At 31.9% G+C, this 144179-nt stretch overlaps 6 protein-coding genes, 1 long non-coding RNA gene and 1 pseudogene across 10 annotated transcripts; 3 read left to right on the plus strand and 5 right to left on the minus strand.

The window, feature by feature from the left end:
• The first annotated feature begins 5910 nt into the window (after window positions 1–5910).
• LOC105791218 (plasmodesmata-located protein 7) lies at window positions 5911–8022 on the plus strand. The gene is made up of 3 exons (XM_012619189.2): window positions 5911–6780; window positions 7383–7496; window positions 7739–8022. Exons 1-3 carry the CDS (start codon window positions 5958–5960, stop codon window positions 7744–7746), a joined length of 945 nt encoding a protein of 314 aa, XP_012474643.1. The 5' UTR covers window positions 5911–5957; the 3' UTR covers window positions 7747–8022.
• A 38688-nt stretch (window positions 8023–46710) lies between these two features.
• Window positions 46711–48532, minus strand: LOC105791205 (dof zinc finger protein DOF2.2). The gene is made up of 2 exons (XM_012619181.2): window positions 48237–48532; window positions 46711–48041 (listed from the first exon to the last, which is right to left on the minus strand). The coding sequence occupies exons 1-2, from the start codon at window positions 48288–48290 to the stop codon at window positions 47142–47144; spliced, it is 954 nt and encodes a 317-aa protein (XP_012474635.1). The 5' UTR covers window positions 48291–48532; the 3' UTR covers window positions 46711–47141.
• Window positions 48533–66233: 17701 nt separating this feature from the next.
• LOC128042325 (uncharacterized) lies at window positions 66234–68107 on the minus strand. The gene is made up of 2 exons (XR_008197541.1): window positions 68045–68107; window positions 66234–66488 (listed from the first exon to the last, which is right to left on the minus strand). It is a non-coding gene; the product is annotated as an uncharacterized LOC128042325 (long non-coding RNA).
• Window positions 68108–87717: 19610 nt separating this feature from the next.
• Window positions 87718–91976, minus strand: LOC105791196 (uncharacterized). Its single transcript, XM_052633995.1, has 4 exons — window positions 91746–91976; window positions 90435–90557; window positions 88460–88828; window positions 87718–88383 (listed from the first exon to the last, which is right to left on the minus strand). Exons 3-4 carry the CDS (start codon window positions 88820–88822, stop codon window positions 87769–87771), a joined length of 978 nt encoding a protein of 325 aa, XP_052489955.1. The 5' UTR covers window positions 88823–88828; window positions 90435–90557; window positions 91746–91976; the 3' UTR covers window positions 87718–87768.
• A 7642-nt stretch (window positions 91977–99618) lies between these two features.
• On the minus strand, window positions 99619–101285 carry LOC105791170 (uncharacterized). Of its 3 annotated transcripts, none has more exons than XM_012619129.2 (3): window positions 101025–101285; window positions 100864–100937; window positions 99619–100726 (listed from the first exon to the last, which is right to left on the minus strand). In XM_012619129.2, the coding sequence occupies exon 3, from the start codon at window positions 100635–100637 to the stop codon at window positions 99741–99743; it is 897 nt and encodes a 298-aa protein (XP_012474583.1). In that variant the 5' UTR covers window positions 100638–100726; window positions 100864–100937; window positions 101025–101285; the 3' UTR covers window positions 99619–99740. The 3 variants fall into 3 exon arrangements, with proteins under 3 accessions (XP_012474583.1, XP_012474577.1, XP_012474589.1); XM_012619123.2 differs by having other exon boundaries at window positions 100864–100941; XM_012619135.2 differs by lacking the exon at window positions 100864–100937.
• A 5774-nt stretch (window positions 101286–107059) lies between these two features.
• Window positions 107060–108407, plus strand: LOC105791188 (WUSCHEL-related homeobox 2). Its single transcript, XM_012619144.2, has 2 exons — window positions 107060–107801; window positions 107902–108407. The coding sequence occupies exons 1-2, from the start codon at window positions 107381–107383 to the stop codon at window positions 108315–108317; spliced, it is 837 nt and encodes a 278-aa protein (XP_012474598.1). The 5' UTR covers window positions 107060–107380; the 3' UTR covers window positions 108318–108407.
• A 19193-nt stretch (window positions 108408–127600) lies between these two features.
• On the plus strand, window positions 127601–130091 carry LOC105791159 (ubiquitin-conjugating enzyme E2 13). Of its 2 annotated transcripts, none has more exons than XM_012619102.2 (6): window positions 127601–127761; window positions 127854–127956; window positions 128788–128885; window positions 128961–129061; window positions 129213–129290; window positions 129652–130091. In XM_012619102.2, the coding sequence occupies exons 1-6, from the start codon at window positions 127719–127721 to the stop codon at window positions 129727–129729; spliced, it is 501 nt and encodes a 166-aa protein (XP_012474556.1). In that variant the 5' UTR covers window positions 127601–127718; the 3' UTR covers window positions 129730–130091. The 2 variants fall into 2 exon arrangements, with proteins under 2 accessions (XP_012474556.1, XP_052490039.1); XM_052634079.1 differs by having other exon boundaries at window positions 129575–129706.
• A 133-nt stretch (window positions 130092–130224) lies between these two features.
• On the minus strand, window positions 130225–130927 carry LOC105791163 (uncharacterized; annotated as a pseudogene).
• Between the last annotated feature and the right edge of the window lie 13252 nt (window positions 130928–144179).

Genomic DNA, 144179 nt, shown 5'->3' on the forward strand with positions numbered 1-144179 from the left:
AAAACACTGCGACACCTTTCAGTTGATAAAACAGATCGTTGGTATATGGAAAATGATATTTATTTTTAATTGTAACCTTGTTCAACTATCTGTAATCTATACACAGTCTCAAAGAACCGTATTTATTTTTCACAAATAAGACAGGTGCACCCTAAAAAGACATGCTCAGTCTGATAAACCCTCAGTCTAATAAATCTTGCAACTATGCCTTTAATTCCTTTAACTCAGCTGGTGCCATTCGGTATGGTGTTACTGATATCGGAGCAGTTCCAGGAATCTCATCAATTGCAAACTTAACTTCACGATCAGGAGGTAAACCCATTAATTTTTTAGGAAATACATCAGCAAACTCACTAAATCGGTAACTGATCTAGCTTCGATTCTGGACTCGGGGTATCAAGAATATAAGTTAGAAATGCCTTATTACCTTTTTGCATCAATCTCTGAGTAGAAAAAGATGAAATGATTATAACAATATCCTTCGGATTCTCAGACTCAACTGAAATCATCTCTCCTGTCCAACATTTCAAATCAATCTGTTTCTGTCTACAATTTACCACAACATCATGTAAAGATAACCAATTTATTCCCAGAATAACATCGAATTCCTGAAAGGGTAGCAACATCAAATCAGTAGGAAATTTACAGCCTTTCACTTTCAGTGAACAATTACGACACACTAAATTAACTATTACACTTTGACCTAATGGATTAGTAACTTGAATATCATAATCAGTAGATTCAACAGGTAACTTCTTTTCCGCTACTAATGTAGTGCAAATATAAGAATGAGTGGACCCAGGGTCAATCAATACATACACAGTAACATCAAAGAGATAGAATGTACCAACAATCACATCTGGGGTCGTAGCTTCCTCTCTTGCTCCAATGGCATAGGTACGCGCAAGTGCTCTAGCCTCTGAACGAGCAGTAGTATCTTTCATACCTGAACGAGCAATCCTAGTGGCACTATTTTGGCCCGAATGCCTACTTCTCTAAGAAGTAGCCAATTGTTTTTCTTTCTACTCTTCAACTTCTTTTCGTAATTGATGACAGTTTCGGATAAAATGATCAGTAGCTCCATATTTGTAGCAGGCCCCCACTTTACTTCTACACTCACCAGGGTGGTATTTCCCACAGTATTTGTATTTGGGCTTAGGATTATTTTGCACACTACCCACACTAACAGCGGGTCTAGTAGATACCCCGAAATCTTGTTGAATCATTTTATTTTTATATGAACGTTCAGGCTTTGAGATGGCTCGACTGAAATCATCTTTAGACTTTTTCGCAAATAATGCTAAAAATGATTTAGAGGAACTTCTTTTGTAAGATTCTCGATTTTGCCTATCTCATTGCATTTTTTGGTTGTACACCTCTTCTATCTTTTGTGCACGATCTGACAGAACAATAAATTCTCTTATTTTAGTGCCCCTAATCATCATTTGGATTTCATCATTCAGCCCTTCTTCAAACCAAATACACAGTTCTTTTTCGGTTGGCATAATTTCCCGGGCATATTTACTGAGGTATACAAATTCCCTTTCATACTCAGCTCTTGATCTGTTTCCTTGGCGCAACTCAAGGAATTCCCTCTTTTTCTTATCTAGATATATTTTGCCGACATATTTCTTTTTAAATTCACTTTGGAAGAGTTTCCAGGAAATTTTATCGTTTGGCACAACCACCACTATTGTCAGCCAGTTATATGCTTCCTCTTTTAGTAATGAAACAACACATCTCAAATAATTTTCGGGGGAACAAGTCATTTTTTTAAAAACTCTTATTGTATTTTGTAGCCAATATTCAGCTTTGACTGGATCATCTTCTGCCCTACCACGAAATTCTGTAGCTCCACGCTTTCTAAGTTTCTCAATCGGAGTACGTTTACTAGATTCAGTCACTGGAGGAGGTGCAGGTGCAACCGATGGCACTACAGGTGGTATAGTAGGGGAAGGAAGATGTTGAGCCGGATTTCTTCCCTGCATGAACTCACAAACCATTGGTTCATATATCCAAAGAACATGTTTTTAAGTTCTTGCTCTTGAACCTGAGGGATCGGGACATTACTACTCGTCCCATGTTCAGAAGTTGGTGCTCTACTGTTGACCTTATCACGGTCAGTATGTTTAGATCCATCTGACATCTTTACAATCTATAAGAAAATAAAGGTTAGATTGGATCATACACATCACACAATCATTGATTTATATGGCATGTATTTCTAGATATTTTACACACTATGTTCATTCCAAGAATTGACTAAACCAAAGCTCTGATACCACTAAATGTAACACCTCTAACCCTAATCTATTGCCAGAATAGGGTTACGGAGCATTATTAGATTTTTCAGATCAAATACGAATATTTCATATCATTTAACATAAATATTAGAAACTAATCATAATCACTCATATTGTCCTTTATATGAGCCCTCGAGGCCCAAAATTAACATTAGAAATGAATCGGGACTAAACCGGAAGCTTAGAGAATTTGCCACAAAATTTCAATATTTTTCCTAGGTGTAGGGGACACACGCCCGTGTGGCCCCATGTCTTAAGCCATGTGGGCATTCGATGTGGGGCACACGATCGTGTCCCAGCCCTTGTTCATGCCTATGTAACTCTCTGACTTGGGTCACACGACCAAGCCACACGCCCGTATGCTAGGCCGTGTAAAATACCTGGGCATTCTGTTTCTCAATTTTAAGGATGCAGGGGACACACGGCCAGACCACATGCCCATGTGCTAGGCCGTGTGTCACACAAGGTTGAGACACACGCTCGTGTCTTTGTCCATGTGGACGAAAATAGGCCATTTTAAGGCCACATTTCTCACCCATTTTTTATTTCAACCTAAACACTTCAAATTTTATACTCATAGGCCATAACAAGACTTTCAATACAGCCAATTCTTAGCTCTAACATTCTAATTTGCCACATTAATCAATTCACATATTTGATTACTTATAACAACCATATTTCACCAACACATTCACCAACATGCCTATAAATTATCCATCAATTAATCACACCCAAGCATATATCACGCAAGATAATACTACACATACATATATAAGTTGATAAGAAATTTAAACAAAATGTAATTCATGATATTTACACAAACCAACTTTACACAAAACCATTCCAACCTATACATGCCATATAAACCATAGTATACATTGCAAAAACAACCAGAACAAGTTGGATAGTGTGGCTTAATGTATTGATCCAATCTTCCGACCTCACGTTAATCTACAATGACATTAAACAACACAAGTAAGCTTAATGAAGCTTAGTAAGTTTGATGGGTTAAACATAAATCTTACCGAACCTAATATAATAAATCAAATAAGCAAATTATTCATGCAATCTTCCTATCAACCACAACCTTAATCGATGAAAACACTTCTTTCAAATCAATATCAATAAAAAATGGTAAATCTTTCAATTTCAATTACATAAGTCACTTACCAAATCTTACCAAATCGGAGAACGATTTATGGATAAGAGTACATCGTTTTCAGAAGCCCGAAGACTGAATGGAAGCACATAAGCGTTAAATAGAAACCCATAAGGGTTGAACGGAAGCTCATAAGAGCTGAACGAAAACCAAAAAGGGTTAAACAGAAGCTCAAAAGAGCTGAACAGAAACCCATAAGGGTTAAACGGAAGCTCAAAAGAGCTGAACGAAAACTTATATGAGTTAAACAAAAGCTCGTGAGAGCTAAACGGAAAGTAAACATGTAAGTTCGCAGCAAATGCTGAACCTCAGTTTACTTGGGTAATTTGCTGTCACTTTCCTTCAATACCGTCAATTCATCAATTGCTGAATGTACTCATATCCAGCGTTCCATTTCCGAGTATTCAATTTAATTTTATAACTTTAACAATATTTCGTTTTCAACAATAGAATATCATTCATCAAATCAATATAAATATTTAAGTTTAACCGTACGAACTTACCTGGATTAATTTGTAAGATTTACAGAAGTTCAGGGACTATTCTGTTAATTTTCCCTTTTCAAGAGTATCTACGAGCTCTTGATATGAACCAAAATAGAAAACAAGCTTCTTAAGAGCTCTTAAATGGTGTTTTTAAGATGAAATTTAGAGATGAAATGTCTAGAAATCATTTTAGCCATTTGTTTTATTTTTCTTAATTTCACTAAATGACCATTTTGCCTTTAAATCGCATAATTTCATTATTTTTTTCTGCTTATGCCGCCTCAGCCATCCCATGTGTGTCTATTTTCCCTTTTAGTCCTCCCTTATTTACCATTTAGGCTATTTAATTACTATTTCTTTAATTAACAAGTTTTGCACATTTTTCAATTTAGTCCTTTTTAATTAATTAACTATCAAAACGTTAAAATTTTCTAACGAAACTTTAATACTACCTTAATGACACTCCGTAAATATTTATAAAAATATTTATAGCTTGATTTATAGAAACGAGGTCTCGATACCTCATTTTCTAAAACTAATTGACCTAATAAATCCTTACAAAACACAAATTACTAATTCAAAAATCTTTCTAAAACCATGTTTGACTCGTAAATACTAAATAATAAAATTTACGAGCTTACTCGTCGAATTTGGTGGTCTCGAACCACTGTTTTTTGATACCACTGAAAATCGGGATGTTACAGAGCAAGTCACGCAGAATTAATATAAGGAAAGAGTCTAGTACGAACTAAATAGATGAGAACACTCACCAAAGGCCTTTAGGAGGGTAAGCCGGAAGGTTGTGTTGAAGAGGTATGATAGTGAGATGATGAGAACCAAATGGGCATACATAAGAGAAAGGAATAGAGTTCTTAGAAATGGTGAGACATTCAAAAGAACTACCAAAGAGGGCTAATAGAGTGGCTAGAGAGTAATCGTTCAACAATCTATCCTTCAATGGATAGGATCGGGAATAAGATAAAGTCCACTACAACAGCTTAAGAGAAATATCCCAAAAGAGCAGGGAGTTGTTGTATCATTATTATTGAATTGAGCCCCGTTAAGGTGGGGTACGTTTTGTGTAATGAAGAAACTCATTAAATTCGTTTGAACTTACAGGGGTTGGATCTGTGGTTGTAGGAATAGTAGATTAAGGTACTCGAGGAGGGACCTAGCCAGACCTTATTGAATCAAAAAACTTCGTAGTAAAGTGTCATGCACATAGGAATGAGGCACCTTTAGGAACTTCGCCCACGGGACGGTTATGTTGTATTCATTTAGATCATCAGTGTTCGAAGTTTGAATAGTAAACTTTGTATAAGAATTAAAATTTGATGTAAGTTTAATTTTGTAATAGGTAATACGATTTTTTTTTTAACTTAGTGAGATCATAGTATGAATGATAACTTGGTTCAATTGTGACGCCTGCGCCCGGATCTAAAGAACGGGTCGGGTGGGGGTGTTACACTTCCTCTCTAGTTTTGTGGATACTTGGTTCTTTTGTCAATTTTTGCTTGCCATTTTGGACCATCCAATGTTGATTTCCTTATCATATTAAGTGCTCGCAATCACTTCAGATATGTTGTGTTTGAGTTATGACAGAGCCAATTGTCAATGTGCCATAATGTTCTATTGATGCTGATGCTGAGGTTGAAGACTTTGTTGTGTTGATGAAGCTTGTTTTTTGCCTCCTATGATGAATATTCATTGTTTTTTTTCCTATGGAATGAATTAATGAATTTTCTTTTAAAAAATTATAATATTAAAAGTTAATAATACTTTACTTGAATATCATCTTGACCAACGTGATTAACTCTGATTCTAAAACGAATGAAAAGCTACGAAAATAATTTTATAAATAGTATTGATATGAATGGATGCATAAAAGAAAAACTTGTTAAATACATCGTTTAGAATAAAAATTATAAAATAAAGGGTAAATTAAGGCCATGCATCCTTTTTGTGAATCTGAGATGGCAATGCCTCTCAAAGCACTGCTTTTAAGTATATATGAAGGCATTGCATGATATGGCTGTGAACCTCTCGCTATCACTATCAGTCCCCTCTCTCACCCTAAAGCAAATCAAACCAACAATGGCCACTTCTCTCCTTTCGCTCTCCTTATTCCTTATCTCCTTCCCCTTTCTCCCCATCCAAACAGCACTTTCTTCTTCAACAGATTCCTTCGTGTTCGGGGGCTGCACCCAACAAAAGTACGCACCCGACTCGCCCTATGAGTCCAACCTCAACTCCTTGCTTACTTCCCTTGTTAACTCAGCCACTTATTCCTCCTACAACAACTTCACCATCGTGGGTTCAAGTCCCCAAGATGTTGTTTACGGCCTTTACCAGTGTCGTGGCGATCTCTCCATGCCGGACTGCGCCACCTGCGTTGCCCGTGCAGTGACCCAAACCGGTTCCTTATGCCCAACCTCCTGTGGTGGGGCGGTGCAGCTGCAAGGCTGCTTCATTAAGTACGACAACGCTACGTTCCTGGGAATTGAGGATAAGAATGTGGTGCTCAAGAAGTGTGGGCCGTCGGTGGAGTTTGAGAAGGAGTCGGAGATTGTAGGGGGTAGAGATGCGATGATGGCGGGGTTGATGGGCGGCGGAGGGCTGTTCAGAGTCGGTGGGTCGGGTGAAGTCCAGGGTTTGGCCCAATGTGTGGGGGACCTTAGCTTGGCGGAATGTCAGGATTGTTTGTCTTCCGCCATCCAACGGCTGAAAAGCGAATGCGCCGCAGCCGCTTATGGTGACATGTATTTAGGCAAGTGCTATGCTAGGTTCTCCACTGCTAACGATAATGGTCACTATTATCCTAAATCCCATAACGGTAAAACCTCTCAAACACCCCTTTTCTTTTACCAAATTTAAGTAAATTCATTTACCACGTCCTAATTTGAGTATATCAAATGACATGGTAGATTTTAAACTTATATATGTTTATCAATTTCACTCTTATTTATTCTTGAACTAAATTTAACTTTAGATTTTCTAAAAGGTGTTGAATTATTGTCTTTTAATAAAAATATTAACTAAATATTAAATTATTAAATACAACCATCTGCATACGTGAATTATAATTGAGAATTACCATGCTAATATCAGTAAAAGTTAATGTTTTAGTCTGATTTCCGCTAAAATATTAATTTAACTCTTTTAAAAAAAAGTTATCATTATACCTAATCTTTTAGTTGAATGAGGTCTGAAGTTTTGTGAAAATCTCTTCTAGTTCAGTTTAATTTCCAATTACGTAATTATGTTACTATTTTCGTTCAGCTTAATTAGTTTCCGATTGCATTATTGTGCTATTATAAATATTTTATTTATTGAATAAAATAATAGATCTATAAAATAGTTTAGCCCTTTTTTCTTAAAAAGAAAAAGAAGCATGTCAATGAGAGTGATCCATTTGCATTGATATATTATTTGTAGAAAAATCTGGCAACGACGGTGAGAAGACGTTTGCAATTATCATTGGATTACTGGCTGGGATCGCTTTGCTCATCATTTTTCTTGCTTTCCTAAGAAAAGTGGTGGACCGAAATGGTAAATTACATAACCTTTTTTTTATCCTTGACACAAAAATATTAATAAAATTAAACTTTCACGTCTATTAACTTAAATAATTTTAATTAAATTAGATTTGGTTACTCAATATCTATGATAAACTATATATATATATTTGACAAAAAGAAAAGAAAGTAAAATTTCTATAATCTTTTATTTGATTCAGTATATACTGACATGATTCTTTGAAATTCAATTAATTATTATTCCTTTTAATACAGGTAAATAATATTCCAACTTTTCCAGAATCCAGATCATTAAGGGTAGAATTGATTATCTTCTATTCAATTTTTTTTTTTTGTTCCAACTTTTATCTAAAGCAAAGACAAGATGGAAAGACGTGCCAATTTAAAGTTATAAAGGAAAAAAGGGAACCAAGAAGAAAACAGTGTAAGGCTAAGATTCCACACTCTCACAAAGTTGGCTTTTCTTGTCTTGTCTTAATGTGAAGAGAAAACAGTTTCTTATTGTTATTGCAAAGCTGTGATTTTATTTGTGCATGTTATTATTCATTGTTTCCTTACACTTTTGTGCTAAGTTTCCTCCCTTTTCTCCTTTTATTGTTTCGTTATAATAATATCCTAACATCCATGTATAATTGTTATCTTATAAGATTATCATTGTTTTTATCCTAATATCTTCCCACTTAATTACTACTCTCAAACTTTTTTAAAGTTAACAATATTACTTTAAAACAAATTTATTTCTTTTTCAAAGTTTGGTGCCCTAAAAGCAAAAGAGAACCCTATTTATAATATACGATTCACATTAAATAAAGCTTTTATTTTTTAGTCCAATTTTAACTAATTAAATAATCAACTAGTAATTATTACTTCATTTAACTTACAACAATTATGACCCACTTAGAAAAGAAAAGTTTGAGTTCCACAATAATTTTTCAAATTATCCTTTTACGATTGTTTTAAATTTCAAGTCAACGTTTTGCTTGGCATTATTTTTTTTCTAATTAAAATACACTAATAACTTCCTACTTATTTTAAAAAATATATATTAAAGTATAAAATTTTCAAAAATGATAAAAGATTATGAGTGTCAATGGCTTCAACATACTTTAAATATTTACTCTAAAGTTAGTGAAATAAGCTTTAATTAAGGTTGCTTTAAGAAAACATCGCATTACATCAAACACAAATCTGACATCCTCTAATGAGCTTCTTTAGCCAACACATTATATTGAGGATTTTAGAAAATATAATCAAATTCTCATCGAAAGCAACTTCATTTCCACACCCACTCAAACAAGTTATATTACATGCTCAGGCTAATTTGATTTTCGAGTCAATTTCACATTCCATTCAATGTCTCATTTTAAGTCCAAATTTTGATAAAGTCAAGTTACAAATTTTCAATTCCGATTTCGCCTTTTAACTTCGATTTTGATTTTTATTTTGTGCTCTTTTTTTTTTTTTAACATTTTGTTTCAATTTTATTTTATGAGCGTGAAACACAAATTTGAGACCTAAGACTTTTTAAATCTGAGCCACACAAACTTGAGTAAAACTTGAGCCTACCAAACAATAGGCCCCATATGGCTTATCTCTTTAACTATGCCATCACCAGCTCTCTCCCATCACAACCACCTTACACTTTTGCTAGTAACTCTATGCCTCTAGTTAGACAGATTGGATTAAGAATTAATTCAAAGAAAGTCATTAGACTAGTCAACTTGAGAACTGGTATGGACGGGTTGAACAAGATAGAAAACTAATTGAACAGGACAGTTGAACCTATGGCCTAACCAACTCAGCCACCGATCTAGTTCTGAAAACCCTAGTTCCCAATTACCACTGCTACCACCTTCCCCATAAAGTTAACTATCATTCACCTTCAACTAAGGAGGCTCTCGACACCACTATCAGAGCCCTCAACACTATCAGATCACCATCTTTATTCTCAATTCATCATCTAATGTCTCACACCCTCGATCGATAGCCCTTCAACATCCCTTCACCATCACCATCCAGCCTTCACAACCTCTTGATAACAACATCTCTTAGCTCACATCTCAAGCCCAATAACCAATAAGCAACAACAATCGAAAGAAAAAGAGAGAGAGAGAGAGAGAAACAAATAAAAAAGACTTATAGTCAAAATCTGCAAGAAAAAAAAGAAAGAAAAAGAGAACCAACAACAATATTTAAGGGCAAATCTAGAAACTTCTTTCACGGGTTAGAATTGAATTATAATTTTTTTAAAAAAGTCAAAATATAATTTTATCATGAAATTTTGATTCATTATTTTTTTAAAGTACTAAACTATTTTTCCATTTGGGGTGAAATTATAATTTTACCATATATTAATTTATAATTTTGTCATTTATAAATGGATTGAATTACAATTTTCTATTTTTGGGAGCTAAGCCCCTGCCTGCCCCCCTCAGATTAGCGCTTGGTATTTAATAAATGTCAAAAAAGAAGAGAGAAAGAAGACTCCCTATTTCAAGTTTTGGATTCTTGGGGCTCCGATTACTTACTCGAGAATCCAAACATTGGGACTATAGAGGAGGTTGAGGAGATTAACATATTCTAAGCTCATAGTGGTCTAACAGTGAATGATTGCAAATCAGAGTTTTTAGCTTCAAACCTTTGTTTGGTTTTAAAGTGTTTTGGTCATTTTTCGAGGAAACTTGATTCGTAGGATGAAGAAAGGGTGGGGAGAGCTTCATTTTGGTGTGAGAATGGGGTTGATCGAAGCTTCGGTAGCAGCGATGTATGCTAGTGATACTTAGGGTAAATGGAGATGCAACGTTCTAACAGAAAGATTAAGAACGAGAACAGAGAAGAAGAATTCCAGAAAAGGAAGGAAGAGAGAAATTAAGAGAAGAAGACTGTTGAAAATGGTTATCAATTTTCATAATCATTCCTCAAGCAGTTACAGGCAAAATATAACCCTGGACAGAAACTAAACGCTCCCGTTTCAACTAAACAAAACTCACTGTTTCATTTAACTCTTACCAGCAAATACGCAGCGTTTAACTAATTCGAAACAAAACACTTAACTAAAATATAAAAACTATATGACCGTTATTCCTTCCATAACAGTTGCCCACCCTGGAAAGAGAATCATTGTCCTCAAGGATCAAAGGTCGGATAACGACGTTGAAAGTCCAATAATTTTTCCCAAGAAGCATCCTCTGGAAACGTATCTGCCCATTCAACCAATATTTCAACTGCTGCTTGATTTCCCTGCTTGACCATGCCTCTATCCAAAATTCTAATTGGTGTTTTGAGCAAGAGTAGGTGCACTCACGGATAAACCAATATGTTTCTTCAGCTGGGATACATGAAAGGTAGGATGGATCCTAGCTGATGGAGGCAGAGACAATCGGTAAGCCACCTTCCCTATGCGTGCTTCCACCGGAAATGGTCCAAAGTATCGAGGTGATAGCTTCTGATTCTTGAATTTGCGCAAAGAATGCTGCCGATAAGGTTGTAGTTTCAAATAAACTAAATCCCCAACCTGAAATTCCCTTTCTGATCGCCGCTTATGTAACACCCCAACTCGATTCCGTCGCCGGATTAGAGTTACGAGGCATTACAGATCAAAACCCAACTCAAATTTTTTTTTTAATTATACTAACTCAACCACGAAATTTCATTCCACATATATATATATATATATATATATATATATATATATATATATATAAACACATAACCAATTAAAATCAAACATGCATCATAAATCAAATTACATATACTAACCATGTCTCAAAATTTCAACCATATCATTATCATTTACCTAATCAAAATTTAATATCATTCAAATTCTTAAAACATTTCCAAACATATATGATTATATATCAAAATCCAAGCATATATCCACACATATATTTGTATACATATTTCATTTCAAGTTACTAACTATACTACATATTACAAGATAGGTGGTACACCCTATTTGGACAACTATTATACATCAATTTGAACAGCATTTATATACCAAACTAAATAGCATTTTCACACCAAAATTTGGACAGCATATATACAAAATTGGACTGCATTTATACATAAAAAATGACAGCATATACATATATAATTGGACTGCATTTATACATCAAAATTGACAGCATATACATATATATTTGGACTGCATTTGTACATCAAAATTTGACAGCATATACATATATAATTGGACTTATACGTCAAAATTGACAGCATATACATATATAATTGGACTGCCTTATACATCAAAATTGACAGCATATACATATATAATTGGACTGCATTTATACATCAAAATTGACAGCATATACATATATATTTGGACTGCATTTGTACATCAAAATTTGACAGCATATACATATATAATTGGACTGCATTTGTACATCAAAATTTGACAGCATATATATTCATTTACTCTATCAATAAGCCAAACGTAATTTATCACCAACATTTACAAGCATACTTCAATTTATAAATCATCCCTATATTAACTTAACTACTAAATCCAACCAAATCATATATATATTTCATATATAATACATAACCTAGACACTTAACTTAACATTACTTATCTTAATGAATATAACAACTTAATTACTTCAACCACATAATTATCGAAACACTTGAATGAAATCACCATGCACATATATATACATTACCATATAAATACTAACCATAAAATACTAATCCATGATTAAAGTATGCTTAAACCGTAATTCAGCCCAAAACCGAACACAAACAAGAAAATTAAGCCATTTTCGCATGGCTTAATATTACATAATCTAAATTCAAGCATTTCATTACGCTATACATGCCATAAGATCAATTCAAAATTTACAAAATACCGAGAGGAGTCGATAGTGTGATAATCTTCTCGACGATCCCGAGCTCGTAACCAACTTCCAAAATCTATAAAACGAAGAACGACATACACACAAGAAGCTATTTAAGCTTAGTAAGTCATAAGCAAACATTATTCATTTTAACATTAATATTAAACCAACCAAATCAAATATAAATAAACATTTAACTTTAATAGCTTAATGCACAAATACTCCAATTATTGTATACTTATCAAAATATAATTTAAAAAAACTACAATAATAATCCAAACTACCAATGACTTATAAGCACAAACATGCTCACATATTGTTCATATATCAAATAACTTTGTATCATCAATTCAATATACAACTTACCTTAATTTCATAGCATGATATAAATACATACCTGAACATTATTATTATTTCGATTTCACATTCGGTCTTCACTTAACATTGCCCGTTGAACCGTTCGGAATTAAAAAGGATACACGGATAATTAAAAAGCTAGTACAATGCCAACATGCCAGACGTGGTCTTACATGTAATCACATACCGATGCCACTGTCCCAGACAGGGTCTTACACAAAAACACAAGTCGATGCCGACGTCCCAGACGTGGTCTTACACGAAAACACATATCGGAGTCCTATGTCATGACATAAGTATCCTATCTATTCCTAGGGTTCGTACGGGGCTTTTAGGCGTTGATTATCGATCGAATCGAACTCGAAAGAAAATTCCTATCTTAATAATAATTTTCGGCCAAAACATATAACAAATAAATAATTTAATTTATCACTTATCATTTATATATTCTTGAATTTAACAACATTTAAATGCTTATCGACTTACCTCGGATGTCGTCGACTGCTAAATCGGCTACTCGACCACTTTTGTCTTTCCCCGATCCAAATTCGATTTCTTTAATTCTTGATCTAAAAATATTCAAATTAAGCTTATTTAAACACCATTCTATTCAATTTACCCTAAAAACACATGAATGGGAAAATTACAATTTTGCCCCTAAAATTTCACACTTTTTACAATTTAATCATTTTTGCTCAAAACACAAAATACACCAATTTTGACTACACTCCTTAAGGGCCGAATATTCCTAGTGTCTATACAAGCTCATGCATTTCATTTATTTCACATTATAGTCCTTCAAAAACTTATTTTCTCAATTTAGCCCTAATTACTCAAATTCACCAAAAATTCAAAGACAAAACATGTTAATCTAACAATTATATTTCATATTTCATCAACTAAAATCATGAAACTCAAACATTCATCAATAGCACATTTCAAAATCATCAACAATTCATAAAAATAAGACATGGGTTTTGAAGTATTCAAAGCAACGATCTCAAAAACGTAAAAATTATCAAAAAAACAAACAAAATTCATACCTCAATCAAGCTTGCAAGTGCTGAATATACTAAAGCTTTTAAACAATCTTCTTTGTTCTTAGTTTCGGCCAAAAGATGGAGAAATAATGCTTTAATTTTAATATATTAAACATGCACTAACATTAATAATTAGTTTACTTTATTAACCTTTATATATATATATACTTATATTTATATAAGGCTATACTTGTAATTTGCCACCCACTAACTATATTTTGGCCTTATTACATCATAAATCCTCCATTTAATAAAGACAACAACAATTTGGTACCTTTAGATTTAACCCCTAAATTTTCATTTTACGCGATTAAGCCATTTTCTTTAATCAATCTCTCAAACGACAAAATTAAAACACGAAAATTTCACACAATTAAATTCACACATCATAAACACACAAAATAATATTAAAATATTTTTTTCTAATTCGAATTTGTGGTCCCGAAACCACTATTCCGATTAGGGTCAAAATTGGGCTATTACAGCTTATCAGCCATCTGTTTCATTCGATCTTGTGCCCGACTTAAATGGAACTTAAGCGCCTTACGTATAGCTTATCGGTTTTGCAATGTACGATCCACCGAAGCGACTGGAGTTGCCCCTGATATGTAAGGCAAATGCAATGGAGGTGTTTGTCCATATAAAGCCTCATATGGTGTTGTCCGAATGGCAGAATGATAGGTGGTGTTATACCACCATTCCGCTAAGGGCAACCAAGAAACCCATGTCGACGGTTTCTCACCCACCATGCACCTCAAGTAGCCCTCCAAACATTTGTTCAAAACCTCCGTCTGGCCGTCGGTTTGAGGGTGATAGGCGGTAGACTTCTCAACTTAGTGCCCATGTGTTTGAATAATTCCTGCCAAAAGTGGCTCAAGAATATTTTGTCCCGATCGGTAACAATAGACTCAGGGATGCCGTGTAGTTTATATACATGAGTGAGGTACTCTTGAGCCACCGTAAGAGCAGTATAAGGGTGAGCCAATGCTAAAAAATGGCCATATTTGGTTAAGCGATCAACCACCACAAGGATCGTTGACTTCCCGTGCGAGAGTGGCAGGCCTTCCACAAAATCCATGCTAATATCTGCCCAAGCTCGTTCAGGTATCGATAATGGTTGCAAGAGCCTAGGATAAGCAGCATTATCGTTTTTGCAACGTTGGCAAGTGACACATTCCCTTACCCACTGTTTGACATCTTTAGTGAGCCCTTTCCAATATAACAAGGCAGATATTTGATGGCGCGTGGCATGGCTCCCGAATGACCACCTATGGGAGTGTCGTGGAATAGACCAAAAAGCCGTTTCCGTAACAACCCATCATTACCTACTACCACATTCCCCTTCCTGCGCAAACAATTTCCATGCCAGGAATATTTTGGATGTAGTTGGGGTTGAGTTCTTACCTGCTCAATCAGCCGACAAAGCTTCTTATCCGATGCATATAACGCTATGATTTGTTCCCATACTTTAGACCAATCCCCATCGTTACCTTCTTCGCATTGGAACAACTGACCCTCAGAAGCAATTGGTTTCCTTGATAGTGCGTTGGCCACAGCATTTTGAGTTCCCTTACGATAAACAATCGAATAATCATACCCCAACATCTTTGCCACCCATTTTTGCTGATAAGGAGTGATAGCTTGTTGTTCCGACAAGAATTTCAGACTTTGATGGTCTGTTTTGATAATAAAATGTCGGCCAACCAAGTAAGAATGCCACTTCTTGACTGCTAACAATACGGCCATCATTTCTTTGTCATAAATGGACAAAGCCTGATTTTTAACCCCAAGGGCCTTACTAAAAAATGCCACTGGCTTCCCATTTTGCTGAAGCACGGCTCCAATCCCTTGGCCACTTGCATCAGTTTCCACACAGAACAACTCCTGAAAGTTGGGTGAGGTTAATACTGGCACTTGGCAAACAGCGGATTTGAGCTGCTCAAAAGCTGCTTGCTCTTCATCTGCCCATTTCTAAAGGACGTCCTTTCGTAACAAGGCTGTAAGAGGCTTGGCCAACAATCCATAACCACGTATAAACCTCCTATAATACCTTGATAACCCCAAAAATCCACGTAATTCCTTGATAGATCCAAGAGAAGGCCAATCCAATACACTTTCCACCTTAGCTCGGTCTATGCAAACAGTACCTTGAGAAATCACGTGTCCCAAATACTATATATGTGTGGCTCCAAAGACACATTTAGACTGCTTGGCATAAAGCTGATTCATCCGCAATACTTGTAATACTTCACTCAAATGCATTACATGTTCACCCCAACCTCTCGAATAGACAAGAATGTCGTCAAAAAATACAATGACGAACTTCCTTAACATAGGCCGAAAAATCGAGTTCATGAGGGATTGGAAGCTCGAAAGAGCGTTTGTCAAGCCAAATGGCATGACCAAAAACTCATAATGTCCTTCGTGAGTCTTGAAAGTTGTTTTAAAAATGTCCTATTCGCACATTCGGATTTGATGATATCCCGAACGCAAGTCCAACTTAGAGAAGTACTGAGCTTGCCCCAACTCATCAAGTAGCTCTTCAATAATGGGAATGGGAAATCTATCTTTGATCGTGAGTTGATTAAGTTGTCTGTAGTCAATGCAAAGTCACCAACTTCCATCTTTTTTCTTGACCATAACCACCGGAGAAGCAAAAGGGTTGTTGCTGTCACGAATAACTCCAACTCGTAACATCTCCTACACCAGTTTTTCTATTTCGTTCTTCTGAACCGCAGGATATCTGTATGGTCGCATTCGAACCACCTTAGATTCGTCCACTAATGGTATTCGGTGATCATGTAAACGAACAAGAGGTAGACATGTAGGCAACTGAAAGACATCATCAAAATCACTCAAGAGATTTTGCAACTCGAGCGGTAGACTGGTTGATTGCATTGTAAGAAGAGTTTGCTCAAACGAAGCTAGTAGCATCGGACACAGACCATTGCCCACTAAGCTCATGCACTTGGAAAATTCTCCACTATGAACGATATGGATTAAACCAAGTCCTGTTCCCCTCAAAACACAAGTCTGATTCCCATTTTTAAACTGCATGGTTAGGTTGGAAAAATCCCACACGATCGGCCCCAACGCCAACAACCACTGGACACCAAGAACCAGATCAAACCCCTTTAACAGATAACACTAAAAAATCTGTAGTGCATTGATATCCTTGTGCCTCCCATATGACAGCCCTACATAAACCTTGAGTACACAATTTAACCCCATTAGCTATCAGTACCTTCAAATTTGGCCCAGCCTCAATAGTCAGATTCAACCGCTTAGCTACTTTGAAATCAATGAAATTATGCGTACTTCCCGAATCAGCCAAAGCCACCACTTGTGATTGATCAATAACTGCTGGAAAACGCATAGTTGTTGGACCCTGTAACCCTTGTAATGCTTGTAAAGACAACATCGGAGCTGCATTCCCAGGCAATGTCTCTGTCAATTCCAATTGTTCATCACAATCGTGGAAGTCATCCGGAGAAGGATTACGTATTTCATGTTCATTTTCCCAGGAAGGTTCGACAACCAACTGATACAGTTGTGACTTAGAACATTTAGGGCCTGGGGCATATTTCAGTCCGCACCAAAAACAAAGTCCTTTTTTTCTTCCTGTCCTCCAACTCAGCTTGCGATAAGGACTTGGAAGGAAGTTTAGGAGCAAATTTCCCACTCACTGTGTCACTGGCCGATCCAACACTACCACTCCCACGCTGACTCCTAAGCACAGGAAATAATGGCTTCATTATATTAGACCCACCCGGAAGACCGCCTTCTCTTTTAACCGGCCCCGCAACAATGGTTTCCACCTGTCGTGCTAACTGATAACCTTCAACCAACGTTTGAGGCTTGAACAACCGAAGATATTGGCCGATTTCCGATTTTAGGTTGCTAAGGAATATGCTTAATGTATAAGATTCCGGTAAGCTGAGCTGATTTAACAAACTCAAAAAATCATCATGAAATTGGTCCACTGAGCTAAGTTGTTTAAGGGACACTAATTCGGACATAGGATCTAAGAAACAATCAGACCCGAAACGCTCTCGAAGGCCCAGTGAATAAACCTCCCAAGACACTTGATGTATCCCTCCATGTCGACGCACAAAAAAATGATGCCAATCAAGTGCTTTGCCTTCTGTAACATGACAATCCTGACTTTTGTATGATCTGCAATTCCTTCAGCCTCGCAATACTGCTCTATTTTAGACCACCAACCTCGGAAGTGCTCACCATTAAAATGTGGACAGTCAACTCGGAAAGAAGAGTGTTCAGACTCCCGCAGCACTCCCTTCTGTAACATGTTAGAGTGGCTGAGATCTGCTCTTGGAGACACTATTAAATGTTCTTGGGGTGGAAATCCCGGTGGTGTTCCTAAGATTCCCTTTCCCTTACTACTAGAGGCATTCCCCATAATCGATGGATTCCCTTGGCCCAAATACTGTTTGAACAAAGAATGAATCTCAGAGCGAAGTTCTGAACGCACCTCCAACTTAATCTCTGCTTACAGATCTTTCATCTTAGAGTCCATTCGTGCATCCCACTGAGTCAGCTCTAGCTACAAATGAGAAATCTCACCTTGTATCTGGCCGATTTCCTTCTGCATACGAGTACTAATTCCATCCCCTGTCATGAAGATCGGCTGGATCTGATACCTTTTGCAACGTTCTAACAGAAAGATTAAGAACAAGAACAGAGAAGAAGAATTCCAGAAAAGGAAGGAAGAGAGAAATTGAGAGAAGAAGACTGTTGAAAACGGTTATCAATTTTCATAATCATTCCTCAAGCAGTTACAGGCAAAATATAACCTTGGACAGGAACTAAACGCTCCCGTTTCAACTAAACAAAACTCACCGTTTCATTTAACTCTTACCAGCAAATACGCAGCGTTTAACTAATTCGAAACAAAACACTTAACTAAAATATGAAAACTATATGATCGTTATTCCTCCCATAACAGGAGAAAAAAATAAGGTAAAAATTCAAAAGAAAATATGAAAATGGGAGGAGGAGAAGAAGAAGAAGAATAAAAAATAAAGAAAATGAGAAAGAAAATTAAATAAAAGGAAAAAGAAGAAGAAGAAAAAAATGCAAGATTCTAGGAATTGGATTGGACCATTTGGTAAGACCAAGAATCGACTAATTCTTCAATTTGAAAAAGAGGTTAAATAGATGATTGAATTAGTTGAATTAAATTGTTTACTTTTAATATTTTTAATAATTTATTTAATTAAATTGAATAACTAATCAAATTATAACTAATGGTTTCATTTACAGAATATTAAAAGAAAAGGGAAAAGAAAGAAAAAATGAAAAAATAAATAAATAAGGGCGGGACCTACATGAAACCTTAAAAAGGAAAGCCAAGACACATTTGTGGCCTTCACGTGAAAAAGAGAAAAAGGAGAAAAGGGGCACATTGCTCTTCAGTCCCTAGAGGCTTTTTGGGTAAATTGCTTTGTAGCTTTTGCTTTTTAAATTCAATTTATTTAAGGTTTTTGCATTTTGGTGTGGCGTGTATTATTATAAATATGTTATATTGTTATTTGTGACGTTTTGCATTCAAATTTGACCAATAATAAATTTATCAAGAAATTGTATTTTAAATTAAGATTAAAATAAATAAAATAAAAATCATAAGATATGGTGGTTGCTAATTTGATCCCTTAATTTTGAGATCGGAGTTTGATCTCCACTCACGAGAATGGAGTATATTTCATGGTCGGTCATTTACCTCTTTCAAAAGCACTCGCGACAAAAGGATTAGTTACTACTACTAGTAGTGGACACTTTGATTTCGACCAAAAATAAAATAAATAATTTTTTTTAGAACCAAGTGATATATTCTTGATTTTTTAGAGTGTCGAGTAATGTTTAAAACTATCAAAATTGAATAAATTAAAAATACGAGAAAATATGTAAAAGTAGATTAATAATGTGTATGGATGGATAAAGAACAAATTCATATATTATTTAGTAAAATTAATTTTGTTTTTATAGACAAAATGGTTATTTTGATAACTTTTAATTTATTTTAAAATTATAAATTTCTAGGTGAAAATCACACCTAAATAAATATATCATTGGGGATTTCATTTGTTTTAAAATTAGCCTAATGTATTATCTGAATTTGTTGATTCAATGAATTTAATCGATATTTAAATTTAATTCTCTCTATTTTATTTTTTCTTTCTTTTCTTATTCATATTTTAGTTTTTATTTTGGTGATTTATTTTCTTGTTATCAATAATTGGTGGGAGGATTTAGGTTAGAGATTTTGATAAATTCTTTAATTATGCACACACATGTACATGTGTATCAACATTACATGAGATTTAAATCTTTTAGGAGAGAGTAAAGAACCTAAATTCTTGTGAGGAGGCTATCATAATACTTTCAGAATATAAATTACCTATGCTTATCGCTACAACAAAAGTGGCTTTAACAACTACATTTTATAACGATATTTTATATTGTACACAAATTTTGATTTGAACAATTATTTGGAAATTTTAGAAACAAATTTTTATTTATAATTTTGAAAAGTGTTACAATATTTGGATTTTTTAGTTACAAAGAAAATTCTTTTGATTTTTTTTTTGGTTGAGTTTCAACTTGAAAAAAAATGGATTGCTTCCAGTGTTTTGGTGACTTGCTATTGAAATGGGTTTGAATTTCCTTTCTTCAATTAAATGGATTGAAAGATGACTTTCTTCAAAAAAGAATTTTGACCTTCTTTCCTCGGATGAACAGGATCAAAAGGCAACATTTCTCAAAATTGGTATGGTGTTTGTCAAATTTTTTTTTTAGGAATTGCTTGAAATTTTGGAGAGAACTTCGAATTTGCAAAATCTTATGATAACTCTAATATCTCAGAGTTATTTGTCTTTTATTTTATTAGGATTTTAATTTATTTTGTAGGTTAGTTTTAGTAAATGCTTGAAATTTTATTTTATTTATGTTTTAAGTTAATTATATATTATTAGTGTTACTCATTTTTAGTGTTTCTTACCTAATGCAGTTCAACATAACATGGAGTAAAATATAAAACCATAATTTTATGATTCAACTCTCTACTTTTACCAATCGAGAATATGCCTTAGAGTTTCCTAAAATTACAATTTTTCCAACAATAACTTAATCAAATACTAATTTGACAAAACCTAAAGAAATTGAAAATAATTTTTCACTTTTAGGTCTAAAATGAATAACTCTTGGTCTAAATTAGATGGGTCAAATCATGATTCATAATTAGGATAGGAATATACATGATTACCTTGGGTAGTCATAATTGGGGTTTGTTCTTAATCAATTTGGTCTAAATTATTGGTATAGGAATACAACTAAATCGTTAGATTGAATTAGTTCTTTAACCGCTTAGAAAAAAAATTAAAGGAAATTTAGTCCCTAGGTTAGTAATCAACTTTATTAGGATAAATTTGAGTGAAGATAAAACAATTAGCTAATACATTTGATGGAATTGTAATCCTATGTTTTTATTATTGATTGATTATTTCGTTTTAATTTCTTTGTCTATTTTTGTTTATTTGATTGAGTTGAAAAATTATATTATCAATTTACTTGGATAGGTATTGGAGTAAGAATTGATGATTAGCATCATACTTAGTAATAGCTCTCTATGGGATTGATATTTTTTATATGAATTGTCACAATATGTATACTTGTGTGTGCAATATTCATTCAATAAGTTTTTGGTGCAATTGTTGGGGAGCCAATTGCTAATTTCGTTAAAAACATTGATTTAAATACTTTTCGCCTAGCTCAATTTTTTTTTTAAATTTTTGGGTACTTTTGTCTTGTGTATGCACAAAAGCCAAAATCTAGATTTGCTACCAATTGATAGAGATTGAGAGAACTCTATGAAGACTAAGACAATTAAATATCAATTCTGAGGTTGAATCCAAAGAATCAACAATGGTTGGCCCTAATGGGAATGATAATGATAATAAATAGCTTAATGTACGAGTCCTCCTACTGTTCTTGTTGAGCCTATGTCTATCAAAGACTATTCCATAATGCATGCTAAAGGGCTTCGTACTATAGCATTTGTTTTCTGACTGTAGAAGCGAACAATTTTGAGATTAAGCTAGCGGTTATTTAGATGGTTGAAGCTAATCAATTCTCTAGTTTTTCCTATGAAGATCCCAACCAACATATGTGGAAGTTCATCAAATTATGCAATACATTCTGATTTAATGGTGTTTTGAAAGAGGCTGTGAAATTAGGGTTGTTTTCATTCTCTTTATCTGGACAAGTTGCTGATTGGTTAGATGGCTTACCGAATGACTCAATTAAAACATGGGATCAAGTTGTGGAGAGGTTTTTGACTAAGATCTTCCCTCCAACGAAGACAACTAAATTGCAGAATGACATCACCAGTTTCCAACAATATGATGTTGGATATGGTGTCCTGAGTGTCGTATATTCATTTGTAAACTTATAATTATACTTTGTAGAATTTTCCTCATATGGTATTTGCATGCAAAACAAAATAGAAGCAAATATTGGCTCGCTAGTTGTCTAATGTTTAAACTAATATTAAACGGTATTAATTTGTTGGATCATAATACGGAAAGACAACTTATATTAGTAGACAAAATCTAAACATGTCCTTAGTCTAATCAGAAATGAGCAAACTGATTCAAAGACTAATATGGCGTCTATCAAGTCCAATTAACTAAAAGATTAAGGGTCAAATTTAGCTAAAAAAGTATAAATGTCAAATTAACAAAAGGTGTAAATGTCGAGGGTGAAATTTATCATTATGCCTACAATAAAAAGACAGTAACATTTTGGTTCGGTTAAATTTTGCTATTAGCCCATGTACTTTACAAAAGTTGTGGATTTAGTCTTTATACTTTAATTTGGTCATTTTTAGTTCCTGTATTTTTTAAGTATTAAAATTTTAGTCCTCACTAAACGATGGTTGTTAAATTTATTAAGTTAAGTTAATCTATTTTTAAAATCTAATGCGACAAACATTTATCATATGTGTAATACCATGTTGTTGGAAAAATTATTCTTATGGGAACTTTGAGGCATATTCTCAATAGGTAAAGGTGGAGAGTTGAATCATAAAATTATGGTTTCATATTCTACTCCATTAGACCTTTACAACAGTATATCATATACTCAAAATGGTTGAGTGATGAATGAGAAATTGATGCTCAAAGTAAGCTACTTGGAAATATTGTTGAGGAAAAATAAAGGCTTAGATCCCACATTGGTTAAATACCAAAGTGTGAGATGTGTTTATATGTGTAAACCCTTTTGAAGGGTAATTGAATAACTAAACTTATAATTCTACCTTGCGCGCAAGGGGGCGTAGGTCCAAACTCGACGGGGTTGGGGTGCACCCACGACATGTGGGCGACGCGAAATGTCCGAACTTGTTGGGAAATGGGCTTGTGAATATTTTAAGCCCAACACGAATTTATTTTTCCTCAGTAGACATAATCTACTTATTTATGGATAGTATCTGATTTGACTTAATTTTTAAATCAAAATGATATTTTGGCTCCTTAATGGTAGATTTTATGGTTATTTCCAAATTTTCCACTATCTTAAATGCCTATAAAATACTGTGTATTCTGTAGGATTACTCACAAATTTGATTAATTTCTTATATCGAAATCTTATTCTTTTCAAAACTCTTCTTTTGCCTCTCTATATTTTTACAATATTCCGATGATAGAAAAAGGCAAAGTTCGCTCGTTGATCATTGTAGAGGTGCTACTACTATGATCACTTTTGTTGTTGTATCCAGGGAGACATTCGACCAACGTTTCTTCGAGTACCATAGGAGCGGCCGAATCTGTATTAAGGAAACTGTGTTTACAGGCCTTAACGTTTCGTAAAATCTCAATTCTCCTTTATTTCAACTATTTATTATGCTATTTTATTTTATTTTTGCATTTGATAAATTAATTATAAATCATTCTATTTATATTTTATTTCATATGTGTTTATTTATATTTAATTTCTTTTGTTCGCTAACGTGTTTTGTCTAACAATCTTAAGACATATCCATTTTTTTTTTCTAATCCTAGACAAATGAGACACCAAGGCGAAGAATTTTTTTTTTGAAAATCAATTTTCTTTTAAAAATTAAATAAATCTGTTTCAGGATTTTTCTCGCCGTTCAACAGATTTCTTTTTCCTCCATTTTTGTTTTATTTCCAAATGAATATTAAAACTAATAAAATGTGTTTCAAGGTTTTTCCCGCCGTTTAACAAATTTTATTCAATTTTCTTTCCAAAATTAAAAGTAAATAAAATCCGTTTCGGAATTTATTCCCGCCGTTTAACGAATTTTATTATTTTGATTTTATTTCCAAACGGGAAATTAAAGGAAAATAAAATCTGTTTCTGGATTGATTCCCATCGTTTAATGATTTTATTACAAATTTGTTTTTTTTCAAAAACGAGTAAAATAAAATTTGTTTCGGGATTTATTCCCGCCATTCAACGATTTCATTCCAAAATATGTTTTATTTAAAAAAACAAAAAAATAAAATCTGTTTCGGGATTGATTCCCACCATTCAACGGATTTATTACATTTTGATTTTGTTGCAAAAATAAGAAATTAAATTAAATCTGTTTGATTTATTCCCACCACTTAATAAATATTTATTTGATTTGATTTTGTTGCCAAAACAAGAAATAAAATAAAATATGTTTCGGATTTATTCTCACCGTTTAACAAGATTTTATTTGATATTGTTTTGTTTCCAAACAAATATGTAATCAAATAATTTCATTAAGGGTTTATTCCTCTATTCGACATATTTTAATTTGATTTAATGATATAATTTTTTTTGGGGATTTAATCCTGTCGTTTAACAATTTTTTTTTTAATTTCGTTTCAGAATTTTTATTCTACCATTTAACAAATCAAAGGAAACTTTTTCTGTTTATGGTGGCCTTAGTTGTGGCTTTAAATTGAATTAAAAGAATTTTATCAATGGTGAATTTATAATATCAGAATGCATGTCTATGATTGGTTCTTTGAAAGACTTGGTATCTAAGCGTGCCGAGTGCACCACCTCTCTTTTGAGGTTACCTACTTGGTGCATTGTTTTATTATATTTTTTATTAGACTGTATAAACTTTTGTTTTAGGTTTTATTAGATTCCTATTGTCTAACAAAAGTTGATAAGTTTTCTAATTCTGGTTTTGTTTCTTAACAGAAAAATGGAGACTCCTACCAATTCAATCAATTCGCAATCTGAAGTTTTGGTTCAAACGCAATCTTCGATTTAAAACTCAATATTGCCTGTGGCGGCTGTTGTAAATTACAACGAGAAACCTGCAAAATTCTCTGGATAGAATTTCAAGACTTGGCAACAGAAAATGTTGTTTTATTTGACCATGTTGAACTTGACCAAATTTTTGAAAGATGACCCTTCTACTGTTAAAGAGGGCGAGGTAGATGAAGTTACCGCTTTCACTACTGTTGAAGCTTGGAAACATTCAGATTTCCTATGCTGAAACTACATCCTGAATGGATTTTCGGATGCACTGTACGAAGTATATAGTGTTAAGAAAATAGCTAAGGAATTATGGACATCGTTGGACCATAAATAAAAAGGCCAAAAATGTTGGAACTAAAAAGTTCTTAGTTGCTAAATTCTAGAATTTTGTAATGGTTGATTCTAAATTAGTTGTGAATCAAGTGTAGGAACTTCAACTGATCATTCATGGAATTTTTGCTGAAGGGATGATAATAAGTAAATCCTTCCAAGTGGCAGCCATTATTGAGAAGTTGCCTCCTGCTTGGAATGACTTACCTAAAGAACAAAAGAAAGGAAATGTCTGTGGAAGACCTAATTGTCAGACTTCGAATTGAAAAAGATAATAGAGGTACAGAAGGCTCAACAAAGCAGCAAACGATAATGTTGTAAGGCAAACGTCGTAGAAGTCAAAAAAGACTTCAAGAAAGGAAAACAACCGCAGAATGGGTCTAAACTGGGATGAGAAGGTGGTGTTTCCAAGAAATAAAAATTTCAAGAAAAATGCTTCAATTGCAACAAGATGGGGCACAAGTTATCTGATTGTAGGATCCCAAAGAAAGTTAGAGTTAACGAGGCTAATACCGTGGAAGAAATTTCCAAGGAAGTGTCCGATATGGAATTATGTGCCTAACCCACGCAAAAACTCTGAATAAGAATGTTCTTTCTAAAGGGGGAATGTTTGTGGGAAGGGGATATGTATTAAACTAAATGTTATCTCTATAAAAGCAAAACTATGAATAAGAATGTTATTCTTTTTTTGTTTATATGCTTAAGTCATTTAATTTATGGCACAGTAGACTCAAACATGTTAATTATGACACTTTACGTACATAAATTAACTTAGAAAACATTCCTTTGTTTCACAATAATTATAATTATAAATGTAAAATATGTGTTGAGGTAAAATTAACAAAGGTCAAAAACCACTTGATCTAATACATAGCAATGCTTGTAAAGCTTGTTTAAACAAGAGGAAGGAATAAAAATGGTTATTACCTTTATTGCTATATATATTTGCTTAAGAGCTAAGATGAAGAGAATTTTATTCTCTATAAGCAAGAAGTTGAAAACCAACTTCATAAAAAGGATTAAGTGGTTATCGTAGTGGATATGTTGAATAATTTTGTAACACCCCTAACCCGTATTCGACGTCGGAATAGGGTTACAAAGCATTACCAAACTTAAAGATTAAACAATCATACAATTCGAATTCATTTCTCATTCAATTTAAAAACCACTTAAATCCATTCATATTATCCCTAATACGAGCCCTCGGGGCTCTAAATAGACATTAAAAGTGGTTCGGGACTAAACTAAGTACTCAAGGAATTTTTAGAAAACCACGCCCGTGTCTCAGGCCATGATGGCATTCGAAATGGGTACACATGGCCGTTCCCCAGCCCATGTCTGACCCCATGTAACTCACTAACTTGGGTCACATGGCCAACCCACAAGCCGGTGTGCCAGGCCGCGTACACTTTGAAATGACCTCACGCGCTCATGTGTCAAGCCGTGTGAAAACTGGAGGGTATACTGACTTGTGCCACATGGCCAAGCCACACACGTCTGTGTCTCTGCCCGTGTGGACAAAAATAGGCTATTTTCCAAGCCATATTTCTCACCCAATTTGGTACCAACCTAAGCTCAACAATGTACATACAACTACGGCATAAATAGGCATTCAAAACCAACCAATATCAAGTTTGCAACATGTTATAATATCACACACAATCATGATTCTCATAGGTACCTCAAAAGACCATTTATAACAAGCCAAAATATGCTTCCAAAATATACCTAAATGGTCAATCACATATATAAGACATTGTGCCTAAAACTTAGCATGCATACCACATCTCAATTTCAACCATTTGGTACCCTATATACAAATTCACAGCAAGCCATTCACATAGCAACTATACACCATATATCATAAGGCCATTTACACCTATTTACATATCAAAACATATACCATTTTCAAGCCAAATCAAATGGCTAAATACACAACAAAACATATAGGCGATCATTAGCCAAAATGACCTATACATGCCATGTAACCAAAATATATAGTCAAAGTACCAAAATAAGTGTTTGATAGTGTGATGCAATCTCCGAAAACTTCCAATCGGAACGAGCTTCCAAATCACTATAAAAAATGAAAAATAAAATAGAGTAAGCAATTAAGCTTAGTAAGTTCGTATAACTAAAATACAACTTACCATTCATCCACAATTTAGATAAGCAAAAATTAAAACATAGATTAACTCCATTAGGCCTAAAGCCTAACACATAATCCACAATCATGTTAGCCATGTATGAATATATCAAATATGAATTACTTCCTGTATTTCACATGAAAACCTGTAGTAGTTCTTCTCAAACTCGTATAACTTTGTATCATCACTATGCCCGTTGAACCATTTGGAATACTATAGGATACTCGGGTATCTTGAACACTAAGTGTCAATATATGGTCAAAACCACCACAATTTCATATCTCATATTGATGCTCACTCTCGAGCCATAACTAAGTCTGCTCACACAAGCTGTCAGTCAAGGCATAGCTACACAGTGCTGCTCACACAAGCTGTAAAGTAACGCAACACATGCTGGAAACTCAGCCACCAATAGGACGTACGAGACCAGCACCCAATACACAGTAACCCCTAATGACATGTCATTTGTATTCGATCTATTCCTAAGGTTCAACCGGTATCCTTACTTTATCAAATCTTCTTCGAGTATTTCCATGGAGTCGTATTATCAAAATTTTAATAATAAAGCATATAAAACACATATAATTTAATGCTTATTAACATACGAATTTACGTCGAATTAGTTCGGAGAAAGTTGATCGATTACTCCACTACTTTGTCATTTCCCTAATTTAATTCCGAATGTTGCTTTTCTTGATCTGTATAATCAAATTTAACAAATTTAAGTATCATTCTATTCAATTCAATCCAAAAGTGATGTTATAGCAAAATCACCTTTTTGCCCTTCCACTTTTAACTTATTTACAATTTAGTCCCTAAGCTCGTAAAGTGACATTCATGAAATTTCATCTACATCTAAGCCTAGCCAAATTTACTACATGCATATAGCAGCCCATACATTTCAAAATTTCACACATTTACCACCCTATTTACACATTTCTCAATTTAACCCCTAATTGATCATTTCATCAAAACTCACTTAACAAAAGTTGTTTAATTAACAACAATGACATATTTTCTTCCATTAAACTTCAAGAACAACTAAAATGCTCTCACGGAAAAACCTTATAATTTCAACCATATTGCAAATTAGTCCCCTATTTAGCTGGATTAAGTTACAACGATCTCATAAACCTAAAAATCAACAAAAATAGGACAATATATCACTTACATGCAAAGGAAAAGCTTGAACAAAATCTCTTCTCCTCTCTTAGGGTAAATATCGACTATGGTGAAGAAAATGGTTAAGCTGATAGCTTTTCTTTAATTAATTTAACCTTTATTTACCTAATTACCATTTTACCCTTACCTAACTTTAAAATTTTCATAATTGTCAAGCCATGCACATCCACTAAATCAATTAATGGTCTAATTACCATATAAGGACCTCTGCTTCAAAGTTCTATAGCTATTTAACACCTTTAGCTAATAGAACACAACTTTTGCACTTTATGCAATTTAGTCCTTTTCATCAAATTGAGCATACAAATAGTAAAATTTCTTAATGAAATTTTTATACTATAATACTATCATACTGTAAATATTAAAATAATATTAAAATAATTTTTTTTGACCTCAAATTTGTGGTCCCAAAACCACTGCTCTAATTTTTACTAAAAACAGGCTGTAACAATTCTCCCCCTTTAGGAATTTTCGTCCACGAAAATCTTACCAGAAAATAGGTGAGGGTATTTTTTTTATCATGGTTTCCTCGGGTTCCCAAATAGCCTCATCAATCCCATAACATTGCCAAAGGATCTTCACAGAGGCTATTATTTTGTTTCTTAACTCTTTAATCTCTCGTGCTAAAATTCTAATCGGTTCTTCGTTATACAACATGTTGGGATGAATCTCAACCTCTGTCGGAGAAATTATATGCAAAAGGGTCCAATCAGTACTGTCGTAACATAGATACATGAAACACATTATGAATATTCTCAAGTTCTGACAGTAAATCAAGTCGATATGCCACTGACCCTATTCTCTTGATAATCTCGTTCGGTCCGATAAATCGTGGGCTCAACATTCCTTTGTGACCAAAACGGAGAATTATTTTCCAAGGCGATACTTTTAGGAACACTTTATCACCGACCTAAAATTCAATATCTTTACATTTCAAATCTTTGGTCTCTCAGATCAAATCAACCCCGTGTATCTTTTTCTTACTAAGCTCAGTCTAGTACAACGAAGTTCGACATTTACGATCATATAATGCTTCATACAGTGCCATCTTAATGCTTGATTGAAAGCTATTATTATACACGAACTCAACCAACGGTAAATATTTTTCCCAACTGCCTTCAAACTCTAAAATACAGCAACGAAACATATCTTTGAGAATCTAAATCACTCTCTCAGATTGACCATCGATTTGAAGGTGAAATGCAATGCTAAATTACAACCGCATACCCAAAGCTTCTTGTAGCTTATTCCAAAATCGTGATGTAAACCGCAAATCTCTATCCGAAATGATGGAGACTGGCACTCCGTGTAATCTGACAATCTCAGAAATATACAACTCAGCTAATTTGTCAATTGAGAAATTTGTACGCACCGAAATAAAATGTGTGGATTTCGTCAAATGATCAACAATGACCTAGATAGCATCTTTCTTTTTCAGGGATAAAGGTAATCCCCATATGAAATCCATCGTAACTCTATCCCATTTCCACTCTGGAATCATCACTGGCTGTAATAGTCCTGAAGGCACTTGATGTTTGGCTTTGACCCGTTGACAAATCAAACATCAAGACACAAAGTCAGAAATTTCCCGTTTCATACCTGACCACCAGTACATCTGTCTCAAATCACTGAACATTTTGTTACTTCCTGGATGAACAGATAAGCTGCCACTATGAGCTTCATGTAGCATTTTCTGTATAAGTTACGTATTTTTTGGCACACAAAATCTACCTCGAAATAACAAACAATCACTGGATCCGATCTGAAACTCTGAATCAGTAGTCGACTCACATTGCTCTTTTAGCTTGCAAATCATTATCACATTTCTCAGCTTCGCAAATTTGCTGAAGAAATAGCGGTTTAGCTTTTAACTCGGCTAAAATTGAGCCGTCGTTAGACAATGTTAATCGCATATTCATCGCTCTCAAGGCAAACAAAGATTTTCTACTCAAAGCATCCGCGATTACTTTTCTCGGGTGATAATCAATCACTAACTTATAATATTTCAACAGTTTAAGCCATCTTCGCCGTCTGAAATTCAAATATTTATGTGACATCAAATACTTTAAACTCTTGTGATCAGTAAATATGTGGCATTTTTCATCGAACAAATGGTGTCGCTAAATTTTCAATGCAAACATGATCGCACCCAACTCCAAGTCATGTTTCGGATAATTCTTCTCGTGCATCTTTAATTGTCTGAAAGCATACGCTATCACCTTACCTTCTTGCATTAAAACACATCCCAAACCGTTCAATGACGTTTCACTGAAAATCACAAATTCTTTACCCGACTTAGACTAAACCAAAACTGGTGCTTCGGTCAACAATACTTTCAACTGATTAAAACTCTGTTAGCATTTATCATACCACTCAAACTTCAAATCTTTCTGTAATAACTGAGTCATCGGTGTAGCAATTATCGAGAACCTTTTTACAAATCTTGGTGGTTTCCAATCAATAACTGCTAAAATCTTACTCGAATAAACTCTGATGCCTTCAGCCGATACAATGTGTCCCAAAAATCCAACTTCTCGAAGCCAAAACTCACATTTTCTTAATTTAGCAAAAACCTATTTATCTCTCAACGTTTGTAACACAATCCTCAAATGCTCGACGTGTTCAGACTCATCTCGGGAATAGATCAGAATATCATCAATGAATATAACAACGAATCTGCCTAAATACGGTTTGAAAATTCTTTTCATCAAATCCATAAAAATTGTAGGAGTGTTAGTTAACCCAAACGGCATAATAAGAAATTCATAATGCCCGTACGTGGTTCTGAGCGCAGTTTTTGGCACATCCAAATCTTTAACCCGTAACTGATAATAACCAAATTGCAAATCAATCTTTTAAAATGTCGTTAGACCTTTCAACTGATCAAATAAATCATCGATTCGCGGTAATGGATACTTATTTTTTATCGTAACCTTGTTGAGCTATAGACAGTCGATACACAATCTCATTGATCCCATCTTTCTTCTTTACAAACAAAATCGGTACACTCCAGGGCGAAAAACTTGGCCGTGTAAAACCTCTATCTGTTAACTCTTGCAACTGAGCTTTCAACTCTGTCGAAGCCATTCTCTATGGAGCTATTGATATTGGTGATGTTCCCAGTACTAACTCAATAGTAAACTCAACCTCTCTGATTGGTGGCAACCCGGGTAACTCTTTTGGAAACACATCTGGATATTCACATACCACTGGTACTGAATCAATCTTTAACTCAGACACTTTTGTATCCAGTACATATGCAAGGTAAGCATCGCAACCTTTTGTCACATACTTTTGCGCTAACATAGCCGATATCACAATAGGCAACTCACTCGAATCATCGGATTTATATACAAAAATTTTTATCGTTTTGACATTTCAATACAATAAGCTTTCGTCTATAGTTTACAATAGCATCATGCAGAGTCAGCGAACCCATACCCAAAATCACATCAAATTCATCAAATGGTAAAAGCATCAAATCAGTCAAAAAACTGTAACCTCAAGTCATCAAAGGACAATTATTGCATACTTTATAAATTAGGACATACTGACTTTAGGGGTTTGATACTTTAACCACAAATTCAGTGGACTCAACAGGTAAAATCTTATTAGACACTAAATTTGTACATACATAAGAATGGGTTGATTCGGGATCAATCAAAGCATTTACATCAGTGTTATAAAGAGAAAAGTACCGGTGCTAATATCTAGCGTCGATGCATCTTCGCGAGCGCGAATAGCGTAAGCTTTAGCTGGCGTTCGTGCTTCAGATCTCACAGCAGAATCCTTTGTTGCGCCTCAACTACCACTTATATTTCCAGTATTTCAGGGTGGACTCCCTCTTGCAGCTGTATTGCTCGGTTGAGCAATCGAAAATTTGTCTTTCTCAGGTAACTTAGGACAATCCCGAATAAAATGATCTTGCGAGCCACATCTAAAACATGCTCTATCATTCATTCGACATTCTCCAAAATGTATTCTTCCACATTGTTGACACTCAGGACTGTTGGCCTTAACATTGCCAGCACTCGCTACTAAAATGGCTTGCGATTTTGAACCTGTGTGTTGTTTACCACGATCTCTGTTGGAATACCCCACTGAAGCGGTCGAACGGTTATGAAAATCCTTCGATTTATTTGACGATGAATGGTATGAATTACCTATTGACCTCTTTCTCAAATCTCTAGCCTCAAAATTGGCTCTTTTCTTTTCTTTGCTAAGCTTATCGGCTTTGTGAGCTCTATCAACTAAAACCACAAATTCTTTCAGTTCAAGTATTCTGACTAAAAACTTAATATCTTCATTTAACCCGTCTTCAAATCGTTTACACATAACCACCTCGGTTGGAATGCACTCACGGGCATACTTACTCAGTCTCACAAAATCTCTTTCATATTCAGATATAGTCATACGACCCTATTTCAATTCTAGAAATTCTTTGTGTTTTTGATCAAGAAACCATTAACTTATGTAATTTTTCCTGAACTCGGTCTGAAAAAATTCCCATGTGACCCGTTCCCTTAGTACTACAGAAATTAACATGCTCTACCATTGGTATGCGACATCCTTCAGAAGAGATATCGCACATTTAACACATTTGGTTAGGGTACAAGATAATTCATCAAAACCTCAGATTGTATTCTCTAGCCAAAACTCGGCTCTCTCAGGGTCATCATGAACTGTACCCTTAAACTCTTCGGCCCCATATTTACGAATTTTATCCATAGGCGGCTTATTCATGCGTACTGGTTCTTGAACTTGAGGAGCTACTGGAACTGGTTGAGGAAAAGATAGGGGTGGAGGTTGCTGAGCAGCCGGATTAGTTCGGACAAACTCAGTGAACCACTTATTCATCATCTGGAAGAAGGCTTCTTTAGCCTCTCCTCTATGACCCTCAGATACGGGTCTAGACCCAGACGTTGTTCTGCGAACGGAGCCTGGCGCGTTACTTTCTACATCATCAGAGTCTGATCGATTAGAATCCATTACTATATGAAAAACATGATTTTAAACTGTCAAGAGATCTCACACTATTAGAAGCTATAAAATGATATGTATAGCTAGACTCACATACGCTACGTTAGTCCTAGATTCGACTTAATCGTAGCTCTGATACCAATAAATGTAACACCTCTAACCTGTATCCGATGCTGAAACAGGGTTACAAAGTATTACCGAACTTATAAATTAAATAATTATACAATTCAAATTCATTTCTCATTCAATTTAAAAATCATTCAAATTCATTCATATTATCCTGAATACGAACCCTCGAGGCTCCAAATAGACATTAAAAGTGGTTCGAGACTAAATTGAGTACTCAATAAATTTTTAGAAAAAAATTGAAATTTTTCAAAGTGTAGGGGACACACACTCGTGTGGCCAGGTCGTCTGGGCATTCGATGTGGGGACACACGACCGTGCCCCAGCCCATGTCCGACCCCGTGTAGCTCACTGACTTAGGTCACACAGCCAATCCACAGGTCCGTGTGCCAGGCCGTGTACCTTTCGAAATGGCCTCACACACCCATGTGTCATGTCATGTGCTAGGCCGTGTGAAAATTAGAGGGTATACCAACTTATGCCACATAGCCAAGCCACACGCCCTTGTGCTAGGCCGTGTAAAGCTACTGACTTGATTTCAATAGAAGTATTAGGGGACACACGGTCATATCACCTGGCCGTGTGTCACACAAGGCTGAGACACATGCCCCTGTCTCTACCTGTGTGGACAAAAATAGACTATTTTCCAAGCCATATTTCTCACCCAATTTGGTACCCACCTAAGCTCAACAATGTGCATACAACCATGGCATAAACAGGTATTCAAAACCAACCAAAATCAAGTTTGCAACATGTTATAATATCACACACAATAATGATTCTCATAGGTACCTCAAAAAACCATTTATAACAAGCCAAAATATGCTTCCAAAATATACCTAAATGGTCAAACAAATATATAAGACATTGTGCCTAAAACTTAGCATGCATACCAAATCTCAATTTCAACCGTTTGGTACCCTAAATACCAATTCACAACAATACATTCACATAGCACCTATACACCACATATCATAAGGCCATTTAATCCTATTTACGTATCAAAACATATACCATTTTCAAGCCAAATCAAATGGCGAAATACACAACAAAACGTATAGGCTATCATTAGACAAAATGACCTATACATGCCATTTAACCAAAATATATAGTCAAAGTACCAAAATAAATGTTTGATAGTGCGATGCAATCTTCGACATATTCCAAGCCGGACGAGCTTCTGAATCACTATAAAACACGAAAAATAAAATAGAGTAAGCAATTAAGCTTAGTAAGTTCGTATAACTAAAATACAACTTACCATTCATCCACAGTTTTGATAAGCAAAAGTTAAAACATAGATTAACTCCATCACGCCCAAAGCCTAACACATAATCCAAAATCATCTTAGCCATGTATGAATATATCAAATATGAATTACTTCCCGTATTTCACATGAAAACCTGTAGTAGTTCTTATCAAACTCATATAACTTCGTATCATCACTATGCCCGCTGAACCATTTGGAATACTATCGGATACTCGGGTATCTCGCACACTAAGTGCCAATATGTGGTCAAAACCACCACTATTTCATATCTTATATCGATGCTCACTCTCGAGCCATAACTAGGTCTGCTCACACAAGCTGTCAGTCATGACGTAGCCACATGGTGCTGCTCACACAACTTGTAAAGTAACTGCAACACAAGCCAAAAACTCAGCCACTGGTATGATGTACGAGACCAACACCCAAAACACGGTAATCCTTAATGACATGTCATTTGTATCCTATCTATTCCTAAGGTTCAACCAGTATCCTTACTTCTTAAAATCTTCTTCGAGTATTTTCATGGAGTCGTATTATCAAAATTTTAATAATAAAGCATATAAAATACATATAATTTAATCCTTATTAACATACGAACTTACCTCGAATTAGTTCGAAGAAAGTTGATTGATTAGTCCATTACTTTGTTCTTTCCCCAATTTAATTCCGAATGTTTCTTTTCTTAATGTATATAATCAAATTTAACTAATTTAAGTATCATTCTGTTCAATTCAATTCAAAATTTATGTTATGGCAAAAATAACTTCTTTACAATTTAGTCCCTAAGCTCGTAAAGTGACATTCATGCAATTTCATCTACATCTAAGCCTAGCTGAATTTACTACATGCATATAACAGCCTATACATTTCAAACTTTCACACATTTCCCACACTATTTACACATTTATCAATTTAACACCTAATTAATCATTTCATCAAAACTCACTTAACAATAGTTGTTTAATTAACAACAAGGAATCATTTTCTTCCATTAAACTTCAAAAAAAACTAAAATTCTCTCATGGAAAAACCCTATACTTTCAACCATATTGCAATTTAGTCCCCTATTTAACTAGATTAAGCTACAACGATCCCGTAAACCTAAAAATCAACAAAAACGGGACAATATATCACTTACATGCAAAGGAAAAGCTTGAACAAAATATCTTATCCTCTCGTAGGGTAAATTTTGGCTATGGTGAAGAAAATGGGGAAGATGATAGCTTTTCTTTAATTAATTTAACCTTTATTTACCTAATTACCATTTTACCCTTACCTAACTTTAAAATTTCCATAATTTCCAAGCCATGCACATCTACTAACTCAATTAATTGTCTAATTATCATATAAGGACCTCTACTTTAAATTTATATAGCTATTTAAAACCTTTAGCAAATAGAACACAACTTTTGCACTTTACGCGATTTAGTCCTTTTCATCAAATTGGTCATATAAACGGTAAACTTTCTTAGCGAAATTTTTATACTATAATACTATCATGCTGTAGATATTAAAATAATATTAAAATAACTTTTTTAACCTCAGATTTGCGGTTCCAAAACCACTGTTCTGATTTTTACCGAAAACGGGCTGTTACACATTTGAATAATGTACACAACTTAATAACACCACCATACATTCCTCAAATAGAGTAGCCGAGCAAAAAATTGGACTCTAAAAGAAAAGATGAAAGAATTGCTAAAAAGCTCTGGGTTATCACATGAAATGTGGGGGTAGCGTTTCTATAAGTTAATTACGTTTTTAAATAAGGTACCCACAAGAAAATGGACAGGACACTAGGGGTGAGCATTCGATCGAATCGAATCAAATCAAATCGAAAATTTTTGAGTTAATCGAGTTTTTGAATCTCATTTTATCATCCTAACTTTATTTGAAGTTTTGTCGAATCAAGTTGAGTGAGATGGAATTCGAATTGAATCGAATCGAATATATTTGTTCGAGTTAAATTTTAAAAAATAATTTTGGGTCCTTGTAACCATTATCACCCATCGCAATAAAATTTGTCCACCTTAATCAATTTTTTTATTAACTTTCATCACCTCATAATTTATTTATTAATTTTTTATATACTGGTTAGCTTCTTTGCTTGCTTAGTTATTTCAATTATCTTCAAATTCTTGTCACTATGTATTTTGGAATTAAAATATATTAAATGTAAAAATATGATTTTTTAATAAAATTTATTTTAAAAATAAAATGTGAAATTGATACCAATATAAAATTTTAACACGAATATTTTATGGCATAATTAATAATTCAATTTTAATATAAATATTCAATATGACTAAAAATTCAATAATATAAACAATATAAAATGTGAAATTTAATTTAATAATATAAATAGTAGATATAAATAAAATTATTACTATTTATGTTTAGTGATTGTTTTGGGATAATTTTGATTTTTATTTGAGAGTAAAGGTGAGAAGTAAAAGTTTAGAGGAAAAATAAAAATTTTGGGGAATAAAAGTTTGAGGAAAGTAAATAGGGGAGTAAAATTTTGAAGGAAAATATTAAAAAATTGGAGGGAGGGTTTGGGATAGATGGGAGGTGGGATGGGAAATGAATAAAAGTTTTAGGGGAAAAGTAAGAGGGAGTAAAAATTTTGGGGGAAAATAAAAGGTTTTGAGGGTTTTGGGGAGTAAAATTTTGAGAAAAAGTAAATGGGAGAGTAAAATTTTGGTGGGAAATGGATTTTGGGTAGATTGGGGGGTTGGGAGGGGAGGGGAGTAAAAGTTTTGGGGGGAAAGTGGGAAGGAGTAAAAGTTTTAAAGGAAAAGTAAAAAGGTTTGGGAGTTTGGGGTAAAAATGTAAAATATTATAGTTTGATATTGGAATTATTCGAATTCGAAAACTCAACTCGATTCGAACTCAAAATTCGAAAAAAAATTTGAGTTGATTCGAATAACTTGATTAACTCGAATAACTCGATTCGTTTAACTCGAAATTCAAATTTTTTCAATTTTTTCGAGTCGAATCGAGTTTTGCTCACCCCTACAAGACACCATATGAGTTATGGAAAAGTAAAAAAACTATCCTATAACCACTTGGAAGTGTGGGGGTGCCTTGCTAGCGTAATGTATAATGGTAAGTCGAGACATATGCGTCGTCGACACAATACTGTTAAAAAAACTGATCTCAAACGGAGTCATCTCATTGATTTTAAAATATCAAAAGATAACATTGCGGATCCGCTAACTAAAGGCTTAAAACGAGATCATGTTGTTAAAACATCAAAAGGAATGTGACTAAAGCCCATGAAAATAAAAGGCATTATGTGAAGGAAAATCCCACCTAGTTGACTGGAGATCCTAAGATCTAGGTTCAAAGGGACAACCTAATTGCATAGACCTTGTAAGGTCACTGTGGGGGTACTTATCCCAAATCCGTTCCTAAGATATAAACAGTGACTAAAAATGGGATAGGTTAAGCAATGTTTTTAATGACCATTGTATGTTTCGGTGAGCCGAACAACATAAGTCACTTATGCGAGAGTGAGGTGGGGCCGCTTCAAAAAGACTATTGAGGCTTAGTTCTTTCAAACTCTTGCAGAACCAGGAGATGCTCACAGCTATATGAACATAACCATGAGAACTAAAATATTGTGAGGGAGGTAGTTGTGTGAGGTATATCATCGTTTACACAAAAGGCAGAACAATTCAAGGACATCACGTTTACTAGTTAGCTAGTAAAATAAATATACTTTCACAATGGAAGGTTCAATGGTGGATACCTACCTATCCTATGCAACTATCGATCGTAGATTCTATTACCACAACGAGTCAATCTTTTTCGATAAAACTATCAACTTTCATTCATGTGGGAAATTGTTGGAAAAATTGTCTTTACAGGAAGTTTCAGGCATATTCTCAATAGGCAAAGGTGGAGAGTTGAATCATAAAATTATGGTTTCATATTCTACTCCATGAGGCCTTTACAATGGTATATCATATGCTCAAAATGGTTGAGTGATGAATGAGAAATTTATGCTTAAAGTAAACTGCTTGGAAATATTGTTGAGGAAAAAATAAAGGCTTAGATCCCACATTGGTTAAATACCAAAGTGTGAGATGTGTTTATATATGTGAACCATCTTAAAGGGTAATTGAATGACTAAGCTTGTAACCCTGCCTCGGTGCGGGGGGGTGCAAGTCCAAACTCGACAAGGTTGGGGCACACTCGCACGTCATAGGCGACGCAAAATGTTCGGACCGGTAGGCCCAAATGGGCTTGTGGATATTTTAAACCCAACACTAATTTATTTTTCCTCAGCATACATAACTGCTTATTTATGGACAGTATCTAATTTGATTTAATTTTTAAATCAAATTGATTTTTTGGCTCCATAATGGCAGATTTTATGGTTATTTCCAAATTTTCTACTATCCTAAATGTCTATAAAAGGCTGTGTATTATGTAGGATTACACACACATTCGATTAATTTTTTATACCGAAATTCTGTTCTTTTCAAAACTCTTCTTTTGCCTCTTCGTATTTTTACAACATTCCGGTGATAGAAAAAGGCAAAGTTCGTCCGTTGATCGTTGTAGAGGTGCTACTACTTTGATCACTTTTGTTGTTGTATCCGAGGAGACATTCGACCAACATTTCTCTAAGTACCATAGGAGCGGCCGAATCTGTCTTAAGGAAACTGTGTTTCACAGGTCTCAATGTTTCGTAAAATCTCGACTCTCCTTTATTTCAACTATTTATTATGCTATTTTATTTTATTTTTGTATTTGATAAATTAATAATAAATCATTCTATTTATATTTTATTTCATATTTTTTATATTTAATTTATTTTTTTCGCTAACGTGTTTTGTCTAACACGTGTTAGTTTTTTATTTTCACATATTACTTGCTAAAATTTCAATTAATGTATTAACGACTATCATTTGCATCAAGACTAGAATTTCAAATTTTGAAAAGTATAGAGACTTTTAGAATAATCCAATTGGAGAATATGGGCTATAGCTACAAATAAACACATACTACAAGACTAATAATTGAATTTAATCAAATAGATTTAATTGTTACTATCCCGGTTAGGATTAAATTTTAAAATTTGAGAAGTATATATTCTAAAATTGACTAGTTAGAAAATTACAAGGTCTACAATTGATCAAATTAAAGCAAAGAAACTAAATTCACAACTTTCTCAAAGTAAAGGGACTAATAGAAGATTTTAACCTTTTGTTTCTTAAATTTCCGCATAAGAAAGCAGCTTTTCCTGTATTTTTTGGAGAACGAAAAGGGAAAACAAAAATCTGAAAGTGTCTCTAATGAACAATCTATCAACTTCATTGATTTCTTCATCTTCCTTAGTTTTCTTGGCTCCAACCAGTTTAATTCAATGTACTATTTTTTTATTATCTTTTATTGGGTTTTTCTTTCTTGGGATAATGTAGCAGAACCCAAAGTGTTTCAGGTCCAGTGGAAAGCATCATTAATATAGTTAAATGTGTTGCCACTCCTCTTAAGAACAAAAGACTGATGATTATTCTTATTCTGTTTCATTATTATTGCATTTATCCTTTTGGGTATATGGAAACTTGGATTTAATTTGCTGAGTAATTCATGAGCCGGTAATGTTACTAAGAACAACATTGGTTCGTGAGTTGAACCGCAAATTACTTATTGATGATATTATATTTTCTATAAATAACTTTTAAATTTCAATAATTTTATGACTAAATGGGGCTATGTCGGTTGCTGTTTGTTTTGGAACTTACAAAATAAAGGTATGTGGCAATGCCCACATTGCCAAGCTTCAAGCTGGTTGTGGCACTTTTCATTAGTATAATGCTTCTCTTTGTTGCCATTGGTATTATAAATATACTATTTCCTTGAGATATAGATTATATGTTGCATGTCGTTTTCGAAAATGGTTTGGTGTGATTGTATTTTTAAACAAGGATACAATTTGCTCAGTCGGGTTTCCAAACTTCTATTTATTTTCTGTTGACAGTACTTGTAAATGCTTTTTTATCAGGAGAAGGGTTGCACACTTTATTCCCCAAACCAACAAGTGATGAGCCTCGGAAATGGTCTGCAATGGCTAAGGTAAGCATTCCTTTAATTTGCCTTTTAATCGGTTGATAACGTTGAAATATTAATTTTATATTGTAATGCTGCATTTAGTATTGATCCATTATACCGATCGTTGAATCGTTACTTCGAGTTTGCTAACTAGATCTTTTTAAAAAAATTTAGCAGCCCAATAACTTAAATAAAAATTTTTAAATAGTATAATGATTTTTCAGAATAGCTCAGTGACCATTTTGTAACTTCAATTATTAATTAAAGTATGAGCCAAATATGTGTAGATAATCTAATAACTAGTTTTTAATTGATGATAGGTTTACTAGAAATTAAAGTTAATGTACAAAAGTTATATATTAAGGTTATTATCCCCAAATTATACATATATAACTTTTCTAATATTTCATCTTTAGTGTCGTAAAAAGAGAGTCACCGTCTCTAAATTGCATGTTTGCTAATTTAAAATATCAAAACCATAAGATCTAAAAATTTCAAGAAATTGATGAATTTAGGTATACTTTTAATTTGCATCTACTTTTACGATATGACATGACAAATTTTGATTTATTAAATTTTGTATTTAAAAGTTTTATGGTCCTAATAAGTAGTATCGACCTCAACATGTTAAATTATTGAGAATAAATTATTTTTTTATTATTTTTGGAATGATTTGTTGTTTAAATTTTATGGATTTTTTGAGTTATGATTTTTCTATGGTTTATGTGTCCTTTTTAAGGATATTCTGTTTAAAAAATTGTTCTTTAATGGTATATATAGACGTTAGTAAAGTTAGGGGCTGGTAGGGTCTTGACTCCCATAAAATAAAAATTTTATCATTTAGTTTTCTTTATAATTTATAAAATTTTAAATTAGTAATGATAAGATTACACTTGACCCTAAAAATAATAAAAATATGATTTAATCTTTTAAAATTATAAAGATATAGGCTATTAAAATGATGAAATTGTATTTTTTATTATCGTAAAAATATATGTCACTTCTGTAAAATGAAAAAATTCATTTAAGACCCTTTATAATTTATAAAAATTTAAATTAGTAATGGTAAAATTATATTTTGACCCCCAAAAATGATAAAATTTTGATTTAATCCTTTAAAAATTATAAAGATATAGACTATTAAAATAGTAAAATTATAATTTTACTATAAAAATATACAATTTAATTCCGACCCAAAAAATTTTCTAACTTCACCCTTTTACATAAAATTTTGAATGGTAAATATGTTGGATTTCATTATGAGTCGCGTATATATTTGATAAAATATACAAAATGGTGATGTTAGATGATTACGAATTGCTATGTTTTTTATTTGGTTTTGAATGTTCGTAATTTCATTGGCAGCATTTGATTTCTTTTAACTGTTGCGGGTTTAGGGTAAATATAGTATTTGATTTTATTGTAAAATTTTGATAATTGCATGTTTAAGGTTTTAATTGTTTTTGGCTTGACTGTGGGAGATAATATTTGTTCATTGACATTTATCATTGTGGTTTAATACAGGATTTTCATGTTAATCAATTTAATCATATATTTAATTTTAGATTTCATTGAATCAATTACTATTATACCTGTCAATATCACTGCATGCATTGAAACATTTAAGGGCATTAAGTCTGATAAGATCACCACAATTATAAAATTTATGGCCGACAATGAAAAGAGATTTGTTAAGAACAAAAAGATTGGAATTGGTACGTTCACAACAAATCTAATTTCAATGAGGTATATAAAGAAAAAGAAGTTGTAGATACATTACAAAAGAAACAACTGAAAAAGGAGAGTCACATCCTCTAAATTATTACTTGTGTGCTAAATTGGAAGATTAAAACCATAAGATTCAAAGATGTCAAGAAATCTAGAGATTCAAATACGTTTTCACATCTAATTTTGTTCTTGATAATAAATCATGATTTATTAAATTTCGTATTGAAGAGTTTTATAGTTCTAAGAGTACTTCTTTCAAGGATGGTGTATATGTTTTCGGGAATTTATGGGAAGAAATCCGGTAAAAGGATTTTTTTTTTTTTAACTTCCAGGTACCGAAAAGTAAGTGAGAAATAGAAGAGCGTCGGACTGTGTCGTTAATAGAGGTGCTCATGGGTCGGGCCGGGCTCAACTAAAAATTTAAGCCCATTTACTAGGCCCGGTCCTAGGACCAGCCCGACCCAAAAAATGGGCCTAAAATTTTACCCAAGCCCAACCCGGATAAAAATGATAAAACTCAGGCTTGACTCGGCCCGCCTGTATTAATTTTTTATATTATTTTTATATAATTTTAAAATATATATAATACATCAAAAATACTAAAAACATCAAAATAAATATTTCCCAACAAATTAAAAATAAATTTTAAAAAATATGTAGACTTAAATAACACTAAGATAAATGCAACTTAACAAGCAAATGCTTCTAAAATAATAACAAAATTAACAAATGTCTTTCAAATAATAACAAAATTAACAATAAAATAAATTTTATACAATATCCAAACAATAACAAAATAGTAGCAAGATAATAGTAAAATGGTAGCAAAATAGGGAGAAAACAACAAGAAAATAACATAAAAAAAAAGTAGATTTTTTTGTCCTTTAGTGAATTCGGGCCGGGCCCGTTTCTTAAATGGACCTTATTTTTTTGTCTAAACCTATTTTTCGGGCCTATATTTTTGCTCAAATCCTCCCACATTTCAAGCGGACATTCGGGCCAGGCCGGGTGACCTGACCCATGATCAAGACTAATCGTTAATAACATTGCCGGCAATTTTGTAATGAATTTTTAAATGGAAAACATTTGAAAGGATATTAATGTTAAGAAAATCTTAAAACCTTGAAAACTATTAAAAAACTATAATTTATTTTTGAAAACGATAAAATTATTGTAAAAATTAAAATTATGCTGCGAAAAATAAAATAAAATCCGTTTGTTTTGATTTTTAGGTTTTTAGAAAATTTTAGAATCTTATGAATTTTAAGAAATTTATGGCATTTTTTTGCAATTTTTATGAAATATTTTATTTTTAAGGAATTTTAGTTTTTTTTTAAACGTGATAGCGTTTAATTGGATGAAGTGATTTTCTTTAACGAAAAATATAAAAATAGAAAAGAAATTAAAAATATATACTTTCTTTGACATACAACTGTTACCGTTTTGATTGATATAAAATTAAATATAGTGCAACCAATACCATTAATAGTATTATTGTTATGATTTGACAATAGAATTTTATAGTTGTTAAAATAAGTTGTTTACAAAATAATATTCGGCAACTATTATAATAATGTTACAAATTTGTTTTTGCAATCAAGATATTATAATTGAAATATTATGGTTGTGTTAAAAATATTGTACTATTTTTGGTTACTAAAATATATTTAGACAATTAAATTAAGTAGTAACAAGAAAATGGTTCTAATATATATAATTGAAAATGAATTTTCAAATTTTAAAGTTGTTACATATACTTGATTATGTGCCATGACTTTTGTTGCAACGATAATTTAATATTTTTAAACGACTTTTAGTATTGGTAATCCGTATTTTTGTCATGTTCATAAAAATAATTTCAACTCTTTGGAAATCACACATTACTTAATTTTAACTAACATATCAAATAGATTTTATAATTTAAATTCAAAACTTAATTTTTCAATATTTAATTTTGAATTTATCAAACAACACCTTAATGCTAATCAATTGAAAAGAAATTAATCTATTATATTCAAAGGGACACTTCATTATATTACTAAATTGACATTTAAAATAATAGTTTAATATATTAACAAGAAGTAATATTAATTGAAGAAATAATTTAATTAAATAAAGTTGTAGCAATATTTAAATAGACTTTATATTCATATTAATTTACATTTTTTTATTTTCTATTACTTATCACTTAATTAGTATTATAATTAAATAACTATAAAATTGAAATTTAGCATTATAAATAGATGATTAGCATCAAACACTTACACATTTTCATTCAAGTAGCTTTTAAAGAAAATTACAAAAAAATCATTTTTGAGTATTATTTGATAGGTTTTGCTTTCATCACAAAAATATATATTTTTCATTATTATTTGATATATTTGAATTTTACTATTATTTGATATTTTCTAGAGCAAAACTACACTGGTAGTCATTGAACTATCGAGAAGTTTTTTGGTCACTCAACTATGAAAAGTTACAAAATAGTCACCCAATTATTCAATTTTTTTTTTATTTTTAACCACTAGCCGTTAAATGGCTAACAAAAAAAGCAAATGAAATATTAGTTTTTAAAATTGGCGTAATAGCAACTTTAACCCTTAAATATTTAACCCACTATTAAAAAGAAAAAGAAAGTATCTCTAAAATTATCAACTTCTAAGGTTGGAGTTGCAATAAGCTTAGCCAAGTCCAAGAAGCCGATAAGCTAAATGACTTGTTGACTTGAGAATTCAAATAAAGCCATAATTGAATTCACATTATCGATTGCCAGAGTCAACTATTATTTTAAATGTCAATGTTTGTTCAAATCGTGTCTAACATAGCAGTTAACAGTATTCATATATAGTAGTTTCTTTCACTCACATTATATTTGGAAACTATAATTTAACTAATAATTATAATTTATACATAATAAGATTTTTCTAAAGCTTTTATAATTATAATTTTATACCGTGTTTGTAAATCAAATTGATAATAAAGTTATAATTATTTTTTGAAAGTTGGAACCAGCTTTTTTATAAAAATACTTTTTGGTAGAAAAGACTTTTTGGGTTGATTAGTAAAAGGCTTCCCTATTTTTGGTGTTAAAGGGGAATAAAAATAATAATAAATAAGGAGGCTTATGAAGCAATTCACTCTATTTAAAGATTGTGGGGCACCCTTAAAATCTTTTTTTCAGCTGCCAATCAAAACAGAAAATTTACAAATTAGGTTCCTAAATATGTGAGGCCTCGCCGTCATAACACTGTAATAAATACCTATTTATGCAATTAATTATTATTTTTTAATATTATTTAGGTAAAAGAAAACAAAAATACCCGGAAGTTAAGAATAAGGTGAATATGACCATACCCATCTTTAACAATTCAATATTTTGACGAGTTTCAGCCCATTAAACTTCAACCTTTGATTCCAACAAACAACAACCTTCCTATTATTACTTTAATTTTATCTTTTATTTAACATGTATGTAGTAAAGATATATTATATTAAAAGGACGTATATTAGCAAAATTTATAATAATATCCCACAATGATGCATATAATTACAAAATCATTAAATTTACTGTAAAAAGACAAAGAAATGCTCGCTTTCTCTAGTGCACAAACTTGGATATATTATGCATGCATGTCCTGCTAATGAAGAAAAGAAACTAAAATTTTAAGGAAATTCACCTACTTTAATTAGTTAACATTGAGAGACTAGTAGCATTGGTTCAAGCTTTCGCACGTACATGTATATATATAAAAGAATGGAAAAGCAAGGGAGATCAACAAATATAAGATACTACATAAAAACATCGATTTTTAACTTCATAAACATGCTTTAGACACACCATGTAAGAGATTATTGTGTTTGTAACTTTGGAAATGATGGTGGATAAAAGAAATTACGAAAGAAAATTAACTCGTCATGTCAATTAACAGATCCCATGACTTCATACACAAAAGAAATTACAAGCCCATGCAACCAGAAAAAGGAACACATAGATCAAGAAAACCCAATATATATATATATATATTATATATGACACAACATTAATTCTACCAATCTTAAGGTTTTCCTTCCTTAGATGATGATGATGATGAGACATGTTCCTGACTGAACCTTGCAATTTCACCTTCCATTATTTAGTAATTTGAATATTTTGATGTTGGAACTTGTGAGCTTGTAAAAGGTGATCAAAGGAACATTGCATCTTTATGTCAACTTACTATCTGTCACTAAAGCTGTTGTGAATCTTGTGATATAACTGGAAGCATGCAGCTGGAACTTGAAGATCAGCTTAAGCTGCTGTAAGTCAAGGAGGATTGAAACTAGCTACAAGAGATGATTAGTACTACCAGAAGAGTTGAGACCTGATATATTCGTCCAACTATTTCCTCCCCAGTACTGATTATTCTCCGAAACACCTAACTGTGGTCTTGATAGATTTAGCCCTTGATGGTTGGTTTCCATTTTCACTGGAGCTAGATGAGAAGCCCTAGAGCATGGACTCATGGAACGAAGAAGCTGGCTTTCTCCCCCCATGGATGATGATCCTTCCATACCCTCACTTTGAAATGCATATAAACCATTACTTGGATCAAAGAAAGGGAACTGTTGATGCTGGTGAGTTCCTCCTCCTCCTCCTGATGACGATGATAAAATACCAGCACTGCTCATGCCCGAGTTAGTTCCTATCTGAAACCCCATATCAGCTTGCCTACTAGCTCCACTTGTTTCCCCTTGAATTCCACCAAAGTTTAACCCGATATTTCCCACACCATACTGAGAAAAATTTTGCAAAGAAGCCATGAAGGGCAAATGACCAGTGATTTCAGTAGGAATAACAACACTATTTTTTGAGTTTGAATTTCCAGTTTGCTTCTCCGCTGGGGGTTCTGAGCTACTGCTTTTGTTTTTCTTGTTTTTTCGGCATCCTCCACCTACTGGAACATTCCTAAGAGCACCTCCTCTAGTCCAATACCGTCGACATGTCTTGCAAAAGTGGCGTGGCTGTGAGAGGCTATAGTTATTGAAGTAACAAAATTTGGTGTTGCTGGATTCACAACGTGGACATTTCAGAGCAGCTTCTGGCTGTGGAATCTTGGCTAGCCTGGCTCGATCAGCCATAGAACTAGGCCTAATGGAGGCTGGACCACCAGCTCCAACATGAGGAGGTGGAGGAGGAAGAGGTGAAAACTGATCAGGGTTTTCACTGCCATTTCCTTGTTGATGCTGCAGCAGCAAAGAAATATATATATATATAAATCCAACTTAAATCTTTATAATTTTTAAAGAACAAAATATTTAGTATATTCAGGAAAAGATCACAAAGGGAATTAAGAATATTTATCTTTATTTTTTCCTTAGATCAATTTGGTGCAGAAGTTGTGGAAAGCAATTAAAGATGAAGAAAAATAAAAACCTTACCTGTTGCAAGTTGGGAGGATCTAAATAGATTGGAACATGAGATGAGAAAACCATGGTTAATAATTCTTTGCTAACTTTTCTTTTTTTTCTTTAATAAAAGTGGATGGGTTCTTTAGGAAAAATAAGGTGGAGAATCCACCCAAAGGGAATACCAGAGCCCAAGAAAGCAAATGAAAAAGAGAAATAAAGAGAGAGGATGATGAAGAAGAAAAGATAGGGGGATGGGGGAGGTGATGGCTTTTGTTTATGATGATTTTTTTATTATTCGCTCTTATTATTCTTTTATATATTCCCTCATCTCTTTAGCTTTTGGTTCTTTTATATACATTTTTAGGGTTTAAGTGGGCATATTTTTTTTCTTCACCTATAAGCTTTCGTTCTTCATGACGTGGACTGCTTAAAAAGAAAGGAGTTCAACTGAGCGTATATGGCTCTCCCGTCTCCATAGCAACAAATTATCACCCTTTCGCCACTTTAGGATTAACCGACTTCTTAACCAAAGGGAGCCTCTTAGCTTTACGTTTATATTATGACTTTTGAATTTAATTACATTATTAATTCATATATAAAATAAAAATTGATGTGATGATCATACATTTCAAAGTAATTATAATTTAATTAAAAATTATATAAATGTTAAACTAGAGTTATTACCATAATATATATATATGAACATTATTGTGATAATTGTGATGGAAAAATAAAATTGTGCTAATTTTATTTTAAAACAAGTTATGACAATTTTAATGAGCTAAAATAAAGTTATTACTAGAATAGAATTATAAACATATTAATTATCACTTAATTAATATTAGAATTAATTAAGCTTTTGTTTTAAATAATGTTACTTTGCATACTGTAAGTTTATTATGTTAAAAATGCATTAATTATGATTTGAAAATTTTCTATTATAATATTTGAAACTTATTTTTGTACAATGAGATTTGAACTCGAGCTATTTCTAAAGAAGATGAACACTCACTTGGGGTTCATAAATCAAATTTGAAAATTATAATATTTCAATTGATTAGTTAATACATTTTAATTATATTAAATAATTAAAATAAAAATATTTGTTTACATTAAATTGTTAATTACTAAAATTAAAAATATAATATTAAAAATTGATTAAATATTAAATGTGTAAAAGCACATATAACACTAGAAATTAATAAATTAATAATATGTACATATATCTATGTTGCTTGGATTTTTTTATTTAGTATCAATGTTTAATGTTTATATTTGAGGCATACTTAGATATAAATATAAATATAAAATATTTTAGAAACTGTTTAATTATATGAAATGTTGAAAAAATATTAACTTGTTAATATTAAACACCTACTTATGTTTAGGACTCAGGCTTAAATCCAAATAAGATGAAGTATTTCAAAGACATAGTATTGCTTGTGCCAATTAAAATTTTGTTTTGATAAAGATATATACAAGTATCATATTTTACTTCTTTCTTAAACTATACTTTTTTTACTGCTAAAAATAGGACCATTAGTTGTAACTCATTTTGTAATAGGGTTAGTTGCAACTTGCCTAATTTGTTAGTGAAACTTTTAAAGGAGATTAAATTCAATCAAACAACGATAGTTTGAAGAATTCTAATATGATTTGTTTGCCTTATTTAGAGAGATTTGGGATTAGAAGAAGTTTAATCGGTATTTTTTTATTTATTTCATAAATTAACAAGGAGCATAATTGGGACGAAAATCGAATGGTTTAATGCAATCATACTAACCTAGTTTCACAAGTCTAAAAATGTCTATATATTGATGACTCATTTACTATGCATGCAAATTAAAGAGTTATACTTATGAGGAATATTTATGTAATTTTGTGTTGTAAACAAATTGTTTTATCAATTTGATCTAAGCATTCATATGGGAATGATTTAGTGGGAGAGTTGGATCTACAAAATTGGATGGGGTGAAACGCAACAAGTTGAATTGAGCTTAAATAATCTATTGTATTGTTGAATTATAGTAGATTAATCTCTAGACAAGGGCCCCATAGACATATGGAGAAGTTTTGAAATAACCAATTAATACATTCTCTAATTTATTTTTTCAGTATCAATTGTTTCCTTAATTATAACTTACAATACAACCAAACCAACAACTAAACACTAACAATTAGAATTAGAGCCAAACACTAAACGAAATTGGTGAAAAAGATGTTATTATTGAATCACTAAGACATGAAAGAAAGCTTGATATCCCGATTGCCTATGCTCAATGGCTCCAACTACGCCTATTGGAAAGCCTGCATGATGGTGTTTATTAAGTTCATGGATGAGAAGGTATGGAGGGTAATGCTTACTGTTTGAGATCCACCAACTATTGATGTAAATGGTGTGAGGATGTCTAACCCATTGACCACCTGGACTACTGAGGAGGATAAGGCAGCCAATTTTAACTCAAAGGCTCCAAATTCCACCTTTAAAAATGTGGATCCTTAGGAATTTAGAAGAATCTCTAAGTGCACTACTACTCAAAAAGCATGGATCATCTTTGAGATTGCTTATGAAAGAATTTCTACAGTGAAGCAATTCAAATGTTAACATCTATGTTTGAAAATTTAATAAGGGTAGAAGCTAAATATTTTCTAATTTCTATGCTAAGTCATGTGACATATCTAACCAAGCATTTGCTCTTGGTGAAGAGTAGTACAATGACAAGTTGGTCCACAAAGTACTGAAGTCTTTACTAGAGTGTTTTTCCGTGAATGTGACTACTATAAATGAGGCTAAAGACATCAACACAATGAGGATTGATGAGTTGATTAGGTCTCTGCAAATGTTTAGGATTAATTTAGAAGAAACTAAGATGGGGAAACACAAGACCAAAAAAGAATTCTATACAAGTTACTTTTTTAGCTCCAACTGAGGATAAAACTACCCTTGAGGATTACAAGAGTTGTTAGCCCTTCTTACTAAAAACTTCAATAAAAAAACAAAGGATTTGAAGGAGGCCATGTTTCAAAAAAGTAAAAGAGAAAGTTATAGCCAATGAAAATAACCTTAAAGAGAATAAGAAAGGCATACAATGTCAAGAATGTGAGAGTTATGGTCATATACAAGTTGAATGTGACAATAGACTAAAGAAGAAAAAGAAATCTCTATGTATAACATAAAGTGATGATGACTTAGCTAGCAAAAAGGATAAGGATGATGAGCACTTGAGTAATTATGTTTCGTTCACTTCCTAAGCGGCAACTAATGATGCAACTGATTTTGAAAACAATGATATTGATATTAAATCTACAATATATTTCACAAATACTTACAATACCATTCTTGAAAAGTGGGATCGTATTTGTAACATCAATGTGTGACTATCTGATGAAAATTCAATGGTGAAACAATAGAACTAAAGGCTTATGGAAAACCTTAAGGAAAAGGAATCCATGTTGAATGAAAAAGAAGCCAAACTCAGTGAGGCTGTTAAGGGTTGACAGTAGCTCAGTTTATACTAAAGAAGATGGGCTCTAGAAGCGAGAAGCTGAATGAACTCCTTGTTGTTGCAAGAAGGGAACTTAGTAGTTTAGGCTTAGGGTATATAGACTAAGGAGATGAAAAGTCACCCATGTATATAAGTCAGTATATTTTATTGGGCTAGTAAGAACCAAGTTGGAGGGTGGACTTACACACATGAGAATTGGGCCCAAATGACCAGTGTAGTTTAAATCGATGGATTTCCCTCTATGGGATATATCGTGACGTTTGAGTTTTTTTTTATTTTTAGACTTGTTTTTATTGAATTTTTTGAGAGTCCAAGAAAATTAAATCATTTAACTAGTAATATCTATATTTAGCCTAACTAAAAATAGTTTAATCGATTGAAGCAATATTTAGCCAAGTCTAGATTTGTTGAAGCTTTTTTAAACTACTTTTGGCTAAGTAAATTCCTCTTACCTTCCCTATTTTCATCTAGTAAAAGTCCTATATTTCCCATGGTTCACTTTCACACTAAATAACCCTTAAAATGACTCTTTCATTCTCCTCCCGCTCATCCTCTTCTTCTTTTGAGTTTGTTGAGTATTTTCTATTGTGATTTATTGTCAATTCTAGTTCTCATTTTAAAACAAAAGAGCTTTTGAATCTTAAGGGATATGTTATACGATAAAATATCCTTAAAGAAAATTTCCAACATGCCTCAAACTATTTAACTCATACTCTTGGTTCATTAACTTGGTGCAATATTTGCCAACAATCTTAAAGATACTTCCGTACCTAGATGTTGTCCACACTAGTAATACCCATGGTCATTGTTGCCATTATTGTTCTGATGCTACCTATGACATGTCTCCAATGAGCATACCATGTGCTTGTTGCTATTGTTGTCTTGCTACTTGTATCGCAATGCTACCGATATTCTTGTTGTTCGAGAATCTTATGCATCAATAATATATATATATATAAAGAGTGAGATCTAACTATTTTCAAAAGGCTAGAATTGATTTAATTTTTAAAAACAAAATGATAACATGTGAAGCATATTGTACATGCACAGATGGGGCGAAATTTATTAAAGTCGGTTCAACTAAACAACCAATTTTCAAGTTTGGAAGATCAATTGACTTGCGACAAATTTTTGGGGTTGAGATATTTGCGTAGCGTTTGAAGAGCTATCTCTTATCCTCGAAATGCACTTTGAATCACTCAATTTTGGGTCTGAGATCTCAAGTTATGAAATTTTACTAAAGACTGTGTGAGCAAAATTTTTGGATGGGATTATTAAGGAAAATTACGAGTTTCAGACTTTAATTTGAGTTTAAATCATATTGAGTTCGAGTTTGAGGCCTAATTTTTATTATATATATGCTCAATATTGTATCTATTAGGTTTTACTATTTTATTATTTATTTATACTAAATTTTAAGATATTTTTAAGTATTCAAAGTTGTTTAGGAGTTTTATTTTTCTTAGTCAAAAGAAATATTAGTTCTACTAAAACAACTTGTATAAATTAATTAGAGTTTTATTATATTGAGAGTTTTATTTTGATGTAATTAGCTAGCTTATATAAATGCCTATCACACCCTAAGTTTTTCTAGCCCACATTTTGGTTGGTTGACCAAGTAAGATTAGCAATGACTCGTATACGAGCTAGTCAAATTCGCGAGAATTGACTTGTTTCATTTGGCAAAGTTTCTCTTGCGGAATGTTCCGCTAGGTTCCGCCATCTTATGGATCCTTATTCTGCATTTGGCGAGCTTTTTCATTGTGAACCCGCCATTGGCGTGTTCAATTATGGCGAATAGGTTTATTGTTTTAGAATCCGCAATCAGTAGGACACATGCAAGAAGCATGTCAAGTCCTATGTAGGAAATGTGTTATTTTGCATGAAACTTGTAGAGCCTCATTAATTGTATCTAATTAGTGGAGCCATGTGTACATGTAAAATGTTTAGGTAAACTATTATAGTGGAATTACGAGTAATTTCCTATATAAACAAGATAAAATCTTAACAAAGAAGGACTTTATTATCCATTTCTCTATTCATCCTTGTTCTTTTAGAAGAAAACTGGTACCTTCTTCACACCTAGTATGTTCTTCACTATGTGAAGAAGGTACCAACTTTCATCTTGATTAGTAATCAACTTTTTCAAGCCAACTGCTAGTAAATTCTTGAGTCCTTCCTTAGTTTAATATCAAGGAATGGTAGGGTTGTAAGAACCATTTATATAGGTTTCTACTAGAGGTGGAAGGGAAGGAAACTTCCTTCTGGTTAACGTTTGGGTGTATTTTATCCTTGTTTTTACATTAAAGTTCAGTTGTTTCTGTACTTAATAGAGTGTTTAATTTTATTTAGCTAAAGAATTAGGAGAAGGCCCAAGTGCAAAAGGGAAAGAACCCGTAGATTAGACAAAGCTTTTCCTGGTAATCTTTAGGGAGTTCCTTTCACTTGTGTTCTTATTAAATCCCAGCTAATTTCATGATAATGTTGCCTTTTAGGTAAGTAAGTTTATTTAAAATTAGCAGTGCATGTTTGTGTTAACAAACTAAAATGATAATAACAGTGTATGCATGAGTGATTGTAAATTGATACTCTTCCTTGGCGCACAAGCTCTGTATCCAAAATGGTGAAAGGGGAAAATTATAGAAATTGTTGAAATGTGATGGGAGAAATTTATGAAGATTAGGATATGATATGAAATTTACCTCCGATAGGGTATGCAATTGTAAACCGCGATTGGTGAATGCCCCAGCCTTGCGGGGGAATACATAAGTATTCAAATTAACAGGATTTGGGAAGGTTTGATTGGATATATGAAATACCTGCTCAATGGAGCAATACCATGGATATGTAACTATGGTTATACGAAGCGATATGTGGATTGAAAGCTAATGCAAGGAAGGGGTCCATGAATAGTCCATGCAAAGCATACAAGTGTTATGTAACGTTAATGCACACAAATAATGCTTAGGTGAAGGGGTATCTGTGTGATTTGTGCTTAACAGCGAAAAGTATCCGCATGTGAACTAACTTGAGTTGTGGTGTGAAATTGTCTGTGTTTGTGATTAGACATAACTAATATTCACATGAAAGTTGAAGTTACTGGTGACTACATTTATCTACGAATAGTATCTGCCAACAAACCCTAATTGTTTGGTGTTATGAATCCACCAACGGATTGTACACAACTATATTGGTGTATCCGTGTGTAAATTATTGGTATTACTAAGTGTTGTAAAAGCCTAGCTTAATTTCACTTCTTGAAAACCTTGTTCGAAAGTTTATTTTATCCTTAGAACTTATTAAGTTTGTTATGAACTTACTTAGTTTCCCCTACCATTTCAAGATCTGTTGAGAAAGTGGACTTTTGAAGGGACTCAGCCAGACAGTGGACTCTTGTGTGAGCCATTCATCATTCTATCATAACATGTATATCAAATAGGGGTGGCCTATGGTCTAAGTCTCTAGTAATTAAATTATGTAAAAGTGAATTTGAATATCTTTTATTTAACCATTTGTATATAACGAATGATGACACTTCACAAATTTATTAACTTTTATGTTATATGACTTAAGGCTTACTCTTATTTTTCCCTTGATTTATGTATTAATTCTTTTAATCCATTGAGTGACATTTTGGAACGTGTACCTTTATTTTTATTTTTGGTTTTGTTTTAAAAATACTACTTCACCAAACGCCATTTTAAGATTGTTTTATTAAAATCGTATTGATTCACTTAACTACCAAAACCAATGTTTTTGTCATTACAAAATGATTTATGTTTTCTGGTAACATCGTTGTTCGCCAGTCAAACGGTCGAATTGGGGTGTTACAAAGCCTTTTCATTGTTCATTAAAGGCATTGGTTGATTCATTCATTAATAAATTTTCAACTCTAGGAGTTAATTCTTTCATGCAAAATTGCTTTCTTATAATTTTTAGAAGCAATTTTTCTTTTTGATTTTCTTTAAGGAGTAGTGAGAATCCATTCTTCATCCTTCAATTTGTCAAGGATTATTTCTTGGAGGTTGATTGGAGCCATTAATTGAATTTTTTAGGGTTTATATTTCAAAAGGTTCAATTGGAAAACTATCTTCTATCCATATCCATCGGTTTATTCTATTCATCTTCCACCTTTTAATTTTTGTTTTATTTATTTATCTATGTTTTGAATCCTTAATTTTCTTTTATTCTTTAATTTCTTATTTTAGTCTTTTTCATTTTCTTTGTTTCTAAATTTGTTTATTTTTTCTTCAAGGTCAAACCCAAATATTTTTTCAAGTCAAACAACTTGAATGCGATCTTGGTCCACTCCCCTATCACACGTTATTTCTATGATAAATTGTTTAAATGAAGCATGAACCCATGATTTTATGTTTCATGAATTCATTTATTATTATTGGAAAATTAGTCGGCCTTAAATTAGAGTTTAATAAATTTGAATTCTTAATACAGTATTAATGTAAATTTACCTTGGACTTGGATACTATTATTTTTACCTTTAATATATAATGAGCCAAACCCAAGTTGAGAGACCAAGGTTTTAATAATAAGTTATTAAATTGAACATTAGGTTTAACTTGAGCTCTATTTTATTGTTAAAGTTGTATTAAAATTTTAAGTTTGACAATAATTTCTTGTTCTTCCATGTTATCATATTTGAATGAGTATAAAAATTTAATTTATTTATTTTCAAACTTACTTTGAATTGTATGATTTATAATGAATTTTTTTTTCATTGGTCACAAGTCCAAAATAAAATTTTGAGAAAAGAAGGGACAATTGTTTTGTGTTTGGCAAATCCATAGCTGGTATGATACTGTGAAAGTGCATGTCTAGGAATAGTTCTGGCTAGGAAAGACTTAGTATTTAAGAGTGTAATGTACACCACCTCTCTTTCTTTGTAACCTACCTAGTGCTTTATTCATAGACTGTGCTCATTATTCTAGTATCCAATTGTGATGACAAAATAGGCCACTATATAACTTTGTACAAAACTCAATAATGGAGAAATGATAATCCTATTAAGTCAAATATCAATTTCGTTGAAATAGATGATATAATTTTTGTGGTCATTTCTCAAGTTAATATTGAGACTAATATGAAAGAGTAGGCAATAGACAGTGATTCTTCTAGGCAATTTAGTGGCAATTAAAATATCTTTAGGCCCTACTCTCTAGTGGAAGAAGTAAAAGATGTTGTCATAGAAATTCTTGAAATGACACGTGCTTGGAAAAGACAAGGTTCTATTCAAAACTACATCTAGAACGACCTTAGCCTAAGTGGGGTGCTTTATATTCCATATGTTCAAACCAATTTGGTTTGAACTAGATTATTAGGAAAAGCTGAAGAGTTTCCTTCGAATGTGACAAGGTTATTATAATGAAGATATACTTTTGTGAGAAAAGGCCTTTGTAACCATATATTATTTGTTGTTTGATTTAGAAATTAATAATGATAATGCTAGCCAGTCACTTACCTTATTGAAGTTTCATGATTTATGTGGCATGTTAATAATGGAATTTGTGAATATGCATGTCATTGTGTAACTGAAACAAAATTAGGGCATCAAAATACTTTTAAAATATATGATCGTTAATTCAAATATACTTTAAAATTATTGGCATATCATTTGTATGTTAGATTCCTTATGAAAATGATAAGACACATTACGTTTTGAAGATTATCATTTCTAACTTAAAATGTTTGAATATGTGAAGTGTCTAAAATTATGCTCTTTAATCTTAAAAAAGAAATACAAGCCACAGTTGCATGTTAAATATAGTGTTGTATATGGATTTTTATTGTGAATAGTGATGTTCTTAACGTAATATTATTATTGAAAAAATGCTAAATTTTATGAACAATTTTTCATTAAAATAGATAATATTTTTCATATACTTATTATAAAAATAACCGTGAATATGAGGATTTGAGACCTAGAGGTGGAAAAATCTTTTGGAAATGATTTTATACCTATTTAGTGGACATGATTCATTAACTTATTCTAAAGTAATTTCTATTAAAATAAAACTTGATTCTATTTTACAAAATAAATAATGGGAATTAGTTTATTTACCTACTGGAGCAAAACCTATTGGTCATAAGTAGATTTTTAAAATAAATTTAAATCTAATGGTTCTATTGGGAAATACAAAGCTAGAATGGTTGCACAAGGTTTTCACAAAAACAAAATATTAAATATCTTAAAATCTATGCTCCAAGAATAAAGATCTGTTCAATTCAGTATTTTAATTGTTTTGGCGTCTATACACAAATGTTTTGTACACCAAATTGATGCTAAAATAGCTTTTATTAATAGAGAATCAATAAAAATAAATTTATATGAGACAACCTAAAGGTTGTGTCGTTTTAAGTATTCTCAAATACTTATATAGTGAAAACAAGCACCTAAATAATGGCATGAGAAATTTGATCAAATACTAGTAAATGATGATTTTCTTACATTGAAGTAGATAAATATGTATATATAGAACTTGTTAATGGTAATTGTGTGATTATCGGTTATATGTTGATTATATGTTAATTTTAGTATTAATTATGAGTTAGTACTTAAGATAAAGAGATTTCTTTCTTCCAAATTTGACATGAAAGATATGGGGGAAGAAAATGTAAAATTGGGTGTTAAAATAACAAGGAAATGTGATCGCATAATGTTATCACAAGAACATTATGTTGAGAAACTTCTAAAAAAATTTGGACACTTTGATGTCAAACTAGTGAGTACTCCTTATTATGCTAACACTCAATTGAGAAAAAAATAAAGGTGAGCATATTGCTCAATCCAAGTATGCGTAGATTATTAGAAGTCTGGTGCATCTAATGAATTTTACTCAACCAAATATAACATATGTTGTATGTCAAGTAAACCGCATAACCCAAATCATAAACATTGGAATGCTATAATTAGATCTATGAAATATTTAGAGAGTGCATGGCATCTTATTTAGTGGATTTATTATTGTATTAGAAGGATACAATAACATTAGCTGGATTTCAAATTTAGATATGATAAAATCAACTAGTGAATATATATTCTCCATTGATGGTGGTGCCATATTGTGGATTTCAGCCCGACAAACTATAATAGCAAAATCTATCATGAAGCCAGAGTTTATTGCTTTGAAATTGACTATTAATGAGGATGATTCGTTGAAAAACTTCTTAGCAAGTATTTCATTAAGTATAAAGCCAACAACTTTTGTGTTAATACATTGTGATTGCCAATCGACAATAACCATTGTCAAGAATAAAACTTTCAATGGTAAAAATAGACATATTTTTCTAACACATTACGTGACAAAATAAATGTAAAAAGATGGAGTTATAATCCATAGATTATATAGTAAGAAGTAAACTTAGTCAATTCTTTGACTAAACCCTTAGGGAAGAAACTAGTAAATGAAACATCAAATGGAATAAGACTACTGGCAAATGGTGATATCAACAATGATGAAAATTCAACCTATGTGATTGGAGATCCCTTGAATTAGGTTTATATAGGTAATAACAAAATCATTAGTTGATTTATTAAGCATTATAAAAATTATATCTTTCTTATGGTGTAAATAATGCTAAAACTGCAATGAAATTGAGGATGAGTACAAACTCTTAATCAAATTCATATATTTTAAAGGTGGTGCATTAATCTGCAGAATATAGTTGATGGATTGACCTATATGAGTGTGAAGTGGGGCGCTTTTATAAGGTTTCTTGCAAAGTCTCTAGAGCACTCATGAAAAACTAAAGATGCAAACAGCCTATTAACACACATCTGCTGTGAATAACAATAGTATAGGTATAATGTGATTAATGAGAATTTTAATCTAAGTACAGAATTATTGGTTTAGAAACTTTATGCCTCACTACTTATTCTGTAAATTATGTCTTATTCTTTCTAATTCATAGTTCAAAAGACACTAGAGTCGATGCATTATATGTAAATAAAAGATACTCAACAAAATTTTATCCTTGGTTCTTTTGAAATATATGGGGGTTTGTTGGGAAAATTGAGATATTTCAACATTACCAAACCCCTACACTCCTTAAAGAAAAACTTTAAGACCATTGTTATAAGCCAATACATTTTATTGGGCTAGTACAAACCAAGTTGAAAGGGTGGACTCACGTGCATGAGAATTGGGACCAAATGACCATTTTAGTGTAAATCGGTGGATTTATCATGGCATTTGAGCCATTTTGTTTTTGAACTTCTTTTTTATTGAATTTTTTTAGAGTCTATGAAAATTAATTTACTTAACTAGTAAAAACCTATATTTAGCCTAGCTAAAAATAACTTATGGGTTGAAGCTATATTTAACCAAGTGCAAATTCGTTAAACTTTTTTTAAAACTATTTTAGGCTAAGTAAAATCCATTTATCTTTATTATTTTTATCCATAAAAGTCTTATACATACCATGGTTCACTTTCACTCTAAATAACCCTAAAAAAGACTTTATCATTCTCCTCTCGCTCATCCTCTCATCCTTTTAAGTTTGCTAAGTATTTTCTGTTTTGATTTAATGTTAATTCTTATTCCTTTTTATAACGAAAAAGCTTGTTAAATATTGAGGATACATTATACGATGAAATGTCTTTAAGAATAGTGTCCAATACACCTCAAACTATTCAACTCGTATTCATAATTGATTAATTTGATGAAATACTTGCCAACAAAAAAGTCATATTGCTTGTTATCATATTGATATCTAGCTCATGCACCTTGACTTCCTTTGGATTTTTGTCTTAAATGTAAAATAAGATGTTTTGTTTTGATGGGGCTATCTGATTAAGGGGAAGTTATTTCCTTAATTGCAACCTATAATACAACTAAACCAACAAGGTTGAGAATTATGAGAAATTTCAAGAAAGGATTTGAGTAGCTTAAATTTTATTTGGTATAATATACAATTTGGTATTTAAATTTAGTATTTTTTTAACGTGGTACCTATATTTTTTGTCCAATGTAGTACTGATGTTTGATAAATTTTATATATTTTGGTATTTGAAGATAACATTGTTACCATTTTAATGACTTGATGATTCAACCAATCATAAGATGACATGTGAAAGATGAAGTGGAATTTTAATTTTAATTTTAATTTTTTCATATATGGAAATGAGATGGAATATAAGTGTTTTTTAATTAAAATAAATATTTTATTTATTAGGGAAAGAGTGTTACTTAATAGGGTAAATATTGATCTTCTCACTTTTTAACCTTTTTCCTTCGTTCTTGAAATAGTGTTCTTCAATGGCGGCTTTCTTCTTCATTTTGCCGAAAATATAATGCTCTCCTCCCCTCCCATATTCGACTGAAACGAAAGGAATTTGGGTCTGAAAAATAAAACCCATAGGTTGAAACCCATCTTATTTGAAAACAAATGCATTAAATCCTTGTAAAACCCATAGATTTTTTTTCACCTAAAACTCAAAAATCCTTCATTTGATGAAAACTCAAAAGTCTCTCATTTGAAATTATGTTTTCCCCAAGTTCAAAATCAATGAATCAAGAAAGCGGCATTTTTTTCCATTGTAGTTTGAGGACTCCTATATGTAGCTCCAACACTCCATGGAACAAAGGGAAGTTTTATAGATGCTCAAAGTTTAAAGAGGTAAAATTTAGTACTTAATGTAGTTTTCTATAGAAATTTAATAGCAGTAATCATAATTAGAAAAGTAATAAAAATAAATAAAGTTTAAATGGTACAGGATTTTAAGCACATAATAATATCGATGAGAATTGATGCAACAGTTTCTATATATATTTCCATTTTTAGTCTCTCAAACTAAGCAAGCCAATGTTGCATTGCAATCATAACCAGAGAAGCTTTTGATTTTTCAAACCCAAATTCCTTCATTTTCAGTCGAACATGGGAGGGGAGGGGAGGGGAGCATTATATTTTCGACAAAATGAAGAAGAAAGCCAGTGTTACAAAACACTGTTTCAAGAACGAAAGAAAAAGGTTCAAAAGTGAGAAGATCAATATTTGCCCTATTATTTTTCCTAATAAATAACCTACATTAAAATAATCCTAAAATATATAAATTTTAGATATCAATAAAATAATATCATATTATCAATTATTTTAAGATATATAAATATTATTCTACACATTATCTCTAATTTAATTTAACTTTAATTAAAATAATTAAATTGTTCGAGGGAAAACATTAAAACTATATGTCAAGAAAAACATAACAAAAAATAAATAAAATTTGAAAATACTTAAATCAATAATTAAATATTAAAAAACTGATAACAATTATAAGCACAAATTAGAAAAAAAACTAAAATTAACCATTAAAATTCTAAAAGAAACACTTAACCTTAAACTATAATTTTATCTCATTAAAATCAACCATCTCATTATAATTTTCTCTCTTTAAAATATATTTCTTTTAAATTCCTCATAATTCTTTTTATATTCCACTTTAAAATAAAAACTTAAACTTCAAATTTTATTTGTATTTACATCTAATATATATTTTAAACATTTTATTTTATCAAAATATTTATAATTTTTACAAATTGTTTATTGAATATCATTCATGTTATTATTTCTAATATCATTTATTTTTATAATCATTTTAAATTTTAAAATTTTAATAACTTAATTTTCCTATTTATTTATCCAAACAGAACAATTATAATTACTAGTATTTTGATTTGTTTTTTAGGATAATTATATTTTCATTTCCAGAAAGAGACTAGCATTTTTAATTGACTAGTTTTTAATGCCACATGTATTACATGTGATTAACGTGTTTAATATTTAATTAATTTTTAAATATTGTATTTTTAATTTAAGTAATTAGCATAAGATATTGTTTCTTATCTTAATTATTGAATATAATTAAAATATATTAACTTATCAATTCAAATATTATAATAGAAAATTTTCAAATAATAATTAAAGCATTTTATCATATTCAACATACAATATAGTTTTATTTTATGTAATTAATGTAAAGTAACATTATTCAAAATAATAACTAATTAACTCTAATATTAATTTAGTGATAATTAATGTGCTTAGAATTCTATTGAAATAATAACTCTATTTTACATAGAGGTGTCCATGGGCCGGGCGGCCCGGCCTGACGACCCGCCTGAAATATGGGTTTGGGTAAAAACACGAGGCCCGTTTAGAAAACGGGTCGGGCCTCGGGCACCACTTTTTTGGCCCGGCTTGGCCCGGCCCGAATATAATAAATAAATATATATTTTTTATTTTTTTAATTTTAAAATACTTTTTTTATTTTTTATTTTTAAAATAAATTTTTGGTGTTTATTAAAAAAATGGGCCGGGCTCGGGCTTAGGAATTTTTTTCCGGGCCAGTCCTGGATAAAATTTTAGGCCCATATTTCGGGCCAGGCCGGGTCTGAGCCTAGGACGCGGGCCGAAATTTTTTTGGGCCCGGCCCAGCCCAGCCCATGGACACCTCTAATTTTACATCAATAAAATTATCACAACATTTTTCGCTATATGTTATACTTAGAATTTTATTCAAGTAATAACTCTATTTTAAAATTAGAACAATTTTAAAATTAATAATTTAAATTCTAACTATTTTTAAATGTATAATTATCACAACTTCTATTAAATTATAATTATTTTTAAATGTAAAACTATCAAAACTTTTATTTTGTTTCAACTTATTTAACTAATAATATTAAATTAAATACTATAATTATTCTTTTTCCAAACACAGATAAATTGTAAAATTTTCCAAATTTTAAAATTATTGGTATTCCTACTCTATTATTAGGGTTGTAAGCATACAGGGGAGTTCCCATGGAATAATCCATTCCTCGAAAACATGATCAACTTTTTAACTAAAGCCTTTCTTTTATTTCTTCTTTTAATTAGTAAAGATTTTAATGATGTCATGTTACTTTCTGGGAGGCTCTTTAAAATACACCATTGCATGCATGCTCTGTATATGAAAACACACACAGAATTCTAGTATATATTTACTAGTTGGTTTACCTTTTGTTAGTCGAAACATTATTATTTTTTATACAACTTATTCACTGACATATGGTTTTGCATATTAACTCGTAGCCCTCGCATCATTTTCTCGAACATGGTAAAATATCTTAAGCCTCATTTATGCCTTTAAAAAAAATGAGAATAAAGCTATCCCTTTCAATTAATTAATTATTTATTTTTATAAAAAAGAGAAGACGATGAGTTTATCCAGTCCTTGTCAACTTTTTAAGCAGCATTTTAGAGACCCTTCTTGTTATCTCTAAACTTTAATGCTTACATTAGCATGCATGAACACACCACCAATTTGCAATATGTTTTCCATCTCTTATAATTCCTATATATACTCTCATCTTTTTCTCTGTTGAGTCCCACTTTTGTTGGATTGAGACAGAAAGCAAAAACGTGGATAGAATTTATAGAAATTACTTTGTTCGGTGAGAGAAACATATTAAAAAGATGGAAATTATTGAGAAACATGAATCCTTTAGCCATGCATACATATCTTCTTCAATAAGGAATCTGGGTTACCCTCTCTACTCAAAAAGTGTTATTCTCCTCAATCAACTATGATCATATATGTTGAAATTATTGGATTTTGTAACTTTGCAATTATTAGTTTTATTAAGCAGAATTAGTACTTACAAATATAAATATAAAGAGTTAATTATATCGCACATCCTCAAATTCTGATTTTAATTAGTTTCTAAACTTCAAATCATTCTAACTACATTTCTAAACTATTAATGCTATATCAATTAGGTCATTTTGTTATTAAAATCGTTAAATGACACATCGATCTTATGTGACATAATTTAAAATGAGAAATTAAAAAATAATATTGCATAAGTGGATGTCATTAAAACTTTAGTTTTGAGGTTTTCAAAGTTTTTATAGAAGTTTTAAAAATTTTATTTTAAATTCAGCTATATAAGATTTGATGTGTCATTTAACAATTAAATTAACGTTTTAATAACGAAAGGTCTTAATTGATATAACATCTATAGTTTGAGAATGTAAATAAAATATTTTGAAGTTTGAAGGCCAATTTAAAATAAGAATTATTATGTGAAGATGTCTAATACAATTAACTCTAATATAAAATTTTAAAAAAAAACACCCTATCATTCGGTGTAACATCCCAGTTTTTAGGGTTAGAAGTTTTGAGTTTTGTAGGTAAGGTCAGTGGCTAGATCGGACAATTGGGTTGTTGTTGTGTTTTAGTGTTAGAATGGGCTTGTTGATTTGGTGGTTGATTATATGTTAGTTTAGCTTGGGGTTTTGGGTTCAAGTCCTTATGCATGCTTTGAGGAGTTGTTTTTGCACTTTCAATTTGTTTTTAGTGCGAAATACTTATTTTTTTTTAACAGCAATTAATTTTTATTTGCAAAACTTTTGTTCCACGTTCTTTTTCCCATTTTTCCTTGAACATTTTTTTGGCTCCTCTCTCTCCTCGTTTCCCCTTTCTCTTTTGATTTTGTTCTCTTCGCATTTTTGTTTGGTGACTACAGGAATTGCCAAAAGGGTATTTCGCTCGTTTGGGTTTCGAGATCGGAATTGGGATTAAAGGAATCGATCATTTTGGGTGTTGTTCTCGCAAATCAGGGGTGGGATTCGCACTTTTCTTTTACATTATTGAAATTCTGAAATGGATATGTGAAATTCGGCAATTGTGGGTGCATTTCAGAATTGTTAGTTTTGATATTGGATTCTATGGAGTTTAGTTATGTCTTGAATACTACAGGAACTAAACTATATATTTTTGGGATTAAAGCGGATATGAGTCGTTTTTAAGCAAATTCGGGGTGGGTTTTAGATCTACTGATGTTGGGAATCCGTTTCGAGAAAGAAAGGCACGATTTAAAATTTCAGTATGGTTTCGTGACCACACGGTCGTGTGCCCCCACACGGGCTATTCACGTGGTCGCGTACATTTGGGATTTAGGGTTTTTGCGCTAATTTGGGTGCCACACGGCCGTGCGGCTGATTTAGGGATTTTAGTCGACTTCCACACGATCGTATCCCTTCCTTACACGGGCGTGTGTGTTTGGGAATTAGGGTTATGTGATTTGATGCCACACAACCTGGCCACACAGCCATGTGGTCGATTTGAGGATTTAGGGATCCCACGCGAGAGAGTGTGTTTTGGACACATGGTCGTGTCTGGTGGGTACACGGGCGTGTGAGACCGTCACACAATCATGTCTACCCTGTACCCTATTTTACACAAACGGACAGAGAGTTACACGGCCGGATCACACGGCCATGTCCCTAGGTCACAGGCGTGTGCCTTAGCCACACGGTCATGTGCCTCATTTCGTACGGGCGTGTGCCTCTCCACATGGGCATGTTGACCCCCACACGACCTAAGCACTTCCTGTAACACTCCTAACCCGTATACGTCGATAAATTAGGGTTACGAAGCGTTACCAGATAAAACGCAACTTAACACAGACATTCAGTAGAATTCAAGAATTTTACATTTATATTAAATTAGTCAAATATGAAGTAAGTATAATTATAAATTTTGCTTTAACCTTTTATAACAAAACATAACATTTCAGTTCAGTTAAACCGTAAGAAAAAAAAAAGCTAGTTTCATATGGCTATTAATTATATATATACAGTACATTAAAGTACGACTCCCAAAATTTTATTTAGCCTATACATGCCATAAGCTAAAATTTAAACGTTTTAATACCGAGATAGTAGATAGAGTGATGATCTTCACTAACGATCTCCGAGTCTGCAGCTTGGTTTTTAACTATAAAACAAATGGACAAAAACAATCAAAGTAAGCTTTTATAGCTTAGTAAGTTTATAGCATATCTAAAATACATATAAACGAACATATGTATAAACATTATATGCTTATAATCAAGTTCTGTACATAATCATTAATTGCATATACTAATTTCTAATATACTTATCATTTGCATTTCATCGAATGCATATCTATGATTTTTCAAATACATAAGTCAAAAGCTTATATTTTACTTATCAACTACATGAACCAAATGCACATTTATACTTCTAATCCACATGTGCGAATGCATACATGTATATTCAACAATTTTCATAACAACCAATATATGTGCCTATTCACTAAACACATAGATCCAAACATTTATATGCTAATCAAATACATATAAATAAATGTTCATATACTTATCCATTACATATAACCAAAATCATATATATATATATATATATATAATGTATATAATCACTTAATTTAACAGATTCACCAGCACTTAGCCTGTTAGGCTTATAGCCTGATTCAGATCACCGGCACTTAGCCTGCTAGGTTTATAACTCGATTCAGGATCACCAAGACTTAGCACGCTAGGTTTATAACCTGATTCAGATCACCGGCACTTAGCCTGCTAGACGTATAGTCTGAATAATTTCACTGGCAATAAATCCGATTGGTACTGAGCTTTAACAAAAGAATCTCAATTCACAGAAGTTGTATCTCATATTTGTATATAAAATCCACATAAAATTCAACTCAATATTCATAACTTATATCTTTAAAACACATGGATATATATAAATCCCAATCATCAAATCTAACTTAAATAATTCAATAATTCAACCAAACACATTTATATATATATATATATATATATATATATATATATATATAACCTCATACTTTAGATTCCACTACTAATATCATAAGATTTAACTTATAATATACTATGTACTTTTAACATTTGAATTCCATATATACCTATATAATTTCATATACCTTTTCAATACAAGATCTTATACATGTACATATATACATATTGAATCTAACAAATATATATTACTCTATGCTTATATTCAAACAAGAACTTGTACTTTTATACATTATACACATACATATTCGAAATTAACACACGTATATATAAATATAATTTCATACCTATACTCAATATAATTATTTATTCATATATATATACATGCTTATTCAATCCAACTTATACAAATATTTGATACATATATATATATCTTTATATATATCTATTCAAACATCATGTAAACATATAAAACAATTAACATTAACTAAATTAAAACTTTATTGACATATATACATACCTATGTTCAAATACATCACATGCCTATAGTTTCATACCTAAATTATTTACAAAGACATTGATGTTTATATATTTGTATATTCATACTCATTCAAACCTAACACATATATATACATAATTTTCATACTTCTCATTCGATTTATATACTTTTAATTTTAACTCAACGTAAATTAATTTGATATTCATACATGTAATATAAACTGATTTAATAAAATTAAATAGCTAATAAACTTACCTCGGATATCAACGGACACGATCGACTATTCAACTGCTTTCGTTTTTCCCCGATCCAAATCCGTTTTCTTTGTTTCTCGATCTAAACATATTCAAATTTAACCTTTTTATTCATCAAAACATTCAATTAAATCCAAAAATACATAAATGGGCAAATTACCATTTTGCCCCTAACATTTTACACTTTTTGCAATTTAGTCCTTTTTGCTCAAAACACAAAATACACAAAATTTGACTACACTCCTTTAGGGCCGAATATTCCTAGTATCTTTACAAGCCCACACATTTCATTTATTTCACATTTTAACCCCTCAAAAATTTATTTTTACAATTTAACCCTAATTACTCAAATTCATCAAAAATTCAAAGACAAAACATATTAATCTTTCACATATCTTTCATATTTCATCATCAACTATCACAAAGCTCAAGCATTCATCAATGGTACATTTCAAAACCATCAACAATTCATAAAATTAAGGCATGGGTTTTAAAGTATTCGAAGCAACGATCTCAAAAACGTAAAAATTATCGAAAACCGAACAAAAACGAACCTTGAATTTAAGCTTGAATATGGCCGAAACTTGACTAAGCTTTAATGGCTTTCTTCCTTCTTGGTTTTGGCTAAGAAAGATGATAATAATCTAATGTTTTTATGTTTTTAACTATCTTATATTATAATATTTGTTAATTACTAATTTAGCCTTATTTAAATAAATATAACTTATATATATAATAAGGTTAGTTTTGTCCTTAGCCATCCACTAACTATTTAGTGGTCTAATTGCATGTTTAAATCTTCAAAATAAAAAGACAACAACAAATAGATACTTTTAGCTTTAACCCCTAAATTTTTATTTTTACGCGATTGAGTCCTTTTTATTTAATCAGTTACTCAAACAACAAAATTGAAACACGAAAATCTCACACAATCAAATTCACACATAGTAAACTCCCAAAGTAATATTAAAATATTTTTTTGACTTAGATTTGTGGTCCCGAAACCACTAAGTCCGATTAGGGTCGAAATCGGGCTGTCACACTTCCACACGACCGTGTGGCCCTATTTCGTAATTTTTTATTTTGTAGCATAACTTATCCGTTCTGTTTCTTGTGTCGTCCAACAGTTGTTGGGGACTCTGTATAAATATTAAGGACTCTAATACGGCTTAGGGTTGTGCGATTAACTGAAAGCGTGGTGTTAAACTTTCGATTTGATAGTTCGTGTTTGTAGTGTGCTCTATGAAATGAAACCGTGTCCGATAACTGTGAAGAAACTTGACATTGAATTTGTGTATGTAAGAGCATTTTGATTCTGTACTCTGATTCTACGTGTCTGATTCCAAAGAGTGTGTATTTTTGTAATCGCACAAAATTCTATTTTTGGCTGACTGTTTACGACCTTATGTGTCTATGTGACCGTTCATGTTTGGTGTGCATTGTTGCGTTTGCATTATGATTTGGGGCTTGGTTGTAAAGAGAAGGAAAATTAATTCTGATCTGATTTGGCAGTTTAACTGCAACATATTTGTACAGCGGTTTGTTGCAATGCACTAAACTGAATATACGTCAGCTTTGCTACGTACTATTATCTGAGTGGCTTAGTCCACATACATGGTGTGTAGGGTTGGATGGCCTTTCGAGGTGTTTTGGCTAGATGGGTGGGTTTTCACTACTTGACTGCGTTCATAAGCGTCTGATTAAGTGATTGGGTGTAAGTTTGTTTGTCTGCACTCTGTCTGTTTGACTTATCATTTGTGATTGTTCTTGCGTGTAATGACGTTTTGTAACACTGTGTGTGATGATAAGTGCTTTGCTTGAGTACATTCATTTGGGACGTTGGTTACTTGTATACCTTCTGGTTCTGTATATCTCTGTAAGTACGTTTTACTGTTGTACTGCTATCTAGAATTTCGACCTGTAATTCTGTTGTTAGTCATGTCTCGAACTCACACTGAGATCGTGTAGCTCACCCCCTTAGTGTTTCACCTTTCAGGTACATTTTTTCGAATTTTGATGCTGGACTTGACACGCCGGAGGTCTCGGAGTTACGCGTTTTTAATAATTAGTTTAAGTACTATTTTGAAAACTGTAGTATAAACTTTTGTATTAAATAAATGTAAGTGTTAATTGGACTGAGGTTTTTGTAATAACGAGATTTTATATCTGAGAGTTTTTACGGAACTTAAACATTGCAATTTTTTTTTCGGTTTGTTAAACTACGTTTTCCCACGATCATTTCGGTGATCAATATGACCTCCAAAATTCGGTCTAAACTCCTAGGCTGGGTATTGAGGTGTTACATTCAGCATATAGAATTGAAATAATTCAACAAAACTAACTCCACCGTTGATCCTACATGCATGATTGGTGTAATGTGGAATAAACCCTGGGTCCGACCTTACTTTGATGGAAATTGCAAGGTATTTATTTACTAATATTGAGAACTAACGAATATTTTAGTTAAATTGTTATGGAATGGACTTAAGCATATAATATCTAAATAGGTAAATTACACTGATAGTCATTTGAATATTAAAAATTTTCATTTTAGGCATTCAAAATAAAAAGTTTGCAATTTAAGCATCCATGCTATATAATTTAGTCATTTTGGTTACTCCTATTAAAATCACAAACAACAAGCTAAAGGTGGCAGTTTAAAAAATCATTATAATAACAAATTTAACCCAACTTTTACATATTATATCGATTCAATCATAATCTAAAAAAAAACTTTGGTTACCACTGTTTTGAAGCCATATAATTGGGGGGTTCCAAGCCTGTGTGTCGTATTTGAGCTAGGCAATTGAATTCCTAGTAGATATGGAATAGCAATATCCCCTTGAACAGCTTGGTTAGTTTCATTAAGAAGAAAGTTAAAAGGTTTAAGGTTAAAGAACCAAAATCCCTTTCGAGTACAGTTCCAAAATTCCTTGCACCAAATTGATCCCAAACCTGCAGACATTAGACACATCAAATGTAAACTAACTACTTAGTTGCTATCTTAAGCATTAACAAGAAAAAGAAAATTACATAATCTTCCATCTTTTGGGTACATGCCTTCAAAACGGAAGGCAACAAAAGCTTTCCTCCCCTACGGCGAGTCATTTTATCACAAATGAATCCCTCATAAAATTCCATAGCAATACATATCTTCAGGAAAATAAAATAAAACCCATTTCTTAACAAGATAATCAACTTTCATCTTGAAATCAAAATAATCTATATTAGCTGCGACACCCACATGTCCGCCTATAATAGAAATTCCCTGAAAAGAACAAATATTATTCACACCTTGGCACTTGGAATATAAATCATCAAACTTATCCAACAAAATATCATCTTGCTTAACGAGATGCGGCATCTTGATGGCAACTTCATGATACTGATCATATTTGTTAGTCAAACGATGATAAGTTGCTATAAGTTGCTAACCAAACATTGCCAAAAGTCCCCCATCCAATTCGATTCCTGAGTTTCAATACTAAAGGGTCAATCCTTAAAATTATGATTGAATTGATATAAAATGTAAAAGTTGAGGGCTAAATTTGTTATTATACTAAAATTTTTAACTGCCGCGTTGGCTTGCTATTTGTGATTTTAACGAGAGTGGTCAAAATAATCGAACTATATAACGTGGGTGTTTAAATTGCAAACTTTTTATTTTAAGTGCCTAAAATAATTTTTTTTAATAATTGTGTAACTATCTGTATAGTTTACCTTATTTAAATATAAAAACTTGATTTATTGAATACATTTAAAACATTATTTAGAAAACTTTACCTACATGATTAACACATTTACTAAAAAGTTTGTGAGTAATCAATTCGAGATACATGTGTGTAGAATTTTGAAGATGTCGACCATTTTTCTTAATATAGTTGAAATGAAAAAGTAATGATTTAAAATAAAGAGATCTCCTTTTAAGAAGAATGGTACAAATAAATTAAAATGTTTTTAGAGAACTTTTTTCATAGATGCTTTTATAGCAAATATATTTAAGTGTACCATAATTTGCTTTATGAACATGATGCCCCTCGTAACTAATAATTAAATTTGAGAATCATCAACCAAATGCTTACTTTAATAGCAAAATTTTTATGCATACTCTCAAAAAATATATGCATGATTTAGAATTGATATTCAAAATAAAAGAAAATTAGGGTTCCAACGAATTTAAACTTAGTTTTTTAGGAATAAAGTCCTGGATACCTTTCCATATAATTCAAAAAAGTAATTAGTATAATCATGGGTAAGGGAAGAAAGTTGGGTAGCTTTACTATTGTCAAGGAAAACCAACTCTTTCTTTTCTTTTAGCACGTAACTCTATTTTCCATTTGAAACAAAACCAAATAAAATATATATTATTAATAAATTAGATTATATGGTTTCGTTAAAAATTATTATGTAATAAAATAGAATTATTTAATTTCATGTAAATGGATAAGTACAATTTTCTTTCCATTTCCCTGCCAAAATTTCGATACGGCACTTCTCCTCAATTCTATTCATTTCTTTTTTCCTCTATATTTCATGGTGGACAATTCTATTAACACATTGCAGCTATTTCAAAACCTTATCTTAATAATCTTCCCGTTTAGTAGTTTTTTGAACAAAACCAAATAAAGTTGAAAATTAATCAACTAAACGACCATAACTCCCTCTCAACATAATTGTCTTAATCCATTCTTCCTTATGAAGTTTTTATTTGTAAAATATGAATGTCGAAAATGTTTTGAAGAAGTTTGGTATGCGTGGTTGCAATCCTATTGATACTCCTTTGGTGGTGAATAAAAAAAATTAGAAAAGATGATGGTGGGAAAATGGTAGATGTAAGCATATATAGAAGCTTGACTACAACTTTATTTTATTTGACTGCTACAATGTTTGATTTAATGTTTGCGATTAGTTTAATTTTAAGATTCATGAGTAAACCAAGTCACTTACATCTTAGAGTAGCAAAAAGAGTGTTAAGATATGTTATGGATATCATTGAGTACAGTATCATATTTGAAAAACATTTAACAATAATATTAAAAGGCTATTATAGTAGTGGTTGGGCCGAAAGTGTTGATTATATATGAGCACTTTGGGTTATGTGTTTTCTCTTGGAACTCGTGCGATTTCTTGGTGTTCAAAGAAGTAAGAAATAGTGGCTCAACCATCTATAGAGCGGAGTATCTAGCAGTTGGATTAGCGACACAATAAGCAATTTGGTTGAGAAAAATAATGGAAAGCATTGGAAAGAAGCAAAAGAAAGGTGTGATCAACTTCATCGTGACAACAAATCAACCATTGTAATGTCAAGAATCCAGTTTATCATAGTTGAACCAAACACATCGACATCAAACATCATTTCATACAAGAAGTAATTGAAGCAAGAGAGGTCCAGGTAGCGTTTTGTCCTTTACAGGAGCAACTAGTAAACATTTTCACTAAAGCACTTTCAAGAGCAAGGTCCAATAACTCAAAGAAGCATTAGGAGTTAAAGAACAAAACATTAAGGGAGAGTATGTTGAATAATATGAAGCCATTAATGTGTGCATTCAATCAATATGTTAAGAATGAAAGGAATATAAGAAATCTAGATGTATGAATGTACTTATCTAAGATGCATGTATGTACTAAAGTCACATTATGTATTAGATGCATAAAAAGAAACTAATAGTCACTTACAACAACTATATAAAAGGTTGTAAGTGACGAAGCTAAAGTAAAAGAAAAAAGAAGTAATGTGATGTGAGTGAAAAAAAGAAAAAAATAAAAGTTTATTCCATCTTGAGTGTCTCTTCCATTCATCATTTCTAGCTTCTTCTTTTTTGTTTTTTGTCAAAACCAGAGTGTCTACCATCAATACCATCAATAACAATGACTAATTCCCTTACAACAAGTGCTTTCCAAAAATATAAACAGTTGTCATGAAATGTGCTCCCTTTCATTCATTTTCATGCCCTCCTGATGTGTTTTGAATTTTAGTTGGAGAGGGAGCAAATTTGCAGTCACAACACATTCGTCTCTCCCCTCCCCTTAACTGCATACCATACCTGCACGAGATGATCGTGTCTGAATACATTAAATTTTTGAAGTGTTCTGAATATTAAGAGATTCGATATGCATATACTAAACATACGAATTACTTGACCCCATTTAAACACGTTCCTTCTCTGGTTCTAATTTCGAACAACCAATAATCTATGTATATGCATCTCATCTGGTATCCATCTTAACAAAAAAAAATGAAATCAATTATGGTTTTGTAAAGAGAGAAGTATAGTTTCACCTGCGGGGCAAGGGTTGAATGTCCCGAGATGATGCAAGACATAAAACTTAGAAACAATCCCACCAGAATCTTTTTCCTTACAAGCATTTTTTTATTATTTTTTGTTCATTATTCTTACAAGCTTTTGTATTACACATATACATACACACACTCATATTTGTAGATTCGATGGAAAATGGAACGACAGAGGGGGTTGAACCATACGAGCAGCAAAGCCAGAGAGCGAAAGCACCTTTGTCTCCGCAGCTGTCAAAAGACCGAAATACATGTGGCAGCTAACGCGTTGGAATTTTGGAATTTGGACGACCCTTGCCAGAAAACAACAGCCTTTTTTGTGACCAATACTTCTTCCCTAATTAATTGCACATGCAATTCTGACACCTATATGAAGCAAGGTCAATAATTCGTTGCCTTGTACCAAAACCAAAGCCACCTTAACATTTGATATATATGTTTTGCGTCTCAGTGTTACCATTGTTCAATAAAGCTCGGGCACATCCCCAAGAAGAATATTTCGACGGTAAGTAAATTTAAGACTTGAAATTACTTGCCGCTTTCACTCTCGAATTTTTTATCTATTTTAATATTATATTTGAGATTTATAGTTTTTTCTAATAAACATGCCTTTTTTTTTCTTTAAAAATACAATGCGATTTTTATCTTTAGACCCAACATGTGTTGATTTCATCTCTCGGCTTTGATTCTTAAATGCTTTCCTTTGCTTTGTTCACGGGACTAGGTGGGTAGGATCCTGATTCATCGAAATAAAAGGAACGACTTGGCCACTTATTCACCTCTATTAGCCCAAAAAAGAACCACATCGGCCTGTAATGGATCTTTTTCTTTCTTTTCGGCCAAAGCCTGTAATGGTCTGTTCAAAAGACAAAATGTGTCCAAACCATCTTTATTGGTGAATGGAGCTTACAGTACTTAATCATATTAATTCCATGAATTAATTTAGTTCTTATACTAATAAAAAAGAATCAAATAAGGTCAAATTAAAATAGAATTAGCATTTATTTTTAAATTTTTTATAGTTTTATAAATAAATTCTTTTGTTTGGAATTTAACTAAAATTAAAAAGAAAATTCAAGATATTTTTATGCAATAATTACTAACGTTGTTACAATTTGAATGGTGTGTCGGTGAAAGCACTAAAAATAATCTATCCCTATAAATTAACGAAAAGAATAGTATAAGAGAAGTAAAGTCAACTCCTCAGGGACTAGATTTGTACAACTTCTTGTTCCTCAAGATCCCGAGCACAGTCGTGCCCAAGAAAAAGTGGCGTACCTGGAAAAAAAAATAAAAAAACAGAATTAAAACCATGGAGGGATTGAAATTATATAAATTGAAATTGAAATTGTAAAGAGAAACAAAATTGAGAAAAGAGAGTTAAGAGATTCCAGTCTCCGGTTATCTCGATCCTCCTTGGGTTCAATCCTAGGTTTTTAGATGATCCTTCTCATGACAGAACAATTCAGTTATAATGGAAGAGGAAGCCTACAACCACTGACGCAGTAAGCTAACGAACCGACTGTGCAATAATCCCAAAACATACAAAGCGGTCGCCTTTGCACAAGATGAAAATATCACTTTTGAAGGGACATGGATGGAAGCGTCAGTCCCGTAGTATGGAGAAACGATGAATATTCATTGAGAAGGCTAAGTGCAGATTCTAAGCCTCATGAACCCTTTTTGGGGAATTTCAACAACATTTGGCTAGATAAGTTTAGTGGCTCATGCGTTTTGGGAAAAAATAATTTTAATAAAATGAAATTTTATTAAAAAATAAAATGAACAAAAAGCTAGAGCTTTTTGGGAGAGGGAGCTTTTACAGAAAAGATGAGTGAATATTTATGTCACTCCATCTCCTATTTAAAGTACTTAGAAAACCTAGTTTGTTCCTATTTAAATTCTAAAAGATAAATAAAGACAAATAAAGATAAAAGCTGAAATTAAATCTAAATAATAATCTGAACAATAATCCTAATAAAATTCAAATTTAAATAAAGTCTTGTCTTTATAAAATCTCTTCTTTGAACTTTTGCCTCCAAGTCTTCCACACTTTGTATTTTTGGCACTACTTCTTTCCTATTTCGCATGCTGGCCTATTTTGTGTAACACCCCAAACCCGAGTCTGTCACCGGAATAAGGTTACGAGGTATTACCGAACCAAATTCAAATTCAAATAATCATAGATGTACACATGTTCAACCTACTGAACCAACCAAGTATTAAATCAAAAAGGTAATATCAACTTATTACGAGTCATTTCATATCATGCATCGAACATATTCATAAACACATAACTCATAATTAAAAATTATGCAAAATATTTCAAACACCACTTTAGGTCATACTCATTTTGCCTACTCGACTAACAAATCAATTACAAACAACAATGACTCAAATGTGTATATAAAACTCACATTTAAATACAAGCGATTATAAACTTTGGACCGAATATGCCATAAGCATTTGTATAATTTTATAGTATATTCACTTATTATTATTCAAACAATCAAAACTACCTATCAAATTGCATACAAATATTTATTCATCAAATAATTATAATTACTATTCATACGGTCAATTTCTCACGCTTTAGCCGAATACAATTAAGCTTAAATACTTATACTTTAACTAATGTCAAATACATCAATACTCAAACAATTCCATGCACAACATACCAAGGCCGATCCTATATATATTTACTATATAATATTTATCCCTCAATTGTATCAAAGGTCGTTTACAAGACCAAGTCCATAAACAATGTTCATTATGCAAATTACCAATTTCAACCATTCAATTTTCATAGTAAATCAATATACCATTTTCACATAGTATATGATAATTCAAATTCAATCTCAATTGCCAAAACTAAAATATTTCCATCCATGAATTCAATTGTAACTTATACTTACATCGTATCATATCAATCATCTTTACTTGTCTATCACAACCAATATGCATAATCATCAAAATTGAAAATCTCCCAAAGCATAACATCATTTATATTAGTCTTAACCATCTATAAAACATAGCCAAAACATCAACCATAATAATATTCAAAGCATGAAACCATTCATGTCAAAATAAACAAGCCATTTTCGCATGGCCTATTATATATATATATATACACTTCGTTCAAAATATATTCAAAAGGGCTATACATGCCATAGATTTTATATTTAACTTCTATAATTACCGATGAACGGACGATAGTGTGATTAACTACGCTGACAATCCCAGAACCCGTAACTAGCTTCCAAAATCTATAAAACCGAAAGAAAAACACATATATAAAATAAGCTACCACAGCTTAGTAAGTCATAAGCAATTGTACAATTTAATGCCATTAATAATTCAATAACAAAATCAAATAATGCAATCATATTCGTATATATACATATTCGAGCTTGCAAAACTTAAATATCAAATATGTAACTATGAACTAATTTCAGCTTGGCCAAATAGGTCTTTAAATAATAACATAGTTATTCTCATATTCAATTCATATACTCACTCTTTACCAAATGTACTCTTTCATAAATAAATGCATATAAAACATAATTATAATATCACATATATTTGCCATTTGTCCGAATATAAACTTTCATATACTCATAAACTTTCATTTACCTCGTGTAAATTTTTCTCATCACAATTGAAATAACCAACTTACCTTGATATCAAGTATTATTCATCCATTGTATACTTGTACTATCATGTACTAAATAATTGATCAAGGTCATAATGAAATTGCACAATTAGTGCTCTTTCTCATCTAACCAAGTTGCTCTCGGTATCACACACTTAGTGCCCGTTATTCAACATCATTATTTTAATTTCGCACACTTAGTGCCCATTACCCAACATCATTATTTTAATTTCGCACACTTAGTGCCGTTCATATAGTCGTAGCTATTCCATACTCGCACACTTAGTGCTAAATATTGATAAATCGCATTTACATCTATTTCTACTTTCCGAACTAAAACGCATTCAGCTATATATATTTGCATATTTCATTTCAGCATATATATAATTAACATTTATTCAGAAATTTTTAACATCTAATTGCTTATAAACTTACCTCGAACAGCGATAAACCGGAACGGAATGATTAATTGACGACTTTATTTTTCCCCCGATCCAAGTCCGATTTCTTTAATTCTTGATCTATACACATTCAAATTTAACTCATTCAAACATAATTTCATTCAATTCCGTCCAAGAACACATAAATGGGTAATTTACCAGTTTGCCCCTGATATTTAACATTTTTACAATTTAGTCCAAATTGCACAAAATACAAAATATTCCAAATTAATCACAATGTAGTTTGGCCGAATATTCCCTAGACTCAAATAGGTCCTTGCATGTCATTTATTTCACATTCTCATCCCTTAATTTAATATTTTCTTACAAATTAATCCAAAATAATCAAATTCATCAAAAATTCAAAAACAAACATTATAATCGATCACATATCTTTCATATTTCATCATTAACTATCATAAAGCTCAAGTATTCATCAATGGCATATCTCAAAATCACCTTCAAATTCTAAAATTAAAGCATGGGTTAAATAGAACACGAAGCAACGATTACAAAAACGAAAAAATCATCAAAAATCGAAATCAAAACATACCTTAACCAATCTAAAGAAGTGCCGAAACTTAAAAAGCCATGTATGGTTCCTTCCTTTTCAATATTCGGCTAACAAAGATGAACATATTCATCTTTTCATAACTTATTTTTATTATAAAGTTAATATTTACCTTATTACTATATTAACCTTTTACTAATAATTATGTCTAACATATATATTAAGGTTACTCTTGTCAAATGCCACCCACTATCTAACTTTTGGTCTTATTGCATCATAAATCCTCCCATTTAAAAAGACAACAACATTTAGGTGCTTTTAGATTTAACCCTTAAATTTTTATTTTACGCGTTTAAACCCTTTTATTAAATCGGACACTTAAACGATAAAATTAAAACACGGAAATTTCACACAATCAAATTCACACATAATAAACACAGAAAATAATATTAAAATATTTTTCTAATTCAGATTTGTGGTCCTGAAACTACTATTCCGATTTGGGTCAAAATCGGGCTGTTACATTTTGTCTTCAAATTCATGCTTTTTACCCCCAAATTTTCTTTTGCCTTCAATTTAATCCCTAACAGATAAAAAAATCATAAATAGCTCAAATTAGTAGGATCATACTCAAAATAAATATGTAATTAATACATAAAAATATGTCATTCCAGAGTATTATCAAATTCTCCCTACTTAGCCCATGCTTGTCCTCAAGTATGGTTCCTATCCACTGTGTAATTTAGATTTTACCATGAAAGAAATATTACTCCAAATTTTTATAAAAATTAGGCATAATGCATATGAAAATAAAGAAAACATTTAGCTTACTTTAAGTAAAACTGAAAAAGTATTCCAATTTAAACACACAAAAAGCAAAATCGACTTGGATTATTTCATGAAAATTAGGTAATTTATTAAACTTACAAATACACCCTATTTGTTTCCACCCTTAGTCCCCAAATGCAATTCTTTATTATTTGTTATTTGTTTTTCCTTCTCTTTTTTTTTCTTTTCTTAAGAATATATTGAACATTTTTACGCGAATAGAGATGACAACCAAGCACCCCACCTCGGTTACTCAGCCCAACGCACTCCTAATTTATTATATTTATATATGTTTTTCTTTTCTTTAGAATATATTCAACCTTTTGACGCGAAGAGAGATGACAACCAAACACCCCACCCCGGGTACTCAGCCCAACACATTCCTAAAAAATTTTTGTTTAATTCCGGTTAGCGGATTTTTACCTACCATGTCACACAACCTTTTGACGTGAAGTAGGATAACAACCCAAACACCCTACCCCGGTTACTCAATCAGTCACGTTTTAAGCTGCGCTCATAACCACAGATAGGGGTGTGCAAAATTCAGGTAAAACCGAAAAAATTCGGTTAACCGACTGAATTTGGTTAATCGGTCGGTTAACCAAATTTTTTCGATCGGGAGTCGGTTAATTATTTTTTGATTTTTTGGTTAACGATTAATTCGGTTTGAAACCAGTCGGTTAACCGAATTTTTTTTGTTTAACCAAAAAAATTAATAAATAAAATTATAATATATAAATAGGTCCACTATTCACCTAAACCCAATCCAAACCCAAGTATCCAACCCAACCCAATTACCCAACCCAACCCAATCATAAAAATTACAAATAATTTAATAAATACAAATAAAATTTCAATTATGTGTTAATTTCAAGACTTATGTAATGTTAGTGATTCAAAGACTTATGTAATGTTTTTAATTATTTAGTGATTCAATTTGGGTAATTCAGGTAATTCGATTAATTCGGGTAATATGGTTAATTCGGTTAATTTTTAACCAAAAATAAAAAAAATATAATTTTCAGTTAATTCGGTTAACCGATCGAATTAACCGAAAAAATTTCGGTTCGGTTAATTTTTTTGAAAAAATTTCGGTTCGGTTAACGGTTAAAAATTTTGAAAGGTCGATTAATTCGGTTAATGTTATTTCGGGTTGGTTAACCGGTCGGTTAACCGACTGAACACCCCTAACCATGGAGGTATCAAAATTTATTATTACCATGAAACAGAATTTTAATTTTGGAGGACTAGGAAAAATAATCAAGTGTCTAAAATAAGTTCCGGCAACTACCTAACAGTCATGAACATAAATTTAGCATACAATTATATTAAATGTCCTCTTTGCATTTAAACTTAATCGATTTTACTATAAGCAAGATAGCGTTAACTCTATTAATTATAATTATTTTAGCCTAATAGAAATAACACAGTGGAGATGAAATCAATATAACAAAATCAATAGTAGATAGGAATCATGCTCATAGGTCAAACAATGGACAATTTCTTGTTAAAATATTAGGCATGAAAAAAGGCAGAATATTCTAAAAAAATAAATGTGGGCAAAAACGAGCACAAGGCAGCAACAACAATAACACAACAGAAAAAAAAATAGCAGATAAAACGATAGAAATAATGAGGAATGCCTTCCCCTACTAAAAACACATAGTCTTCTATGTGAAAAAAAAAAACAAATATGCGAAAGAAAAAGGTTTTAGAAAAACTCCCCATGTAGTCATTGTCGTTCATGCATAACTGCAAGGAGGGAGGTTCGGCGTCTCCAAGGTCAACATGTTGGGGTGCCGAGAACTAGTGCCAATGGTTGTTAATGGTGAAGTAGGGTTCGATTGCGGCGTGACTCCTAGTCCTAGCCAAGGTGGTTCAAAAATCGGCAGTGGGGGTGAAGGAGAAGGCTAATGGCGGCTTGAGGGAGTTTTCGGTGAATATAGGTGAAAAATTAAGGTTTAAAAGTGTAGAAGGAAGGGTGTTTGGGCGTAGGTTTGGGTGAGTTTAAAGCAAGGATGCGTTATTCCTACCTGGATTAGGGTAGAATATAGGTTTTTCGAAAACATACTCATTCATTTAAGATGTCGTTCCAATTTTAATTTTTCTTCTCGATGATTTTCCTGGATATAAGAAGGGAGAATAAAATATATTAACATGCAAGAAAATAAAAAAATAGAAAAAATATATAATTAAATTAAATTAAAATTAAAATTTGGTTGTCTCCCAACAAGTGCTTGTTTAACATCATTAGCTTGACGCCCCAACTAGTATTAGGGTTGTTCTAGCTGAATTCTTTCATTCGTATGGGCATGGAAATTCTCCTTTTTTACCACATCCACCATATTTGGGTTTAATCGTCCTTGCGCCTCTTGCTTTGGTTTTGTATTTTTCTCCAAGAAAATCTTATGTGTGCATGTCAAGAGGTTAATCCCTTTTAAGTCGGCAATGGTCTCATCATTCTCCAAAAATATGCATTTGAGACACTGGGGAAGTGGGTTTAATTCCAAATCTGGTATCTGCACAACAGAAGGTAGAAGTTTAGTGTTCATCGGAGACAACAATTCATTAACAGATTCAAAATCATCAAACATCGTTTTAGGGTTGTCTTCATAAGGTGACTCAAAAGTTTCTCCTACTAATGAGTCAATTATGTCGACATGGTTTACGTTCAAAATTTCACTAAGATAACAATAGCGCCATAAAAGTTAAACTTTACGATCTCCCCGTCAAACTCCATCGTGAGGGTTCCGCTATGCACGTCAATCTTAGTATTTGAAGTACTAAGAAAAGGTTGCCCCAACAAGATATCTGAAGACCCAGGAGCATTATCATTTTCCATTTTTATCACATAAAAGCCCGCAGGAAAGATAAGTCCGTTGACCTTCACTAATATGTCCTCAAGGACTCATTCGGAATGCACAATAGATCTGTCTGCAATTTGAATGATAACACCTATTTTTATCAAAAAAACCCGTTTTAAGTAATTCATAAATAGAAAAAGGCATTACATTTATGGTGGCCCCTAAATCACACATAGCTTTTTAAATTTCTAAGTGGCCTATTTTGCATGGTATCACAAACATGCCCCTATCTTTACATTTTACTGGCATCATCCGCTGCAACACTGTAGATACATTTTAACCAACACTTACTCTTTCATTTCCAGTCAATTTTTGCTTGTTGGTGCAAAACTCCTTAAGGAACTTGGCGTATCGCGGAATTTGATTGATGGCATCCAACAATGGTATGTTGATCTTGACGTTTCAGAATTTTTTGAGGATCTCTTTTTCCTCCTTACCTTTCCGATGTTGGTTCAATCATCCTAGAAACGGAGGTTGAATTATGGGCAATGGAGGTTTCGTTCAGACTTATTCATTGTTCTCCTGCTTTTTTTGGGCGGAATCTTGATCAAGATTCTTGTCAAGATTTGGTTCCAGTACTTTTCCACTTCGCAATGTCATTGCAATTGTGTGTTGTCTTGGGTTAGGTTCTGTTTGTGACGGCAGCTTTCCTTATGAGTTTATTTTATCAATTGATGTGGTCAACTCTCTTATAGACGCCTCGATTTTCTATTAAAAATTATTTATTTCTTTTTGGAAATAAAGAGTTTGCCGTTGTATTTGCTGTTGGAAATTAACAGTTTGTTGTTGTATCTGTTGTTGGAAATCAAGCATATTAGCTGCTAATTTATTAAACATAGTTTCTAGAGAGGTACCTGAATCTTGCATTTATTGTGGGAACCGGTTTTGGTATGGCTGGTTATACTGCAGGTTTGCCCCATAACTCAAGTTAGGATGGTCTTTCCATCCTGGGTTATATGTATTTGCATAGGGGTCATATTGCCTTTGGGGCGATCTACGAAAGTTCCCCATAGCATCTAAATAGGACATAGTATCGTCACACAAACTAGGGCATGCATCAGTTGTATGTTCGAGTGTTGCACAAATTTCGCAGAGTCGGGTTGGTCTTGTTTTTACTGTAAAAAGAGAATTCACAATATTAGTAAGTCTATCAACTTTATCTTCTAAAGTTGAATTACTTAGCTGGTGAACCCTTCTAGTGGGTTCAGGATTGGCTCAAAATTGTTGAGTATTTACAACTATCGTGGAGATCAAGTCCCTTACCTGTTGGGGGTCATGTTGACTAATCCCCCTCCATTAGCGGCATCTATCATATTCATTTTTATGGGTTTCAAGCCCTCATAGAAGTACTGGAGAAGAGACTGGTCTGTTATCCCATGTTGTGGGCAACTTGCATACAACTTCTTAAATCACTCACAATAGTCATAATGAGACTCTACTTCTTTTTGCCTTATCCCAACAATCTCCCTCCTTAATTCAGCTGCGCGTGATACTGAAAAAAAATCTGTTGAAAAACAAACGGGAAATATTAGCCCACGTTGTGATAGATCCAAGAGGTAAATAAAATAACCATTCCCTAGCAGAGTCTGCCAGGGAAAAAAGGAAAGCATGTAATTTAATTTTATCCTCAATTACGCCCTGAGGTTTCATACTAAGACAAACCATATGAAATTCTTTTAGATGTTTGTGTGGATTTTCATTTTGTAATCCAGAAAAAGTCGGTAGCAATTGGATTAATCCTGACTTAAGTTCAAAATTAGTACCCATAGTAGGATGTACAATGCATAACGACTGTTGTTCTGTGGGAGCTTCGTCCATTTGCCAAATCGTTTGAGTCATATATTGTTGTGCTAGATTTAGATTTTCGTTAACCCTAGCGTTAAGCACTTCTTATGGTGGATCGACTCCTATTTTTTGTTCTCTAGTGTTTGAGTAGGGTTTTTGTTAACCCTAGACTCAACTTTGTCACCTCTGACTGCTTTTTATGTAGCTTTGTTTCCTTGCAATTAGCTTTCGCAGTCTTCTCTATTTCTGAATCAAACGCACGAATACCTGGAGCAGATTTGATTATAAGAAACAAAAGAAACAATATTAGTATGTTACCAGTCCCCGACAACGACGTCAAGATTTGGTGTGTTGTTGAAAGTACCAAAAATAACATATCACTATAAAATAACGAAAAGAATAGTATAAGGGAAGTAAGGTCAAATCCTCAAGGACTGAAATTTGTACAACTTCTTGTTCCTCAAGATCCCGAGCACAGTCGTGCCCAAGAAAAAGCGGCGTACCTGAAAAAAAAACAGAATTTAAAATATGGAGGGATTGAAATTGAAATTGTAAAGAGAAACAGAATTGAGAAAAAAGAGTCTTTGATTGAGAGATTCCAGCCTCCGGTTATCTCGATCCTCCTTGGGTTCAATCCTATGTTTTTAGATGATCCTTCTCATGACAGAATAAGCCAGTTATAGTGGAAGAGGACGCCCTACGACCACCAGCTCCACTTAGATTTTAGACTTACAATATAGAGGCACTTGACTCTAGACAACCGTCACTTTTGTGGAACCGTCTTACACTAGATCATCAGTTCTTAATGGCGAATGCCACACTATTTTGTCTCTTGGGCTCGGCAACCACTGACGCAGTAAGCTAACGAACCGATTGTTCAACTCATTTTCAAGTTCAACTAAAGCTTCACCCTGTACTTGTAGCATCCCAACTTGACAACAACACCTTTTTCCTTTTCATTTTGAGTCTCAACAATCAAGTGTTGTTAAATTGGATTCCTAAGGTATTTCTAATGTCTTATTTGTTGTTGTCACCTCCATTTAAAGTTTTTTAAACTATTAAAAAAATGAAAATTAGCAATGTATTTTTATATGTTTTATACTTATTTAACTAAAAGACAAAAATATAAAATTTCGGTTAATTGGTTAACCAACCGAATTAATTAAAATATTCGTTCAATTAATATATTTGAAAAAACTTGATTCAATTAATGGTTTAAAATTTTTACATTTTGAATAATTCCATTAATGGTAATTCAATTCGATTAATGGAATGATAATTCAATTTAAATATTAACCGAACCGACTATTTGAGTATTCCTATTTACAATATAAATGAAAAAAGGGTATAAGTGAAGTATATTTATAAAATTGTATTCATTAAATGAACGTCATTTGGAATCGTAAAGGATTTGTATACATCTTCATTAATATTGAGTTGAATCTTTAGTCAATTTATTTTTAGTGGTGGTTTATTGTTTATTTAAAGATTTTATATAAAAGTATTAAAAGGAAATGCTTAAGGATATGCTCTCAAACCTTTTTTAAGCAATTAAGGTTTTTTTTTGCATTTAAGTGAGCACTTAAATTTTAGAATGTATTAAAAGGCTCTCAAACTTTTCAAAAGAAAATTAAGCCCTGTTTTTTTTCACTTAATTGGGTACTTAAACTTTCAAAATGCTTCAAAAGACACTCAAAATTTTTCAAAAAAGCAATTAAGCCCTACTCTTATTAAAATTAGAAAAAATTATAAAAATAAAAATAAAAATTTTAGAAAATTATTAAATTTTAATAAAAATATAAAAATTTAAAAGTTATTAAAATTAGAAATTTTTTATAAAAATCGTAAAAAAAACAAAAAATTGTAAAATTTTATAAAAATCATAAAAAAATTATAAAATTAACGACCCTGGTTTTTTTAAATTAAATTCATCACGTGTTGCAACACAGTATGACATGTGGCAAAAAATGATAAAAATAAAAATCAATAGGGCACGTTTGGTTCGCTGTATTGGAATAGAGGCGTAATAACAAATCAATTGTTTGGTTGAATGTAATGGAATAGAGGCTTAATAGTATTCTTGTGTTTGGTTGAATGGAATGGAGGTATAATAGCATAATGGAAAAAACTAAAATGACTAGAATACCCTTAGCATAAATTTGTTTAGGTAAATGATTATTGTTATTGTTATTAAATTTTAATAAGATTATTAATATCAATAATAAATAATTTAACCATATTTTAACATAATTATTATTAAATATATTATAATTAAAATATATAATTTAATAAAATTCTTAATAATCAATATTCTTATATGAATTTACTCAAATCATAATATATGATACTATAAAATATAATTTAATATAGTTATTATTAAATATATTTTAATTAAAATATATAATTTAATAAAATTCTTAATAATCAATATTCTTATATGAATTTACTAAAATCATAATATATGATACTATAAAATATAATTTGAAATATTTATTATTAAATAAAATTTAATTAAAATATATGATTTAATAAAATTCTTAATAATCAATATTCTTATATGAATTTACTAAAATCATAATATATGATACTATAAAATATAATTTGAAATATTTATTATTAAATAAAATTTAATTAAAATATATGATTTAATAAAATTCTTAATAATCAATATTCTTATATGAATTTACTAAAACCATAATATATGATACTATAAGATATAATTTGAAATATTTATTATTAAATAAAATTTAATTAAAATATATGATTTAATAAAATTCTTAATAATCAATATTCTTATATGAATTTACTAAAATCATAATATATGATACTATAAAATATAATTTGAAATAATTATTATTAAATATATTTTAATTATAATATATGATTTAATAAAATTTAAAATAATTATTACTAATAAATTTTCTTATATGAATTTGTATAATTTAAAATAATTATTATTAAATATAATTTAATAATATATAATTTCATAAAATTCTTGATAATAAATTTTCTTATATGAATTTATATAATTTAAAATAATTAATATTAAATATAATTTAATAATGATATATAATTTCATAAAATTCTTGATAATAAATTTTCTTATATGAATTTATATAATTTAAAATAATTAATTTTAAATATAATTTAATAATGATATATAATTTCATAAAATTCTTAATAATAAATATTCTTGTATGAATTTACTAAAATCATAATATAACTTGAGAATTATATTCGCATAAACATAATTAACTTATATTAAGAAAATGCTAGATGAAAATGAAATTCTACATCATAATCCATTTGTTATATAGTTTTACAATATTAAAAAGTTTGAACATTGATTTTTAATGGTCAGAAATAAATCTTCTGACCCATTCCAATCGCGCAGTAGAAGGTAAACTAAAGAAAACGAGCATTTGAGTTGGATGATCTGGAATTTTACTCAAAGCTCGATACCACTCATCGACGGTTAAACCTTCAATTTCCCATAAGGTTGAATATAAATATGTAGCTTTCTCTTGGATGATCTGGAATTCTTCTGACTTCTGCTGAACTACCACATCGGAGGCAATACTCCTACTGATTTGATCGCCAACGGCCCGCATGTTTTCAGCCAATAAAGTGGCAGCCTCATTAAATGAAGAAGACATATTATCACGAGCATCAGATTTCTTCTTTTTCTTGTTTGAAGATGAGGAGCCCCCTTGGTCTCTATCTCGTCGCGGCTCCGTAGCAGAAACATCCATGTCATCCAAAGAGACGTTAGCTTCGCAGTCATAGAATGAGTTTCTTTCTTCATTCATATCTGTAGTAGGTACATCCTCATCATTTATTTCTTCAAGAACATCAGCAGCTGTTTGAGCATCTTTTCCTGTCGCTCGATCTCTTGCGTATATGGCAGTAAGCTGGTTGTAGTAAGGGAAAGCACGATGTCTGAATTGAGCAGCTTCTTTGTGACTCTAAAAAAATGAGGAAATCATATTAGTTATAAGTTTGGTAAAAAAAAAGATAATAAAGACTTGAAATAATTCTTACCTTTAAATAGGAGTCCCAAACCGCATCTTCAACAACGAGCTGCCTATGCTCGTCCCAACCAAAACCGCTATTGTTTTGGCCATTAAGCATGTCATACACGATTGACCACTCCCTTTTTAGTAACCTAATTCTCGATTCAATATTAGGTCTAGCCTTCAACATTGCGTTGGGTAAAGCCTTCTCTAGCATTTTTTCCAACTCGTTTAAATAATCGGCTTTGAACCCGGTATCAGCATTAAATGTTCCAACATTGTGCAAGTCCACCATGCAGGAAACCAATGCTGCATCTTCTTCTGGAACCCATTTTCTTTTGGTTCCTTGAGAAGCTTGAGAAGAAACATTTGAAGCTTGCACACCTGACATAATTATCTTAAGAAAAAAAACAAATCAATTACTATTAATATTTTTAATTTTAATTATTTAAAATATTTTTAATTAATGCGTAGTATATGAATATACACATTTAATTAGTTTTATTTTTAATAAAATGTTTCTAATTTATTCCTTCAATTTTAATCACCTTACAATTTATTCATTGTATTATATCTAACGCCCCATCTAAGTAATCAATAGTGCAAGAAATCCTATAATTTCGTATGAATGTCAAGTTTACAATCTTATCTTCTTTAGTGATACATTGTGCTTTTGATTTTACAATATGTTACCCATATAAGCTTGTTGTTTTAGGAGGCTCTCATCTAGTTAAATAGATTATTTTCAAGCTCTTTTATCAATAGACTTGATGAATGTTCACATCTCAATCTTCCAATAGGCATAGTTTATTCTGTCCAAAAGTAGTTTTGAAGTTGAGCTACCTTCCTTCATAAAATTCATTTTAACTCACCAAATAGAAAATCACACCAAAAGCTTTTGTTATTAGGCTTTAATACCAATTAAAAATGTGTTTGGAAGGACTTGTTAAATAGACTTGTTGTATATACTTGTTGGCATAAATTGTGAGACAAAAATATTTGTTTAAACAAATCCAAGAACAATAACAGCAATTGCTTATGCAATTCAATATCAAATCTTTCTAGAATCTACTACTAAACTCATAATCCGATGAAACATTTATGTCCAGTCAAACTCATAGATGACATTTCATTAGAATATCATCAATGACTAGGACATAGATGACATTTCATTAGAATACAAACTACTATAGCAGCAATAAAATTTCATCACTAAAATTGTTCAGGTTGCCAAAATGATTAGGACATGGTCAAGCAACATGGCCTAGTGCCTCCATAATAACATAAAAGCAGCAGCTCGGCTGGTGCAATTACAATATCCTATTTTATCAGTAATTTCTATTGCTATTAAAGTTTCAACCACAAACAAGATCATATATGTGATGTGTAACATTTCATAATATCTGTGAGTAATACCTGAACTAAAATTCCTCAAGCGACAAGCTAGGAGTGAAAACTGAGTACGTGGAATATAAGCTCCATGATAAAGTTTTGTAATTTTCAATCAAACCTATATTTCCTGGTAAAGTATATGAGATCACATATGCTAATTTTCAATCAAACCCCAGTATTAGGGGACTGCTTCAACGAGACAAGGAATAGGTGAGCAAATAATGGAACTAAAAAGTTAATCAAACCCCAGTAAATTTTGCACCACACAACGATACAATTTTCTAGTATCTTTGTGTCAGTACTAAGTAATCCAATATCAATTTGAGGTTGCGAAAATTTCAATCATAATCATTGACTGAAAGTACCACAATCACACTCAAAATTCCAAAGGACGCAATGAAAACCTTTTACTGATTTTATATCAGGGCACTTACAATGTAAAGATTATTTTTAAGACCTACCTTAGTCTAGTTGGAAACTGAAATATAAAGAAATTAGGCATTTGATCATCATAAATTGTTGTCTCAGGTTTCAACATTAAACTATACTACGCCAGAGGATCTTAGCAATAGACTATACTATAACAATGCAATAAAGGAGCTTATTAGCACCTTAACTCCTGCCCACCAATCAACAAGCCATACAAGTTGAAGCCACAACAACTCTGCCACAACACGATTGATCTTTCTATACGTCTTCTTGGACAGAGGCCGAATGAGAACAAAGCATACCACCTAGAAAAAACACCAGAAGGTATAAGATTGAAAATGGTCATTGACCATGATATTCAAAAAAAAAAAGTTTTACACATCAGCCAATGAAACAAACTGGATCAACTTATCTAACACAGTAAATTTTGATTACTACAAAAACAAAGGCAACAAAAATGAATTCTAAGTCCCATTTTTAGCATTAAGTTGGTATGGTGAAAAAAGGAGTAAGCAAACAAGGCAACAAAAGAAGCAGCTTGTACAAGCTTAAATCAAATATCCCAATGTAATTTTCATTTGCTCCTAAACTTTATTATCTCAGAAGTGAAGTAGATTCAAAGCCCAAATGTACTTATGCAAACTCATTAATAGCTCAAAAGATGAAATTAAAAAAAAAAAAAACCATTTACCGGCATTTTCCTTTCAAAGCAACCACAACAAATTTGAAAACAAATAGAAATAAAAAAAATGCAGACTGCAACATTCAACAAAGAAAGAATAATAGAAAACCAGAAAGCAATAATTACCAAAAAAAAAAACTTAATCAAATCAAAAGATGAAGCAAATCCCTCATTGAATATATCAAAAATAAAAAATAAAACCCAAAAAGGAACCTGAATGAGATTGACAAAGAGGCCAGAGATGAAGAAAAGAATACCCAATGGAACGATGACAGTTGCTGCTGCAATCGCCATGGACCACAACTACTTTAGCTCTAGAGATTCGTGGCAAAAGGGTGGGTTTGTACTTTGTAGTAAGATTTTAGATTTGGGTTGATAGCAAGAATTATATTTAAGATTTATTGGTTGATAAAAGAAGATTATTACTCCTTTCTTCAGTATGGGATAATTGAATTCATTCAAGAAAGATTATTCATACAAAAGAAAATATTTTTGAAAGAACAGTGACTGTTGTGAAACTGTGTGAATTGTAGAGATTGGAAAATAGAACTCTACTCGGAACTTAAGCTAATTAAAATACAGGAATCCATAGAAATTAATCCAATAACACAAACCCATCAAAGTAAACCAATCAAACTTAAAATTTGACATGGTAAAGAAGGAAAATAACCACTCAAAATCAAATTTGAAGCAGAAAAAAACTCAATTTCTTGAACCTAATGGATCAACAGGGAAAAAAACAGCGATAAATTTAGAGCTGCAAATATTAAAGCAGTTTGAGAGCAAAAGAGAGTTAGAAACCTTGGTTTACCTTTCAGTTGCAATAAACTTGGAAACCCACCAAATGAGAGCAAGCGAAAGAGTGACAGAGAGAAAAAGAAAAGAAAAGGTTGAGAAGGCCAAGCGTAAATTGTGTTGTAAAAAATATTAGAGAGACAGAGGGAGCAAATCTGCAGAAACCTAAGCTAGAAGGAAGAAACAGAAGATGGAAAGGGAAGCGTCGATCGGGAGGGTAAAACAGGGTATAAAATTGAAGCAGGACCTAAACTGAGCAAAAGGAAAGGATTAGAAATCGATAGATTTTGAGGATTAGGTCTGTAATGTAATAGACCCGTACTAGCCAATACACTGAACCAAACAAAGGATTAAAGTGGGATTAATTGGGGCCCACGGAATAAGGGTCTAATGGCTATGCCAATACACCCAACCAAACATGGTGTAAGAGTTATAGAAAAATTATAAAATGCTTCTTTCGGTACGATAATTTTTATAAAAAAAATTACGAAATTTATATTTCTTTACATTTTGTATAATTTTCTTATGACTTTATAAAATTTTATAATTTTTTTATAATTCTATATATTTTATATTTTTTTACGATTTTTATAAAATTTTACATTTTTTTACTATTTTTTATTTTTTCTATTTTTTCTAATTTTAATTTTTAATTAAAATTTAATAATATTTATAGCTTTTATTGATTTTATTTTTTTAATTTTTAATAAAAGCATAGGCTTAATTGCTGCTTCTTTTTTGAAAAAAAGTTTGAGAGTCTTTTTGATGCACTTTGAAAGTTCAAGTACCCATTTGAGTGTAAAAAAAAATTGAAGCTTAATTGTTTTTATTTTTGAAAAGGTTTGAGGAATTTTTTGATGCATTTTAAAAATTCAAATACCCAAATAAGTGGAAAAAAAGAGAGTAAAGATTATTTTTTAAAAAAAAACTTGAGGATTTCTTACCGCCTTAAGCCAAAAGGAAAAAATAGCATTATAATAATATTTATTACCCTTTAGGAAAAAGGATTTTTAAGTCTTTCTCAACTGAGTTGCTCAAGCCTTAAAGATGCCTCTAAACTGATTACCAGGGACTCAAACTTGGGAAGTAGTTTTATACTGCGGTGCAAAGTGGATAGTTTATTTTCTTGCCTCTTTACTAAAAGAAAGGCTTAATGCTGAATTTTGCCCTCAAATTAGGTTTGTTTTCTCACTTTTATATTTAAATATTTTTTTTCCTAGATTGATATTTAAACTATCATTTTGGTTTAGTTTTTTTTTTTTTGTAACAGCATTAAAAAAACTGGTTGTCACGTGACACCGATCAGAATGTGTCATGTGTACATCCAACCAATCAAAATATGTCATATGGCAATTAAATTTATTTAAAATAAAAAATTGACTCATTATTAATCGATGTTGACCAACTGTTGACAGTCTACGTGGCTTTATTAGAATGCACCATGTCACCCTCATTTTTTTTAATATTATATATAATATATTAATTTAAAATGTAAAAAAAACATATATAATATATAAATAATTCAAAAATTATATAAAATAATTTTAATAAAATTCTAAAATATAAAATATAAATTTTAAAAATCAAAATATTATATAAAATTTTCATTTTTATAAAAATAAAAAGGTATTTAACTTTTAAAATGAAAAAACTTTATTTTGAAAAGTATATTTTTTAAAATTTTCATAAATTTTATTTTTCAAAACTCTAAATTCTAAAAATTCAAAACAATATATCTAAATTTTATTCTAGACAACATTGAATTTTGATTTTTATATATTTAAAATTATTTTTTCAGTTTTAAATATTTTATTATTATTTTTCATAATTTTATATTTTATATTTTTTAATTTTATGTTTTTATTTAAAATATGAAAAATATTTCTTCATTTTTATTTATTTTTAAAAGGTAAGGACTAAATTGATGAAAATTGTAAATGTTGAGGGCTAAAAGTTATTTTACCTTTTTTAATAGCCACTAACGGAAAAGTTAGACAAAAGGACCAAGATTTTCAAATAAAAAAATATAGTGACTCAACGTCTCAAAATTAAAATATAAGGACTGAATTTTAAATTTCAAAAGAATACAAGAACCTTTAACATATATAACATGTCTAGCTATCTATCTATATACAAGTTTCAACTCAAAATTAAATGTGATTGACTAAAATATCTTTCTAAAAATTAATTTTAAATTATTTTAAATACTTTGATATTTATAGTAAATTTCTATTAAAATTTAGAATTTTAATTTAAGCTTTTAATTATTAGTGTTTATAAACTCCATGAAAATGACAAGTAAACAAAAGGATTTTTTTTTAAATTATCAATGTGTTTAATGTTTTAAAAAAAAAAAGGGAGAAACATTCACTATTACAGAAAAATGTCAAGAGAAAATCTCTTCACTACCTCTATATCTGATCCACTAAGCATTGCTGTCCATAACATCTTAAGAATGAAGATAACCCAAGAGTCTTGTCATATTCTAGGGTTACTTCCACTTATTTTTACTTTGGTGAAGTAGTACCTTGTAAAACATCTTCCACGAAACATTTATTGGGATGCAAGATGAAGGTTTTTTCTGAACATGGGTTATTCTGACTTGTTCCAAACACGAGTTGTTCTCAATATAATTGTTCTCAACATAGAGGTTGTTTTGAACAAGAGTTGTTATGTGGTGATGCTTTTCTTGGAAGAACTTATTTTGAATAATGACTCTTCTAGAAAAACACAATTGTTCTAAATAGAAGTTGTTCCTAACAACGGTTATTCTAAACATAGTTATTCTTAAAATGTCATTATTTAAAACAATAGCTTTTCCAAACTTTAGTTGTCCACAACAAGAGTTGTTCTCAAATAACAACTACACTAGATAATGGTTATTCTAATAGAAACTCTATTTTGAACATAATTGTTCTCAAACAACAATTTTCTAAACGACTATTTTGAATAATAATTGCTTTTCTAGAAGAGATATTCAATGAAGTAATACAATTACTTATTCTTAGTTTGGTAATATAATTCTTGAAACGGTAGTTAAAATTAAGCATATATCGTCTCAATTTATCACGAGATATGGGAGCTGATAAACTCGAAATCTAACTTAATAAGTAAATTGTTGACATGACTCTCGTATCTTCCTTGGTTTTTTCTCTTAATCTCAGACGGTTCTCATCTGAGTTCTGGGCCTCGCTTTGGTTCACGTACTCGGTAACTCTGTCTCCTCTAATCATTCTTCTCACCTATAAGGGTTCTTTTCATCTTTGGTTTTTCTCCCTTTCCTTTCCCAAGTTTGACTCTATTTCCTCTATTTTTTTGCTTTCCTGTTCAAATTTCGGTTCTTTCAACTTGGCTCTGGGTCTGTTAGGATTTAAGCTTCATTCTTTATTTTGGGGTTTTCTTCATTTTGTTTAGGTTTTTTTTCTCTGATTGTTTTTGGTGTTCTGTAAAGTTCTATTGCTCTATGATGATTTGGTTGCTTGGAATTGTAAAAGGCTAGAACAACAGTGTATTGTCCAAGGTTTGAAGAAGATTTGTCTTAAACAAGACCCCAATATTATATTCCTCATTGAATCTAAGAAAAGGAGTTCTAATTTGGAAAATCTCAGTAATAGTTTGGGATTCACACATTCTCATTATGTTGATCACATGGGGTCTACTAGGGGCCTTCCCCTTTGATGGTGCCCAAATGTGAGCCTTTCGGTTTGTGCTGCTACTAAGAATTTTATCGACACCTAGATTGATACTAAAGAGGGTGGTCGATGGTATTGCACCTTTTTATATAAAAGTCCCTATGTCAGAGGTAAACTTAAATCACAAAGATTATGAGGCGTAGTGTTGCATAGGTGACTTGAACGACGTCTGTTTTAAACTCGAGAAACAAGGTGGTATGCCTATAAATGTTTTTAGAGTTAGGGATTTCAACAATTTTATCAATAATGTCAATTTGATTGATTTATTGGTTCAAAGAGAAGAGTTCACTTGGGCTTATAATAAGGAAAATGAAGGTTTTATTAGAGAAAAATTTGATAGAATCCTTTGTAATGCTAGCTTGTTGGATAGTTTCCCATCAGTATTGGGTTTGTTGATATTGCTTTTGGATCAGATCATAAGCCTCTCTTCTTAGCTCTCGAGAAATGGATAAACATAATCGAAAAACTCTCAAATTTGAGTCAAATAGCTTTTTAATAATGATTGTAAAGATATTGTAATTGAAGGATGGATTGAAAATGGTATTAGGGAATTTAATAGGAACTTCACGGACATAATTGAGAGTGCAAAGAATGCTCTTTCTCGTTGGAGTCTTGTTGTCGAAAGGAACATTAGGGAGGATGTTGAAATCTTATTGAGGAAATTAAAGTTCATACAAAACAGAGTGATAACTCAAAGTTGTAAAAAGGAGCTAAAGTCTCTTAACAAGGAACTTGATGATATATGACCTAGAGAAGAAAGATATTGGCACCAAAGATCTTGTGTTAAGAGGTTTTGTTTTGGTGATCAAAACACCAAAATTTTCCTTTCTACTACTATGTTTAATAACAGAAGAAATAATATCAAGAGATTGAATAATGAACAAGACAAATGGATCAACAATGAAAACTAACTGTCGAACCATGTTGTGAATTAATTCCAAAAAGCTTTCAAACTTGATAACAATGTTGATGCTTTGAATGTGCTTGATTCCATTAGAATATGTTGGGCTGAGTAACCGGGGTGGGGTGTTTGGCTGTTATCTCTCTTCGCGTCAAAAGGTTCAATATATTCTTAAGAAAAAAAACACATATATAAATATAATAAATTAGGAGTATGTTGGGCTGAAAAATCGGGGTGGGGTGCTTGGTTGTCATCTCTCTTCACGTCAAAAGGTTCAATATATTCTTAAGCAAAAAAGAAAAAGTAATAATAATGAATTGCATTTGAGGACTAGGAGTAGAAACAAATAGGGTGTCTTGGTAAGTTTAATAAATTACCTAATTTCATGAAATAATCCAAGTCGATTTTTATTTTTGTGTGATTAAATTGGAATACTTTTTCAGTTTTACTTAAAGCAAGCTAAAGGTTCTCTTTATTTTTCATATGCATTATGTCTAATTTTTATAAAATTTTGGAGTGATATTTCTTTCATGGTAAAAACTAAATTTCACAGTGGATAGGAACCATACTTGAGGACAAGCATGGGCTAAGTAGGGGGAATTTGGTAATACTCTGGATTGACATATTTTTATGTATTAATTGCATATTTATTTCAAGTATGATCCTACTAATTTGAGGTATTTATGGTTTTTTTTATCTTGTAGGGACTAAATTGAAAGTAAAAAGAAATTTAGGGGCAAAAAGCATGAATTTAAAGATAAAATGGGTCAGCATGCAAAATAGGAAAGAAGTGGTGTCGAAAATACATAGTGTGGAAGACTTGGGGGCAACAGTTTAAAGAAGAGATTTTAGAAAAACAAGACTCTATTTAAATTTAATTATATTAGGATTATTGTTATGATTATTATTTAGATTTAATTTTAGCTTTTATCTTTATTTATTTTTATTTATCTTTTAGAATTTGAGTAGGAACAAACTAGGTTTTCTAAGTACTATAAATAGGGGATGGAGTGACACAAATTTCACTCATATTTTCTGTAAAAGCTTCTCTCTCTAAAGCTCTTGATTCTTGTTCCTTTTTTTATTTAATAAAATTTTATTTTATTAAACTTATTTTTTTCTCGAAAAGCATGAGCCACTAAACTCATCTAACCAAAGGTTGTCGAGATTCCTCGAAAAAGGTTCATGAGGCTTAGAATCCGCACTTAATCTTCTCAACGAATATTCACCGTTTCTCCGCACCACGGGACTGACGCTTCCATCCATGTCCCTTCAAAAGTGATATTTTCATATTGTGTAAAGGCGACCGCTTTATATGTTTTGGGAAGGTTGCACAATTGGTTTGTTAGCTTACTGCGTCAGTGGCTGTTGAGACCAAGAGACAAAATGGTGTGGCATTCGCTATTGAGAAGTGATGATCTAGAGTAAGATGATCCCACAAAAGTAATGGTTGGCTAGAGTCAGGTTCCTCTATATCGTAAGTCTAAAATCTAAGTGGAGCTGGTGGTCGTAGGCGTACTCTTCCACTATAACTGACTTATTCTGCTATGAGAAAGATCATCTAAAAGCCTAGGATTGAACCCAATGAGGATCGAGATAACTGGAGGCTGAAATCTCTCCATCAAAGATTCTCTTCTTTCAATTCTGTTTATTTTTACAATTTCAATTTCAATTTTTACAATCTCAATTTGTCCATATTTTTAATTATCTTTTTTATTTTTTTTAAGTATGTCGTTTTTATTAAACACGACTGTACCTAAAATCTCAAGAAACAAGAAGAGTCCCCGATGATTTGACCCAACTTCTTTTGAGTAAACTTTTGCTTGATGAAAACCCACAACTCTAACTTTTTAATGATCTCCTGCTAGAATATGATCTATTTTAATTGGTGATAGAATGGGACGTGTCCAATGTAGACAGGAGCCATCTAATTTGTTTCTTTATATGCATATATAAAATTATATTTTAAGGCTAGACAAGCACTTCAAGATTTCAAATGGCACTCCCCTGGTCCTACATTGTACAAAGTGTACTCTATTAGATTTTTTTAATGCTAATTTGCTGAAATGGCGCAAATCCAGATTGCAAACCTACAGAACCCACAACGTACAGCACATTTCCCCAAGAAAAACACCGATGGTTCAGGGTTTAACAAAATGAATACAATAGAAATTGACTTCCAACTTTTGGACCACTCCTCCATGTCTGGCTCTCTCAACCTAATCCTAATGTTTTAATTCCTTCAGCTCTCCTGTCTTTTCTTTCTTTTTTAATCTCAAATTCAAAAACTATGCACACTGCATTTATCACCTTCAGTAGAGAATCCTTTTAAAGGATACAAATTCTTGTAAAAGAAAAACTGTTTACTACAAAATCTTTAATAAGCTTCAGACTGATAACTGTTTACTAAAAAACATTGTTCGGTCAAATTGTTGCTGCCAAAAGTTGACCCACAAAAATTGAATGAAATGAAGATATGGGCATAGCAGATGAAGAACAAGTGATGGAATGAGATTATATGAAATCATGACTATTTTTGACAACAATGGTGAGAATAGCTTTAATTTATCATGCGTGCTTTGGTACCTTTTGGTACTGTAATCAGGCATGGAAAAAGGTGGAAAAAAAGTTGGTGTATAATTTTTAACTGTTTGAATTGGAAAAAGAAAAAGAATATAGTTGTACACCTCGTAAACATGTCATAACAATGCGTAAGAACCGGTTTTTTACTAAACTAATCTAAAAAATCAAATATTTATAAGAATAATTTAACTTCAAAAATAATGATGGGAATAACTTGAAATGAACAATGCCGGACAGTATCAACCCTCCATGACCGATACCTCCATGCAATCAGCAGCTAATGATTAGGGGATAATTGAGTTGGATACCAGCATCGCCCAATACTATTCATTTTAGATTATACCCTTTTTTTTTGAAATTGAGTCACTCTTGTAAATATTTAATTTTTTTTAGATTAGTTGAAAAAAGAGAGCATAGAAACCTTTTACAATCCATAACCTTAAAAAGGAGAGCATTGTTAGCCATTTCGTACGATGAGAACTGGGGTCCGAAAAAACTGCTCAGGGGACATGGAGGATGGGCAAAAACCAGATATCCCCACAAAGGGGTCCCCCCTTTGAACTAGCCAACAACATCCTAAATACCTATCTGTTGAATTTGTCAGTTTGCCTTAACTCTAGATGCCTTGCAGATGTTGCAGATTGGTGGTGGCTATCTTTACCAAATTAGCTGACCATCCCCTTAAAAGATTCCCCTAACCCCCCAATAAAAAATGATAATAATAACTTTTTAAAATTAATACACATTTATACAAGTAACCAACTATAACTATAGTACTGAGTGGTAGATGAAAAGAATAAATTAAAAGAAGAAAAAAAAAGTGAAAGAAACTCATCTAGCAGGAATCCAATGGCAATATCTGAGAGGAACATGAAGGGCACTGTGGTAAATATTGGAGAGGTGTTCCATTCTTTCCAACAATGAATTTAAGGAAAGACCCTTGTATGTCTTCTGTTAAAATTGGTGTGTTGTTGGCAGCTTTAACACCACAGTTTTGAATGGAACCACCATTTCTTTGTACCCTTTTCTCAGCTTCTAGCATCAATCTTTCTAAAAGTTTCTCTTCTGCATCCCTTAAGAACTTGAATTTTGGAGGAGGTGAAGATCTAAGCTTGTTTAACTCTGCATCTGTGGATGATTCAAAGAGGGGATTGAATCCATTGCGGTGATAAGAATCAAAGGGGTTCAAAGGAGGAGACTTCAATGGTGGAGAAGCCAAAGGACTAAGAGGAGTGTCAACAGTTAACATAAGATCACTCAAGCTCCCTGTTCTGGATCCTTTTCTGCTCTTCTCACCTCTAGACCTGCCATCTTCAGACTCCAAATCTTCCTTTGTTTCCTCCTTGATTGTGAAGAGAAATCTGGGTGGACCTGCCAGATTGTGTAGTCTCATGAGCTCTGATTCTACATCCTCTTCTCCAAAACCCTTCACCAGCAAACTCCTGCTTGAGCCAAGTTCCAAGTCTGGTTCAACACTATTGCTATCTTTGTTTTTAACTAAACCTTGATTATTGTTGTTGTTGGCAGCGGTGGATGCATGCAAAGAAGCAGATTTTTTCCAGCAGAAGAGTTGAACGAGCTCCTTTGCGTAGTTGTTGTAATCATCTTCAACTTGTGAGCTGATAATTCTCTTCTTCCACCAAAGCAAATAGTAAAGCTCTGCAACAAGAGCCAGTAGAAGACAACCAAAAACCAAACTTAAACCAATGCTTAACCCACTGAAAGATGTCATTTTTGCTTGCAAATTTCACATCTCCTGGAATATATCTTATCTTGGTTTTGCAAATTCCACAATATTCTCTCTCTCTTTCTCTGAGAACTCTGTAAAAGAAAAAGGAAAGAGAAAAGGAGTTTAAATCATGCCACAACTTCCATGTGAGGTACACAACCGAGACCAAAAGCCTCTTTTTTTCTAAAGGAAACAAAAAAAAAACGATAATGGAATATTGAAGTATAACCTTCACTTTTACTGCAAATTCACAAGCTAAGATTCCGTGTGGTAAAGCACTATGGACCATGTATATCTATCTATCTGCCTACAACACACGCCATGAGGAACCTAAGGAAATGCCGAGGAAATTTCACCAGAGATTAAAAATAAAATAAAGAAGAAGCTTACCTTATACGTCCAAAATTTCTCAGCAACAATGGAACACCAAAATAAATAAATAAAAAAAATAAACAAAGAAGGGTTGCAGAGCGAGAGAAAGAGTAGGAAATTAAATGATTTGTACAATAGTGCTGAAAGGTGTGGAAATTGTAATAAGGTAGAGAAGGCAGCTCACATGGGCAGGTAATGGTTTTGAATAGAAAAATGAAAAAGACTGAGGAAACAAACTCAAAAAGGGGTTAAGTGATTGCATCACCCTACGCCCCACTCGGTTGCCTCTATGTAAACCCTCTTTAACTTGGATTACAAGACAGTGCCCATAAATACACCCCACATCCATCAAAATCTAGCTGTGGGTTTTGATGGAATATGTGAACTAAGCTGATTTTTAACTATTTCATTATCTCATCAACTTTATTACAAGAATTTCCCCGTTGGAATTGTTGTCTTTTCTGTCAACTTTTTCCTTTGATTTACCAACTACCTTTGAAATTAAAATGTACCTCTCTTCTAACTTTTAAAACTTTACTAACTATACCAAATTAAGGAGGCTTTGCTTTTGCCGTTATAACGTTCGTGTTCCAACTCCAAATGGATATTTTGGTTTATTTCACATTGAATCTATAGGAAGCCCCAGATTTCCTCCAATCTTTCAAACGATAATAACATTTCATGGAGGGAGGCATCTTTACTAGAAGAGGGAGATTGCATTTTGCTCCATTTACTCAAAAAGTAAGTAAATTAATTTTCATATGTTAGATTAAAGAGCAAATAATTTTTTTTGTTAAAAATTATATTCATTTCTAATGTTAAAAACTAGTGTGGTTAATAAAATAATTAAATAGTTATACGAGATATACCGCATGTATCTCATGATGACATACAATAACTAATTTTTAACCGTAAATATGATGAAATTCTTAATAAAAAGACCAATTTACTTTTTAATCTAATATATAAAAATTAATTCATTTATTTTTTAATAAAAAATAAAATACAACATCCTTCGTAATACTTTTTAGCAATTAAATTGCATGTCCTGTATACAATGACATAGCCTTTTATTTTTCTGTTAGATTTCATTAAAAATGGTTATGATATGATGGATATGCTGCAGTGCAGCATACGGCAGAAGTACTGTCAACTGTCCCCGTATGGCATACCTATTTTACGTTAAATTCCCTTCTTTAAGCCTGTAATAATTAGTCCCTCGAGTATTCAATCAAAAAATATACTGTAAGGGAAAATTCAAATAAAAAATAAGAAAAATAATATGGAGAAAAAGGGTGAATTTTGATGTTCAACAGAGTCTAAAATAAATTTGTAAAGTTAAGCTTTTTAATATCCAACAAGGTCCTCCCAAGTTGGTAGAGTGAGTAAAGAGACATTTAAAGAATTGGCTAACATCAGTCACGGGGTGGATGAAATTGACATTGATGGACCTAGGGTTCCTTACATCCCAATGTCCACTCTAAAAATGTCTCATTTGAAGTTACTTGCAAGTAATAATGAGTACCAACATATTCCCCCCGGGTAAGGTAAAATGACAGATACGGTGTTCAGTTTACATCTCGATTTCTATCCATTAAGTTGCCAAAAGAAACCATGCTATTTGGTCAATCCATTAATAATCTTGTCTGTCTGTAATTAATTTTGTTATGTTGTTTTGCTTTCTCATTTTCCATCATTATGAATGTAGTTGGGAAGCTAACAATTAGGTTGTTAGTTTATATGGTTAATGATTATACTCGGAATTAAGATTTTAGTATTTAGTAGAGAATAGAGGATAAGTTCATTGGTTAATATCTGAGTGGCTTGAAAAGCCATTTTAGTAATTAGATTTGAGTGTAATTATAATTAGTGGATCTCACTAACTTGAGTGTAAATCAATTACAGTTTTCCAACTCTTAAGAAGGGTGAGAATTAGAATAATTACAAACTGTTACTCTCAAATCTAATTCTCAATGCATTTCCAAACACATCTTTAAGTTTAAGAAATCACCTTTATACAATAATAATATTATTTAATTTTAGGACATGTAGTTTACTTTTAAGAATATAATTATATATTATTTTATTAACCTCATTTAAATAATTTGGAATTTTATTGATTAGAAATGATGACCTACGTAATATTTTTATTAAGTGGTAGCATATATATGCCCTTAGATGTCATGTAAAAGGAAAGGGTTCAAATCATATCAAGCAAGTATTACTTACTTCCTCTCAATAGGTGGTTGTACGTTACACAATATTGATGGATTGAAAAATTAATCGATTCTGGACCAATTATACTTCAAAATCTTTTCCAGGAGCCCCTAAAAGAAGTTGTTAGTTTAGATTAGATGATAAGTTCAAGTAGGAGCTTTTTATTGGGTAATAACTTGAAATACAGACAAGTATAGAATTCAGTCTACTTTTATTGCTGTAATCCAATCGAAACAGAATAAACTATATAAATATTTATTCAATTAAAAAAATTTATTTTAGGTACTCAAAATAAATATTTTCAAAAAATATAAATCTCCCCACCCCCTTCTCTCTCCCCCTCCCCGACCGGACCTTCCCCACCACTGTTCTCGTCCCCCTTCCCCCCACCCCCACCACCGTTCCTCTTCCTCTCCCCCACGCCCTATATACTGGCACTGACTTGCTAGGATGTATATTCTCCTTCTATCTCCACTGAATTTACACTTCTCTATCTGCCTCCCTAAAAGAAAAGAATCAACACTTCTCTACATTGACATAGAGCGTGAGAACATTTTTCTTTCGCATTATTGGGAGGGAAAAGAAAAAGAAAAAGAAGAAGAAGAAGAAGCATCCAAAAATATGGATGGTTTAGAAAGAGCTCGAAGTTGAAATCCTAGTAGAAGAACAAGGCATAGCAGCATAGGGAGGAGCTTAAGCAAGAGTAGTTGGAATATGGAAGATGTATTTTTAGGTTCCAAAAGAAGTAGCCGTGTGGAAGATGATGAAGAAGCTCTAAAATGGGCTGCTATCAAGAGGCTACCCACATATGATCGGCTGAGGACAAGCATCATGTAGTCTTTTGTGGATCATGAAATCATTGGCAACAAGGTGGACTATAGAGAGTTGATGTTAGAAACCTTAACATGAACGGTGGTGGGGGAGGGGTTTTTTAATATATATTTTGAGGGTTTATTTTTTAAAATTATTCTAAATTGATATAATATGTAAAAATTGAGAGTTAAATTTATTATTATAGTAATTTTTTTAGTGCTATGTTAACTTGCGATTTATAATTTGAAGGAAGTGACGAAAATAACTTAACTATCTAACGTGACGTGAGTGCTTAAATTATGAATTTTTTTTTATTTTTAGTAAGTGACGAAAATAACATAACTATCTATCGTCACGTGAATGCTTAAATTATAATTTTTTTTTATTTTTAGTATCTAAAATAAAAAATTTTAATAGGTGACTAATTATTTGTAGTTACCCAAAAATATTTGAAATCTTTTAAAAGTTGTAATGCTTCGATTTTTCAAGTGTTGGAGAATGAAACTTTTGGGCCTTTTTGTGATCAAAGATTGAGGTAAGGTGGACTTGTCTTTGGGTGTTCGACTATGAAGGAAGAATCGGGATGGAGGCCTATATTATTACAGTAAAAATTGATGGAAAAAACAAAAACAAAATGGTTAATATGCAAATTTACCACTATAAGTGGAAATTGAAAGGGGCAGGTGGGAGAGACAGTGGGAGGAGGGGGGACCCGTGGTGGGGGAGAGTTTTATTTTATTTTATTTAATATTAATATTAATATTAATATTAATATTAATATTAATATAATTTTTTAAAATTTTTGTAATCATTATTTATAATTTTTATAATAAATTTTATATTTTAGTAATTTTAATTTTTTAATATTTCTTTAAAAAATAGAATAATTATTAAGAAAGTAATTAAAACTATCAAATTAATATTTCATTTATATTTGGATCAAATTGATTATTAGCCTTTTAAATTAACGTGTCACATAATCATTTTAACTGGAAATAATGGATGAGTGGCAAAATATTAAAAATTCGATAACATTAATGACTATTACGTAAGTAAAAAGGTTAGATGTTCAAATATAATATTGACCAAAGTTAAGGGACAACTGATATAGCTTACCATTACTTTAATTCATATTTGCATTCCACTTGTGAACTAATGATAAATTTATTACTATAAATTCTATTTTGAATTTTATTATTTTACTTTTATTTGAATGAATTTTTCCATTAAAATTATTTTTTAAAATTTTCTATTCAATTTAAATTTAAAATACTTTGAAGAAAAATTAAATGACAAAATATTTTTATATTTTACTTTAATATTTAAAATAATAAGTTAGTTAATGTAATTTTAAAATTAAATAAAATGGTTATTTTATAATAAAAAATTCCTTTTAAGATATATGTATTTTTATTTTTTCAAATTTTTATTTCATTAAATAGAAGTTCTAATTTAATTTATTAATTTTAATATTTATTGTTAACTTTTAAAATAAAAATTTGTTTTCAAATCATTAAAATTAATATTGAGTGGTAAAATTTAATTAAAAATTAAATTTAATTACAAAATTTAATAAAATTCAAAGTTTAATAGTAACATTTAATCACTAAATAGTAAATTTATTTATATATTCAAAATATAACTAAAACATCAATGAAAACAAAGTAGACCTATAGTATAATAATAAATTTACTCATTAACCCAAAACAAAATTAAAATTAAAATAGTAATAATGTTACTGTTAACCTTTTTGTTGTCCTTGCTGATAGTAAATTTAGATTTTTGTGAACATTTTTGCTTAATTTTACTGACAGTATGAAGCATGTTTCTAAGAGAAAGGAAAAGATTTGCGAACTATTCGTGCAATCTATATTTTGATTTAGGGAACATAAATCTAATTGTCTGAAACAACACTAATATGTTATGACGAAGAATGGTCTAAACACCCAAATATAGTTTCATAATCTTTGTTTCAACCTCCATTCATGTTCGTGTTTGGGTATATTTTACAACGCTGGCACCGGCTGGTTAAGGAAGCTTCCCCATCAAAAGAGAAAGAGATGATTATTTAACCATCTGTATCGATTTCCGAGACAACAGAAAAAAGAACCCGAGAATAGGGCGGAGGTAGTGGCGGAGGATGGTGCAGCGCACGGTAACAAAGCATACATAAGAGTCAGCAAATTTAAATGACCCTTAATAACTGGTGTACGAGCTACACTAACCTAGTATCGGCTTTTTTGCTCCCTGATAGATTGACCAAGTGACTGCGCCCATTAATGGTGCCTTGACAAGATCCTCCTCTTCTCAATTTTCTTTCTCACCAAACACTCCTTTACTCATAAAAAATTGAACTTGTAATCGATAAATTTAATGTATAAGAAACGTTTTTTCTTATACTCCTTATTTTGTGGGTTCATTTCAAAAGTTAGAATCAGCAAATTTTTAATATATTTTATTATTAGATAATAAAACATAAATTTTCAAAATAATTATGATAAATATTTTCAAAATAATTTAAAATTATTATAAAAATATTAATAAAATAATAAACATCTAAAATTGCCTCTATATTGTATCAAACCCAAAACATGGGCAATAAAATAAACACTTATAATCATTAGTATTCAACAATTAGAAGGTTAATATTATTGTATTTATTTGTAGAGGAGCCTAATTGTGTAATTAAATTGAGAAATAAATTCAGTATCTACCAATCCTCCCTAGTTTACAAGGGAACAAACATGTTATTATATAATAAATCAATTAATTTCTAATGCTACTTGTTTCGTTGAATGTACGGAATCACATTCATGTTTAGAATAAGTAATATACTCTCTTTTTTTACTAAGGAGTGAATCAATGGTATTTATATATAAATTAATATTTTCATTTTGATGGAATGAAAATCAACAAATAACTATTCAACTTCATCTGAATCTGAATCTGCATGCATTCATCTCCTCAGCTTTTCAATTCCCAAAGCCAAGCCTTTACCTTCACCTTACAAATCAAAGGGATTGTCTTTTTCCTTGAAATTTCATTGACATTTCTACCTTTGCTTCTGTTTTTTCTTCTTCAATGTCGTATCTTGCGTTTTGCTTTTTTCCCTCCCACGATGAGCTCATCCTTACATTCCCGAGATACAACTAATATAAAGCATCTACTTGGTCAACTACAAAGCATCGATCTTGGGGGTGATTTCGTCTTTCCTCTTCTAACGAAGAAGAAGAAGACGACGAGACACCTAAGGCCAAATCCTCCTTTCAGCCGCTACTCGCCATGTTTTCAGAGATTTTTTCAGCACAAAAAACAATACGCATGCTTCTCTCTCTCTCTCCCCCATGTTTTCTTTGTTTTGTTTTCCTTTATATATCGTAAAATCTAGAAGAACCTATAAAATCTCAGAAACCTCAAACAAGCCAAAAAAAATCAAAACAATGGAAGGCGGTAATATGGACACGTCTGGTGATGGCGGAACTACAGGGGATTCAAGGTGGAACCCAACAAAGGAACAAATAAGCATTCTTGAAAGTTTGTATTTGCAAGGGTTAAGGACGCCAAGCGCAGACCAGATACAGCAGATAACAAGCAGGCTTAAAGCTTATGGCAGCATTGAAGGGAAAAACGTCTTCTATTGGTTTCAAAATCATAAAGCAAGGCAAAGGCAGAAACAGAAGCAACAAAATTTGGCTTATATCAATCGCTATCTTTATTGGACGACTCAACCTGTTTATCCTCCTCCTCCTCCTCATGGCATCAATGGTTCTTTCAGAAATATTCATCTTTTTGGCTTATTTTAGTGGGGTCATCACTCTTATACTGTCAAACATTTAACTTGGAATATTGTTTTTCCTTATTACAGTTGCTTGTGGACCACATTTTCTACCACAAGTTGAATTAGGAATTTACCCTCAGACTCAGTGCCCCAAGGTTCTTCTCCCTGGCGGAGACGAGAGGAGAGAAAGGCCTGCCAAAATGGGGAAGCCTCTGCAACGGGACTACAACACGATGCTGCCACATGCTGAAAACTTTGAAGGCCTCCTCAACATTAGTAATCATGAGACTTTGGAACTGTTCCCTTTGCACCCAACTGGACTTTTAGAAACAAAGGAAACATTAATGTCTCCACTTGGTTCAACCAATTCTGCTGGAATTTCGATTATTACTCCATCTATCTCTTGTGAGACTACTGCCGGTATCGACGAAGAAGGCTCTAGTACTGGTGAACAGCAATTCTTTGATTTCTTCACTTCCCAAGGTTCTTCCGCAAGAGATTAAACAATTGATGGAGGCTAAGAACAATGTTGAGCATTTGGCAATAATTCTCAGTTCTGTTGTCATTTTTACCCCCCGCGTAATTAGTGATTAGGGAGGTTTTTTTTTTTTTTGTAAAGCTTCTTCTCCGAGAGATATATCTGATTCAATATTATGTCATTTTGCTTTTCCTCTTACATATTTTTTTATAAAATACTTTATTGATTCAGTTAAATGGAGAATTGGTTTTGTAAGGAACTCTCAAATGAACATAAAACTAGCTAGAGTGTAATTCTTTAATCTTTGTTACTTAATCTGGAATGAATACATTGATGAGATTATATACAAGTGAACAATAGCTCTATGAGAATAACAGCTCTTAACTACTTAACAGATTGATTAACCAACTAACCACCTTAACAATACAACTGGTTAACATACACCTAGCTTCTTAACAGGTGTGACCTTAAGTGAATTTCGAAAACGATTAAACTAAGAGATAGATAGTGGTTTAGTAAGAATATCAACAACTTGATCACAAGCAAGCACCTCACCAACACAAAGAGATCCATTAGCCACTTTCTCACGGACAAAAAATAAGTCAAGCTCAACATGTTTGAATTTGGAGTGCAATACTGGATTAGCTGTAACCGCGACCGCACTTGAATTATCACACCAAACTGTAGGAAGATCGACTGAATTGATTCATAATTCTTATAACAGAGACACCAACCATGCAATATCACTAGTAGCTGCAGCTAGACTTCTATACTCAGCCTCTGCCGTCGAGCGAGACACAACTTGTTGTTTCTTGTAACACCACGAAACAGGCGTTTGACCAAAATATATACAAAAGCCTGTCGTAGACCGATGATCATCAAAATCAAGATCCTAGTTGGCATCAGCATATCCAACCTAAGATAGTCTATCGGATTGTTGAAATATCAACCCATGAGTAATAGTACAACGTAAATACCTCAGGATGCATTTTAAAACTATCAAATGAACTATAGTAGCTGCATGCATGAATTGACAAATACAATTAACAGCATAGGCAATATCCGGTTGAGTTAGAACCACATACTGAAGAGCACCTACAAGACTTCTGTACTCAGTAGGATCAACAAGTCTATCACCATTATCCTTAAACAAAGTTGACGAATTAACCATTGGCGTATGAACACTCTTTGCATTAGTCAGACAACTTCTGTCAAGAAGATCTTGAATGTATTTGCACTGACATAAGTGAAGGCTACCAGTGAAAGATCAACTAACCTCAATTTCCAAAAAATAATTAAGTTCACCTATATCTTTTAGAGAGAACTTGTTATGTAACAGCTGAATGAAGAAATTTATTTCTTCAGTGGAACTGCCAGTAATGATAATGTCATCCACATAGACCAAAATATAGACAGTGGATGTGTGCGAAATTTTAACAAATAAAGAGGCATCAGCTCTAGATAGAACAAAGCCATTAGAAATAAGAAATTGCTTCAACGTGTCAAACTAGGCTATTAAAGCATCAAACTCAGCTTGAACTGCAAATTTCCACTCCTTATGAGCAAGAGCCTCATCAACAGACTTAGGCTCAAAATCTACAACATCCACTGACAAAGCCTTAGGCTTAAAAATCCCGGCCTTAGACTGAGTAACCATAGCATGAGTATTTCCTATAGGCAGAGCGGAACCAATTGGAGAGTCCATAGAAGAACTCGAAACCTCCCTTATATTATTTCCATATTCAGCTTGTGAATCAATCGAGACACACTCACTAGGACCATCCACATCAACTGGGACAGATGTATCAACATGAAAACCTGAATCGAGAGACAGAGATGCAAATGGTAATGGAGTAGTTGTGCTGCTAAACTCTGCAGAAGACTCAGAAGAAGTCCGAACAACAGGAACATATGTAGGAGAATGAGAAGAGGTTGGAATAGTGGAAAGTATAGACAAATGAGCCAGAAATCGATGTTCATCAAACACAACATAACGAGAAATAACTACCTTACCCTCCGGTGTGAGGCAATAATAACCTTTATGTTGAGAATTATAACCCAGAAATGTACATAGTTGTGACCGAAAATCCAGTTTGTGTGACACAAAAGGACGTAAATACGGGAAGCAACAACAACCAAACACCCTCAAGTGATCATATGTAGGCTCACGACCATAAAGATTCTGATATAGAGACTGACCTTTCAAAACTGAAGTGGGCAACCTATTAATTAGATGCACATCACTACAGAATGCATAGCCCCAAAACTTCATAGGTAAATTAGCTTGAGCCAAAAGTGTAAGACCAGTTTCCACAATGTGCTTGTGTTTGCGCTCAAATACACCATTTTGTTCAGACGTGTGAGGGCAGGAAAGACGATGAAGAATCCCATGACTAGCCAGAACTGAAGCACAAGCACGGAACTCACTTCCCCAATCACTCTGAAACTTCTTAATATTCTTCCCAAACTAAGTACTGACCATCATCTGAAACTGAAGAAAACACTCAATTGCTTGAGATTTACGTTTAATTAGATAAATCTAGGTAAATCGACTACACATGTCAATAAACGAAACATAATGTAGATTACTGCCACAGTCAATAGAAGCCGGTCCCCACAAATCAGAAACGTCTAATTCAAACAACTCCTTATATTCAATGGTAGAACATGCAAAGGGCAACCTATGTGGTTTCCTTTTTTGACAAGCAACACAAACATTATCAAGACATTTTTTATTTGAAACAATTCTACACTTGGTAAGTACAAGTTTAACAATTTCAAAAGAAGGATGAACAAGCCTTTTATGCCATATGGAGAATACATTAGCATCATTCACTCGACAATCTGTAACCTCAGTGTTGTGAACAGAGGGACTTGGATCAGAAACAACAGACGAACCAGCCGAAAATTGATAGAGACCATCACGAACTTGGCCTCGCAGTAAAATTTCCTGTGTTTGGATGTCCTTAACAACACATGTGGTTTCCTTTTTTGACAAGCAACACAAACATTATCAAGACATTTTTTATTTGAAACAATTATACACTTGGTAAGTACAAGTTTAACAATTTCAAAAGAAGGATGAACAAGCCTTTTATGCCATATGGAGAATACATTAGCATCATTCACTCGACAATCTGTAACCCCAGTGTTGTGAACAGAGGGACTTGGATCAGAAACAATAGACGAACCAGCCGAAAATTGATAGAGACCATCACGAACTTGGCCTCGCAGTAAAATTTACTGTGTTTGGATGTCCTTAACAACACAATAAGAGGGGTGAAATTTAAAAAATACATTGTTGTCAATAGCAAATTGAGAAACAGGCATGAGATTTTTCTGAATACTTAGTACACACAGAACATTAGAAAGGTGTAACAACTTCATTTTTGTTGGTAGAATTGTATCCCCAATAGATGAAATTTTTGTGGGAGCTCTATTTCCCATTAAAAGTGAAAATTTACCTATATATGGAGTAGAGGCATTCAAATCAGACGCATTCTGACAAACATGACGAGTGGCCCCTGAATCTAGATACCATGATGAGGTTCCTATCGGCACAGGAGCATACGAGTTAGTATTATCAAAATTTGAATCATATTGTGTGGCATCCAAAAAATCAGCTACATGAAAATCAGTAAGTCATGGTAGCCCAACACACTGTGGAGAATCAAAATTAAAAACACGTGCTCGTGGTTTAATTCGCCATGGAACTTCAGAAGTATCATTGAGCACAGGGCCTTCAAAATTAACAAAATTAGCATTAGGCCCAAGTGAATGTCCACGCGTACGGAATGAAAAATGTTGACTAGCGTTGACTGGTCTATTGCTCAGCCCATTATTTTGGTCACTAATCGATTCAACACCTACATGTAGCCCAATTTTTTATCCACTAATTTGGCCATTAACAGGCTCACCTGTACTTGGCCCAAGATTCAACCCACTTGGATGCTCAAAATTTGGACCTTCCGTTGGTCCAAAATATGGCCCATATGAATACCCAAAATTTAGACCTGCCATTGGTTCTGCACGCGTCAGCCTGTGTCGCATAATAGTCGGCCCAGCTTGCCTAGCAAGATGTTGACCCAAAATATGGTCAAATCCACCATGCGCATGACATCCAACAGTAAAGTCAAATGGGCCACTATCAAACCTAAATCCAACCCCACAATCTGTCACATTAGGGTAACCATTAGAGCAACCATAGAAAGAGATCCTGGCTTGCAGCGAACACAAACCTTGATTTTAAAACTGCCCAAAGCAACTTTCTCCAAAAGCCAACTAGCCATAATCACCACCTTGAAGCCCTTGACCATCATATGCCGACGAAACCCTATTAAAATTTTCGGTCCATTGTAAGTACAATTGAATCGATAGAAACATTTTTGAGGCAAATGCCCGAACCGATTGCAGATCTGACATTACACTCTCGGTCAGAAACCACGGCCACGCGAACGTCCTCCACGCACATTATGCATCGAACCGGAGTTAGCTACTGCAGCAGCCAAAGGTGAGTCAACAAGATGGGCTTGCATTGGGACCTAACGCATCTCACACGCCACCATCATCTGCCGATTCTCAAGTTCCAAGAAAACATCAACCAAACACTGGAAAGAAAACGCCTCCGTCGAGAATGTGACTAAGGTTAGCACAACATCAAAGTCTAATGAAAGACCAGCCAAAACAACCTCGACCTTTTCGGCTTCTAACACCATCGATCCAAAAGCTGCAAGTATCGTACATAGGTTTTCTATTTTTGCAACATAATCTCTAACAATTAACTCACATGTCTTTAACGAATGCGGATTATGCTTAATATGAGAAATTTTTACACCAGTAGAAACGACAAAAAAGCGATTTGCGGTGCTACAAATCTCACATGCAGACTTAGTAGAGGTAAAATAAGAAAGAATCGACAAACTTATAGTGGAAAGAAGCCAAGATGCTAACAGCTTATCTTGTTAATTAAACAAAGATGCGTCCGAATTTGGAAGAAGCGTACCTTTTGAAGATGTGACAAACCGAGGTGGAGCAGCCAATGTATTGTCCAAGAACCCTTGTAGCTCATATCCTTCTATTATCAGCTAGATATGTTGCTGCCACTGAACAAAGCTTCTCTCCTCTAATTTTACCGTATCATGACGAGGGAACGATTGAACCAATCGAGCACTTGACCTCGACGAACTCACAGGATTAGCAGATCCAGAACCAGTGGATGGCACCATAACGCAAAGAACAGAAGCATGTACCATGACTTAGGCGATTGATACCATGTAAGGAACTATCAAATGAACATAAAACTAGCTATAGTGTAATTCTTTAATCTTTGTTACTTAATCTGGAATGAATACATTGATGAGATTATATACATGTGAACAATTGCTCTATGAGAATAACAGCTCCTAACTACTTAACAAATTGAATAACCAACTAACCACCTTAACAATACAACTGTTTAACAGGTTTGTTTAACTTATTAGATTCTGAACTAATTTAGCTACAAAATAAGGAGTTGAACCGATAACCTATTAACAAGTACAGATTAATTGAATAGACAATTAAATTGAGCTAAATAATAATTGCACATATTTATATGTTCTTTTGATAATTTATCCAATTAAATTGGATAAATCGATCGATCAATTGAGTTTAAAATTGATGGTATAAGTTTTTGAAAACAAATTTAATTTTGAAAGCTTTCAAATAAAAATACTTTTAACATGTCATCATTTATCAATTGCATATCTAAGATTTTATTTACAAAATATTAGATTATGTTAAAAGACATGTGAAGGTAAAAAATTGTATAATTGACATTTATTACAAGTTTATATAAAAATTAAGTTAAAATTTAGTTACGATGATAGTTAAGGGTAAGCAAAAGTAGAATCGAAAAAATTTCAAATTTCAAATTTCAAGTTAATTGAATTGAGCTATTTGCGTCAACTCGAATAAGTAATTCGAATTTCGAGTTTGAATCGAGTTAAATTTTACAATTAGAATAATTCAAATAACAGATTGATGTAAATATCCTTTTGATTCCTATCAATTTTTAAAATGAGAAAATTGGACTTTGGCTTAGTTTAAGAATGCTTCTCAAAAATATTTTTGAGAAAAAACACTTCTGGGGAGAACCTAAAATTTTCAGCTTATAAAAAAGTGCTTTGGGGTCAATTTTTGGCTTGGGAGAAGTACTTTTTCTCTCAAAAAGTAGCTTTGTTTAGGAATGATTTTGTCTCAAAAGTGTTTTTTTTCTTTCCAAAAGTGCTTCTTAGAAGCAATACTAAACACACCATCTCTCAAAGAAGAGTCGGAGAGCCGATTGTATAGAAATGGAAATTTACGGGCTCTAATGAGATATTTAGAAACTTAAATGGTTGGTTGGGAAAGGTTAGAATTAAATTATGGTTTAGTTAGATTGGAACCAACTGCTACCATAATAAGAGACAAAATAATTAGGATTGAATGGTGAAAATGGTCTGTAAAGACAGTGCCAATGAAGTATATATATATATGGGTGTGGGTAGAAATAGAATTCTTCTTAATTTTTTTTTCCAAATCTCTCTCTAAGCATCGTCTTTTTCAGTCGCTTCGAAGAAGAAGATGACGTAGCTAAAGGAAGCTCTGCATGTTGCAGTTGTTATGTGATTTGGAATCTGAAAGTAGAGAAATTGGGAACTGGTAAGTTTTCCTATCCTCCCCTAAACTTGTGGATTGAAAAAAATAAGTAGAGTAAGAACTCTCAAAGCTTTTGAATGGGTTTTAAAAGGGTTGAACACTTTTAGTTTAACCAATAAATGGTTGTCATGCTTAGCTGCCAGGTCAAAGAAGGTCCTAGCGTTTGGACAAGCTAAGTTGATATAGATAAGGGAATTCAAGTGAGTTTCTATACCTTACCTTTGGATGATAGGTGATATTGACTGACTTGCATGTAAAACATTGACAAGATATGGTGCATTAAACCTAAAAAAAGAGAAACTTCTGCGTGTGTTTGATACTGTGTGAGTTTTCGCTAATTGACTACTGATTGTTGAATGGTAGATAATGATAGATAATTCGACGTAATGTTTGCTAAATAATAAATCGTACGATATGCTTGATAATTGTGTGCACGTAGCAATGAGGAAATTATTAATGAGATAGATAAAGTTAATATGGGAAAATGGTGGCTCTGTTAGATACTACCATAAGGTATTACTGAGTGCAAACTGTGATGTACGAAGCTCTAGGCTTTGCAAAAGGGACATTATAGTGTTCGAGCATTAATGTTAGAAAAGGCGTAATGGAGGAATGGGATGAGGAATCGAGAAATTAGAATTTTGTTAAGACTCCGCCATCTGGGATTGTTGGGAGTAAACTGCAATGTGTGAAGCTCCGGGACTTGCGGAGGGAACATTTTGGTATTTGAACATTAAGGTGAAATGTGAAATAGGTCTTTCAGGATAAAACCGTGACGGAAGTCAACATGTTCTATGGGGCGCACCGCGATGGCGGTAAGGTCCTACAAGGCGACACCTCAAAAAAGGTCTAATGTGTAAGACCATAGCTCGACTATGACAACCAATATAGTCCGTCGGGACAGTAAACACTGGGTAGTTTGTCGGTACAAAAAACTCAAGAACGTCCACTGAGACATTTAATATGGGGTGAATTAGTGTAAGATCATAACTCGACTATGGCATCATAAAGAATCCATTGGTACGGTGAACACAAGAATTATAAGGTGTAAAACCCTAGCTCAACTTTAGCAACCGTTAAAGTCCATGAAGACATTCAATAAGGGATTACACTGAGTAAGATCATAGCTTGGTGATGGTGATAGGTAAAGATCGCCAAATGGGATGAACTCTAAAGCTGACAAAACAAGGTAAACCTCATTACAAGGATTTACCATGTCAAGTTATGAAGAACTCGCAGGTAAGAGGCTACAGATCTTTGGCGAATGACCCTATAACGGAGGCTATACTTGATGATTGAACTGAACCAAAAGGCCCATGAAGAAGGGACAGCTAGAGGCGATATAGTTCGTTAAGACCCACCAAAGGCTAAGTCATTCAGACTAATTGAAGGAGTCTACTAAGGATTAACCTGGGACGGGCAGACCTTTTGGAACAATGGATGATACTAATTGAAAACCTAAGAAAGTAAATGTAAAATAACCAATGGCAAACATTAGGCTTCACTTCTAAGGTTACGAGAGAACGGAGAGTTAGGTTAAGGTGTAATCAAATATAGATATCTCTAGAAGACCTTTACCTTGAAGGAACACGTGTGTACTTCAAATAGAGAATAAATTAGTCAACAGTGAGCTGGAGCAAAAAGGAGACACAGAACTCGTTGGTAAAACTGTTAGTGGCCAAGGATGACTAGGTCAAATTTTTTTTTAAATTTGTTCCTTAAAGTTCTGAATTATCTTATATGGCCGCTATGCGGAATCTCACTAAGTTCTATTGAACTTACAAATAGTCCGCTTAATTGCAGGATAAAGTTTTCACCCGAGAATCAAGTAGAAGGTCAAGCCAGACTTCGTTAATTTGAGGAAAAAATGAGCGATAGTCATAACATGCGTATAGAGGGGGCACATCTAGAGACTACACCTCAAGGGTTTAGTCGAGTCATGAAATTTTAAGGGTTTACTTCAAAATTTTAAATAAGATTGTAAGATAATAATTTCAAAATATGTGTATGATAAATAGTCTAAGGTGTAATCTAAACACTTGATAATGTAACAAGATTTGATTCAGGAGTAATAGCTAAGTTGGTCGGGTCTTTGTATCATCCGATACCTGAATCCAACAATCGGGTCGAGTATAGGGTATTACAGTCATATAACAAGCATTGAACTGATCATACTGTTAATAACACAACAAAGATCATACCAAACATATCACCTATCAGACCATTTCAATGGTAACTTCTTCACTAATTATTTTACTAGTAAAAGTTTATTAAACAACGAACTGAAACATACAATCAAACATGTATTTGTAAATCATCAATTTGCATACTTCATCCGTACAACAAACAACCCACAATAATTCAACTAATCATTAGTAGAAAATGAAGTCAAACAAAACACAATAACACAATAATATATATATATATATAAAACAACCACAGAGAGTTGAAGTTTAGAAATTCACCAGCAAAATACTTGAAAGTTGGTACCGATTTCACCTGCTTAGCTTTTCCTCATCATCCGAGCCTTCTTCTTCTCATTTAACTAAACATAATAATCATATCAAGATCAAAACGAAGACATTTAGATGAAAGAAAATCATAATTCATTTGCACACAGAGAAAATTTAAAGGTTAGCTGCAACCTTAAACATCTCAATACAAGCTCGATGAATTAAACTGAAATCTTCTTTTTTCCTTCCCTTTTCTTCAAACAAGAGATATAGAAAAGCTTAGAAAAATTTCTAGTTCACTAAATCCTCAATCACGTAAGTTGATACATTATTTTCTCCCTCAATGCAGATCGCTTCTTAACTTTTCTCTCTTACAGAACAAACCAGAGTAGAAGATGGAGGAAAGAAAAATTAATACCAAAATGAAAGAAAAAGTAATACCATAATGAAAGAACCCTTCCATATATAATCTTTCCACTACCGTTTCCCTTAATCCCAAGTCGATCAGTACTATTAATACCCTTAATCATAATGTTTCCCACTAAAAGAAAACTCATGGTTCTAATGTAACGACACTAAGCTTGAATTTTAATTATTTACCAATCAGTTCACAAGATTATCATAATCATACTAGAACCTGCTCAAACAGAATGTTTTTCTGATTTAGTACCCATAATTGTCATGACACTTAACCTTTAACATTTTTGGGTGTGACAATCCTACTAGTTTCAACTTTGGAACTTTTGACACCAACAACATCAACAATAGTAGGGGGCTCCTAGCTACTAGGAATTGATCCCTAAGGCTTCTTATCCACAGAGTTTAAAAAGGTTTTCATTCTTGCTTTTCAATACGCATAATTTGTTCAATCCAACATAGAGGGTTGCACTAATGAAGAATATTCCATCTTAAACAAGTATGGACACTAGGTTATTCTTTGGAAAGTTACCGCTGGTGTAGGTTAAGTTGAACTGCATTAACAACTTCATCTGTCCAATCTTTTATTTTTGTGTTTATTTGTAGATGTACTAAACATTATAATCAATCTCTCGGTATATATCACTACCAAAATTTTAATTTTCAATATGCAATGTGATTATTTGTAAGAAAGATAAAGAAGATAGTCAAATTTAATATATTGAATAATGATTTGTGAGCCTTAGAGCTAAGAAATTGCAAGTAAGAACCCACTTGTAGAAAGTAGACTATAACTTGCCCTCTCATCTTAAATAGGTAGTATTCAGTGTCGCATGTTTTGCTATTTTTTAAAGAGCATGTTTTGCTTTTACCTTTTGGGGGCATGCTATTGCCCTCTCAAAGGCTTTGGATATATAGTCGCCAATGTCCCTGACGAGCTCCACGACGGAGACAATGGTCCTTTTGGACTCACCTTTGGCATTATATCCTTCCTAGCTAAAAGAACAAAAAAACGATAAATGCAAGCAAACTTGAGTAGTGCCAGCAGCAGTGCTACAAGTAGTGCCAATTGCTTCAGGCACTAGTAAAAAACAAAGATGAACACAATAATATGTTTATGTAATTTGGTTTCCATACGTCTATGGAGCGTTACCTAGAAAGATAATCAACTATCTTAACACCTCATACAACAAGTGATTACAAGCACTAACATTCATCACATTAACAACCTAACTTTTTCACTCGAGATCGAGCTCACTCTCCTCTAAGTTTTCCCCTTGAAAACTTAATTTGTAAGCCAAGTGACTCACTTGATTACTTATAAAAACACTCTGAAAAACCAGTTCTAAATAATAAAATAAGTGCTCAAATGCTCCACACATTTTATCTACATAAACCTTTCAATATATAAGAGTTTAAGGAATGTTAAGAAAAAGATCAATTACCATCAATCTTCCCATCAAAATAAAAAGAAAATCAACATGTATAATATCTCCAATATGACTAGGGAAAGTTTTTAAATCTTTAGGATATGTTACTAAGCTACCTGGACTAATCTAATCTCTTCAAAATAGGGAAGTCGATTTCCTTGATTCAATCCAAACTAATCTTCAAGATATGTCCCCATTGTAATACCCCTTAACCCCAAACCGTCACCGGAACAGGGTTATGGAGCATTATTAAACATATCAGATAACTTATAACTGATTCACAAATAAATAACAGACATAGCATACTTTAATCATTTTCATTTCATATTTGTATAAATTATGTCATTTTAGTTCCAATTTATACTTATAACCAATTTAAACATCATTCTACAACCATAATCACAAAACTCTTAACCTATATATCACCTAGGTACATGCCACATTATCAAAACAAAGGTACATCACTAAAATTTCTCTGAGGTTGGGATTGTCCTAGATACTGGACCGAACACTGGCTTTCCACTAACCTGCACACGGAAACAACCGTACGCTGAGTATAGGTATACTCAGTGGTATTATCATAATTCAAATTAATAACATTAATCGATAAATTATATACATTTAATTTATGTCTACAATTATTCATTAATTATCTCATACTTTAAATCAACTTGATAATTAATAACAATAAGCAATATTTCAAATCTTGTATAATTGTATTCATACCTTATTTCACTATCTCAATTCCATTAAAATTTTCACATCTCATTCCAATTATTTATTTCAATTCATATACAATTTATTCAATTTATCACTATATTCAATATCAATTCTATTGCAATTTGTACCCACTTATATCATATAACAAAATTTATTCTTAATCACATCATGAACTTTGGGTTCATATCTTCAAATCTCATATCTCGATTTCCAATTCACATATTAATTCACAATTTCACTTTCTCATTTCTTTCCATAGCTCAATCAATCACACTTATTCAAAATTTTCTCATTTCAATTATTTACCTCTATTAACAAGACTCGGACCTTGACGGATACACGGATCCAACCAAACACACCAGAATATCCAACCTAACACACCCGGAATAATATAAATCATCCTTAACACACCAATATATCATATCCTCTCAAACACACCAATAAGGCATTAGATGTCTCTTCGGATAAACCGAAGCATATAATAACAGAATCATCTTCTCGGCCGAACTACAAATCTCCTCATCACATCACAAATCCTATGGCATACCATTTGTATCCAATCTAGTCCGATAAGTTAATAGGGTATTATTTTACTTTTCCAATTTCGAATTCATTTCCACAACAATTTCAAATATTCAATCAATTCAAAACATCTATTATTTCAATTCACAAACAATTCAATATCATTTAATTCAATATCGATATTCACCTTATTCTTATTTATTAAACATATTATTTAAAATTCAACAATTGCTATTAATAAATTCAATACCAATACGTATTTATCATTCAATTCAATTGTGATACTTACCTCAATTTGCTTATCATGTATATTAATTTAAATTTTAACAATTAATAATTAAATTTGAATTATGGTAATACTAACCGAAATTTTTCTCGAATCACTCCTTGTCCACCTTCTCCTTCTCCTTTCCTTTCTCGGACAATGACTCTTGCACGACATTAGCTGCGTAATTAAATAATTAAAAATCATTAATACACAATTTTATTAAAATATTTCCATTTATACCTAAACTTTACCTAAATTCTAATTTAATCTCTTATCAATACTAATTTTATTTTTCCAACCTAACTCCATATTCTCTCTTAATTCTTACTGTAAACTCATTTTAACTCTTCATTTTCACCATAAATCCCTAATTTCGAAATTCTCTCAATTTAGTCCTATTAATTCAAAACCTATGTTTTATTTTACAAATCGACCCTTTACTAACTTCTAACTTGAAATTCAATCAATTTAATCCCTAATTCTTCAATTAATTCAACACAAATCATGTCTAAAATCTACTATCTTTCAAAATTTCAACTTAAATCAAGTAGTATTTTGTTCTAGGATTCTAAAACATCAAAATTAAGAGAAAAGGGACTAAATTGACTTATCAATTTAAGCTTGAAGCTCAAAAACCCTATTTTTCCTTTTCTTTCTTTTTCCCTTTTCCTACTTTGTTTCGAAATGTTCTCTGCTTCTCTATTCTTTTCTATCTTTATTTCATTGTTTCTTTTATAATATAATATAATATAATATAATATAATATAATATAATATATATAATTAACTTTTAAGTAATATTATTATGATATTATAATATATTTTAACTTTAGATTTTTAAATAAAATATCTACTTATGCCGCCTCAACTTTAGAAAAAGGCATAATTCTCTATTTGGCCCTTTTAATTTTTCTTTAATCTATAATTAAACTTTTATCTCTATTGCAATTTAATCCTTTTCCATAATTAACCTCAATTTAGACAAATTCACTTAATTAAAACATGATTAACTACTGAACTAACTTCGTAAGTATTTATGATAAATATTTACGAGTCCAATTTACTGAAATGGAGTCTCGGAAATACATTTTTTCAATTTTGTCCTTTTTAATCAATTAACCATCGAAACGTTAAAATTTCTTAACGAAACGTTAAAATATTTACAGTTCAGTTTATAATATCGAGGTCTCGATACCTTGTTTTCAACCCAATTTACCTAATAATTTCTTTTAAATCACAAAATTCACTAATTCAAAAATATTTCTAAAATCACGCTTAACTTATAATTATTAATTAATAAATTGTTCTAACTTTTTCATCGAATTTAGTGATCTCAAATCACTGTTCTGATACTACTGAAAATTGGACTGTTACACCCATAACAAGTTTGGACATCATTGATGGGCTTACACACATCCATATAATCAACAAAGATCACAACCTAAAGATTTTGTGGACGAAAATTGCCAACTCCATATAAGGCAAATTATGAAGCTGAGCAGTTCCAGATAGTAGTAGGCACTCCTTTGGCACTACTCATGCACTCGCCATAACTATTTCAACCATAAAACATTTATCAAGGTTGAACAAACCTTCGAAATTTATAGCACTAATCTAACCTTGCTAAGCAAACTTCAAACCATCATAATCTTTCTGAATCTCAACAAAACAATTACCATTTATATAGGGATACAAAGTATAATAAAGTCAGCCCATATCATATATATATAAGGTAAGTAGATCATATAAGAATCCTTCAAAAATAATCTTACTTGATTGAATCTCTTCTCCAATAATAAACACAATATTGTCTACACAAAATCCTCAAAAAGATGCAAGCAAATAACTAAGATATTTTGGTCAAGCATGCTAACAAATAAGTCAAGTTAAAAATTTGAGCAATGCTAGACACCAGTGGGTACTGCTCCTCAGCAGTCCTTATAAATTGCGTCAACACTAGTGATGAATCTATTGGACGTGGGTATAACAGCCCTGATGGTGTTAATTTCTCTAATCACTCTCTTTCCTCCTATGTTGCAATCAACGACGGCCGAGAACAATGATGGTTAAGGTTTGCTATTTACTAGGTTAAGCTTTGATTTCCTTTATACTTATTGTTCTAACTTTGTAGGCTTTTGGGCTTTTATGGTTGTACTTGATCTGTCAAATTCGGTGTAGCAGATTAAATTAATTTTCACATTTAAGGAGCTTGAATACAAGCATTTTCGTTATGTTTTAATTGAGTTTCTTTAGTTTTTCTTACATTCAATAAAATGTGCAAATCGCATCTTTTATTGACTTTAAGGGCCGAATGAGGCCTAAGGGAGAGTTAATAGACTTCGTGAGTGTGCAAAATACCATTAGAAGCCATTTTGGGCCAATCATGGAAGTTATGTCGCAACATGGGAGATCACTTATCGTAACATAGAGAGTGGACTGAAGAAAGTAAGAAACTGCCTTCAATGTCGCAACACAAGCTGAGGGTGTCGCGACATACCCTTGAAGACAGCTGCAGAAGAGTAGGCTGGTTGCTTTGTCGCGACACAGGTCCGGGTGTGTCGCTACATAGACTCTATGACGAGAATAAAAAAAATAGGGGTGTTTTGGTCTGCACAATCGAACTTAAAGCTCGAGAACGTCAGCTAATCTAGGGTTAAAGACGACAGCTACCTGAAGGCTATAAATAGGCATATTTGGCACACATTATAAACACCATTCGATTACCTGAGATTCTCTCTTTAGATTTAATTTTGTTTTCTTAGGTTTTCAGAGTTTCATTTATTTTGCTCTTTATTTTCTTTCAAGAGATCTGAGTTGTAAAATGGATCAACTCTTGTGGATTCACGTTCATTATCAATATTGATTAGGCTTTTCTTAAACTCTCTACTATTCATTCATTATGATTAATTGTTCCATCTACTCTAAGTTGTTTATGAAAGCCATGAGTAACTAATTCTTCTACGAGAGATTAATGAGTGGAAGCATGATCTTTTAACTGTTTTGTAGGGTTAGTCAACGACTCAATTGTTTGGGAAAGGAAGAATGTGAAACAAACCCTAGGCCTGACAACCTTGGGAAGTCATCAAGGTGGGAATTAACCCTAAATTGGTATTGCCCATTCGTGAACACTTTGACCCCAAATTAGTCTAGACTATAAGGTCAGAAGATAAATAATTCTTGCTAACTCGTTATGTTAGTGGAAGACTAGAAGATCCTTGTAACACCCCTTACCCGAGGCCGTTGCTGGAGTCGAGCTCGAGGCATTACCTAACTTAACTTACTAGTTCGGAGCATAAAAATTTGCTTTTAAAATTAATTGACTCATGTTTATTCAATATGTCCCTAAAAAGGAATCTCAAGACCCTAAATCATGCAATAAAAATAGTTCGGGTCCAAACCGGGAACATTAAAAATTTTCCGAATACTTAATCAAATCAAAACAATTTATTTCACTATTCACAATAAAACGATCCACCTACGCAATAGTCACTAATTTAATTATAACTCAAGTTACAAAACTCGAAATTTAGATTCGTAAAATTTCCCTGAAACTAGACTCATATATATTCTTACCATAAAATTTTCAGAATTTTTGGTTTATCCAATTAGTACAGTTTATTCTTTAAAGTTTCCCCTGTTTCACTATTCGACAACTCTGACCCCTCTTCACTAAAAATTAATTATCTCAATTTATAGAATTTGGATAACATTCTCATTTGTTTATATTGAAAATAGACTCACTAAGGAATCTAAACATACAAATTATAACTCCAAATTATTTTTTACAATCTTTAATGATTTTCTAAAGTCGAACAGGGATTTCAAAAGCTATTTTGATCCTGTCTCACTAAAATTCAAATATCTAAAATATACAACTATTTTGCTTACTATATTTCTTTCATATGAAAATAGACTCATTCAGATTTAATTCTATATCTTATTCACTCTCTAATTCAATTTCCACCATTTTTGGTGATTTTTCAAAGTCACGTCAATGCTGCTGTTCAAAAACTGTTCCATTACAAATTTTTACTCTTTTATAATTTCTTTGTATTAACTATCATTTAAGCATACACAACACCAAATCACGGTCTTATATAGTCATTTCAATAGTTAATCATTATCAAAAATTTACTTGTTATTTGTTAGCCATATCACAAGGATACACACAAAATGACCAAGTCCCTATACATGCCATATAAATCAAAAAGTTGTTTAACAAAATCTACCGGAGTAAATCTGGATAGTGTGATCGTTGATGTAAATCTGATCCTCCAAACATATATATATATATATATATCTCAATCTACAAGAAACAATAAACACACACAAGTAAGCTTACAGAAAGCGTAGTAAGTTCATAGGCTCATAATTAAATCTTACCACAATTTCACTAACAATATTAATAAACAAATAAAAATTCAACATTTCCTGCCAACCACAATCTCAAACAGTGAATATATCCAATCTAGCTCAATATCAGATGTCAACTTATATTCCGACATTTAACTTCAATTACACTTACAAATACCTGTTAAATTAAAGATCGTCTTACGGATTTGAGTACATCGTTTGCCCGGTGCCACGATTTGGTTGAATCTTTTACAATGCTATAACTCAGTATGGTTTTCTTTACTGAAATACTATACCTACTTTTCACAACTCAGTATGGTTTTCGTTACTGAAATATCATACCTACTTCTCACAACTCAATATGATTTTCTTTACTGAAATACCATACCTACTTTTCACAACTGAGTATGGTTTTCTTTACTGAAATACCATACCTACGTTCCACACTTTGCCATGGATCCACCATGGACTTATTCGTCAATTCATTACTGGTTACTGAACGTATGTACTCAATCCTGCATATCCCTTAATTTGAACTAACAATCTCATTTTTTTTTCTCATTTTTACCATAATCATATTTCAACAACAATATACGAATTGATACAATATATCATTCCCACATTAACAATTAATTATAAAAGTTCAGTCGTATGAACTTACCTGGGCCAACTTGTAGGAGTTGTAATATTTCAGGGAGCAGTTTGATATTTTCTCTTTTCCACGTTTATCTTCGAATTCCCGATCTATAATATAAATTTTTTTTCATTCATTAGCATTTATTTCAATACTAATTCACTTCGTAATTTATGCCCTTAAATTTTTGAAATTACACTTTTACCCTAAATTTTATAGTTTTTATAATTTAGTCCCTACTCAATTAACACTTCAATTGAACAATTTTTCCTTAAATAATAATTTATCTAATCATTTCAGGCTATTATACGGCCTTTGGTATTCAAAATTTCAGTACAAAACCCCAATTCCTAGCTTTTTCACAATTAGGTCCTAAAATCATTTTCTACTAAAATCACTTAATAAAATCATAATATAATGAAATTAAAGCTTCAAATCTATGATAATTCATTATAAAATTCCAGCACTTATTCATGGTAGCTTACAAAATCACCCATGAAATCAAAAACTAATGAATTCAATAGTTGGACCTAGTTGTAAAAGTCACAAAACATAAAAATTTTCAAAGAAAAAGCAAGAATTGAACTCACATGGTGTAAAAATATGAGAAACCAGCTTGTTTCAGACCTCCTATGGCATTTTTGCTGATGAATTATGAAGAAATCTCTAGATTTTTCACTTTTGTCTTTGTTTTATATATTTAATTTGCAAAATTTCCAATTTTGCCCTTAATTTTCCTTACTTTCTTGCTGATTTTTCTTGCCCAACCGTCCAGCCCATATAATTTGGGCCTAATTGCCTTTTAAATCCCTCGTTATTAGTCACTTAAGCTATTTAATCACAATTTAACAAATTTTGCACTATTTTCAATTTAGTTCTTTTTAGTTAATTGACCATCCAAACGTTAATATTTATACTTACGGATACCGTCTCGTAATTTTCCATTTTATTGCAGTAATTGCACTCTAGACGTTAGTACATCCAATAGTTGAGATGCAACACGGCTGCAAATGCTTGTGGATTAGAGCTTGGTTTTGTTTAGTCCAAGCAGCTACGTTTCATGCATTCATTTAGTTGTGTTGAAAACTTCCATTGGACCATCACACTAATTGGAAGAGAGCGGGGAATATTTAAAACAATAGTTGCTTATATATAGATAAAATAAATATATAGTTATACTAATATGAGTGTCATGAGTGAATTGAGTACTAATTCAATTGAGTAATGATGAGAATGTTTTTATTTTATGAAGTAATTATATTATTTGAGGGTGTTTATACATAATAAAATTTGAATTCAAGTATACATAATACTTTAACCTTATTTGTTATTTATATAAATTTTTTTATAAATATATTTATTCTATATCATGAAAAAATAATCTTTCTTACTAGCAATGTGATAGACCGTTGAGCCATGGAGGAATGTCTCTTTAATATTGAATCTTCCAACCTAAATTTGTTCTCTTTCAATGATTTTGGGAAGGAAGAAAACACAAGGCTGAGTTTGGCAATTGGTCTCTCGATCAAAATATTTGACTACCATAAATATCTTTCGACGTTCAACCAGCCAATTTTAAAATGGATTGCTCAATTTCATTATAAAACTTTTATTCTGATTCAATTTCTTTTTTTCTCATAATTTTGAATAGATAAGAACAATTAATTATTTAATAAAATTTTTAAATATTTCTATTAAAGTTGTGAATCATTAATTATATATTAGTAGTAAATATAATAAAATTTAAAGTGCAGAAAGTAGTATAATTATTTTTTTAAATATTTACTTGACAGAAAAGAAACAAAATCAATATTTAACATATCTATAAATAGAAACGAAGTGTCGGCTTTTAGTTTCCTCCAATTTTTTCTTCTCTCTTCAAATCGCAGGGCTTTTTTAAGCTCTCCCTCTCTCTCTAGAACCCTCACTATTCTTTTCTTTTGTTTGTTTATATGGCATCTCAAGCCTGCCTCCTCCTTCAAAAACAGCTCAAAGGTACTCCTTTTCTCTCATCGATTTCATTTTTGACGATTCCGATTACTTTTTGCTTTTTTTGGGGGGTTTTTGATTTGTTGTATTTTCGCCAGATCTTTGTAAGAATCCGGTTGATGGGTTCTCGGCCGGATTGGTTGATGAAAACAATATCTTTGAATGGAGTGTTACAATTATCGGACCACCTGATACTCTTTAGTAAGTCCTCCCCGCCTTTTCTTTTTTTGGTAAAGTTTCTTTCTTTCTTTTGTTATTATCATTGAAATTAGTTGTTTCTTATGGGTTCTTTGATGTGGATTTTGTGTGTTTACATTTGATTAGGAGATTAATGCTTAATAGGGTTTAGGGTTTTTTAAATTAGATTGATTTAGCTGAACTTTGATTTATGCCATAGTTGGTTTTAAGGTGTTTTATTAAATTCGAATGGGATTTTGGGGTTCTAAATTGGATTATCTTGATTGAGTTTTAGGTGATTGTAAGGTTAACGTATGATTTTGAGTCTTACCTATTGATTGTGTTGCCAATTGCCAATTGTTTAGGTTTCTCGAATTGATTGCAGGCAGCAATCTTAACAAAAACAAATTGTTTGTTTTCGACAACTATACATAATAACCATGGATAGGGGTTGCTGAATGCTTCTTTTCATTATATATATACATCATTTTGTTTTACCATCAAGGCCTGGTTCTTGTAGTATTGGTTCTCTTGTGAATGATATGTGGTAGTTTCTTAGCTTCTGCAAGGAGGTTGTTGGTTCTAACGAGCAAAAATTGTTGTTCTTGTGCTTTTGGAATTTGTTTAGTCACAAAAGCTTGTCAACAGTTGTCTTTGCTTGTAGCTTATGTTCCTTGTTACGTGTCTTACCTTCCTGTTGCTTGTTATCCTCAAGTAATCTTGACATTGAATTGAGTTCTGTAGGAACTGCTTCTAGTGGTTGTGGCTGTGGGTTAATCTCTCGTTTGGGGTTATATCTTTTACCTTTATGTTTTTTCTTATTAATGTTCTTTAACGTAAATATTCGAACTTCAGTGAAGGGGGATTTTTCAATGCCATCATGAGCTTTCCGCCCAATTATCCAAACAGCCCTCCAACAGTGAAATTTACATCAGAGATTTGGCATCCTAATGGTATACCTTTGCCTGTTTGAATTCTTGTGCCTTTGTGTAATGCAAGAACTAATTAATCTTTAATGTTTTTTGCAGTTTATCCTGATGGGCGTGTTTGCATATCAATTCTTCATCCTCCAGGTGATGATCCAAATGGTTACGAGCTTGCAAGTGAGCGCTGGATGCCAGTCCATACAGTATGTTTGTGAAGTGTCAATTCTTTTATCTTTTTTTCCTGCCTGTTCAAGTGCCATTCCTGAAAGTTCAACTACTTTAATTTATGGTGTCCTTCTTCCTTCTCTTGACACCATGATAGATTAACAAATGTATATTCTGACTATGTGGCAGGTTGAAAGTATTGTATTGAGTATCATATCAATGCTTTCAAGCCCTAATGATGAATCTCCTGCGAATGTTGAAGCTGCTGTAAGTGATTGCCGACTTTCTTGATTCATTTTTTCCTCTCTTTTGTTGCGGTTTGGCATTCCGTTGATGTTCTAACGTGGTGTCTATCCTTCTATTAAGCCTTCTAGTGTAACAAAACTTTCTTTAAAATATGCTTATTTGATCGGTCTCATTTTATCATTAATTAAAATGACTCAGATTTGTGCTTTTAACATTCACTTGGTTTTCTTTCCCTTTGCTATCAATCATCTATCTGTATGATCTCGTCACACAACCATTGTCATCAGCATCTCGTTCTTTTGTAGTATCATGCGGCACAATGCACCATGCTAGTTTTCTCTTTGTGTGCCTTGTAATGATCAATACTTGTTTATATCGGCAGAAGGAGTGGAGAGAGAGGAAAGATGAATTTAAGAGAAAGGTTGGCCGCTGTGTCCGACGGTCGCAAGAAATGTTGTGATCAATGATGGCTGTTGCTGCTGTTCCTTCTCTAGAATATATGAACTCGTGGAATGCCTTAATTTTTATCATGTAGGGAGATGAGTTGCGGCTGATTACACCGCAGAGTCCTTGTGAACCTAGGGAGTGCCTTAAAACTTAAAGCCCCCCTTCCCTTCGTCTTCCCTTTCCCCGTCTCTTTCTATTTTTATTTATTGTGCTTTTAAGTGGTAGTGTTCTTTTGTATTCGAAAGCGTTTTGGTTCTGGTTTTGTTTAGTAGTGTTTTGAGTAGCAGTCTCTCATATCATCGTAACGTCTGATTCGTGACTGTAACTCTTTATTTTGATGAACAATTTGTCTTTTTATTACATGCTATTTATTTATCTTGTTACTGGGAAAGCTAATATATGATATAATAATTGACAATTGAATATGCTTAAAAGTTTAGACAAATATAGTCATCTGTTAATGATATTACTATAATTTGAGTCATAAATATAAAAATAATTCAGATACTCCGGGGACAAGGAGTGAACTTTGATAGATAAACTAAGATTTAACTGATCAGTTTTAAAAGAAGTAATAATTTATTTGGTTTCAAATCAAGCTTGTTTTGGTGGGTGAACATGGCTTCCATCCTCACGGTTATGCCATGGATGTCAAGTACGTAGCCGACCCTCTGTACCCATTTCTTGTTCTCAGGCTGGCTCACCGACACCGCTCGCTGCCCCTCCACCACCCATACCAATTAAAACTCAAAAGCAAACATGATAATATTAAAAACGCCCATTTCAAAAACAAAATATGATTGTCGTACAAACCTTGTAAGCAGTATCGACGTGTGAGTAAACGAAACAGAGTCCCATTGGGGGTCGCTCGCGATCAGATCTTGGGACTGCACCAGTTAGCTTATCCGTCTCAAGTTGATGTTTTGGAGTGAAGGCTATAGTGCTCTGCCCACTCTCCAGCTCTCCCCATCTGTAACCAAAATTAAACCATTCACATCCCATTATATTTTTAAGGGAATATATGCATTTATAGTACCTGTGAGACTCGTACAAGCGATGAACATTGTAACCAGAGGCTTTTGCGTAGAAATCTACTGATTTAGCCACGTTCTTAACATAAACAACTGTGTAGCCAAACACGGGTTTAAGATTAAACGCCATTGTTTTTGTTCTAAAAACTCTTGATGTTAGAGAATTTTTCTATTCCCTTTTCTGGGGAAAGGCTTTCGTTTGTTTTTGAGGTGGACAGGATGCAAGTGCTAGCACCTGGCAATCACTTATATTCATTCACCAGGTCTAACTCTAACTAACTATACATTTTTATCCTAAAATAACAACAGTGTATCAGGTCCAATGGGAGATGTGGCCACGTGTATGCTGAGAGCAAACATAATAGGCCTGCTCCTGTTAGCACGATTGTACCTGAAAGCTCTCTTTCTATATTTCTAAGGAAGATGAAAGTGGTGCCTTTTGTTTTACATACCATCAAGCTGTTTTCTTGTTAGAATCAGCTTATTATTGTGAAAAAGATTTAAAATTTCTCTCATACTATTTTCCCCTTTTTCACAATTTAATCTAACATAAAGAAACAAATGAAGTGACAAATCTCATATTCAACAAAGTGATGTATGGCGATGGCTGGTGGATAAACTTCTTGTATCACTACAAGAAAATTAGTATTTAGCCTTTAAGGTTAAATGTATTACAAAATAAGTTGTTAAAATAAGTTTTTTTTTGTAAAGTTGGAGGGTCAAATAAGTGATTATACCATTATTTTTGTATGCTTAAGGTATTATTCATATTCGTTTTATAGTCTATGAGGACCCTTTCGAGGTTCATGATTACCCCTCCCAACAATATCATTTCCAAAAAAAATCGTTTTAATTATATATAATTCAACCCTTTTGTTTCATTGGTTTTGGCAAAACTTAATTAAATTATTAAGATATGTTTTAATAACTACAAAATTGGTTAATACCTTTTAAACATCTATAGGGTTTTGGTTATAAAAATATTACGTAACAATAATGCATTAGTTACGAGAAGTTAACATTTTAACTGGTTTCTTTACTACTAAAACTCTTTTTCTACTATTTAAGAAATTATTTTTTGACTGTTTACTATTTAAGAAATTATTATTTTTAAGTTTAAGGGATAAAAATGTTTAAAGACTTATTTAAATGTGTTTTTGGTAAAGGGATTTAATTAATTTTTAACCAAAGTTTAGGAGATTTTTAATTAAGTTCATTTTTTATTTTCTCTTCAAACTTAACTTTAAGGTGCTTTCCAACGAAATAACCTTCTAAAAGTTTGGTATTTCTTTTCTTATGATTAAAGGATATTTATACATTTTCTAAAACTCATTATGCTACTGTATTATCAATGTGGGAAAATTTTCTTAAACCTTTATTTACTAAATGTAATTAAGAATATATATATATATATATATATATATATATATATAACTTCAATAAACCATGAAAAACATTATCGATAAGACCTTACTTTTCAATAAACATTTTTAAATTTTTAGATGTATTTATAGCTTATGTTTTTTATAAGCATGTATGAAGATGGTGGATTGAGCCTTAGTTCGACTGGTATCAGTATTGTTACTAGTGTAGGAGGACGTGGGTTCGAATGTACTGAAACGCATTATTCTCCTATTTAAGAATTAAGGAAGGGTTATGGATTGTTCTAGACATTACACCAAAAGTAGCAAATATAATAAAAACATATAACGAGATTAAAATTAGTTTCTTGTTGTCAAAACAATTACAAGATATAAAAAAAAATTTATTACTTACAAGCCTAATATTTAGTGTAAATATATATTTAAAATTATGCCTTTTCATTTTTATTTTTATCTATTAAAATCATTATTTTATTTACTTTTACAACAAATTATAACTTTATAGCTATTTATTTTTCAATATTTTACGTTTCTTTTATTTAAATTTATGTTTATTTAAAACATAAATAATTTAATAAATTTTAATATTTTTTATCATTTTATAAAAATATTTGTAATTATTGTCTAATGTTATACTTATAAATCCAATATAAGTTTATAAAAAAATTATAAAGCCCAGTTGGAGCTATTTCAAATATCAAAATCAATATTTGTTCTCCTTTTTAAACTATGAAGCATAATTTTTCATATCCTCTCTAGAAATTGAACAAGTCTTCGTGTAGCATGACACATTCACAAGTTTTGCTTTTATTTGTCCTCTCTCCTTATTTTTCCTTTCATTTAAAGATAAAAGTTACAACAAAAATTTATCATTGGTCAAGATTAGTAATCATAAAATTAAAATCAACAAGGAGAGATATTTTATAATTGCTTCTAATAATATAACAATTTATTTTATCATTACGTACCTTAAAAATTATTGCAAATGTTTGAGTGACACAAAAATACCATTGCAAAATTGAAGTTACTAATACCAATTTTTGCTGTGGTGTATGTAAAAGCCATAGTAGTAGTAGGTTCTCAGTCTATTGGACGCGTCGCGCGTCAATTGGAAATGATATTTGGGACATTATCGTGGATGACCAATCTACAATATTCCTAATTCCTAATGCTTTGCAATCCAAACCTAATTCCATCAAGTACTGCTCGTACTTGTTTGCTTTTGAATCTTGTTTAAGAGATGATGTTGCGTATATAGTTGGCTGATATTGTCTGCCATTTTGCAGCAACTCAGGACTTTGTTTATTATAGTTTTATAGTGACTGCTGAGAAGGTTACTATGACAAGACCTCCAAAACTCTCAGGCCCTTTTGAAATGTCTTGGTACTTGCATATTTTCCTTTATGGTTGAGTAGAGTGTCACTGCCGGCCAGTTATATATTGTTGTGCTACCTCAATTTTCTTAGTGTCTGCTGTATACATTGCCTATATACATAAGGATAGGCCTAGCTAAGCTAAGTACTACTCATTTTATTTGGTAAAGAATAGACTTCCCCAGGAACTAATTTTGGAAACGTGGCCACCCCATGGCTCAAACATGGATTGTCATTGCCCTCTCATGGGAAACAAGCCCACAACGCAATAAACAACGACATGAACTGGACATTGAAATTCTATGACATGAACTGGACATTGAAATTCTATCACTTTAATTTTGAAGCGCTCCCTGCAAAATGATGAAAATATAATTTTGTTTTCGTTTAATTTTAGAATTTATAATTCGACAAATTTTGATATTAATATTGTTTTAATTTTGGATATATTTTTAAAAAAATTGTTGAATAATGAAAATAAGGTGACTCACTATATGTCTAGTCATCATAACTTGGTACTCGACCAAATGATGCTAGAATTAGGGGTGAGTAAAATTCGATTCGACTCGAAAAAATCGAAAAAAATTTTGAATTTCGAGTTAAACAAATCGAGTTATTCGAGTTATTCGAATCAACCCGATTTTTTTTTCAAATTTCAAGTTCGAATCGAGTTGAGATTTCAAATTCGAATAACTCGAATAATTCAAATATCAAACTATAATATTTTACATTTTTACCCCAAACTCCTAATTTTTTTTACTTTTCCCTCAAAACTTTTACTCCTTCCCACTTTCCCCCCAAAACTATTACTCCCCTCCCTTCCCAACCCCCCAATCTACCCAAAATTCATTTTCCACCAAAATTTTACTCTCCCATTTACTTTTTCTCAAAATTTTACTCCCAAAAACCCTCAAAACCTTTTATTTTCCCCCAAAATTTTTACTCCCTCCCACTTTTTCCCTAAAACTTTTATTTTCTTCTCATCCCACCTCTCATCTACCCCAAACCCTGCCCCCTCCAATTTTTTTTTAATATTTTCCCTCCAAAATTTTACTCCCCCTATTTACTTTCCTTCAAACTTTTATTCCCAAAACTTTTTATTTTCCCCCTAAACTTTTACTTCTCACCTTTTACTCTCAAATAAAAAATCAAAATTATCCAAAAAAAATCACTAAACATAAATAGTAATAATTTTATTTATATCTACTATTTATATTATTAAATTAAATTTCACATTTTATATTATTTATATTATTGAATTGTTTAGTCATATTGAATATTTATATTAAAATTGAATTATTAATTATGCCATAAAATATTCGTGTTAAAATTTTATATTGGTATCAATTTCACATTTTATTTTTAAAATAAATTTTATTAAAAAATCATATTTTTACATTTAATATATTTTTAATTCCAAAAATATAGTGACAAGAATCTAAAGATAATTGAAACAACTAAGCAAGCAAAGAAGCTAACCAGTATATAAAAAATTAATAAATAAATTATGAGGTGATGAAAGTTAATAAAAATTTTGATTAAGGTGGACAAGTTTTATTACGATGGGTGACAGTGGTTACAAGAACCCAAAATTATTTTTTAAAATTTAACTCGAACAAATATATTCGATTCGAATTCCATATCACTCGACTCAATTCGAGAAAACTTCAAATAAAGTTATGATGATAAAATGAGATTCGAAAACTCGATTAACTCGAAAATTTTCGATTCGATTCGATTTGATTCGATCGAATGCTCACCCCTAGCTAGAATGGAGGGGACACCAAACATAAGCCTCAAGAAGTTGATGGGGGAGGGGCTCATACGGCCAAATAACCTCTCCGTAAATTCGAATTTTGCCCATACATTCGATGTTGGGGTTGTTGTCAAATATTTTGTGCGTATTTAGCTTGAACCGGATATTAAGGGTGAGCAAAATTCGATTCAATTCAAAAAAATCGAAAAAAATTTTGAATTTTGAATTATTCGAATCAAGTTAATCGAGTTAATCGAATAAACTCGAATTTTTTTTCGAATTTCGAGTTCGAGTCGAGTTGAATTTTTGAATTCGAATAACTCAAATAAACCGAATATAAACTATATTTTTTAAATAATTTTAATAGGCTTTTACTTAATTACTTTTAAGGGTCTGTTTGATTGACGGAATTGATTTTCCGGAAAATCATTTCTAACTTTTCCAGCGTTTGATTGGAGGAAAACATTTTCCATTTGAAAAATGAACTCCAAAACAAGGGAAAATGGGTTACATTTTAGGGAAAATGTCTTACCCTTTCAATTTCCGTAAGACATTTTCCGTGCTCTCCTCTCTATCGCCTCCTTCATTCCTTCCTTCATTTACGGTAGAAAATTGCTTCTGTTTATCGATTTTCCAGTAACTTGTTTTTTTAATTATTCAATATTTGTTTTTTTAACACAATTACAAATAATTTATTTGATATTAATTTTTTTCAATTTATAACTATTAATATTGTAGCTTAATAATTGAGTATTATTATAAATAAATCATTGCAATATATGTAAAAATAATTTAAAATATAAAAATTATTAATATATATTAATATATGTAAAAATAACTTTTTGAAAAATATTTTCAAAAATCGCCAAGCAAGAGAAAATATTTTACAGATTCAATCAAACACCAGAAAATATTTTCCAGTAAATCATTTTACAGAAAAGTACAATATTTTCCAGAAATCATTTTACGGAAAATATTTTACTGGCAATCAAACAGACCCTAAGTCTTTAACCCAATTGCCAATTTCCCCCAAGCCCAGACATTTATTTTTTTTCCTACTTCCCCAAGCCCGTATGCCCATGCCCCAAAGATTTATTTTCCCTAATCCCAATTCCTCCCCCCAAATCACCCCCAGCAAATTCCATCGTCCAAACCCCCATTTATTTTTCTTCTTCTATCTGTTTCCATTCCATTCAAAGTTCAAACCCTAAAATTTATTTTTTTCAAAAAACCCTAAAATACCCTTCTTCTTCTTCCTTCTTCTTCTTCTTAAAATAAACCTTCAAATCAAAATCCTTACCTCCAAATAGAGTTGTTGTTCCTTCTGGCCGAGGCAGTCTGTTCTCTTGCATTGTAAACTCGAATTTTTTGCATCTTTAAAGTTTGTCTTGAAATATTTTTGAATTATTGAATGATTTTAGCTCTATTTGCATCTGTTTCGCTCTATTGAATGATTTTCGCTCTATTTTCCTTCTCCGCTTACCTGTTTACTGTTGTAGAACGGGGCACACTGGCACATCACAATCATCATCGGGCTAATTTTTTAAAATGAAAGAATTTAACTTATTTTATTTGAGACTTTGAGTGCAGCTGCTGGAACCTCTTGGTAAAGCCATTTTTGGCTTTAAAATAATTAAAAATGAAACCTTTAATTGCTGTTTGTCTTTTTTGTTTTGGAAGATGTAAAATTCTTTTTTTATTATTAATAACTAATCAGGAAGCACAACCTAATATAAATATATAATATTAGTAATAATGTAATGTTAATAGATAAAAAATGTTAGCCAATTAATTTCCCAAAGTAATAATGTAATATTAGTAATAATATAATATTAGTAATAATGTAATATTAATAGAGAAAAATGCATAAAATGTACTTCTTTTAAAGGATTTTGCGACTTGCTAATACAATTCGATAAAATAACATTAAATGATGAATAAAATATTGGATTACATATTTAAATTATAAATAAATATTAAATATTAAATATTAAATACCGGACCTTATAAATAAAATAACACTCCACAGACTTTTTAAATACCATGTTAACTAATTTTAAAGTTTAAACTGTAGTTTAATAGGCACCTAAATCTTTTAATAATAAATCTTTTTGGCAAGTTAGATATAAAGAAAACTACGCTTCAATTAATTAATTTATCTTTGTTGTACTATTATATTAATTTAGGCTTCAATTATCTAACTTTAAAGTTTAAACTGTGGTTTAACAGACTTTTTTTGTTTAATTTATGCTATTGTACTATTATATTAATTTAGGTTTCAATTAACTAACTTTAAAGTTTAAAGCGTAGTTTAACATAAATTTTTGTTTAATTTATGCTGTTGTACTTGTACTATTATATTAATTTATGCTTCAATTAACTAACTTTAAAGTTTAAACGATAGCTTAATGACTTTTTTTTGTTTAATTTATGCTATTGTACTATTATATTAATTTAGGCTTCAATTAACTAAATTTAAAGTTTAAAATGTAGTTCAATATACTTTTTTTGTTTAATTTATGCTGTTGTAATATTATATTAATTAATTAATTTTTAATTTAATCAATTTATTAAGTTTGATTTTAAACCAATTTTTGGTCATGGTTAGTGATTGCAACAAATGTTTACTTGTAGATGAGTGATCCAAAGCGAGATGGTTCAACTCAAAGTTCACAAAATTCTTCCCCAAATAGAGATGATCAAACAACAACCAAGGAAAATGTTCGAAAAAAGATTACTCCAGGGTCAACTTGTTGGAACCATTTCACCAAATTTGTGATTGAAGAGGGGGAGAAGAGAGCAAGGTGCAATGCATGTGATGTTACTTACATAATGGAATCAACTTTGGGTTCTACAACGAATTTGAATAACCATTTGAAAGCATGCCTAAAAAGACCTCGAGGTAATACTTCTAATCCGAAGCAATCAGAATTAACATTGGTGAAGGTTAGCCAAAAAACAACGAATTTATCAACTTGGGTGTTTGATAAAGATGTTGTTAGAAAAGCATTGGTTCGTATGATAATTATGGATGAAGTACCTTTTAAAATTGTAGAGGGAGAGGGTTTCAAATACTTTCTTTCTATAGCATGCCCACGGTTTAGTCTTCCATCTCGTTGGACAATTAGAAGGGATTGTCTTGATTTATTTAACTCCATGAAGAGTGTGATGAAGAATTGTTTTGAAAAAGATACAAGTAGAGTTTGTTTGACGACAGACACTTGGACTTCATTGCAGAGGATATCTTATATGGTTTTAACAGCACATTGGGTGGATGATAAGTGGAGGTTGCAAAAAATTATTATAATTTTTGCCCAATATCTGCTCATAGAGGTGAAAGCATAGGTCAAGCCATTGAAAAATGTTTTCGAGATTGGGGGATTGAGAGGGTCTTCACTATTACAGTTGATAATGCATCCGCCAATAGTGTTGCCATTGAATATTTGAGAAAGAAATTGAATCATCAAAATGCTTCTGTTGCAAATGGAAAATTTATTCATATGAGATGTGTTGCACACATTCTTAATCTCACTGTGCAATACGGTATTAAGGATGCTTCTGTGTCTATGAATCGAGTTAGAGGTGCTGTGAGGTATATAAGAGCATCACCATTGAGGTTGACAAATTTCAACCAACGGGTAAAAGAAGAAATGATAGATAGTAAGGCTCAATTGTGTTTAGATGTGCCTACTAGATGGAACTCAACATATATGATGTTAAAAGTGGCTGAAAAATATGAGCGTACATTTGAATCATATGTACGTGGTGACCATAATTTTTTTCTTGACTTTACTACTGGAGATGGAGTTCCTACATTTGATGATTGGGAAATTTTTCGAAGAATTATAAAAGTATTAGAGCATTTTTATCATCTTACATTGAAGGTGTCCGGATCTTTGCATGTTACCTTTCATTCACTTTTTGAAGTATTGACGGATGTGCATTGTCTTTTTGATGGGTGGCAAGATTGTGGAGATCTAGACATAATTTATATGTCTTCCAAAATGAGAGAGAAATATAATAAGTATTGGGGTGAAGGAAACAAGATCAACATGCTAGTTTACTTGGCGGTCATCTTTGATCCGCAATGTAAAATGAGTTTTTTGGACTTTGGGGTCAAGTTACTTTTTCCTAATGTTGCTAATGACATTATGAAAATGATTGATAAAGATTTGCATTGCTTGTTCAATGAGTATTCTTCTAATGCCGAGAGAATTGAATTGTTTGAAGGTAGATCTATTTCTTCGACAAATCTTTACAGTTCAATGGAAATATATCAGTTAGAAATGAAAACGAGCTTGGCCAAACAAAAGTACCTTAAGAAGAAGAAACAAGTTGGATTAGAAAGCAAATCTGAGTTGGATAGATATTTGGGTGAGGATGAAGAAGTAAACAATTCAAGTTCATTTGATTTACTATTGTGGTGGAAAATGAACAATCCTAGATTCCCTATTTTTGTACAAATGGCTCGAGATATTCTTGCTATTCCTATCTCAACAGTTGCCTCGGAAAGTGCATTTAGCACGGGTGGACGTGTTCTCGATAGTTTTAGAAGTTTTCTAACTCCTCTCATGGTCGAAGCTTTGGTTTGGACGCAAGATTAGCTTCGGAAATCTAATGATGCCATCAATCTTGAAGATTATGTTGATGAACTTCAAACCATGGAAGATGGTAATATATAAATTTTAATTTATAAAATAAGCTTTTGTATTATTTATATTAGTAAGCATTCCTATAATTTAACTAACACTTTTGTTTTTAAATTTGCTAGACTTATCCAAAATACCCAAAGATCAAGAAGGTAACATACTTAGCATTAGTTTATAAAGTTAAATGTTCATTTAATTTATTTTTGCAAATTTTTATTATTATTTAACTAACTCATTCAATACTTTTACTAGATGTTCCAAGATTATCAACGGTGTTTGAAACACAAGAAAAAACTTAAACGTTTCTATAATGGTTTTTGAACTGATGTGTTATTGTTATTAGTTTGGTTTGGTTTGCTATTGTTGTTGGTTAATTGGACTTTTGTTGTTTTCTTTTGGTTAGGTTTCTATTGTATTTTAGACTTTTGCTTATGTTTTTTTATTATTATAATGTTGTTGTTTATTTCGACTCATGCTATTTACTTGGACCTTTACTTATGTTTTATATTATAATCTTGTTGTATTATTTTTGTAGTTTATTTGGAATCATGTTGTTTATTTGGGTTGATGTTGTGTTGCTTTTATTTATTCACTTATTTACTTCAATTTTTGTTGTATGATCATGTTTAAAAACTTTAAAGAAAATTATTTTTTGAAATATTACATAAAAATAAACAACACTAATTTTTTTTTAAAATTTAACTCGAACAAATATATCCGATTTGATTCGATTCGAATTTCATCTCACTCGATTTGATTCGATAAAACTTCAAATAAAGTTAGGATGATAAAATGAGATTCGAAAACTCGATTAACTCGAAAAATTTTTATTCGATTTGATCGAATGGTCACCCCCACCGAACACTGAAAAGTCATTTACAGAAAGTCTAAGTTGGACTACAACATGTTGTGGAGTTATCATGTATTCCTCATTCCTCACATGGTAAGTCTAGAATCCATCATTCACCTGATGCAGATGTTAATTCTTAATTCAAATTAAATTCATCTATTTATACTACAATACTAAACCAGCTTATAATAAAATTAGAATACATTGATCGTACTTGTTTGTTTGTAAAACACGATCAAAATCTTAATTTAATGATATTAAAAAACATAGAATACAACCACCTAGAAAACCCCATTTACCGTACTTCGTTTTTAAAACACCATCTCAATTTTAATGATATTCAAAACCATAATTATCGATCAACAATTTCTTAATATTATTTAAAAAAACAATTTATTTTACCAACTTCCCCCTCGTCTACCTCATTCAATTTCAAAATTAACTCTTTTTTCATTTTTTATTCCAAATTCCAAGACGTTACTTTCTGTGGACAGTTTTCCCACTTTTGTGATTTTGGGCACGCGACGCCTCGGACTGTGTTTTTGACCTTTGGGGATGCCTAATACCAAGTGACGTGCGCAGACAGAAAAGAAGGGTTTTGGAATTGGATAGGTTATCGTTATTGCTCCTTTCGTCATAGACATATAAAAAGAAAATGCTCACCAAACCTTTCCCATTTGCCTTGCCTTTCTGTTTTCTATTTCACCTGCTTCGTCACACCGGACTTTCCTTGACATTCCAACAGTTTAACTTTACATATATATTAATCCATTGAATCTCATCGATTTATAATATACATTGGAATCATTTAACATATATACTAACGTACTCATGCAAATTCATCCTCTTTTTGGAGCTTAAGATTAAGATTCAAAAAATGAGTTTTTCTCAAAAACAACAATTGAATTCCTTTATAATATGGGACATTTAGGATTAAATCTATAAATAACACATGAACATTAAAAATATAATATGTTAAGTTATAGGGAAACCTAAACCAATTTAATTTAACTATTTACAAATAGACCAATTTTTAAATTCATTAACAAGCATATTAGAAAAAGGAAAAACCCTAAGATCTTTTGCATTTAAACAAATATATCCGATACAGTAAATGTTGAAGGTAGTGGGGAGTTGGTGACTGTCAAAGTAAACCCTATATGTTAGATAAATGTGGATGACGGGTAAGCTTGAAATTTTCCTACTAATAAAATTTCTGTTGCAGTAATGGTCTTCTCGCTGTCGATAATTTATTATCTTGAAAATATTGGGGTTTAGTGGATGGTGTGAGGGACAATGTAACCAATCAAACTTCACAGTTTCAAAGCAATTATCCCACCATTTTATAGTGGTGCTGCCTGTTCGATGGAAATGCTGTTTGGACTTTGGGGCCTTGATAAAGACAAATCAGTCTCGACTCTACCACAAAACCTTCCCATGTGTCTTCCTCATATTCTCTCCCTTTTGGATATTCATTTTGCCTTTGTCTTACGTCAAACTATTATTTCATATATCCTTCTCCTCGTAACTGAATCACCTGGAAGACAAGATAAAGATACATGTGAAATGGGCACTTCCATTTTAGTCCCTAGTTTGTTGCTACCCTTTTTTCTTCTTCTTTTTTACCCCTATATCTTCAATGCTACTTTCTTATATATATTTTGATCATCCTTGTTTTTAGGGTTAATTTAGTACAAGGCACCTGAGTCTGGTATGAAAGTTCAACGTGGTACTTTTCCAATTAGGTACTTATTTTTTGTTTCTATTAAATAAAGTAGTACCTAAGCCTAACACTGAGATTATATTATGTATAATAAAAGTAACGAAAATATATATTAAGATTTTAACTTATTTAAAAATGTTCAAACAAAAACACTTGTCAACTATTGATTGGATAAAATTTTAAAACTTTAACTTAGGTACCAGAAACAAAATTAAGTACCTAATTGTAATAAAAATATATATTGGTACCACATTGAATTTTCATGCCAAACCCAGATACCATTTGGTACATTAACTATTGTTTTTATGTCCACAAGAGATGGTACTGTAAACACAATAAAATAATTCATATAACAAGACCTTAGAACCAAGCTATTGCCATTTGAAGAATCACATCATCACACCCAATGAAAGTTAAGACAACAATGACTTTCCATTGGTCTTCTCCTGCAGGAAAATATGCAGATTTTGTGTAATGCAATATAAGAAAATACAGTATAAAATTATGAATAAAACGTAAGTGCGTTAAGTAAAACATTTTATATACGATACTGTATACTATACTATCCTTGGGAACTAATATTTCTGGTATAAAAAGAGATGAAAGAATTGAATATAACAGTCTGACATTGGATCCCACCATACACGGTGGCAGCTACTGATCCCCATGAAATTAAAACCTTTTAAAACTTTAATGGCGTCAGCCCACACCAACAGGAGGGAAGAAAAAAAAGGGTTAGTGGCTCAGTGCAATGGGGGGGCATGCGTTTACTATTGAGTGTCTTCCAATATAAAACCATGAAAGCCAAAGCTCGTGAGCTCAACTACGTAAGCATATTAGGGCAAATAAAATCAGAGCCAAGAAAAAAGTACGATCTATTCTTTTATAATTTAATATTTAGAAACCAAATCTACTCTAGTTTTCATTCTTATTATTATAATAATAAGAAGAAGAAAGAAAGAAAATTTAGCGATGGAATTATATAGTAGTGTACAAAGAGCAGCTTTGCTTTGCTTTAACTAACTTAAAGCACTAATGTCAATTTGATAAGAGGATTCAGCTGGCAATGACCCACTTGACCCTTCCTTCTCTTCAAAGAACACCAAAATCGTAAACTTCAGCAAGTCGAATAAGGTCAGTGGAAATCTAGAGAAACCCCACTTTAACTTTATTATTTTATAATTAACTAATCTATATCTAGTTGATCTCTTTTTTACATCCTAGAATTTAGATTTCTCAGCTTTGGCTCAAGCTATAATAGTAAGCGTATCAGGTTTACCATCTAGCTAATTGACCATAGAATTTAATGAAGATATCCCAAATGTTTGGGCCTCATTACATACAATCTATATGTTTGATATGATTAACGTGACACATTCTATTCGTATTTATTTGTTTCTTAGACATGAAAAATATAAAATATAACAATCAAACGTGAAGAAGAAGGGTTTTCCAAGAGAAGAAAAGCTTTCCCTTTTTAAGTTAATAGTCATGATATGCATATTGCTGACTATCCCACACGCTTAGGAATGTTGTTCGGCATATTGGGAATTTAGGTTAATCCTTAATTTTCCTTTTTTGTTTAATTCTCCTTATCCCATGTGGATATACATACAAATATATAATATAGCCAATTAAGATTTGCTCAAATCAAAGATCAACAAAATTGTTTTATTTAGTTATCAAAATCAGTTATATA

The sequence above is a fragment of the Gossypium raimondii genome, chromosome 7 (genome assembly GCF_025698545.1).
Source record: "Gossypium raimondii isolate GPD5lz chromosome 7, ASM2569854v1, whole genome shotgun sequence".
Lineage (NCBI taxonomy): Eukaryota > Viridiplantae > Streptophyta > Magnoliopsida > Malvales > Malvaceae > Gossypium > Gossypium raimondii.

Bases quoted from the DNA above. Each gene is read 5' to 3' on its own strand.
- LOC105791205 (XM_012619181.2), bottom strand. From the start codon at position 48,290: ATGGTTTTCTCATCTCATGTTCCAATCTATTTAGATCCTCCCAACTTG. The intron at 48,042-48,236 runs GTAAGGTTTTTA...TTGCTGCTGCAG, and splicing joins ATCCTCCCAACTTGCAACAG to CATCAACAAGGAAATGGCAG.
- LOC105791196 (XM_052633995.1), bottom strand. From the start codon at position 88,822: ATGTCAGGTGTGCAAGCTTCAAATGTTTCTTCTCAAGCTTCTCAAGGA. The intron at 88,384-88,459 runs GTAAGAATTATT...TCATTTTTTTAG, and splicing joins TTTGGGACTCCTATTTAAAG to AGTCACAAAGAAGCTGCTCA.
- LOC105791188 (XM_012619144.2), top strand. From the start codon at position 107,381: ATGTTTTCTTTGTTTTGTTTTCCTTTATATATCGTAAAATCTAGAAGA. The intron at 107,802-107,901 runs GTTCTTTCAGAA...TCCTTATTACAG, and splicing joins TCCTCCTCATGGCATCAATG to TTGCTTGTGGACCACATTTT.
- LOC105791159 (XM_012619102.2), top strand. From the start codon at position 127,719: ATGGCATCTCAAGCCTGCCTCCTCCTTCAAAAACAGCTCAAAG. The intron at 127,762-127,853 runs GTACTCCTTTTC...TATTTTCGCCAG, and splicing joins CCTTCAAAAACAGCTCAAAG to ATCTTTGTAAGAATCCGGTT. The intron at 128,886-128,960 runs GTATACCTTTGC...TGTTTTTTGCAG, and splicing joins AGAGATTTGGCATCCTAATG to TTTATCCTGATGGGCGTGTT.
- LOC105791218 (XM_012619189.2), top strand. From the start codon at position 5,958: ATGAAGGCATTGCATGATATGGCTGTGAACCTCTCGCTATCACTATCA. The intron at 6,781-7,382 runs GTAAAACCTCTC...TATTATTTGTAG, and splicing joins TTATCCTAAATCCCATAACG to AAAAATCTGGCAACGACGGT.
- LOC105791170 (XM_012619135.2), bottom strand. From the start codon at position 100,637: ATGACATCTTTCAGTGGGTTAAGCATTGGTTTAAGTTTGGTTTTTGGT.